General features: G+C 52.7%; 6 protein-coding genes, 1 long non-coding RNA gene and 1 other non-coding gene across 12 annotated transcripts in view; 5 read left to right on the forward strand and 3 right to left on the reverse strand.

The window, feature by feature from the left end:
- Window positions 1-14,035: 14,035 nt before the first annotated feature.
- Window positions 14,036-75,599, reverse strand: RPL3 (ribosomal protein L3). Of its 2 annotated transcripts, none has more exons than XM_063322465.1 (10): window positions 75,588-75,599; window positions 20,872-21,062; window positions 20,097-20,265; window positions 19,048-19,183; window positions 17,624-17,810; window positions 17,016-17,176; window positions 16,626-16,727; window positions 16,029-16,124; window positions 14,869-14,988; window positions 14,036-14,145 (listed from the first exon to the last, which is right to left on the reverse strand). In XM_063322465.1, the coding sequence occupies exons 1-10, from the start codon at window positions 75,590-75,592 to the stop codon at window positions 14,101-14,103; spliced, it is 1,212 nt and encodes a 403-aa protein (XP_063178535.1). In that variant the 5' UTR covers window positions 75,593-75,599; the 3' UTR covers window positions 14,036-14,100. The 2 variants fall into 2 exon arrangements, with proteins under 2 accessions (XP_063178535.1, XP_063178534.1); XM_063322464.1 differs by lacking the exon at window positions 75,588-75,599 and adding an exon at window positions 22,390-22,467 and having other exon boundaries at window positions 20,872-21,064.
- LOC134510506 (small nucleolar RNA U83B) lies at window positions 17,413-17,505 on the reverse strand. The gene has a single exon (XR_010069644.1). It is a non-coding gene; the product is annotated as a small nucleolar RNA U83B (small nucleolar RNA).
- SYNGR1 (synaptogyrin 1) lies at window positions 27,455-48,849 on the forward strand. Of its 2 annotated transcripts, none has more exons than XM_063322462.1 (4): window positions 27,455-27,658; window positions 39,752-39,989; window positions 41,474-41,619; window positions 44,054-48,849. In XM_063322462.1, the coding sequence occupies exons 1-4, from the start codon at window positions 27,560-27,562 to the stop codon at window positions 44,270-44,272; spliced, it is 702 nt and encodes a 233-aa protein (XP_063178532.1). In that variant the 5' UTR covers window positions 27,455-27,559; the 3' UTR covers window positions 44,273-48,849. The 2 variants fall into 2 exon arrangements, with proteins under 2 accessions (XP_063178532.1, XP_063178533.1); XM_063322463.1 differs by lacking the exon at window positions 44,054-48,849 and adding an exon at window positions 42,817-44,047.
- On the forward strand, window positions 54,067-63,066 carry TAB1 (TGF-beta activated kinase 1 (MAP3K7) binding protein 1). The gene is made up of 11 exons (XM_063322461.1): window positions 54,067-54,196; window positions 55,035-55,171; window positions 55,364-55,517; window positions 56,149-56,235; window positions 56,791-56,929; window positions 57,401-57,514; window positions 59,883-59,994; window positions 60,102-60,246; window positions 60,642-60,864; window positions 61,172-61,328; window positions 62,368-63,066. Exons 1-11 carry the CDS (start codon window positions 54,164-54,166, stop codon window positions 62,573-62,575), a joined length of 1,509 nt encoding a protein of 502 aa, XP_063178531.1. The 5' UTR covers window positions 54,067-54,163; the 3' UTR covers window positions 62,576-63,066.
- An 11,424-nt stretch (window positions 75,600-87,023) lies between the features above and the next one.
- On the forward strand, window positions 87,024-107,458 carry MGAT3 (beta-1,4-mannosyl-glycoprotein 4-beta-N-acetylglucosaminyltransferase). Of its 3 annotated transcripts, XM_063322466.1 has the most exons (3): window positions 87,024-87,343; window positions 101,557-101,953; window positions 104,356-107,458. In XM_063322466.1, exons 2-3 carry the CDS (start codon window positions 101,886-101,888, stop codon window positions 105,863-105,865), a joined length of 1,578 nt encoding a protein of 525 aa, XP_063178536.1. In that variant the 5' UTR covers window positions 87,024-87,343; window positions 101,557-101,885; the 3' UTR covers window positions 105,866-107,458. The 3 variants fall into 3 exon arrangements, with proteins under 3 accessions (XP_063178536.1, XP_063178537.1, XP_063178539.1); XM_063322467.1 differs by lacking the exon at window positions 101,557-101,953; XM_063322469.1 differs by lacking the exons at window positions 87,024-87,343; window positions 101,557-101,953 and adding an exon at window positions 103,033-103,307.
- An 11,815-nt stretch (window positions 107,459-119,273) lies between these two features.
- Window positions 119,274-119,998, forward strand: LOC134509857 (mitochondrial ribosome and complex I assembly factor AltMIEF1). The gene is made up of 2 exons (XM_063322472.1): window positions 119,274-119,417; window positions 119,760-119,998. The coding sequence occupies exon 2, from the start codon at window positions 119,786-119,788 to the stop codon at window positions 119,996-119,998; it is 213 nt and encodes a 70-aa protein (XP_063178542.1). The 5' UTR covers window positions 119,274-119,417; window positions 119,760-119,785.
- A 41-nt stretch (window positions 119,999-120,039) lies between these two features.
- On the forward strand, window positions 120,040-129,630 carry MIEF1 (mitochondrial elongation factor 1). The gene is made up of 5 exons (XM_063322470.1): window positions 120,040-120,177; window positions 121,365-121,513; window positions 121,673-121,853; window positions 123,833-124,095; window positions 125,240-129,630. Exons 2-5 carry the CDS (start codon window positions 121,370-121,372, stop codon window positions 126,044-126,046), a joined length of 1,395 nt encoding a protein of 464 aa, XP_063178540.1. The 5' UTR covers window positions 120,040-120,177; window positions 121,365-121,369; the 3' UTR covers window positions 126,047-129,630.
- Window positions 129,631-133,024: 3,394 nt separating this feature from the next.
- Window positions 133,025-137,527, reverse strand: part of LOC134509858 (uncharacterized) — a 7,622-nt gene continuing 3,119 nt past the window's right edge. The window contains exon 3 of the long non-coding RNA XR_010069437.1: window positions 133,025-136,449. This is a non-coding gene — a long non-coding RNA (uncharacterized LOC134509858). The remainder of the gene's footprint in view (window positions 136,450-137,527) is intronic.

The following is a 137,527-nucleotide window of genomic DNA, read 5'->3' on the forward strand; positions in this document are numbered from 1 at the left end:
AGATGGTGGCTTCCTTTCCCGGGAACCAGGAAAGCTGTGCATCTCTCCTCGTGTTCTGCCACATCCCCACTCATGACCACGTCCCCCCCTCTTTGGATAAGCACCGGCAGTTCACGAGCCTCTGCTGAGGATTTTAAAGTTCAGACAGGCACATTTGTCTGACAGATGAGTGGAGGGACCCTGAGGGACCGTACCACCTTCCCTGCATGAGGTGACCTGAGTCCTGCAGCAGTGACATGTCTACACGACAGAGGCAGGCCACGGAGCGTGGGCACGGCCCCTCAGGGCTTCTGATCCCCGTGCTGGCAGGGCTTCCTCGCACCTCCCTGGGAAAACACCGCCAGGGTTCACAGCTGACTTAAGCAAGGGCAAACTCCCACTCAGATCAGCAGTGGGATTGGACAGGATAAAGTGTTTGTAAAGTCCCTCAAAGAGGAGAAAAGCCTGGTGTGATGTTCGGGCTGGCCTCTTGCTTCTCCTGCCACCAGCAACACCAGACTGTTTGCTCTTCCAGACTTCCCAAAGCCCATCGCATCGTCCCCATGGCCTCTCCTGGGTCAGTAATCTCACCCCCCTGCCACTACACCACTCCCTGCTTGGTCCTGACCCACGTGTATCCTGTTTGCGTGGGCTTGGAAGGTTTCAATCACCGGTTCTCGTTTCAAAATGGAAAACGGGGGCGGGGGGGAACAAACGCTACTAGCGGAGGAAGGCTAGGAGAAGCAGAGGAGGTGGGAAGAGATGTGGGGCAACCCCTCCTGGGAACACCTGCTGCAAGCGACCCCCTCACCACCGTTCTCCATGAAGCCCCGGGGAGGTACCGTCACCTCTTGGCTCTGGAGGAGAGGGGATATCCTTAACATCACTTCTTAAGGTATTTTGGCTCAGCATCCGGTCCCCTCTTCCTCTCCCTGAGTTCCTGTCCCCTGCAATGAGCGGTGACCTCAGCTTGTTCAATGGCTTGTTGAATTCAGATATATGAGACCTCCCCATGGTCCCTTCTAGGCCAGTGGACTACTTGGTTCATTTCCTAAGTCTAGAAATAACCTGTTACTTCAGAAGATCCTTCCCAATCTTGAAATGAGAATCTCTCACTCCTTGAGAGTGCTGTGTTTACTGCTTTGACTTATTTTATATACCCCCTTCCTCCTCCTGCCCCAGCCTGGAAGGGTCTCAGCCCCTAATTTAACCACGGGTTGATGGGGTGCTGTGAGGTTGCAGAGAACCGGAGAGTCTCCAGTTGGACAGGTCCTCCCTGGAGGAAAACAAAGCTTTACACAAGGTGGAAAGGGTTTGCCACTCCCTACCTTCTCACCTCTCCCTGGTGTACCTCAGCAATCTATTTCCATTGCCCTCTATCCCTCAAGCTTTCTTTTGGGGCCACCTCTGGCCCTGGAGGTACTCTGAGCATCTGTTCCCTTGACAGCACAGTGCCTGAAAGAGAAGCCTTCCTTGATCCTGAAAAGGATGCTCCATTCAGCACACGTCATTGCCAATCTCCCCTTCCTCTGCGTGCCCTTCCACATTTCCCTTCCCAGCCCTGCTCCTGGACACCGGTGACAGCCCCCAGGTCTGTCCTGCAGCAGAATGTGGCTCCATCCCTGTCTCCAAGACACATCAGCCCCTGGCTGTATCCTAGTCCCTGGGAGCATCTTAGCTTCATGATTCCCAGCCCTCCTGTCCTTGGCAGCCTTATCCCCTCCACCACCTGCCCCAGGAAATGCTGTTCAATACGAAGAGCAGCAGTGCTGGATCCTGCTTCCAGCTCAGCATTTATCTCATGCCGGGCTCCATCCCTCAGTATCCAACACACATCCTTAAGCCTTTTGTATTCTGCATAAACATCTTTGCCCAGATCTTCTAAAGGGCCGGGCAAGAGAGGAAGCAATAGTCTACAAAGAGCATGAAACCTTTGCGTCACGGTCTTACCCACTCATCCTTCATGGATGCCGACAAGGCCGGCTGTGCGACACTGCATGAGGCAGGGGCTGAACAGGGAGCAAATTGACATCTGTAGGGTCTGGATGTGCTGCGAAAGGCCAACATGCGTTGGTGATAGATGCAGAGCCCTGATTTCCTTCTTCCTGAGCCTCCAATTTCCAAGCAGGGTCCCACAGAGCATCCCACAAGCCACCCCATGACTGCAGCATCCTCCCCGTAATTGGAAGCCCACGAACCACCCCATGCACCGTGGCTTTCCCTGCCCGGCACAGCCGGGCTCCTGAATCCACACATGGGGAGTGAACGTGGTCCATCCAGGAGGAAAAGCAGGTGCAGATAAATTTGGAGCATAAGAAGGTGGAAGAGGACTCACAGCCTGGCGGAAACCAGCTGCTGGTGCCAGGGTAGCTCAGAGGAGAGGCTGCAGCACGGCAAAGAGCAGGGTCGCAGGAGTTGGGGGGAAGCTTGAACAGGGGAAGGGGGGGTGAAGCCGGTGAAGAGCATCCGGAGATGTAAGTGAGGTCAGGTAATTCCTCATATAGCAGTTCCTGCGCCGCTCTGGGAACAGACAAACAAGGCCTTCCTTCCTCCTGGCTTCCTCCTCCTCGGCAGCTCTCCTTTTCAGGAGAGGCAGCCGGCTGGACTGCTCCTCCCGCATCGCTGGCTGCATCCCTCGGGGTGACTCACCTGGCCCCCGCTCTGCTCTGTGGCTTCACACCTCCCTGCCCTGCCGTGGGCAGGTTGGGCAGAGGAGTCCTGCCTGCGACCCACAGAGGACAACCACCCACCGGTGGTGGTCCAGGGTGGCCCGGAGCAGCCAGGCGGCAGCCGGCACTGCTTTGGGCAGAGGTTGCAAAGCACCTGCCTTCCTCCCAGTGCGGGGAGGTCGCGGCTGCTATTCTGGGCTGGGAAAGCACAGGAGAATAGACCCAAAATCTCCCTGCAAAGCCGCGATGGGCACTTGACCAGGTGTCTGCTCCAGCGCTGGCGAGCCCGAGTGGCGGTGCTATTTTAAGGATGTATTCTTTCCCTCTGCTGGGGCTATTTTTGGAGGCTGAGTGGGTACCAAAAGGACCCGGATATGTTGCAGATAAGGGGCCGATGACATTTTGGCGCTTGTGTTCCAGCCACAAACACTGCTCGCGAAGGGAGACCCTGGGAATCGCAGCACTCCTGCCAGCAGCAACATCCTGGCCACTCTGTCTTTGCTGCAGGCATCAGGGTAGGGGTGCTGTGAGCTTCCCGCCAGCAGTGCCACCCAGCACGGCTCCACAGTCCCCGGTGCTCTCCCAGGCGTGAGTGGTGCCCCACAGCAGCAGCGCTGAGCATCACGGCATCACTGATGGGAGATCCTCCCGGCTGGCTCTGGAGCAGGCAGTACACGTGCCGTGGGGATGAGGTTATGGTCCAAGGGGATCTACATCTGGTGGGGCTGGGATGGGCTCTTGCTCCTCAGGCACAGGCTCTCAGGGTCCGAGATGTGAGTGCTGCCCCTGTAACACAGAAAAGGAGGGTCTTCATTGCAGGCAGCTGTGGTACGTGGCCTTTTCTTGGAATTAGGGATACAGGGATGGGATGGGGGGAATTTCCTTGACACAAGTGTGTCAAGGAGAAGGCTGTGACCACTGTCATTGCTCTCTACTGCTACACAAGGCCAGGGCTTAGCAAGCTCCCCAAGCCCAGCCTGGCTGGGACACCTGCGTCCTAGAGGGCCATGGGCTGGGATGCCTGGGGCTTTGTCCCACATCAGGAGAGCAGGTTTCCTGCCCCAGACCTGTGCAGGCAGATGTCCCATTGAGGCTGGTCTTTTCCGAGGATGAGGGGTTGGGGCCAAGGAAGAGCCCTTGGGAGTGCTGACCCACACCTTCAGGAGAGGAAGCACACAGGAGCTTCCTCGGGACCTGAAAGGTGCCATGGATGGGGACATGGACAGTGGCAGGTCATGACTCTTGCAAGGCAGAGACTTGCATCCTCCTCCCGGCCCTGGGTGAGACCGGCGGCCAGGCCCCCTGGCCTTTTTACTCAAAGTTTCCATTTGTGCCTGTGGGACAGAGGGTCTGTTGTGAGCGCGGGGCATGGGGACAGCCCCCCCCCCCCCCGACATTTCAGGGTGGTGGGGGGAGAGCTTTGAGACAGCGGCAAGGCTGGCGCCCACGCCACCACTGCACGCTGCTCTATTCCCACGGCCGCCCTCGCTCCGCCACGCCAGCTGAAGCTCCAGCAGCCAGGGCCGGGATAGAGGACGTCTCCCTGGGTTGCTCTCCCCAGGGCTCCTCCATGCCAAAAACATCAGTGCTGGCTTGCGGCTGCCTCCTCTCCCCACCTTGGGCTCCCCCAGCACTCCTTGCACCTCAGAGCTCAGCGCGGGGGGCTCGGGCTGGGGGAGACGGAGGCACAACGTGCCGGAGGGGCAGGAGCTGTGCCGTAAGCTGGGACTGAGACAACTTGTCCGGGCTGTCTCCAGTGCAAGCCCGTGCATAAGCCCTTCTGAATCTCCGTCTTTGTTCCCCTCGGTGGCGTCAGCGGCTCTTCGCTCCCTCCAGGAGATGATTCTGCTTCCGTCGCTGCTGTTTCCTGTGTTTCTCTCTCCCCCCTCACTCCCGTAGAGCCAGGCAACACCGGCACAAAAACAGGATTCTAGCTGCTGGAGAATTACTCTGATAACAATGACCAAGGAGACAGTCCGCTGGACGGGACCCTCCCAGGAGCCAGACCGAGCAGGGCCCCCGGCCGGCTCATGCCAACCTTTGGCACCCCCTCTGCCCTGTCCCCTGGGGCCACTGGTGCGGGGCGGGGGGGATTTCAGGCAGGGGAATGAGCAGCCAGAAAGGGGAAATCCTGGGTGACCCGCTGTCCACCGGCAGGTCTGTCCATCCCCACACCTTGGCCATGGTGGCCAGGCACAGCAGCTCTGACCGTCCCCACCACAGCTCCTGTCCCCACTGGTGGTGAGCAGAGCAGCAGGGACCACGCCATGCTCTCCCTTGCCAACCCAGCTCCATCTCCCAGGGGACAGAGTGTTTTCAGGGAGCAGCCAAGGGCAATTGCAATCTGGCTTCATCCATGAGCAGAGGTGAAGGCAGCTGTGGCTTGCAGGCAGGACCGAGGGATATAATGCCTGCAGACATGCTCCTGTGCAGCAGTGGCCCGGGCCCTGAGTGTCCGTCCATCCACCCTGGGCATGCCCGAGGGAGACCTGGGATTGCCTAGGATCCCAGAGGGAGATCTGAAATTCAGGGAACCCTCGCCCGTGGCCCGAAATCCTCTCTTGGATCTAGCTGTGCTTCTGGAGGAGGTCCCATCCCTGGCTGCTCGCCACCGCTCCCTGCCAAGGAGCTGCCACCCTCCCAGCACGCCGGTGGAGCCATGGGGGGAAGCATTGTCCGCTTCGCTTCGTGCAAAGCCGGCCGGTGCCGCTGAGGCAGGGGCAGAAGGGGCCTGAGCGAGCCCAGCTGACGTTGCCTGAAGCGAGGTAGGAAGCGCATGCACGGACCAATCCACTGGCAGGTCTGGAGGCAGCAACAAACGCCGGGAAGGAGCTGCAGAGCAGAAACACAGCTGGAGCCTGAAGAAGACATGTCTGCAGCCTCGCACCGGCTTGTTGAACAAGCCGGGTCCATGCAGGCGAGGGAGTCTCTGCCGCCCTCCCCCTCGCAGGTGCTCGCTCAGCCCTAACCAAGGGCTGCCTTCGCCTCGCACAGCAGCGACCTGCAGCTTGGGGGGGTGGAGGGGGGCAGAAAAAGCTGTCTTTAGGCAGCAAAAGCCACCCGAGTGACATCCCCCCCTGGAAACAACACTGCCAGGCCCCACTTTAACAGGGCATCTGCTTCCCACTGGGGCTGCGGGTGTCTTGGAGGTGGTGCAGTGCAAGAGGTGTCCTGGGGATGGAGGAGCTCATAGAAGCCCTGCCAGCTGCAGCGCTCAGCAAATGCCAGCCTGGCAGAGCAAAGCCAGAGCAGGACGGTGTCTCCAGCCTTACTGACCCCTCCAGCCTTATCCCTGACCTTGCTGCTCCAAGGGGAGATGACCACTGTCCTACCCTGTAGATGCCCACAAGATGCACAGAACCTTGGAGCAACTGGTGGGACCAAGGCCAACCGTAGGCATGAGTCTGTCCTGCCAGGGCCAGGGTGTTGTGATCCACCGGTTACCAGCAGGGCTGCTGATCCGTAAATTCCCGACGAGGGAGGAAAAGCTGACTTTTGGCCAACACAGGAGGTCTCTGACCAACAGAGGCAGGAAATAGCTACGGTGAGCGAATAAATAAATGGTGCAACTGCAGCTCTGCCTTACATGGGCTTCATGGGGAGTTTTCCTTTGTTTTTCACGTTGGCTATTTATACCATGGAGTGTGAAAATGATGTCAGCGAAACCTCTGCTCTTTGCCGTGAAGAAAACCAGCCCCAAGAATTTCTAAAGGGCTGAGAGACCTCCTTGACCAGCAGACTCAGAGGCTTTTCACAGGGCTGGCAGAGACGGCAGGAAACCCCAGCTGCTGTACAATTCCCAAGGAGTCCCCTCCGCTTCCACATACCCGGCTTGGGGCGGGGGGTAGTTGTTCCAAGTCCATCTAGGATATGGCTCTGCCCCTGTAAATGTCCATCTTGTCTCCCATAAACCCCTCACAGAACATCTCCAGTTCCCTCCCAGCCTTCCTTTTCTTGCTGTTTTTTTTTTTATTTTATAATAAAGATATATATATATCTTTATAAATGTCGTTCCCATTCTGCATCACAGCCCTTAAGGGTTTCAGCTCCAGCCTGCTGAGCCCAGTGGTGTTGCCCCAGGTTTGCCTTGGGGGACAGGGGAAGAGGGGACAGGGTGTCCCTCTCCTTGCAGGGCTTGGCTTCTCCCCTGGGAAAGTCCAGGAGATATTTTGGAGAGCTGAGCTCCCAGCCAGGGCATCCCCATTCGCATGGGATGGGAAAACACAGGTTCAGCCCAGAATAGGAAGGTCCACCAAGTTCAAGCTGAGCCTGCTTGGCAGTGGATGGTGGGCAGCAATAGACACGTTTTGGGAAAGGAGAGGAGGAACAGACCCTTACTTCCCACCGCGGTTGTCCTCTGCAATTAGGAGCGGCGGTGACGAGCCCACATGAGATGCTCGACAGTCAACGAAGCCTCAACTGTCGGCCCCAGTGCCCGCGGGGTGGGAAGGGAAAAGCCAACGCAAGTTCAAGGGTTGCCGGTGTACTTGAGACAAGAAAAACTCCTGCTGGTGACACATGCATCAGGTGTTTCCAGACGATAACAAAACCCGCCTGAGGTCATCGATATTTAATTAGCAATGGGCTTGGTTAACCATTATCCCGGGGGCAGGAGGGAGGGGAAAAGTGCTGAATTGAAGAAAGAGATTTAACTCTTTGCAGAGAAAGGAGAGGAAGAGGGAAGGTTGCCTACAAGGAGAAGGGGGTCTCTCCTCTCCATGGTTGGACCCTGTTGGACTCTGACATTAGGCTGGCTGGAGGGGAGGAGAAGCTTTGGGGTACACACCTCTCTCGGGGGATCCTCTGAGAGAAAGAGGATCTTTGCCCCGTGGAATCAAAATGGGCTAAAATTGGAAGCTCAGTGCTCCTGCAACCCAACGGCCCCAGGGCGGCCGAGCACGGCCGCTGGAGCAAAACGCTGGTGAGTGGCGAGGCCGGTGGCTTGTCTGGTTTCCCTGCCGGAGCCCTCCCAGCTGAGGCCGTGCCGGCGGCTGGGGCACCGCCGTGCTTTCTCTCGGACGGCTGAGTCACGGCCCTGCTACCTGCGCGGGTTCGCACCTGGGTGCCAGCCCGGCCGCCGTCTCCCCCATTTCCTCCAGCAGCTGAGGCCCTGGCACCCATCCCATGCCCCCACCCCGGGGAGACCCAGCGCAGAGCCCTGGGGCGAGGAGGAGGAGGAGGAGGAGGAGGAGGGAGGCATGGCGGGGGGTGGGCTTACCTAGGTTTTCCCCTTGGGAGTAAGGCTTAGGTTGAAGAAGGGATGCTGAAGGCTCGGAATGGGGGGGATGTGTGCATTTTGATCCTCCATGCACAGCCTGCCACCTTGGTGTGCTCCAGAAGGCGATGCCGTGAGGGTCCGGCTCGCTCTGGGGCGCAAGACGCAAAGCAGCATGCGATGGAGGAGGAAAGACGCCATGTCGCCAAGGGAAGGGAACCACCTTGGGGCTGCAGCTTTCGTATCCTCACACTCCTTCCCCAGCCCTGGCCGGTGCCGGGTGGGACCTGCCCGTGCACAGCAAAGGAGGGGGCCAGGCTGTGCACAAGGAGCTGGATGCATCCTGGTCTCCACAGGCGCTGCGTATGGTTGCGAGGGGGAAACTATGGACCCTGAGACAGGGAGACGGCACCCGACTGCGTGGGGCGAAGGGCTGCCGCGGCACCTGGACACGGAGCAGGGCAGGACCCAGGGGAAATGGTACCGAAATCCCGCTAGCACTCACCCCGCTCCATCCTTTCCCGGCCCCTTGCCGTCCCCCCGCTGCTCCCTGCCACCTCCCCCCGCTCCAAAATCCCCTCTTGGCTGCCCCGAACCTGACACCCGTAATTACCCCCGAGATCACAGGGACCTGCTGAAAGAGCGAGCGTGATCCAGGCCGGCGGGAACGACATGAAAAGCAGCCGCAGCCCCTGCCCGCAGCCGGGCCCTCCTCTGCGCCAGCAGCCCCCCGGCACCGGGGACACCTGGGGAAGGCGCTTGCTGGGACAGGGGAATGGGAACCTGCCGGGAGATGGAGAGGACAGCACAGCCCGGCTTGGGATGTGGCCAGCCACAGCTCCCACTAACACACCGGCATCCCCAGGGTCTGCTCCTGCCCCAGAGGGAAGCTCCTCTCCGCGGGGAGGAGGGTGAAGCTTGGCTGGCATTTGCCCACTGCCCCCTTTGCTTGCCATGGCCGGGTGCCAGGGGGATGCTCCCGCTCTGCCCCAAGCAGAGACTGGGAGACAGTCGGCCTTTGCTGGTGCTCAGTGTCACCTCTGCAGGGCTGCTGCACGCTGTCCCTCCTGCATCCCCAGCAGCGGTGGGGGTGGTCTCCCAGTGGCGAGCCCCCAGGAGGGATCCCCGGGGGCAAAATGGCCTTTGGGGAAAGGGTCTGCACAGACACCCATCACAGCAGCACGGCAAGGGGGCCTGTGGCTGGGATGGGGTCAGCAGCAGCAGGTGCCTACAGCGAGGATGTCACCCCCCTCCTCTGCATCACCACAACCCACCCAGCACAGCCATGCCGTGCTCCTGGGACCTCACCCTCCCCTTATCCCTGCTTGTCACCCGGGCCGGGCACCAAGGAAGAGGAAGGAGGTGTGGGACAGAGAAATAAACTCCTGCTGGGCATCATCCACTGGGCAGGAGTAAGCGTACTCCTGCTTTCTGGTCCCCATCCACAGTGACATCCATGGGCACAGCCTGCACTCCCTGCACCGGGGCTATCAGACCCCACACAGGTCCTCACTGAAGGTCCCTCAGAAGTGGGACAGGGAATGAAGCCAAGGTGGAAAAGGTGCTGCGGTCCCGGTCCCCCTGCACCCCTCACCCACAAGCTCTGAAAATGGAGGAGAGCGGGAAAAATGAGCAAATCCCTCATTTTGAGGTAGAAGAAACAGCAGCAGCGACCCCCTCAAGTCTTCGAGTGAAGGAAGAAGCTGCAGCCCGGGGCAGGGCGGAGCGGGGCGGCAGATGCGGGGATTTCATCTGCGAGGAGCGAGGAAATGTCCCGGAGCTGTTTGATCTTATTGTATGGAGGGAAGCGGGAGTGGACATCCAGCCTTGCTGGAACCAAACAAAGATTATAAATACCTCCCGCCATCAACAGCTCCTCGCCGACCCGGCCCACCGGGGCCCCGGTTGCTGGCTGATTCCCAAGGGGAAAAATGAGCTTTGGTTTCCATCCAGCCCTCGGACACGGTGGGAGATAGGAGCAGAGCGCACGGCAGACGGCTCTGGCCACAAAGCTGGGGGGAGGATTTGTCTGCGCGGGAGGATGCGCGCGGGGGGAGCCCGTGCCACCGGCCATGCACGCAGCCGTGCACAGCGGGAACAGCCCTTCTTGGCTTAATTCAGTCTCTACCGCCGCTGGTGGCAACGAAGAAGTTAAAAAAATATATCTTTAAAAAGCCCTGTGATGTGGTGGGTGGGCGTGAAATGATGCCTAAGCCTAGTGATGGCCTCTGAGAGGTGTCCCCATGTCCCTTAGGGCACCGGGCTGGATCCGCTTCAATCCTTGAGTTTGAATTTGGTGCCACACGTGCTACCAAAACTGCTGCCCGCCTCCGGGATGCTTTGGGAATGAGGGGGTGTGGGGGGGCACTCTGGCGCTGCCTCTCGAGTGGCACCTGGGAGTCCCGGGGATGCCGGCACAGCAGCTGTCCCCTCCAGGAAAGGACAGCCCCGCACCACATTTTGTGGAAGTTGGGAGGAGATAAATTTAGTCTTTTCCCACTGTGCCCAGCGGCCGCCGCAAAACCACGTGATTCCCCAGCGCCGCGGGGGAAGTCTTCTCACTCCCCCCCCCAAGGATGAGAAGACTTCCCAAAACTCACGTGGGCTCCTGTAAGCCCCGTGCCTGGCCGGGGACCAGCGCTGCACTGGGACCACTGGCACCCAACTGACACCATGGTGGCCACGGGGATGGGACAGCTTCGGCTTTTGGCTGGGCACGGGGAGCTCGGGACGCCCACGGGGCTGCTGTCCCAGAGCAGGGCTGCCCGCCACCCCCTCGCCCCGCGCAGGGAGGTCCTGACCTCCACGGGGACCCACCTCCCCCCGACATCCATCCCCCCCCCCGGGTCCCACAGACACTTCTAAGGGTTGGTGAGAAGCCAGAGAGTTGTCAGGTACAACAGCAGTCCTCGGGCCAGGGGCAGGGGGGGATGCTGCAAATCAAACACACGCCGGGCTCGGAAAAAAGCCCAACGGAGCTGCTCCGGCAGAAAAGCCGCCATTCAGCGTGTGAACCCGGCTGCGGCTCCCCCCGGGGCTCCTTCGGCAGCCCCTCTCCCCCATCCAGCATACTTGAAGCTCCCCGCCTGTCACTGGGATCAAAGGCGGGGGCTGGGGGGCAGGGAGGCAGGGGTGTCAGCTGGGCCACTTGTGAAGCCGATTGCAGGAGCCAAGACCTCCGACTTGAACCCGCTTTTTTTTTTTTTTTTTAAATTTATTTTTTTATTTTTCCCCCCGCGGGTGTCCTCATATGCTTCTAATGTCTCCGCTCCAGCGTCGCAGCTGCATCTCGTTTCATCTCCAGCAAGGGGAAAAAGGCTGCACCAGAGCCAGATGTGCCCCGGGAAGGCTGAAAAAGCAGCCCCCCCACCCCCTCTTTCCCCTGGGAATGCCAGGTCCCAGCCCCGGCACCGCTGGCAGCTGGGGAGCACCGGGTGCCTGGGGTGAAACCTGGCCCCGCTTCCCAGCCGGGGCTCTCCCAGCACCAGCTGGGACGGGGCAGGTTCCCACGGTGCTCGGTGCTATTTCAGCAGGGTCAGGGCTGCGCCTGTCCGCCCTGCGGCTCACGGGCTGGTCCCAGCACCGCCGGGGCACGGGATCTTTTCTGATGGGGAGATCGTTGGCCATTTTGGCGCAGGGAAGCTGCGGGGAGACGACTCTGCTGTACAGAAAAAGCTCTATGTTAAGAGAAGGTGGATTAAAAAAAAAAAAAATCATAACCCTCACTAAAACCAGTTTCTGGTGTCTTGGGAGCTTCTAGACCGATGTGTGACCTGCACTGATTGCTGCCTGTTGCTCTGGGGACTGTCCCCAAAGCAGAGGGCTGCAGGATCAGGAAGGCTGGGGAGGGACAAGGGCTGCCCAGCAGACCCAGGCGTTGGCAGTGGGAAGCTTTGCCAAAGCCAGGCCCGTGTCCCCTTGGCTTTGCTGCCCACCGGCACGGCTTTGCAGGGACCTCCCAAAGTGCCCGGGCGGCATCAAGGGCTTCAGATAGCCCTTGGAGGGGCCAAAAGGGACCACGTAGGCCCAGGTGACCTGACCTTGGCTACAAGGGTTTTTCTCCAGGCCAGCCCCACCAGCCAAGCCCTTGGGGACAAGTGTCCTGCACACCATCTACAGAGGGAGGAGCGCCATCTCCTGACACCAGGCACCCTCTTGTCCCCAGGATGGATAAAGGATTAAAAAAGGCTTTTGCGGGTTTTTTTTTTTTTCCCCCCACCATCCAGTGCTTTGTCAGCAATCATCACTTCAAGAAGAAATAAACCCAAGTCTGGCTCTGGGTCTCAAGCCAAAGCAGCTCCTCCTGTTAGACATGTGGCGAGCATCTTCAACAATGACAGCATTTCTTCAGGACTGCTTCCTTCTAATTAGGTGCTAATTTGACTAAAAGCTCCCTCAGCTGCCATTGCCATTTCCAAATACCTTCACCAGCTCCCCAGCCTCCACCAGAGCTCCTACCACAAGGTGTGATTTGGTAAAATGAGGTGTTTTTACAGATTTTTCATCAAGGCCTTGCATAGCTTGCCACGGACGGTCATCCCCAACACATCCCAGTTTATCCTGATAATCCCAATTCCCTTGGATGCACCTGACTGGTTTGATCAAAGCTGCAGTAGCAGACAGGGCTGGCCGAGAGCCATGCGCTTGCTAGCCCAGCCAGCACCTCCATGCTTTAAAACAGCCACCTCACCGCCAAGTGAAAAGACCACCTAAGGGTTTCTAACAGGCAGGAAAACCTCGTTCTTCAGAGCTGCTCGCAAAACCGCAGCCGCAAGATGGACAGAGGTTGGAAATTCCACTTTCCTGTATCAGAGGAAGACTAATTTAAGGCTCTTCTCTACCTGCCTGCTGATTTGAGACTTGGCGGGGGGGGGTGTAAAGAAAACAAAATTAGTGGGTGAGACCTCTCTTGTTACACTTGGCTGGAATCAGCCAGCAGGTTCATGTGTTAAATGAGGCTGACAGGGAGCCAGCCAGCTTGTGCAGTCATCGAGTCTGGTTTCTAGGGAAACAAGGTAAATGTTTTTTCCTCCTCCTTGCCACCTTTTAACTCTTCGAAGGATCTTACGCATCACCACAGGCAATATTCTCCACATCCACCTTTCTCTGTTTCAGTTAAGAGCAAATAGCATCAAACTGGGTCCGTCTCAGAGCAGCGCGTCACGTCGGTGCGTAGATCTGGAGGGTTATTGCCTCCATCGCCACCGTGTCTCCAATTATGGTCAGTGAAGGCTACGCCAGCGCAATTATCTAAATTTACACGAGCCTTCAGCCAGGCTACGGCCCCAGGCGCGAGTGATCTCACTATTGCAGCTGGAGGCAGACAAGCGCCCAGGGCCGCTGCTGCCTTTCTTGGTATAAGGCCTCAGCTCCCCAAAGTGCAAGGCTTCCATCGGGACCAGTGCTGTGCACGGAGCCGGTCCCACACGCAGGCGCTCCGTCTCCTCTGCCCTTCACCAGGAGACCGACCGGGCTGGCAACGCCGGCCAAGCCGTCTCGCCAGGAGCAGAGGGAGTATTTTGAGCCATGCAGTAACCCAACACCAGCGGCACTCATGGATCTCCCTCCTCCCTTGGGAGGGTGGGATGCAGGAGTCACCCTCCTTCCCTCCCAGGGGGAGCAGTCTCCTGTCACCAGGCAGAGCCTTTGGATTCAGGAATACCCAGCTGCTGTGAGGTAGGAACCTGTCACCTTACCTGCTGCCTCCTGCTGCTCTCGAGAACAGCAACAAGCTGCATTTGCCAACAGTGTGCAGGTCACATCCCCTCCGTCATAGGGAAACTGCAGGGTTTCCACGGCAACAGCCACCTACATAAAATTTAGTAATGTTTCAACAATCTGAAGCAGTTTCATTTATTTCAAAACCAGTTCGATTCAAAGGAGCTCTCTAGCCACCCAGCAGAGCATTAACACGTGGAATAATACCTCAGTAACAGCAAAGACGTTTAGGGCTCCTGCTGCTTTACTGTTTCCCACAACCCGACAGGAGCCTTGCTCTGCCCCAAAATCTTTGCACTCCAAAACCAGCAATGGCAGCTTCTGGAGCCCTGCTGAGTTGGATGCTCGTGAATTTGAGCATTACTTGCTTTTTTTTGTTTGGTTGATCCTACACACAGGGCCTGCAGTGAGAGTACTGGACTTGACACAGCTACGTATAAACCAAGAGGCAAAGTTAATTTCTTTAAAATATTTATTTTTTGGTCTGAGAGCACGCAGGGCACAAGACCGTTCCACACATTAAGCTGTCTCCTCTTTTGCAATACGATCTTTCTTGAGTGGTCCCTGAAAAAAAAAAAAAGACATGAAAAGAAACTATGTAAACAGCAGTCTGCACCACATCACATCCCAATTACAATGCTGTAATTGCTGCAAAGAAATTAAGGAACAACAACAACAACAAAAAAAAAGCCCTCAATGTTGCAGGCCATTGGAAATCCCAAGCCCCGTCCCCACAGCTACAGTTTTCAGGGAAAGCTGAACGCGGTGCAGCCATGCTGCACCCCACCAATGGCTTCAGCAGGAACAAAGAAGCACTGGTGCCACCTCGTGGGGAAGCTCCTGTGCCGCCCCCGAGCAGCCAAACCGCTCCCCGACTGGGCAAGGACCTCACACCCAGGACTCCCCGACCTGCTTTCTCCAGCAAGTGACAAATTAAGAATGCCACCCACAGCCCGCTGAGAGTGCCATTGTCCAGAGCTGCTCGGAGAAGTGAGTACAGAACCACTCCCCATGGATGCCAGGTCCTGATCAGCGCTTGTTCCGTCACCAAAGGGCTTGTGCCCAAAGATGGCAACACCCCTCAGGCACCAAGCGCTGTCACAGGGGAAGCGAGACCCCAGTCCCTCCTGTGGTGATGATGAGGTTGGCAGGACAAACCCTCTCGACTTGTTTCATGGAAATTTTGGCTCTGTGGCAGCCCAAAGGTCAAGCTGCCAACTGCCATTAGCTGAAAGACAATACAGAGGTATGCAACACAAAGCTGCCAGCTTTAGTAAGTGTCCTTACCATGAAAGCCTTCTTCTCTTCAGCTGTCTGGAAGCGGCCATGACCAAATTTGGAGGTTGTGTCAATGAACTTCAAGTCAATCTTCTCCAGGGCCCGGCGCTTGGTCTGTACAAGCAGGGACTACAGGACAGAGAGCAGGTTAGTATGCAGCAGCACCCTTTCAGCCTGCCAGTAGGCTGGCTACTTCTTATCACCCCCATGGCTAACACCTAAGTCACTCTGACCTCACACTTCAGCTGCCACTATGTGCACAGGGAGCACTTGCCAACAAGCCAGGCTGCACCTTTGGCCTTCAAGGCTGAAGAACTGGTCAAGTCACACCAGCAGGCAAGCCCAAGTCCGCCCGGCAGTGTCCTTCAGATCCATGAGAACTCTCAACCTTAAAGCACACTCAACAGCCCTGCACTGAATTAAATGGGGAAAGGACCTCATGCTAGGGAAGGGATCATCCCCCTGTACTCAGCACCGGTGAGGCCGCACCTTGAATACTGTGTTCAGTTTTGGGCCCCTCCCTACAAGAAAGACATTGAGGTGCTGGAGCATGTCCAGAGAGGGGCAAGGAAGCTGGTGAGGGGTCTACAGTACAAATCTTACAAGGAGCAGCTGAAGGAACTGGGGTTGTTTAGTCTGAAGGAGGCTGAGGGGAGACCTTATCGCTCTCTACAACTACCTGAAAGGAGGTTGTGGTGAGGTGGGGGTCAGTCTCTTCTCCCAAGTAACAGGTGACAGGACAAGAGGAAACGGCCTCAAGTTACACCAGGGGACGTTTAGGATGGGTATGAGGAAAAATTTCTTCACCAAAAGAATTATTAAGCATTGGAAGAGGCTGCCCAGGGAAGTGGTTGAATCACCATCCCTGGAGGTATTTAAAAAGACGGGAAGATGTAGTGCTGAGGGACATGGTTTAGTGGTGGTTCTGGCAGTGTTAGGTTGAGGGCTGGACTCAACAATCTTAAAGGTCCCTTACAACCTAGACGATTCTGTAATTCCACTCCCAAGGTCATTAACAGAAGGTGGGTTTGCGTCCATGTGTCCAAGAACAGTCTTCTAGGCTTTTCTTTCTAGCTGGCTACAGGAATCCCCAGACACCACCTGTACTAGAGGCGGTGCAGCTAAATTAAGCTGTTCCAGCCCATTTGACAGCAGGCTGTACTACTCACCTTGCGCAGGGTTAGGACCCTCTTCTTGGTCCCAACAACACAGCCTTTCAGCATGATGAAGTCATTGGTCACCTCACCATAGTGGACAAAGCCTCCCTGAGCAAGGAGAGAACAGTTAGTGCTCTGTATAAAGCAGGACCATCAATCACACCTGCCTACAGCTTGGTGTTCTCGCAGCACTTCTGGGTCTCCACCACTCCCACATTCATCAAGATCTCATTTCCAGTATTACCTTTTGCTGATCAAGTTTCTCAACACAGCGATTTACTTGCTGCTGAAAGACTTTTGCTAAGAACAGCAGCAACAAGAAGAGGCTGACAAATAGGCAAAGCTGCTCTCCCTGATAAGTTATTCCTTATTTACAACTATCATTTCTAGGTTTGTAACATCTCTCTATACTATTGCCACATATCAAATGCAATTAGCAAGCTGCACAAGTCAATACTGAGAATGACTAAGCAACACCACCTCCCACAGCAGCCGGGTTTTATCTCGAGAGCTCTTCATTCAGTAATTTTGCAACTCGTACAAAGCGCATTTGCCTCTTAAGATTGCAGCTCACAAGCAGATTCTCTCCACAGAGCTGCAACAACTCACCAGAGGGTTAATGCTCTTGTCAGACAAGTCGTAGTCAGTTGAGGCATTGTTTTTGATCAGCTTTCCATCCTTGATTTGGTAACCCTGGCCGATCTTGTAGATCTAAAAACGTCAAGAATTTCTACTTAGGGAAAGGCAGGAGAAAGGGCCCGTCATCAGCCAAAACACAAACAATTCAACATAAGGTCGGAGAAAAGTGTCTGATGCACTCTGAAAACATGTGACCATACAAAAATTTTACAGTTATCCAACATAATGGGCTATGGTTACCACCCCCAAGATAACATTCAAACAGAGCAAAACATCCAAAGCAAAACTCTCCACTCTATTCACTGTCACACAGCGAGTGACCGTGGCCAGCTCCCATTTCCTCCCACCAGAGACACAAACCTTCTTATTGATCTCAGTCCGATGGTGATACCCCTTCTGACCAGCCCGGGCCACAGAGAAAGCCACACGAGCAGGATGCCATGCACCAATACAGGCCACTTTGCGCAGACCCCTGTGAGTCTTGCGGGGCAGCTTTTTGGTGTGCCAGCGGCTGGTAACACCTGAAACAAGAAACAAACAGTGTTGCTAACTACTGTCAAGCTGAGGTGTCACCAAACTGTTCAACTAGAGTTTAAGCCACCTTACAAGCTGCTGTCCCCATGCAACCAAAGGGAAGCCCAGGCCCAGCATCCCAAGAATTAACCACATTCCCAGGTGTAAATCCAAGAAACGATGTGGAAAACCACATCACCATGCTACCCAACCACCCACACTCCCTTCCCAGGTGTCCCCGGGTTGTGTTCTCAGAAGGAAGGCAGCATGGAATGACTCCTCATGGATGTCAGGCGCTGTGCCCAGCGCTTATTCCATGGTCTCATCATTGAACAGTGACAGCAGTATGGATCTACCTCCTCAACTCTTACCCCGCACACTTGTGAAAGCTCAAGGCTAGGATTTTATTAAAATCTGTATCCTAATCACAAAAAGGAGAACTTCCATGCATTTACCTTTATATCCCTTGCCCTTGGTGACTCCAATGACATCTATCATCTCATCCTGGCCAAAGACAGTTGACACAGGCACCTGCTGTTCCAGCTTCTCCCGGGCCCAATCCACTTTCTCAGCAACAGTGCCACCATTCACCTGGATCTCCATCAGGTGAGACTTCTTCTGTCTCAGGGGAAGCAAACGCATCTAGGAAACAAAGGATGAAATTTAGCTCCTGCTCTTCCAAGATGGACATTATTAGCTAGCCCAATATTGTTCCAGTCCTGGCCTAATCTGTTTTTCTAACTAACCGTATCCTTTTCCAAGAGATACAACATCAACATACTGAAGTAAAAGGCCCTACAATAAGGGGAAAGGCTGTTTTGTGGTTTAAGTGACAAGTCACAATATCTGGAAGTTATATGCCACCCACAGGAACACAGAATTAACAAGTGTTTCTAACCCCAAAGCCTCTAGCCAAACTCCATCCAAGAAGGACAGGAAGTAACAAGGGGCAACAGTTTTAAACTGAAAGAGGGTAGATGCAGATTAGACATAAGAATTTCTTCTCTGATGAAGGTGGTGAGATGCTGGCACAGATTGCCCAGAGAAGCTGTGGATCCCCATCCCTGGAAGTGTTTAAGGCCAGGCTGGAAGGGCCTTTGAGCAACATGGTCTAGTGGGAGATGTTCCTGCTCATGGCAGTGGGGTGGACTAGATGATTCTTTAAAGGTCACTTCCAACCCAAACCATTCTATGACAAAGCCTGCCACACTGAAGGACACTTTGGGTAAGGCCACATTTACAGTTACTTCTACCGCATCTAGCTCAGAGGGGCTGATAGAAGTATGAACCCCTACTGCAGCACTACCTTTGCTGTCTAGTATGGGAAATTAATTCTAGTAAAGTAAGTAATGTCATAACTAGACACCTTATTGCACTTACAAAGATTTAACTGCATCTCCCAAAAGAGTCTAGCAGGGCATTGATGGTTAAGGGAGACACCACTGCACCACTCAGCGGTACACCTCCTCCAGCTGAGCCACAGAAGCCACCAAAGGCCTCTGAGTGTTTGCGTCCCTATAGAACACAGCCTGAAATGACGCTGAACACATAAACCCCAGAGTTAGATGTTCGGCCTGCTAATTAAGAGAGCCCAGGTCTACATGGTGCTCAGTCTACAGGACTGAGTCCAAGAAGTTCCCGTTATGGTGCAGTCTTTTGAACACTGCTTCAGAAGATGGCCAGCGGTTGCCACCTTGGCTCCTGAAGCATCTTGTGAGCACAGGTTTTGTACAGAATGAAAAGTACTAGTATTTGCATCATGCTTAACTGATAGCATGAGGGCGCAGGGGAGGGCAGAAATCTCCCTGAAGAGATGGATCAAGCTTTGTTTGCTCTTTTAGTTGTTTCTACTGCACACCTCAGTCCTGCAGACACTTACCTGAGTGTGAGCCATGACTCTAATAACCTGGCAGTATTTCTTCATGCTATTGAAATCTTTCTCCAACTGCTTTTTGCCTTCCTCGTCTTGCCATTTCTTGCAATATTTGGTGAAGGCCTTCTTCTTGGACTTGTGCCTTCAGGAGCAGAGCAGAGACAAGGTTTGGCTAAGCCCTTCATCAATCCCCTGCGAAGTGGGGATGAGCGGAAGGAGCTGCCACCTCAGCTGGTTTCGGCTCATTGCCAGCTTCTAAGGACTCTTTTCCACTGGCAAGCGGAGCCTGGAGCTCATCAGACAAAGGCAAAGTTGCCAGAGCTGAGCGGAGCTGCCATGAATTCCAAAGCACATTAATATTCATGTTACAGAAGACAAAAGACTGTAGAGAGATGTCGAACAATAACAGAAAAAAACAGATCTTTAAAGCAATTGTCAACTGCTATCTGCTTCAGAATACCGTAATTTCCCCCCTTGCAAGCCCAAGCTATGCCCAACAGTAAGGTCGTTACTGTAACACCCTTGAGATCGTTATTGCTCTACTCTGACGTCTTCTCAGCCTGCAAAGTTCATAAACAGGCTGTAAGCTCTAGACACGCTGGAGCCACACTTGGGCAAATGCACATACTCTGAATCACAACAACAGTGCCTGGAACAGTAATCAGAAGGAACACTTGTCTTCCCCTTTCCTGAGAAAACTGGGCTACAGTCAGGACTCGACACTCAACAACAAGCGCCAGAGGCGATTTCCTTATGTCCGCCCGTCGAAGTATCATCACATGTAGCCCGTTAAGGAGATCCCAGGCAAAGCCTAACAGTGCCTCCCCTGTGCCAAGAAGTGTGCCAAGTAACATTATGCTGTCACCCTCCCAGAGCCATCCCTACAGCCTATCCCATTATTAGGCTGGTTCATCAAGGCTAAACACTGCTGAAAAAGCAGTGAAATTGATGAAAAGCCTCTTCAGAAAGTTGTACCAGCATAATCTGCAACCCAGCAGGAAAAAATTATCCATGGCACGAGATTAAGGCAACAAGCAAAAGCCCTCCTGTCTTACCAGTTCTTGTAGAAGCGACGCTTACACTCATCGCTGATGTGCTCAGCAAAGATGGTCTTGAAGCTGCGGAGACCGCGAGGAGTCTGCACGTACCCCACGATGCCCACAATGACCATGGGAGGAGTCTCCACTATAGTGACCGCCTCGACCACCTCCTTCTTGTTCACCTCTGGATGAAGACAGAAATACAGCATAACAATTAGCACCAGCATGAGCTATTAAATATTGTCTGTTCTTTCTCACTCACAAATCCTTCACGTGAAAGGTTACGTAACTCAAGTTCTTTTCACAAAGGCAAAGATGATGCATGGTGAAGTAACCAACTCTTATAAATTAATGCCTTGAAAGATTTGAGGCTGGCTCAGTAGGAAGCACAGACAAAGGCCGATAGGCACAATGGATGGTAGCGAATAACAGAACCACATTCAGGACTTAACAATCAAGAAAAAAACACCAAAGGCAATTTACTTATGTCCACCTATCGAGAAGAAGTTATCCTAAGTAACCTACTACAGTACAGCTGAAGCAAACCATCAGGTCACTGCACATCTCAGAAACAGGACCATTAGCAAGACAGACACCACTAGATGTGCAGTCTTGATGCTGGAACATGCGGAAGGGTTTGGGTGCTTTATACCCCATCCACTCCATGACTTTGGAAGTGGTGAAGTCAAGCTAGGACTAAAATCCAGAGCTAGTAACAAACAGGTCATCTTTTGCCATTCATAAGGAAAAGAGAACTACCTCCTCTATTCAGAGGAAAGTTAATACATACTGGATCCAGGCCTGTCGACTTCACGGACAATGTGGGTCATGCCAGCTTTGTACCCCAAGAAGGCAGTGAGATGGACAGGCTTGCTGGGGTCATCTTTGGGAAAGCTCTTCACCTTGCCCCTGTGCCTGCTACTGCGTTTGCGGGGCAGGAAGCCCAGAGACCCGTGCCTCGGAGCTGAGAACTTGCGGTGAGACTAGAGAGAAAGAAAATAAAACACTTAGTGTTTGCTGTAGAGATCCATTTCTACCAACTCAAGGGCCAAGGCCAACTCTCTTCTTGCCTTGAAGCATGAATATTCTGTATGTACAGGCCATTTTGCATTCTAGAAATTCTTCTCAGTCTCAAGCCATTTGGCTTCTGAATTCCATTATAATGTTACAAGAAAGTAATCCTCATGCCCCAACCATGTCCTTCCTAGATTTCCTTGATGGCCTCTCCCTTTCAAGCTTATTTTAAGACATCACCAAATCTCACTCTAGTAAGGGAACCACATAAGCTGTAGTTTGGCCACAGCACGCCACCAGAATTTCAATGCACCCCAGAAGCCTAGAAAATAGGTGCAGATAACTTGGCAATGTTTGAACAAACCAGTAACACTAAAAATGTAAGTCTACAAGCAATTTCAGTTGGAAAAGCTGCAGTAAAACAGTATTTCAACATCCACCTTTGAGTCAGTCACTTTGGGTGGAAACGCGGGGTTTTTTTTTTACCTAAGCCGTTCTCTTTAACTACCAGCCCTGCAGCCTCCCTCCGCAACCCGAGAGCCACGTAAGGCTGGGTTCTATCCAAACCCTCAGCCCAAAGAATTACCCACCTAATCTCACCCTCAAATTTAAGAAAAATACTGTAAAGATAAACACGGAGCTAACAATCGATAGCTAAGAAACAGGTCTTACTTTAAAAAAAATTACTCGACACAAGCTGCCTATAGCAGACAAAGTTTACCAGGCCCCGAAATGACTTTTTGCAAAGATGGCAAACCTGTGGCAGGGCCCAGCAGAACTAAAATTTGACACCTCTGCCCGGCCTCGCGCACGCGTGACCTTATCAAAGACGACACGCGACCCTGCAGAGGGAAGGGGGCGAAGTGCGTCGTCAGACGGACTCCTCCGCCCGCTCGCACCCCCCGCCACGGCCCCACCGCGCTGGGGGAGCGCGGAGAGCCGCCAGGCCTCACCCCCACCGCGCTCCCGGCCCCCACACGCGCCCTGCCCCGGCTGCCTGGCCCAGCAGACGCTGCTGTAGCAAAGCCGCCTCTCCATCTAGACAAAAGCCACGGCAAACCCCGCCGCGGACAAAGCGCCCTCCGGGACGCCCAGACCCCGGCCACCCAGCAGGCCCGGCCGCCCTCCCCAAGGCAACGCCTCGCCCGAGCCCCGAAATAAGCCCCGCGTCGGACCCCCGCAAGGGCTGGGGGCGGCAGGAGAGGGGCCGGGCATCGGCCGGGGGTGGGATGGCGGCGATCCCCGGGGGATGGCGCGGCCAGGCCCGTGCGGCGGCACCGCCGGCAGCACCCACCATGTCGTCCCCACGCCGGGCCGGAAGGGCCGGAAACCGCCGCGCGGGCAGCTTTTATAGTCGCCCCGCCCCCGCCGCTGTGACGCGTTGCGTGTGTGCGTGCCGCGCGCCGGCGTCTCGCGAGAGGCCGGTGGCGCTACGGGTGGGGAGCGGGACCAGAAAGGTGTCGGGGCGGCGCGAACCCCCCCCCCCCCCCCCCCGCCCGCGACAGATCCCGTTGTGCAAAGCCGTGACGTCGCCGTGCCATTGCTCAGATGTGTGTGACGTCATATCATAAAGCGTGTGTCCCACCGCAGTCCTTCTCCGTGAACAGGCTTTTCCTTCCCTTTCCGCGGAAATAACGGGCTGGGGCCGGGCTGGGAGCGAGCACCGGCCTCGGCGGAGCATCCCCATGGAGGGGTTAGTGAGGGGTCTGGAGAACAAGTCCCGTGGGGAGCGGCCGCGGGAGCTGGGGTGGTTCAGCCTGGAGGAAAGGAGGCTGAGGGGAGACCTGATCGCTCTCTACAGCTCCCTGAAAGGAGGTTGTGGTGAGGTGGGGGTTGGAAGGGACCTCTGGAGATCATCTAGTCCAACCCCCCTGCCAGAGCAGGGGCACCTAGAGCAGCTTGCACAGGAACGCATCCAGGCGGGTTTTGAATGTCTCCAGAGACAGAGACTCCACACCCTCCCTGGGCAGCCTGTTCCAGTGCTCTCCCACCCTCAAAATAAAGTTTTTCCTCATGTTCAGATGGAATTTTCTGTGTTCCGGTTTGCGCCCGTTGCCCCTTCTCCTGTCCCTGGGCGCCACTGAAAAGGGTCTGTCCCCATCCTCTAGACACCCGCCCTTTAGATATTTGTAAGCACTGATGACATCCCCTCTCAGCCTTCTGTTCTCCAGGATAAACAGACGCAGGTCTCTCAGCCTTTCCTCTTGTTCTAGTCCCCTGATGATCTTCATAGCCCTCCGCTGGACTCTCTCCAGTAGTTCCTTGTCTTTCTTGGAGTGGGGAGCCCAGAACTGGACACAGTACTCCAGGTGTGGCCGCACCAAAAATGCAATAACAAGAAAAACCAAAAAAAATTCATAAGATAAAGTAGGTTTCACTGCCAACAGCGGCGCCCATTACTTTTGCATATATCTCAAAATAGAAAAAGACATCAAGTAACGTCTCGCTTTTCGTGCAGGGACACGTTCTTGAGCCAACTGTGTCTTCTTCGGGGGCTGCGTCCTGCTGCGTATTCCCACAGCGCTTGGTACAGCGCAGCCCCAAACTCAATCAGGGCCTCTGTCTGCTGCTGTTGAATTCATAATAAACAATAAAACCCAATGTAGATGCTAGAGTTACGCCGTGAGAGAGGAACTGAAAATAAGGCTTGCTGTGGAACCCGTCTGGAGCTGCTGTTGTTCACGCCGTTATTTCTCTTGCTCCATTCCGGCACATGGATAAGCACCGCCAGGACCAGCCGGGTCTCTGGGAGGTGTTGGCCGTCTCAGCCCACGTCGGAAACTCGCACACACGGGAGCGGGCACTGGAGCATCTCTTCAGGGTAGGGGCGAAGCAGAGCTGAGGTGAAACCTGAACGGGGAGGGAGCTGGAGGACAGGAGATAAATTATTCACTCTCCCTCCATCCACGCCGGGAAATCAGATAGGACCCAGCTGAAGAATGTCCCTCGGACTTCCCTGGATTGGGAACTGCATGAGCTCGTTTGCGGGATAACCTATGTGACGCACGGCTCTGGCTGAAACATCCCCTGACGCAGCTCTGGTGCTCAGCCACCTCCCACACCTCCTGGCCAAGGAGAGGGAAGGAGGACCACCCCCAATGATCTGGAGTGGACCCATGTCCACCCAGTGGCTGGGAGAGCCGAGGGCTTCATCCAGCCCACCCTCCAGCAGCCAAGGACTGGTCCCTTTGGAGGAGGGAACAACTCCTGGCCACTCGCTCAAAATGTCAGGGTGTCACATTGCTGCTGGGTCAGCCTGAGAGCCTCAGCTGAGGTAACATGGGATGAACCCCATCTTCAGATAACTGGCATGGCATCCGGCATCCGGGTGGCTGTTAAAGCTAAGAGCCTGGCCAGCTCTGCTGATGGCCACGTGCTGCTACCTACAGCCCCTCTCTGGGGCGAGAAGGCAGGACACGAGAAAAGTGAGGAAACCGAGGAAGCCGCTGTGTGGTTGAGATGGTGTTAGATACATCCCCGAGGTTATCTGTGGAAAATAACCAAACTGCTGGATAATAAGATCCACCCCCACCACATCCAGAGGCTGAATGTACTTGGAATAAGTAGATAATTTTGCGTTATTATAAGGAACATGGGCCCTAATCCACCACTGCCTGTGGTACAAAAGTGGAATGCAAACCCAAGACCATGAAGATGATGGTACCCAGAGATGGGTGGGCTGGAGATTCCCACACACAGGGCACCTGGAGTTTGCCCTCAGGGTCTCCTGGGGCTTACAGAGAAGGATGTGTGTGACAAACAGAGCACCATGGGGAGACCGGTGCCCCCAGGGATGGCTCCTTCCCTGAAGGGGACCCCAACACCACGTGGAAGCCGTCCAAATTTCCACCGTGGGGATGCTGACCTGAACATGCCATGTATGTGCTGCACATTACGGTTCTATCAAGGTACTGCAAACGTTAATTAAACAGTTCAAGCAAACACCTACCTACAGAGCCAAATCACGCCGCCAGCTGCGCAGGTATAACACGGCCAAGCCATTCAGCGTGGGGAGGCTGGTTACTCAGCTGCCATGAAATAATTAAGGAGGGCATATCCAAGGGTTAAACATGTTTAATCAACTCCCAGAGACCTTCCACCGCCCCTCCCCAACTCCGGTCCCTGCAGGTTAAGTAGAACCCAAGGCTGGAGGCTTTGCTGGAGGGGTTCTGTGGGCAAATCTGTGTGAAAAAGCCTGTGGAGACCAAGAGGTGCTTTGGAGGACATTTTGTTGCCTGCCCTAACCTGGCAGATGGTGGGAAGGGACCAAGAACAAACTGGAGGGCTGAGGGTCCAGCCATGCTGGCACTGCAGCTCATCTTCCCACAACAGAGCTGCCCCCATCCCTGGAAACTGTCAAGGTCAGGCTGGGGCTCTGAGCAACCTGATCTAGTTGAGGATGTTCCTGCTTATTGCAATGGTGGTTGGGCTAGACGACCTTTAACTTCCAACCCAAACTATTCTGTGATGCTACGGCTGGATGCGATGGGGGAGTGCCCATCCCCTACCTCCAGCCTGCCCCTTGGAAGGTGTCCCACTAAGGATGAGGGACGGCTACTCACTTTTTAGGTTGCTACTCCTAAGGGGCGACCAAAGGTGGGCTTTAAATGGTTTCTTTTTATCTATCTCCCCCAAATATTTCCCTCTTGCTCCTGCACTGAGCTCTTGAGCTGCGGAGCTGATTTGTAGATTGTGCCAAGAAAATGGATTTGGATTCGGGCAGAATGAAATGGTGCTAGTGGAGGGGTCAAGCACGTTCCCCGTCCCACTGCTCTGCCCTTTGCCCCCTTGCTGCTAACCTGGCTCTCTGCATAGGTGTGACCTGGAGGCGAGTGGGACATAAGCCATCCAGCCGGTCATTCTGCTTTGTCAGCCTCCGTGCGGATGGTTGGGTGCAGCACCATTGCTCCGCCCGGGTCTGGAGCAGAAGCAGCTGGTTTTGCTGCGTACCTGGCTTGTTTGGCCAGGTCCAAACCCCGTTCATCCAGAACATTGGAGCATTTTGGGCACCTGTTTAGCAATACCAAACCTCTCCCCTCTTCATTTATCTCCCCTCTTTCATCCAACTCCCACAATTCATGGGGATGTAGCTTTCAACACGGGGACTTTTGTATTTCTGGGCCCTTTGAAGATGTCCTGGAGCTGTAAGACCTCACAGAGTGCTCACAGCGTTCCCACCTCACCCTTTGGCCAGCTGCTTCCAGCTTGCTTCCAACCTGGTTTCAGTTGAGGATCTCCGTAATGAAGAGCTAGAGATGTCCCGTGGTGTGCCTGGTGGAAACATGGTGCAGAGCATCTCTGCTCGGCTGAAGCAGTTGGGCCTCTGCTGTGTTCAGGCTCAAGTGGACAGGCGGGCTCAAAACAGTTTTGGCTTCTGCTGCCGAGCTTAGGGAACCACGATACAACCCAAGGGCTTGCTTTTAATTTCAATGCTATTCATGTAGATGATCGAGGACTCCGCAGAAGCCAGCGGACCTCTGGTACGCAGCTACTCTGTGCAAAAGGCACAGGCCAAGGAGCTTGAGCTGCTCCTAAGGTTGGATGACTCCTCCCCAGGCATCCCTTCCGGGCTGTGCTGGTGGCCATGGTGGACAGCAGGGAAGCTCAGGTGACCCTCAAGGCTGCAGCCTCGGGCATACGAGGTGCGTATCTTGCAGCCTCTGCCACCCGGAGTCAGGGGATCTCCCCAAAATCTGGGCTCCCCGTGTTTGCAAAGGGCCTTCTTCCTGATGCCCCTTCCCAGGGATGTGGTGTCCGTGGGGTGAGGGACGTTGGCAGTGTCCACAGGGTGAGAGATGTTGGCAACGAGAGCGCGAGGCTCTGCTGCGGAGCGATTTTGAGGCTCACCGGGCACCTCTGCTCCCCTCGGACACCTGGGTCTCGCCCATGGGTGTCCGTCCTGACCCCTCCGTGGGGTGCTGGGCTGTGTGGGCAAGGGGTGCCGGGGGTCGAGGGTCTGAGGAAGGGGGGGGGGGGGGGGCTGGCCCCACACTTCTGCCAGGTTTCAACAAAGCAGGGCAGCCCTCCCTCCTCCCGCCCCCTGGAGCGGGGTGCTTCGTGCCGAGGAAGTGCTCCCCCACCCCACGCCCCCCTCCCCCCCAGCGCCCCCCCCATGCTGCACTCGCCGTGCCCTCCACCTCCCCCCCCCCACCAAAGCACCCCACACTCCTGCCCCACGGACACCCCACACCTCCCCCCCGAGACATGCCCGCTCCTCCCCGCCGCGATGTGGCGGTGGCGGACGGAGTCGGGGGTGGGGGGGGGAGGTGGGGGGTGCGCGCTCCCGCCGCGGCGCGTCCCCGTGGGCGGAAGCGCGCGGCTCGTCGCCGCCGCCGGGCTGCCAGGCAGGGCTCGGCTCGGCTCGGCTCGGCTCGGCTCGGCTCGGCGCAGCCCGGCACGGCTCGGCGCAGCCCGGCACCGCCCGCCGAGCCCCCCGCCCGCCTCCCGCCCACCCCCGCGCCGCCATGGACGGGGGCGCCTTCGGAGCGGGCAAAGCCGGCGGCGCCTTCGACCCGCACGCCTTCATCCGGCAGCCGCACACCCTCCTGCGGCTCGTCTCATGGGTAAGGACCCGCCGGCACCGGGGGCTGCCACCGGCACCGCCAGCGGCACCGCCAGCGGGGCGCGGGGGCGTCCCGCCGGGCTGCGGGGGGAGCGGGGCTCCCTGCGGGGCGGGCGGCCGCCAGCGGCCCCGACCTCTCTACGTACCTGCCTACATATATATATATATTTAAATATATATAAAATCATTACGTTATGTGTTATACACCACTGCATCCTATTATATTTCATATATGATGTGTTATTATGTATTATATCTTCATTACTATATATTTTATATATGCTTGTGCGTGCATATGTGTCCGCACATATAGATATGCATATACGTCCGTTGGTACATCTCCACACCTCTAGATCTGCGCGCGCACAGATAGATATATATATATATGTATACGCCTCCATGAGCATTTATGGCTGGATCTCTGTAAATGTATGCATGTATGGTCAGATATACGGACCTCTCTCTGGGTTTATGTATCTCCTTATGTATATATTTCCATGTATATCCACATACATGTGTGCACACACAGATGCACAGCCATATGTACGTTATTATCTGTGTGTATGGACGTAGGGCCATATAGATATAGAGCCATATGGGGTGAGAGCACTCTGGTTTGGGGTTTCTTCCCTGGGGAGGCACGGGGTGAGCCAGGTTGGGCCCTGACCCCGTCTCCATATCTGCTGTTTGGGGGGTGGTGGTGGGTCTTTCCCCACCCTCCCGTGCCGGTGGGTTTATGGTGGGTGCAGGGAGGCAGCGGGATGGGGGGGACAGGGAGGGGAGCTGGGGCAATGCTGCAGTCCTGGCGTGGCTCCCCAGCGGGTCCGGGTTTGGGGGTGCTGGGCTCTGTCCGTGCCGGAGCGAGTTGTGAGGGCTCTGGACGTCACTCTGCATTTTATCCTCATCCTCTCCCCCCAACAACCTCCTTTCCCTGTAATGCTTTCCCCTCCATAATTTGTGAGGGGAAAAGGGGGGGGTCTCAGGAGGGCGGTGGGGAAGGCGCGGGGTGCCGGGGGGAAGGTCTCTCCCTCTTCCCGTGACGCCGATCCCATGGCTGCCCCTGCAAGAAGGTCATTGGGATTAAGGGAGCGAGAGCTGCAGCACCAAGCCGGCGGGGAAGAGATTGAGGTCTCGTCTGGGAGCGGGGAAGGGAGGGCAGGGAGAGGGAGCAGAGGAGACACATGCGCACCGGAGCAAGGAGGAGAGGCGTCAGGCTGGCTTTGGGAAAATAAAATAAAAGCAGTGCCAGGCGGGGGAAATGAGGAGGGAAAGGGAAGGTGGCCTGCTGCTGTTGGCAGTGGGGAGGCAGCGGGGAGGCAGCCCTTGTGCTCCTGGCCGGGCGGGTGGATGATGTCCTCTCTGGGTGACGTGACTCGGAGGGCGGCTGGAGAGCCCCGAGACAGCTGAGGAGGTGATTAATGCAGGAGGTCTGTCCGTCCATCCGTCCATCTGCCCGGGTTTGTTTACAGTACGGCACATCACTCCGGGAGCGGGCTTGGCCGTGCCGGGGCTGCCGCTGGCCACCGAGCGAGGGGGTACGGGTGCCCCCTGCGCCTGGCCGGCTGGAGCTGAGCCAGCCTGCGTGCCTGGGAATGATGGACGTGATGTGACCTACAAAGGCTCTCCCGCTGCTAATCTCTGTGGCAGAATTTCCTCTTTCTCCCTCTCGGTCTGGTGATTTTTTTTCCCTTCCCCCCCCCTCATCCAAGCACTGCAGGATTTTGGCTTCCCAAAGGCACCAGGTGAGGGAGAGAGGACAGGAAATATGTTTATTTTTTAATTAGGCACCTACTCTGCTTCAGAGTATCTCAGACGCTGTTGGCTCGCTCTCCGAGCTCAGCTCTGCGCCCTGCAAGGTCTCCCCAGGCAAGGACCGCTTCCCGGGGACCGGCATCTCCTTGGGACCCCGCTCTGTTTCCCTGCTGCCGGTCTGACCTTGACAGAGGACAGGACGGGATTTACCCCAGGCACTTCGCTTGGCCGTGGAAATTAAAGTCCTTTTGCAGGAGCTGGAGGTGCTCCAGGTCAGTGTCCAGCAAGGGAGGCTGGCCTGGCCATCACAAGGCTACGCGTGCACCTCTTCTCTCCCGAAATATGAGTTCCTTCTGCTTTTACACCGGCTTAGTCATGTCTCTCTTCCGGGGCTTTTCTCCCTGTGCAAAGCCAGGGAGCCACAAGCTCACTCCAGATATTTAGTTGTGGTTTTGTTTGTTTTTTTTTTTCCTAAACTTGAGACCAAGAGGGGTCCTCATGGGCACTGAAGTCCTATCTCAGGCTATCACAAGCATGAAACCCTTTATGGACCCTTCCATAAATTTGTTGAACGTTGCTGGAAAAAGACTAATTCATGGTTTTTTTGCCCTTCTCACTCCCTCTGGGAGAGGGTTCAGCAACTCTGATGGTCGAGGCCTTCCACTGTAAATCTATTTGTGGCTGGGTTTTTATCCTTTTGCTCTTGTGCCCTTCAGTTTAAATGGCGCTTTCCCCTCCCTGGTGTTTTCCCCTGGGTGTATTTATAGACTGCGATCGCATCCACACTTAGCTTTTCTATGGCCAGGCTCTAAACTCTTCTGGTGGCGAAGGGCTCTCCCTCCCCATGGTCTCTGAGAGAGTCCTTCCGTTCACCCCCTCTGGCATGCACTGGAAGCACCTTGCCTGCCATCTCCTGAGATCTCATTTGCCTTTATCCTGCTCGTGGGCGTGGGTGGTCCATCGTCTCCCCATGGCGAGCTGGAGACTCCTTTCAGACCATTTCACGTGATGAGCTTTCACTGAGAGCAGAAATTCTCGTGATCGCTTCCCCAGGCGGTGACCTTGTACTCAGGTCATGATGCCTTTTAGCAGACTTTATGATGGCACGGAGGTGCGTATGGCTTTCTACCAACAGGCAGCAAAACTGGCTCCTGCCCATGGAGTTTGCAACCCAGCTGAGATGGCAGCAAATCTCCAGGGAGAGCTGCAGGATCAGGAGCAGACAGGGTGACTGAAGGTTATTTATGTTGCTCCTTGCTGAGGAGGAGGTGGGATGGGTTTGACAAGGAGGATGCTAAGCTATGGAAAGAGGTTAGCAATTCTGGAGCGTCTGTCTACCGTGACAGTGTTGTGAGGCAGCTCAGGTTTCTTGGGTGCTTTGGAGGTCAGGCGCAGCAGAATAAGTATGCTTCTCCCTACAGAAAGGTTGGCTGGCATGGGTGCTGGCAAGTGGTGGTGGTCCTGTGGAGCGCCCATGTCAGCTTTGGATGTTGAGCCTCAGCGTGAGCCATTTCTCTGCTGCCTGCCTGCCCCAGATACACTTGCCTGGAGGAAACAGCACCTTGTAGTGCAGGGAGGCAGCCCTACGGAGCAGTCCCTCCTCAGCATCTCTGCTGAGGGTGCCTCCAAGGGCATCTAGATCTTGCAATGAAGGGACTTGTCCAGCCTGGCTGGACTGAGGCATGCACAACGAAAGCAACGCACTGCTGGAAGATCCCGGAGGCTTCCCCACCTCTCTGTGGGGAAGGGCAGAACAACTCCCTCCCTATTCCTAGTGGCGGTCAAGGGAAGACAAGCATCTGGCCCTGTTTATGACGGGTGGCTGGCATTTACTCTGACTCCTGGTCTTTCACGGCATTGCTCCATGCCATGCCCCTTCACTTGCCACCGTCTGCAACACAGAGATGTGCTCTGAGCTGAGCTGCATCGCACAGCTGGTGCCCTACAGTAGATGGGACATGGGTGTACAGGTGGGTTTTTTGCCATGGTTTAACCCCAGCCAGCAGCTTAGAACCATGCAGCTGCTCACTCACTCCCCCCTGTTTGGATGGGGGAGAGAATCGGAAGAGTAAAAGTGAGGAAAAACCCCGCGTGGGCTGAGATAAAGGCAGTTTAATAGGTAGACCAAAAGCCGCGTGCACAAACAAAGCAAGACAAGGAATTCATTGACCACTTCCCATTGGCAGTTCAGCCATCTCCAGGAAAGCAGGGAGGACTCCATCACGTGGAATGGGTTACTTGGGAAGACAAACACCATCACTCTGAACATCCCCCCCCTTCCTCCTTCTTCCGCCAGCTTTATATACTGAGCATGTCGTCACATGGTATGGAATATCCCTTTGGTCTGTTGGGGTCAGCTGTCCCAGCTGTGTCCCCTCCCAACTTCTTGTGCCCCCCCCAGCTTGCTTGCTGGTGGGGTGGTGTGAGGAGCAGAAAAGGCCTTGAGAGCTCAGCAACAACTAACACCACCAGTGCGCTATCAAAAGTATTTCCCACCCCAAATCCCAAACATAGCGCTACACCAGCTGCTAATACAAAAGTTAGCTCCATCCCAACTGAAGCCATGACACCACCCTGCCATATAAACCTGCTTTCACCCCGCTTAGGTGACCCCACAGCTGGAGATAGTGGAGCTACAGCTGGAGATGGTGGAGCTGGGTGACCCACACCGAGCTGGAGCTGCACGGCTCCGGGATCCTTCTTGCCATAAAGCAGGCGAGCGTGGGCACATCCCTGTGTAATCCCATCGCACCCTGACCCACGGTGCTTTCCGCAGCCGGCGCGGGGGAGCTGGGAGGCTCCTTTTGCGACCCGTGGGCGTTGGATGTAGCGCACTGGCTCCATAAATAAGTAAAATGCTAATTGAAACAGGTTGTTCTAGGTGCTCACGACTGCTTGGAAACCTGCTCGCTGGAGAAAGCGAAGCGCTGCTCGATGTAAAGGCCTAACAAGGCAAAAGGAACTCACTTTTTGGAAGCAGGCCCAGCTAGGTGGCTCGGGTGAGAGCATTTCCAACCGCAGCTGCGCAGGCAAAGCTGCTCATTAAAACTTGCCACACAGATTGAGACACCAAATCTCTCTCTCACGCCAAGGGCATTGCCCCTCCGGAGGGAGGCCCAGTGAGGAGAGGCGCTGCCTGCCCTCCATCTGCTCCTCCATCACCGGCTGCCCTTGCCACCACGTCCCCTGGCTGGTGGGAGCACGCAGACGATTCCACCTGGGATGGGAAGTGCTGTCCTCTGTCTCTGCAGGCATGTCCCATCCCAGGCAGCTCCAGCTGAGCAGGCAAGGCAGGTGAAGGACAGGAACCATGTCCCTGGCCTCGCCACGATGGGCTGGTGCCTGCAAGCTGGAGGATGGAGACAAGCCCCAGCGCGGCAGGGAGCCCCGTCTCCTGCCTTGCCAGTGGGTCACCACGCTGATGTCTGACTTAGGATACCCCTTGCCTCTTCCCCCCACACCACCCTTCGCTGTACAGAAGGGGCACCCATTGTGGGCTTGTGGTGGCAATTAAACTGAGCCTTAGAGCCAGTGGCCATGTTAGTTTGAAACCAGCTGCAGCCTCCGCCTTCTTTCTGTCCCAGCTAAATTTAGCCGAGATGTTCCCTGTATTCGTGGACGATAGCTTGTGCCCTCTGCCTCTGCTCCCCTGCGTGATCTTTGCCCCAGCCACCATGCTCGCTGGCTGCGTGCTTGCGAGATGCTTTGGTACACGATGAAAGAAACACGGCGGTTGAAAGCATGTGCTTTGAGTCAAGGCCTAGGTATGGTTCTTCGTGGGATCCCCTTCCTTGGGTTAGCTTCAAAGCGTTTTTTTGGGAATCGCTGTCACTGGGATTGGGTGAGAGGCCATGTCGGAAAACAAGCAATAGATGTGCGGAGACATGGGGTGATTCGGGTTTGGATACAGTAGGTCGTGTTGTTTCCAGCATAACATTTCCAGGAAAGATCTTGGAGCAGGAACAAATCTCTCATTAATGGCATTTGCAGATAAAAATCTGAGAAATAGCCCATAGGGACTAAAGGCAGTCAGAAATATGAGCAAACAAATAAGATAATCATATGTAATCTGATATTTCAAATCGGGAGAGGCACACAGGTGAGGAACGGAGAAACTGCATGGTGATGAGACATGGCTAAGGCAAACATTTGTGGCAAGACAAGGCAGCAGAGAGGACTAGTGTGACTTCCTCGTGGAAAAAGATGCGACTTTTGGGTGGTCACTTCGCTAAGCACCGACCTAGTGATGTAGGGACCATCTGGAAAGCACAGAAGGACCTGGATAGCACCATGGTGGTGTGGCCGTGGGGAGTTGTCACTAGTAGCGGTGGGACAGCAGATGCTGTTTGACCACGGGAAAACTGTGAGACCTGCAGGACTGGATGGAGCTTGCTGAAGTCACTCTCTAGGACACAGCCACCTCTTTCACCAGTGGGCCCTTTCCCACAGGAAAGCTCTTCTTCCCTCTCTGGGGAGGCACGCATGGCTGCTCAGCCAGAGCCTGGCTGCCATCGGAGGCTTCCCGGCCGCTGGCTTCCGGGGTGCTCCAGCATCACCCAGGGCTTGGTCTGTTGCATGGGGAAGATCAACCCAGGCTCCCAAGCACGGGTCTGGTGGAAGGCGGAAGGGTTAATGGTCGGCCTGCCGGCTGCCAAGCCATGTGTGAAAAAACAAGCTGACTGGCCAGGAAGGCCTGTCCCAGATCCCGTGGCAGGAATTAGGGATGCGGAGCCTTTCTCCCCTCCATCACCTGCTCCGGCTCAGCCCTGGCTGGGGAGCTGGTGCCATGTGGCTACTGGCCAGTGGGGTGAGCTGGGAGGGAGGTGCTGGCATACCTGGGCTCTTCCCCAGTCCAAAGCTCAGGGGAATCGGGTACAAATGGGTACGGGGAGGCTGGGCCCCTCCTGCCCCCGCACAGGGCTCAGACACGCCGTCGAGACCGTGGGCAGGAGTCGTTCGCTGCCTGCGTGGTGCCGGCTGGAGGGAATAAATAGAGACTGCCTGTTTCCAAGCTGCCAGTCCCATGCATATCAAAAGCTGCATATGTTTCCTTCAAAATGAACTAAATACAAGTAGATCTAATGATGATAATAATAATAATAATGTGCAGGGCTCTCCAAAGCTTTCCAGAGACTCCATTTGCGAGTGGCTGAATGAAAATGAAAGCCAGATCATCTCTGCCAGTTTATCGTTTGCACTCTCCCTCGCTCTTGCTTTCTTTTTAAACAGATTTATTCCTGGTCATTACCAGATCAGACACAGAAAGAGGTTATTGCTTCGTTCTGCCCGAGGTGGATTTGATTTGAAGTCCCGCGAGGAATATTATGTGACCAAACTATTTCTTCTCTCTAATAGAATAAAAAGGGGGTTTGTGAGAGGGAGAGGGAACATGCAGTGCGACAGAGCCTGTGACCGGAGGGCACCGCAGTGAGCCCAAGCAGGCGGCTCGACAGAAACCCTCCTCAGCCTCATCGCTGCGATGACCATCCTGGGGATCTCGGGGATGAAGTCAGGAGGCAGCGTGACAGACTCCTGGGATGAGGTGCAGGAAAATCCTGGTGTACCACCGGAGGCTGGCCGTGCTGCGGCTCCATCACATGATGCTCAGGAGCGTCTGATGCAGGGCTGGGGATGGGCAGCGTGGTGGAAAGCCTCACATGATGCTCAGGAGGTTTCGCCTTGGCTTTCTGCGGGGCTGAGCCTGCAGCGGGGAGGTGGGGAGGGACCGGAGGGTTCATCTCTCGCCTTTGCCTCTGGCAAAATCCAATCACCCAGTTCAGTGAGAAAAAAAACCCAAAAGGTCTTTTATAGTGGGATGCAGCCTTTTACCTGTTTTTCACTTTTCTTGCTGTACTGAGCCCTGGCATGCCCGTAATGGCCAGCAGGAGCCCCTTGAGAAACTCGGACAGGGAAACTCTCAGGCTCTCCCCGTCTCCTCCCCGCGGTGCATAGCATTACGTTGCATTTTGCTCGTCTTTCGGCAGCTTGCTCTGTCTCTCTCAGCTTTGCAAAGTGCCTGGCGCTGGTCTTTGCTTGGTGTCTTGGAGCTTTTTGGTGAAAACAAAGTCTCGGAAAATCATTGCAAGAACCTGTGTGGGTGCGATGTTTAAGGAGCGGTGAAGTTGAGAAAAGCCGGGTCCCAGCGGCAACGCTAGGTTGGTCAGATCTTCTCCACCTGCTGTTTTCTGTCCCTTTTTTTGAGCATAGCCGAATATATTACTGCTTATTAAATGCGTGCCTCCAGACGGGCCACACACCTGCCCAATTAATGTTGCTGTTGGAGGCTTAAGGAAACCCTCTCAACCTAAAAATCTAGTTACTTCAAGACCTGTGAACTGACTTAAACAGCCTTGCTGAAGAAATGAGGCCACTGAGCCGCACAAAGCTGGGGATGGATGGATGGTTTTCATCGCCAAGCGTAGGAGAGCGGCTAATGATCTCCCTCCGCAGAGCAGAAGGATGGGCTGTGTTTGGGAGCATCGGGATGCAGCGCTTTGCGCCCACCTCCTGTCTGCCTTCTGACAGGTCACCTCCCTGCATCTTGGTGCTCAGTCAGGAGAAGTCTCTGGCCATCTTCTCCTCGCCTCCTCTTCGCAGCTGGGTGTGTATGTTGGACCATTTTATCAGTGGCTGTAGGCAAGACTTTGTTCATCGAGGATTCACCATGCCAAACGGGCAGAAGAGATTCACCATGCCAAAGCAGCAGTAATGCAGAGGGGCAGGAGGCTTGTGCCAGGGCTGCTGGTAGCTGGCATTTCTTCAGAAGTGCTGCAGATGTGATGGGAACGTAAATGCTTCATCCTTGCAAACTTGGTGCTTTGCTTATAATCCAGGCAGCATTCATACTGCACCTGCTGCCTGGATCATCTCTGCCCGGGCATGGATTGTGAAATCAAGGAAATACAAAATACTTGCTCTTTCTAAGATGATTTGCTACGTCAGTGAGCTTCCACCCACCCGCCCCCTTCCCCACAAGAAATAGCTGCCGTGGATTAAGTGTGCAACAGTTTCTCTTGAGGGCTGCAAGATCTGGGCTCTCATAATTGTTATTTTTATTTTTTTTTTTCTAGAAAATTGTCTGTGCACCTGTTGCAACAGTTTCTGGGTTCAGACATCATGGCGATAAAATGGGTGATGCTGGCTGTTGGCGGCAGCGGTGATTGCCTCTTCTCCTGCCGTCCAGCCCTGCCTGTCAGTCTGAAACCTCTGGTTGGAGCCTGCCCGTTCTTGCCCGGTCGGTGTTACCCAGTCCAGCTCAAGGCCTCTGTGCACGGCAAATCCTCACGGCGTTTTGCTGTGCCGTGAGGGCGGTGGTAGGCTGGCAAAGGGAGCAAGCCCTCTCCACTGCCACTGACTTTGCCCTCTCCGCAGCGCCGGGGAGCGGAGCATGGGCCAGAGGTGATGCCAGTGGTGAGGAAAACACGGAGAAAAGGTGACATCCCTTAAGCTACTGTGCTTTGGTCCGTAGAAAGCTTTCCTAAGGACAGAGAGTACTTTGGGGTGGCTGTTTTAGCACACAGAAGATAAGCATCTGCAGTGACTTGTTCATCTCATGAGTGAGAGTACCCGTAGTGGAATCTTCCCAAAAAAACTCCTAAGATACCTTAAATCAGATGCTTGCCAGTAAATCATACCTTGGGCACCTCCAAGCTGCCAAACAGGTTTCTCGTCATAGGAGAGGAGTTGTGGCATCTTGGCTGACTGAAGATGGAGAAAGGAAGTTAGGAATGCCACCTCTGCTTGAAAACTGGGGAGAGGGAGATGTCCCTCTGGTTTCATGACTCTGAGCTGTGTCTTTACGGTGTGCCAGCATAAAAAGGTATGAAAGAACAAATGCAAAAAGGAATTTTTCTGCTTCTTTCGCTCACAGATGAGAGCTCTTCCAGGCCAGCAGCAAACCCAAAGATAAGAGCAGAGGGAAGATGCGTATCAGGATATGAGCAGAGTAAACAGAGGTGTCTCTGGGGAGGGGCCATTACAGAAGTTCATTCATCCCAAATGAGTAAGCGGAGACTCGCAATACAGCGCGTTGAAAGGCTTGACCTGACTCAGGGAATTGACATTTTGCCAGTTTTGAGCCCTAAACCAAAACTGAACACCAGACTACGCCACTCTTGAGGCTGTTTCTCATTTTCCAAAGAGGAGACAGGATACGCTTTCTATCTGATGGAAAACGGGGCACCCGCTTTGTAATCCCAATACATGGAGGTTGGTACCTCAGGTGGCAGCGTCGGCGCTGGTCACAGCCTCGCATTGGGATGTCACTTCAGGAGTCTGTCAGCTCCCCCTCAGGTTAGAGGAACACGGTGTTACTGCCAATGGTCCTAGGCAGACCTGGCGGCCCAGCCTGTTGTGAAGGTGTGCGAGGCTTCACGCTGAAAAAGCCTGGCTGTAATTGTGTGCAATTTTGCTGCTTTCCAAACCACTCAGGATGAAATTTTGAAGACCAGACCTTTGCTTTAGGCAGAAGAGATTTTTGTTTAATGTTCACGGGCAATTTCTGTGAAGTATGATCAATCTCCATTTTCAAGAAGAAGAAGGAGGAGGACAACTGAGTTGTTTTACTTCCAAGCTTAAAAAGCTCTTGTGAACTTGCAGAGAACCCATACAGTTCCCACACTTAGGAGCACCTAAGCTTTTTTAGTTTCCTCTAGTGTGTCAAAAATATGCCAAATCTCAGCAACCCTAGTGTGACCCAATTATGAGCCTTGGGGTGAAAAAATAATATCGGTGTCAGTGGATACTTGTTAGAGTTTGGCAGCTGCAACGGAGGAGGTCAGCGTTGAATATCTACCCAAGGGCTATTGGGGACTGTGAATAAGGTTCTTGCTCTGGTTCTTGATGCTACAGGTCAAATAGGAGAGGTCTGTGCTTTGGGTCTCAGACATCCAACCCCACTGATGACAGATGGTGTACTGGGTTGGCATTAATAAACAGTTAACTTTCCTGCACTCACAAAGCTGTTTCTCCACTTTCTAGGTTGCCTGCCGTGTCCTCTTCTGTTGCTCGGTTGGGTTAAGTGGTACTGGGGTCCTTCTGATCCACCTAGCAAACCCTCGACCTACCTCCACTTCCCACAGGAGACTTGGCCACCTCATCTTCTTGTGTGCTGCTTCTCCTCGGGGACTGGGTGGTGGTTCCAAGGGTGCCAGGCTCCTGTTGCACAGACAACTCCCAGGCTAGCAGAGTGTCCCCGTGACGTCCTAGTGCGCGTCATATGTATATTCACCCCATGCTTGAGGTCCCATTTCCCGTCTGCCTGGGGCCCTCGCAGGCAGCCTGTAGATGGGCTGCTCCCACTGAGGGTCTGAAAATGCCCTGCAAATTAAAATCTGTACGTGCTGCCTCAGTCTTCTCTTTCTCCTGGGGCTGCGAGGGGAAGCTCTTTATGTGAGATGCAGGACTGGGGTTGCTGTAACTAGTTCTCTGCTGTGGTGAACCTGCTGTGTCAAAGAGGGACAGCCTTGTGGCAGGTGATGAAGGCTAAGCCCGTGAGCGAAGATTAGACCAGCAACTGCGGATTATGGCATTTCTACCTGGACTCACCCTTAATTCTACCTGATTTAAAGTAACATGCAGCGGCAGTGGCGGTGACAAGTAGGGAGGACTCATGGTGGCCCTGCCAGGTGGACCTGAAGAGGGGATATTTTGCCTGTGAAATCCGTGGGGAAGGTTGGAGGGTGTCAGCGTATGGGTGAGTGGGCAGAAGGATAAGTGGTGTCATGGGCTGGGCTGATGGAAAACTGGTGGAAAGAGGTGTGTGACGTGCGGGGAGGTGGGGAGAGTGGGAGCCCGGCAGAATGGAGCTGCAGAGCAAGCAGGACTGTGGATTGTGGGAGGGTAGATGGGGAAAAGAGCGTAGTAGCTGGATAGATAAAATTAGTGAACAAATGCGTGGCAGAGACAATGAATTCCTAGAAGGGAAAGGAGTGGGTGGGAGAATAAGTGCAGACTAAGAGGATTTCCACTACTTGGAGCCCTTGTACGCAGGCACCCACACCAAAACCATATTGCAGTTTACCGTCCATGTCGCCTCCCTGTGTGCCTGTGGGAACCCACCCTTACTCCAGATTGCAACTGCTTTACATTCCTTTAGATCAGATGGATAAAAAGGCTCAATCTAAAAGTGTCCTATTTTAAGTTAATCCTCAGAAATAAAATGAGACCATCTCCCCAGTAAATTCCCTGTGGCTTCAGCCCAGGCAAGGCAGCGGGACAGGAGCTCAGCTGAGCAGAGAGGTGCCTCTGAAGGGTGTCTGACCCCTGCAAAGCTCTGCTCCTTCACGCTGGTCCAGAGAGATGGGGCTTGCCCTGATGTGTCTTCTGCCTCCCTCCCCGCCAGGTGTTCTCCATCGTGGTGTTCGGCTCCATTGTCAATGAAGGATACGTGAACCGCCTGGACGAGACACAAGAGCACTGCATTTTCAACCGCAATCGCAATGCCTGCAACTATGGCATTACCGTGGGTGTCCTCGCCTTCCTCAGCTGCCTTCTTTACCTGGCCCTGGATGCCTACTTCCCGCAGATCAGCAGCGTCAAGGACCGCAAGAAGGCAGTGCTCTCGGACATCGGAGTCTCGGGTAAGCTTCCTGGACAGTTGGGTGCAGTGCCCCTCTCCTCTGCTGGAAAGGGAGAGGGAGGGAGCTTCTGTCACCTTGCAGGCCAGGTCCCTGCTAGCAGGGAGGTCTTTGGGTTCCTTACTCTCTCAGGCTTTCTCTCTCTCTCTCCTTTTCTGTCCCTTTCTCTTCTTCTCAGCCAATCTGGCTGATGCCTCTCAGCTGTTCGCCATAGGTGTAGCTCAGGGAGCCCTTGAGGACCAGCAGGTTTTGCCTCCCTGCATGCTTGTGCTTGCTAAGGCCAAGTGTTGATGCCTCTGGAGATAGTACTTCCTTCTTTTCCAGCTCCAGGTCATTGAACCCTATATATTTTAATATAGAAAAAACCAAACGTTGAGGGTTTCATGCAGGCTGACTAAACCAGTCCTCCTAGGTTACCTGGCACTCCCCATGAGAATAGCTGTGCAGGACTCCATCCAGCCCCAAGGCTTATTCTAACTTATAGTCACATCTCTCCACCCCCAGTAGTGTGCAGAAGTGACAGACAGAGTGACGGTGCATGTGTACGTGCATGTATAACACCAGTCAGCAGCGTCATGAGGAGGCGCTTTGCTCTCGTGCTGTGACCCCGAGTCCCTCTCCTGGCTTACTCTGGCCATACAGGCAAACTTCTCCACATCAGGGTCCCCCCACAGTTTGTCAAAGAGGCCACGAATGGAGCGAGGGCAGAATCAGGTGCAGCATCTGAACTTGTTTAGGACTTTTGGCATGCAAGTTTGTTCACGGTTAGCCCCTTGGCTAGCAGTCCTGTGTACAGCTAACGAGAAGGGGAAGGGCTGAGCCCTGTTTCGCTGCCACGTAGGAATGCCCATTTCCCTCGCTGCCGGGTATCTGGCTGCACCTGGCAGAGAGGGCGAATCCCACTCCTCCCCACCAGCTGCCAGTCTGGACTCGGGGCTCCCCCCTACCTTCACCCCTTTCCCGGGGGTGCAGCGTGTTAACGATCCTTCAGCACCTTTCCTCGGTCTGAGTCCCTTTAGCCCGTGCTGTCCTGAGCAAAACCCGGTCTCTGTGCAACTGCAGGCCGGCTGCTTCCCACTCTTCTGCAGCTCCCTTGGAAGGAATTGCTCTTCGCTTGTCCTTGCAGGACAGGGCTGCGAAGCAGTGGCTGTTTCAGAGAGCCCAGGTGATCGCTCCTGCACTGGAAGCCCTTCAGGCTCCCTCCCAAGGCCAAATGCAAGTCGTGTGATCAATCCAAACACAAGCAAATGAACTCTCCTGAGATACTGTCTGCAGACACCTATCGTCACCTTGACAATTTAGCTGTCAGCGAGCCTGCCAGCTCGCTTTGGCTTAGACAGGCTGCACAGTCAGAGTTGGCCCAGTCTGCAACACGCTGGTAGGGTTGAAGTTTCCAGAGAAACGTGATGTTTTTATGTTTTGTTCACACATACCTTCTTGATGTCTCTCCCCTCCTCCTTTGGCATGCTGGTGGTGGTCCATCCCAGCCTTTTGGGCATTCCTCTGGTTCGTTGGCTTCTGCTTTCTGACCAACCAGTGGCAAGCTTCAAAAGAAGAGGACAACCCAATGAATGAGGGAGGGGATGCAGCCCGAGCAGCCATCACGTTCTCGTTCTTCTCCATCTTCACCTGGGTGAGTATACAGCAGCCATGATGTTGGATCAAGTGTCCTCTGCACTGTATTAGCACGTGGGAAATGGCATGTGACTGGCTAAGAGTGATTCCCACTGAGATCTCAGTTGACGTGGCTTCTGAGAAGGAAAAGCAGGAGGGGACGTGGCTGGGACGTAAACTTGGGAAACAAGGACTCAAAAACTTACATGGAAGAGGGTGCTAGAGCATTAGTAAGCACAATGGGAAAGACGGTCCCATATCCCAGTAAGGATTGTCCTTGACAAACCTCTAATATGACCTTGGACAAGCCAGCTCCTCAAGCATCATTTTCCCTGTCTGTCAGAGGACTTTAACAGCATTTTCTGCTCACAGACACTAAGTGGAGAAGGGAGCTCCAGGCAGGGGGTTGCACCCATCTCCCTCCCTGCTTTGCCGCTTTGCTCCCATCACGTGAAATGTCATCAGTGGCCACGAGAGGCGGCGATCGATCGTTGTCCCTCTGGGCTCTCCCTCTGCACCCATGACTGCAGCACTGCCTCACTGCATCTTGCCTCTTAGGAAGGTGATGGTGCCATCTCCTAAGACTGCCCTTTCCCCAGCAGTTCTTTATCACTAGTTTCCTGGAAAAACTGTGGTGTGCAATATAAATATCCCCCACGATTTCCTCTCATCTCTGAAAGCACCAAGCCAGAGTGATTTTTATCTGAAGTGACAGGATAATGCCAGACAGCAAAGCATTTTAGGCCAGTCTCCATGCATAAGTCCTTGTGGCTTTGTCTTGTCCTCTCCCTATAGACCTTAACGCTGGGCGGAGGATGGATAGGAAGGGTCCTGTAAGACCACAAAGCTGTCAGAGAGGAAGGGGGGCTGCAAAGAGTTGTGGAGCCAGCACCCTCGCCAAGGTGACACCAAGCGGGGGCAAGGGACAGCAGCGTGTGTGTGTCCCCCACTAGCTGTGTCCTGCACTCGAGTGCTGCCAAAACCCCCTTGCAGGCTCCAGCAGAAAGTGTGACAAGGAGCAAGGCTTTTGCAAGAGGTCCCTCGGGACCCTTTCTGAGGTGCCACCACCTGCAGTGGTCCTCCCCGATGCGCAGGCTTGCGAGTGGCTAAATAGGATGCTCCTCCCCAGCTTCCTTGGGGTTTTTATTTCAATCAAACGCTCGGGTTTGCTCTTCCTTACTGATTCTCCTCCCCACACCCCTCTCTCTCCTCACAGGGCTCCCTCACCTTTCTGGCTTTCCGGAGACTCAGAGACATTACTTTTCAGGAAGAGTACAACACCCTGTTCCCCAGCTCCCCGTCCTTGCTGCCTTAGTGCCCCTTGCTGATGGGGGAATTTGGGGGAAGGAGCGGAGGGAGGCAGCTGGAGGAGGTTACCGAGCAGAGACCGTTCCAACGCACCGACCATGGGTGTGTGGTCACTGCAGGGCACGGGGTGGGAAGACATGGGCCATTGAACTGGAGTGAGGTTGTCCACTGAACGGGGGATCTCCCTGTGGGGAGTTGGAACTGGCAATTTCTTCTCCTCCTCCTCTGCTCCCTTCTCTCCCTCACCCGCACCCTAACTAATGCTGCGTAACACCGCTGTGCCTTTCTTTTGATGACTGCTCAGACCTAATACTTCAGCCAGGAGATGCCCTCTGCCCCCACCACTTTATCTCCTCCGTTTCCTCCCAGCCCTCATTCCCCAAAACCCTCTCCTCCCGTCACCTGCTAGACTGCTCACCTCTATCAGGGATGCTCTGGGACAACGAGCCATGCCTGCTGGAGTTCTGTGATTCTGAACCCTGTGCCCAGCCTCCCGCAGTCCACCGAAGGGTGTCCTGTCTGCAGGGCCTGGGGCAGGAGGCAGCAGTACGCTTGCTAACCGACCCCTGGTCTGGGAAGCAGCTGCCTTGCCTCCTGCTGCTTCTTCCCAAGGTCTGTGCTGCACCATGCGGATGTTGGTCGGTGAAGGGGTTATGGGGGGTTACCGCTACCTCGCTACGCTGGGTCAAATCCTGCTCTCCAGCCTGGCAGATGAACCTTCTGCGGTGATGCTGAGGCAGAGTGCCTTCCCAGGATCCGGAGGGGCTGAATGGGATAACCACATGCCAGCTGAGCCTTTGCGACCTGTGCCACGTCGCTGAAACCCCACCGCCGGGCAGGAGGTGCCCAGCAGACCCCAGAGACAGCAGGGAGGCCCGGTGGGCTGCACGCGGCCACCTGGGCTTCCAGCCATCCCTGCCCAGCCCTCTTCTCTGCCGGCGGGATCATGCCTTCTGTGGGGCAGCCTGAATCTCCATGCTCTCGGGGGCGTTTCACCGGCAGTCTGCCAGGCGGGCCTCGCACACTAATCCGTAACCACTACTAACCCCACTTTTGTTTGTTTCTCTTTCTCGGTACGTTCCCCCCCCCCATCTCTTTCTCCTCTCCCCTCTTTGCTTCCCTTCCCTCCACCTCCTCCCTTAAAGGTGGGCCAGGCATTCCTGGCGTATCAGCGTTTCCGGCTGGGTGCCGACTCGGCCCTCTTCTCCCAGGACTACATGGACCCAAGCCAGGACTCCGGCATGCCTTATGCTCCCTACACGAACGAGGAGGATGCTACAGATGCGGTGGGGACCTACCAGCAGCCCCCTCCGGCAGATGCTTTCGACACCGAGACACAGGGGTACCAAACGCAGAACTACTGAGCCACCGATGCCCCTTTTCCTTTCCCCTTTCCCTTCTGCCCCCTTTCCCACTGCCGGCAGAAAGCCGAGGCACAAACCAGACACGTGCGTAGTGGCACAAGAGGTGGCTCTCAGCTATGCTCCAGCCTTCTGGGTCATCTGTTTTTATTTATCGTTTTTAAAAAAGGAAAAAAAAAGAGAAAAAAGGTTTCCCCATCACCTCTTCCTTCTTCTCCCTCCCAAAACTACCTGCCAGAACCAAATTCTTCCAAAATCTGTCACCGCATTGTGACAGGAAGGTCCCTCCTTCCCTCTTCTCCCTCCTGCTTTGCTGCGGAGGGCCGGTGGGTCTGGCCAGTGGGCAGGAGAGGGACGATGGCACCAGCAGGGCAGGGGAGAGGGTGTTGCAGGTAGAAAGGAAGGAGTGAGAGGGACCAGGGACCTTCCTAGGAGAGACGGTGTCGCTAAAGGCTGGAGTAGGTGTGTCAGCATCCGAATTGGGCTGGAGGGCCTGGTGGCTCAGGGAGGGGGACGGTGTTGGAGCCAGCATGCAGGCGTGCGAGGGTGGAGGGGGGGCTTGATGGGAACGGGAATGGTGTTCCCCATCCAAAGACAAGGAGGCTTTTCTCTGCCATGCACTAGTGAGAGAGGGGTGCTTTATTTTTAGAGGGTTTGGGAAGAAGTTGTATTGGGGAGGGGGAGCACAAAGAGGTAAAATGGGAAGGGAGGGAGGAATATTTGCAGGTACAATCAAAAAACCACAGGCAGGTCTGTAGGTTGCAGCAAGAGACTCGGCAGAGCAGAGGGGCAGTGCCATGAGAGTCATTCCTTCCCCAGCCTCCTTGGACTGTGGCGGAGGTGGTTCCCCTCACCTGTACGTCCTTTGTTCTGAGAAGTCAGTCTTCTCAGACCAGTGTTTGGTGATGCAGGAGGATGCCACGCTCAGTCCCTGGCCTCTAGGCGCAGTCCCTGCGAGAGGAAGGATGGAGGAGGTGGGCTTCTAGGGGGCCTTGAGAGCCCTCATCCCCAGCTGGGCTGGTTCAAGGGGGGAGAGGAAAACTTTGCCATTTCACCCTGGGGAGGAGGAAGAGAAGAAAACGTTTCGCTCCTCAGGTCCTGCTGAACCCTCCTCTGTTCCTCTGCTACCACACTGCAAAGCGTCTTGCTGATACCATCTTTGTGGCACACAGGAATGGAGCAGGACTCCCCCTGGAAAGAAATACCGCTGCTGGGACAGCCGGTGTGCATCTGACTCCTGCACAGGGGTGCAACCAAGCAGGGAAGGGTCCTGCCCCCCGCGGCTGTGTTTTACTTCCTACTCAGATGGGGAGGAGGTCTTGATGTGCAGAGAACTGGTTGGGGCCAGAGAGCTCTCTGGAAACTGGTCTTACTGTACTTTGCGTAGACTATACCTTAGTGCATCTTCTGCAGCACCTCAGATCCTGGCTGTCTTTAAAGCCTCACCTAGGTGGCAGTAGTGACTCTCAGATAGAGCTCGTATGGACATCATTCCACACTCCTCATGATTTTGCTTCAAGTAAAGACATAGCTGTGGAAGCACACTCTTTATTCCAGGACAGAAGTAAGGTCTATGTGTGAAGATGGTCCCTAAAGGGAAATAAGGAAATAATTCAGCAATAGCCACCTAGACAATTCTCCCCAGCACAGACATCTCTCAGAGCACAAGCAGCAGGGTATGCCTTGCAGCAGCGAGAAGCTCCATCCCCCAGGCAGCCACCCTGCTCCATGCAACACTGGCCCCAGCAGCAGAGATCAGGAGCAGATCCAAAGTCCATAGGTGCTCCCCCTGAGAGTCCAGCCTATTCCCAGTAGCACCCTTAGGAGTCAGGAGGATGGGACATGGATCTGGCCTGTGGCTGTGGGAACATCCCATCTGGAGGACACAGAGGTTACCAGTCCTTCCTCTCCTCCCAGCGTGACTCCTCTCCAGCTGCCCCACAGCGATAGGGAAGGGGTGGAAGCCCTAGAGCTGCAGGCCCCAAGAGGGAAGGGGGGCAGTTGTTCTCCGCTGTATATAGGCATTGTTTCTACCTGCTCCTACCAGCAGACTTGTGCTGCCGGTGGCTGTCCCCGTGGCTTGTCCTCCCTGTGGTTTGCCCTGCATTGCTGGTGGTTAACCACGGGGGAGGACGGGAGAGGGGGACCAGCTATCCCCGTGGGCGCATCAGGAGGGACTGGGCACACATCTCTTGCTCTGTGGCTGTGAGCGAAAGCAATACTGTAAATAGGAGGGGTATTTTTTGGAGGGAAGCCCCTCGGGCTTCTTCTTCTGTGGGCTTAGCCTAATATTTAGGCTTGGGAGGGGGTTACTTTATTGAGAGGGGTTCGTTATGTCTGTGGCTGTGGGGGGAGCTCCCTCCAGTCCGTCTCTGCCACCAGGGGAGAGGAAAGAACGAATGACGAGGTGGAGGAGAAAAACGAGTTGTACTCACCCAGACTCATCTGTGTCATCCTTCGTGCTTTTGTTGTGGGTGGGTGGGGGAAACTAAGGCAAGGAGGCGGCTATAAATAACCAGCCCTCAGCACAAAAATGTGTTGTACTTTTTGCCATCACCTGTCCCCACTCCTCAGTGAGGGGGTGAGGGACCAGGCGCATGAGGAGAGGTACGGACCATACTTGGGGGGTCTGCCCGGGGCTCTGTTTTGGGGTGTAGCACAGGAGCATCTTACATGCCGCTTCTCCCATCAGAGTTACGTAGACGGCTAAACACCATTTGGGGCTGGCTAATGAGCAAGCTTTTCTTTATCCTCTTTGGCTTGCTTCCCTCGTGTAACCAGCTGATGGGCTCCGGTGCGCTTGAGGTGGGAATGAGCCTCCCCGTCAGCACTTCAGAGAGACATGAGCCAGGTGGCTTCATCCTGAGTTACTGCCCATCTCTGTCCCTTTCCTCCTTGCTTTGTGTCATAGGAAAGGCATTAGCGTGGCAGGGGACTCTACAACAGGAGATATTTGGGAGACTTCTTGCTTTTGCTCCTGGGAGAAGACATGCTCTCCCTGGGTTGATGTGCTTTCAGCCTTTGCAGTGGAGGGTTGGTGGTGACAGACCTGGGGGTGGGACTCTCCTTGTTTGCACGTAGCTCTTTCAAATGCAATTTCCAGTGGCATTTGGCTGGTTCTGCAGCTGATGAGAGATAGGGACCTACCCAAAGGGTTGATTATCTTATCTTAGGCGCTTCTGATAAGGTGCTGCCTATTTCTGGTGATCATCAGGCAAGACCCGAGCAGCTGGCTGGAACATGTCCCTTTTAGATCCCAAACGTGGGTGAGATCAGCCCCACTCCAGGGATTAGGAGATCAGAGGGAAGGCTGTATAAGCAAAACGATAAGGCGGCTTTCTTCCCCCTCTGCCATTTGTCCGGATTACAGAGGATTACGCATCCCCTGTTGGGAGCAGTAGCCCCTTGATGTCTTCTTATCTCATGAAGCCCCCAAGTAAGGGACTGTTTTGTGCAAGCAGGGGCTGTGAAGGGCAAAGGGATGATGGAACTTTGCCCCAATTCCATCTGTGGCTTCAGCCTCCTGACGTGTCTCCATCCCCGACTCACCCACGTCCCCCACCACGCTGTTCATCACCTCATCACACACCCTTCCCCTCCGCGTTATTCCTGGCAGTTCCCTCAGGGGAGGAGGCGTCTTTGTCCCTGCACCCTGGTGAGGAGCACTTGGGAGGACCCGGGAAGGCAGCATGGCGGGGTGGTTCCCACAGGAGGAGTCTCCGCTCCGGTCCCCAGAGCAGGTACAAGGCAAGGAGCCCAGCGAGGCCACCTCATGCAGCAAGTCCAAACCATCCATCCATCCAGACAACTGCTTGCGTGGCATCCGTAACACCACCTGGGCTGCCCTGCCCCTTCCCCTGCCGCATTACTGCCTGTGTATAGTATATATATTATATATATATATTTAAAAAGATGTATAATATAAAGCTATACATATATACGTATATACGATGACTCACGGATGGCCTGCCGCATACAGGATCCCCTGAGTGGTCTTGTCTAAGCCCGAGTGTCCCTTCACCCCTCCGCCCCTCGCCCCTCTCTGTTCCAAAATCCGACTACAGTGAACCCCGCCACCTCGGCACCTGTGTTTACAATGTCCTATATATTTGTGGTTAACAAAGTGAAGGTGGTAACTACTGGTGTCTCAATAAAGTTATGACGTTCAAAATAACCAAACTATATGGAAAAAAAAAAGGTAAAAATATGGTCTGGATTTTCTTCTTTGGGGAGGGATGGCTTTTTTTTAAGATGGGTTTGCTACAAGAGCACAGCTCCTGTGTTCCTGCACAGCCGTCCGGCAAGTTTGGTGGCAATCGGGGGCTTGAAGAGAGGAGAGAGACCTAAAGAAGTTATTGAGATAGGTATTTCAGGGGGAGATAATGGTTGCTTGTTTCGCTTGGCCTAAGTTTCGGATCACACACACCATCAAGTGTCTCTTACCTAATCAGTAGGAAAATGAGAAGGAGCTGGACATGCCATATTGGAAGAGGACTCTCATTGTGAACGGCATCTGGCTGCAGGAGGTGTGGAGGTGGGGGGACATAGAGAAACGTAGGATACAAACCTATATGAAAATAAACATCAGTATTTCCATGCCCAGGGAAGCAGATCTGTTCATTACTTTGAAGTGTCTGTACCTCTGTTCATCTATGTGTGACCATCGCTCGGCTGTCTGGCATGGTACGCATTTTCAAAACATAAATACCGGGAAACAATAGCTGTGAGGGCACTGAGCGGGTGTCAGTAATTAGTAGCCCACCATTAAAAAAGATCTCATCTCAATGGGCTCTGCAATAAAAATAAAATTCAGAATCCCCTCCCGTGATGATGCTTAGGTAAAGCTTCCTTCTCATCCCCTTTTAATGAGCCTGTCACCTGAGTACCCAAGTATCACATTTCCCAACCCCTGTGCAGCTTGAGGACAGTGAGCAGAGGCACATGATGGCGAGTGGGCTCTGTCCCGTCCTCCAGACTGTCACCCCTCTTTGGGACACAACTGAGCACACACGCACTGTACCTTCACCTCAAATTGTATGCAAAGTGTTGACAGACCCATCCGTTTCTTGATTAGTCTTTGTTAGGACAAAGACCCTTCCTACAGTGCCAGCTTTGGGGGTGGAAGTGGTGTGGAGGTATCACGCCCACAGAAAAGCAAATGTCTGCGTTGGTGACAGGTGGAGTTGGTGACTGGTGAGACAAAACGTTGCCAAAAGCAAGCCTTTAAGATGAATAAGACTCCAACATAACCAGTTTGTTTGTTTCTTCTAATCATTTCAAATCGCGTTTGATTTTGCTTTCTGGTATTTTAAGCTCTTATGAGTCATGTTTTGAAGCTTCTCCCTGCAGCCATGACATCTAGAAACATAATTCTATTATCAAGTTGTTTTTGTAAAAAAAGTTCACATAATCCCGGGACTCCAGGAGATGAGACTTTTTTTAGCATATCCCGAAATTCGACAAAATCAGATGCTTTGGCACAACTGAAACAACACAATTTCCCTCCCTCAAAAGCCCAACTGGCCTAAAGCTCTGTACAAACTCTCTTTTGCGTGGGATTTGGCTCTCTCCCAGGGGGATCGGCACTCCCTCACCATTCCATCCTCCCCTGGCTGTAGCTCTCCACGTTGGCTCTCCAACTCTCCAGAGGGTCCTGGGGGAAAGAAGGTGCTATTTCCAGCTCTCTTTCCTTAATGCTTGTTCTCTCTACTGCTCTATCTCTAGTTCTTTGCCACTCCAGCCTACCTGGAAATAGTGGCCTGCAGGGGAGCAAGAAGCATCAGGGCATTTGCGCCTGTGGGAAGCATCAGGCTGAAGTTGGTAGAGGCAGCTGTGGAGAGCTTGGGGTGGAGCTGCGTGAGGACTTGCAACGCCACCCCCCTCCACCACCCCTTTCTGTAATGGCCTGTGGTAGGAGCAGAGCGAGTGCGGCAAAGCTGTCTCTGTCAGAGACCCTTTCCCCCTCACCCCCATCACCTCCTGCAAGCCTTGCCAAAAATACTTTCTTTTCTGGGCCCAGCCTTCACCACCAGCAAAACAAGGCAGAAAGAAATACATCTCCCTAAGCATATCTCACACGTGTTCAGTAAAGAGAAACGAAATGATGTGATGGCTTCTGCCAGCGATCCCGTAATTGCTTCCCATTGTGTATGGTTTCCAAGCGCCTACAAAGCCCTGTGCTCTCTGCTCCCTGCTCCCCACAGCACCTTGTTCAATCACGCTGTTCGTCTTTTATGCAGCAGCCCAGCAGAGTCACCATGCCGATTCTTTTTCTACAGAAAAAAAACACTAGTAAAAACAAGAAGGCAGCAGTACAGATGGGCACCAGAAATTCCGTGCGTATAACCCCTAGCACTGGGGACAGAGAAGCAATAAGAAACAATAAATATACAAAGAGAGAGGGGGAGGGAGAGAGGGAGAAATGAGGAAAATGGGAGTTAAACATGAGAGAGGGAGCAGTAGATCTGGTAGTCACTGAATCATATAATTCATTTATGGGTTCACGGATGATGAGGTTCAGAGACCGATATCCTGCATTCTCAGGGAGATTTTGGCTGCATGAGAACACAGCGGGGTCATTTCTGAGAGGATTTGCTAAAGGCAAGAAGCATAAATAAAACAAAGAAGAAAACAAGCTTGATCAATACAGCCAACAAAACCTCTGTTGGTGCAGTATTTCATCTTGCGAGTGCTGCATAAAGATATTGGTCTCTGTGAGCAGATATTCATGAAGCAGCACACAAGCTTCAGTAGCAACTTTCCTTCGGAGGGCTGCAAAATGCTGGATAAATATTCATTTAGCAGTGCAAGCAGCCTCGTTTGGTAAATCTTGCTATTCACTTTTTGCCGACCAAGTAGTTAATTGCCTTGCTCAAGGTTAGGGCAGACGCTCGGTGACAGAACCATAGGAATATCCAGACAGAATCCGGCACAAGTATTTTCACCAAGAAAAAAATCTTTTGCACCAGGTCTGTGTTCCAGCCCAAACAGGCAGGAAAAAAATAAACCAGAATGACAATGATAAGTGACTATGAGTGCTGAAGCCAGACATTTAAATTAGGAGCAGGGCACATTATTAACCGCAAGAGGTGACTAGTCATTGTACAAACAAGGAAAGTGGCAGCTTTGCTACCTCGTATCTTTAGGAAAGTTGTTTTGCTCTCTCACTGAGATCCCATTCTGCCCTATCGCACCCACGCACAGACTCCGCTCTTGTTAGTCTCAAAAGGACTCACTTAGGGATAAAGAAGGCAGAAATGACTCCTAAATTCCCAGTCCTGCAATGCGATATACGCTGGCAGTCTCTGAGCACACCCGAAGCCTTGCTGATTTCGGTGGCGCTCTGAGCAAGGACAGGGTCTGCCTGTGCTCATCAAGGTGCATGACTGCAACCTTGAATGTCATTAAATAAGCATAAGCTTCTGCTGCAATGCTGAAAAAATGACATCGTGTTTTTAAGCAGAGAAACTTGCCTGTTGCTTTTTGATGACACGGACAATGCTTTTCTACACTGATTTCTGCAGCACCAGAAGTTCCTCTTGATAACTGGGAAGAAAACAAATCTTTATCAGCACTAAATCTGTCCATCCTACTTTTAATTTTAACGCAGACTGAAGCCCCATTCCTGTAATTATTTGTACCCACTCACAGCTTTATTCACAGGAATACTCCAAATGACATCGGTGAGACCAAGCTTATACATAAAGCTAAACGTGTGGAAACTTGTTTGTAGACTGAGATTCTAAATTTAGCATTTTCTTCTATCTTTGGCCAATATAACCTTTAGAAAAGTAGTTCTACCTGCGTGCCTAAGTCTGCTTGAGTGGTTGAATATTTGTGAGCCTTGCATGAAGGGGAAGGATCTGTAATCTTTGTATACTTGTAAGAAAGAGATGTAACAAAACAATAGACAAAGGATTTACAGGAAAGGGAGCTGGAATCCTCTGGCATTCCCTGTAGCAAAAAACATCACTCCATAGAATGACGTTAATTAACTAGCAATTATTTCTGAAGTGCATCTGAATCTAATATATTTGCCACAAAGATGTCATTAAAAGAGTATCAAGCCACTGCTGGAAGTCAAGACTATTTAACACTCCCACCCTCACCACAGTCACACTGCTACACATGACTGAAACTGCACGTCTCTCATGTTGGAGCCCCTTCAGCCTCAATTCACACAGAGAAACGTGCTCTTCCCCAAGCCCCCTGCTGCTGCGTCCTGTCTGCCAGCCATCACTCACTTCACATCACATCACTCACACACCTGGAGGGCTCTTCTGCTGATTTATAATGTTAAGAGTGGGAATGATTCTTGTGTCTTCCCTCCTGCTCCAGCTGAGTTCGTTCAATGGAAACTGTCCCTGCTGAAACAGCCTACCTCAGCCTAGAAAGGTTCTTGAGGAGCAAAATCAGTGATCTCTGGTTTTGTCTGTATCGTTCTGGCAGGCACACAAGCAATTTTACTGTTGTACTTGACTCAAGACTACCAAGGATTGCTCCAAACTGCAGTGGGTATTGAGAACAACTCGTCAGCTGTTCTAGAGACCTTCTCATTGCTGGCCTAAGGGCATGGTCCCACTACATCCTTGTTATGGCCTGCAAAAGAGGGCAGGAAAGGGCTGTGGATCGCCTCTGCAGGAGATGGAGCCCCAAACTGAGACAAATGGATGCCTCCTGTGGTTTCTATGGAGCAGCAGCGCAGCTGTGAGCTGGTACCTTGGGCTTTCCCGGGTTTAGCCTTCCTTACAGGCTGCAGAGAACGTAACATGGTGCTAAAAAATAAACGTTTCAACACCTGACTCCCTCAGGGCTCTTTGGCGTCCAAAGTGACCCCATTTCACAGGACCCTTATGACCTGAATGAGGCCTGTAAGAAAGCTGGGGAGGGGCGGTTTGCAAGGGTATGTAGCAATAGGACAAAGGGCAATGGTTTTAAACTACAGCAGGGTAGGTTTAGATTAGACATTAGGAAGAAGTTCTTTGCTATGAGGGTGGTGAGACACTGGAACAATTTGCCCGGAGAGGTGGTGGAGGCCCCATCCCTGGAGACATTCAAGGCCAGGCCTGATGAGGCTCCGAGCAATCTGATCTAGTTAAAGATGTCCCTGCTTACTGCGGGGGGGGGGGGGTTGGACTAGATGACCTTTACAGGTCCCCTCCAACCCAACACATCCTATGATTCTATGACCCTGCCCCTTTTCCCTCCCCCTCCACACACACTTGCAGAGGTGGCTAAAAGGTGCTGTTTTCTCTCACCACCGAAGGCCTCAAAGTAAGAAACGGAGAGCTCTCCATTCCCCCTAGACAAGAGGAAGGGGTAACGACAGGGAAATTTTAAAATATATTTCACTTCCGTGGGCTCTCTCTCCTCGGGGAGGTGAGCTGACCACGCTCTCTCCTCCAACCACAAGCCGGCATCACCCTGGGGAACAACCGCAGGCTCTCCTACACCACAGGGCCCGCCGGGGGAGGCCGGTACACGCTCCTCCGAGTTATGATCTCGGAAGCCCCAGAGGACTCCGCGGGATCGCTCAGGCCGCTTCTTCAGGTGCCCTCAAAGCTCAGACGCCATCGGCGACCTCGGGCTTCCACAGACCCGGCTGCCGCGGCCCGAGCCCGCCTCACTCGGCCCCGCCCCGCGCGACACCGCCTCAGCGCGGGGGGGCGGGATGCATGCGCGCGCCTGCGCTCGAGCGCCCCCCGCCGCTCTCGCCCATTGGGCAGGAGGGGCGTGGCCATCCCCGTGCAGGTGGGCGGAGCCACCGCGAGCCGAGGGCGGGGCGGGGAGGGGGGGAGAAGGAGGGTTTCTGCGAAGCGGGCGCTCTGTCCAGCGGACTCGACTGCTCTGGCGGAATAGGGCGGGTGAGGGGGAGGAGGTCGCTCCTGCTCGAAGATGGCGGCGCAGAGGAGGAGTCTGCTGCAGAGTGTGAGTGGCACCTTCCCCCCCTCCGCGTACACGCACCCCCCCCCAGGTGGGTGCGAGGGGGAAACCTGAGCTGCCTTCTCTCCTCGGCTGCCCCCCCCGCAGTGCCGTGTGGGAAGGGGGAGGCCCGGCCAGGGCGGGGAGCGTTCCCCCTCAGTGGGGAGCTGGGTCGCTGCCCCCCGCCCCTTGTGCTGCCTGAGGGTAGGGGGTCTGAGCTTGGGTGGGGCAGTGTCCTGCGTGGTCGTTGGTCCCCACCCTGGGCTGGGCTGTCGCTCTGCAGCGCTGTGGGACTGGGGGGGGCGGCAGGTGGCTGTGGGGGCCGTGCCTGTGCTGTGTGAGGGGGCAGCGGGGGCTTGCAGGCCGTGTGTGTGTGCAGGGAGCACTTGCCAGGGAGGTGGTGGACCCAGGGCCCCCTCTCTCATTGCTGGCAGCGACAGGGCCCCGGTCTCTTTGTCCTGGGTGAATGTGCTCCCAACAGGGACCCAGAGCCTGCCCTGTGCTCCCGTGCCAGGGGTGCAAGAGGGTCTGATTCACTGAATTCACAGCTAGCGCTGCGCTGCATCGAGTGTAAAACTTGGGTTCAAATTTCACTTCTGGTCTCTAGCTAGCAAAAGCCAGAGATGCAGCCAGAGCTCAGGTTCAGAGGGAAAGGAAGTGGTGAGTGATCCAGTTGTGCAGTAGGGAATGTGAAGTTACTTGCTGGGGTGGTGTGCTACCCTGTTAGCAAAGGGAGAAGGCTTGAGAAGAGGGTGAAGATGGACTTCTAACCTGCACTGGACAAGGATCCTCGCTTCAGGCTGCTTGGGGTTTACACGATCTCTTTCCTCTTTCTGTCTCCCAGGAACAGCAGCCCAGTTGGACAGACGACTTACCATCCTGCCATCTCTCTGGGGTGGGCTCAGCTCCAAACCGTTCCTACAGTGCAGATGGCAAGGGGACAGAGGGTCATCCCTTGGAAGATAACTGGTTAAAATTCAGGTAAGTGGGTTGCGCCTGGGACACAGGCTCCTGCAGACACAAGGGCAGATAAAATTGGTATTTAGTTTGTCACACAGGACTCGGAAGAAGAGGGTGGGGTGTGGGCATGCAGGAGGTGTCTGGAGGAACTTGTTACGTATGTCTGTGCCTCAAATACATCTGTAACCTCTTTGCTTCTGCCCTCTTTGACAGGAGTGAGAACAACTGCTACCTCTATGGTGTCTTCAACGGCTATGATGGCAACCGAGTCACCAACTTCGTGGGTCAGAGACTTTCTGCAGAATTGCTGCTGGGCCAGCTACACGCAGATCACAGTGATGCTGATGTGCGTCGAGTACTGCTGCAGGTAAAGAAGCTTTGGCTGGGAATGGCTCCTGCTTCTCACAGTACCCACCTCCTCTCTTTGCCACCAGAGGAGCAGCATCTGGTTTCTGTGGGGCTTGGAAACATCTGCCAGTGGTTGCAATCACACTCATCCTGAGCAGCTGTAGTGCTTTGTTTCACTCCCACCTCATACCCATCTGTCGCTCTGGCTCTGTCAGCACAGTGCTGAGAGCTCTCCAGGAAGCTGCAGCTGGTCTTCACTGGACATGTAGGAACAAGTCAGCTTGTGAAGGAGATCACAATGAGTGAATGGAGGAAGTTAATTTGTGGGGAGATGGATTTGTGAGTGCGCTTTCTTGAGTGATAGACAAGTTCTTACAATCAACACACAAAATCAGATAGGTCTCTGACATTGCTTTGATTGTAATTTTTATGGTTTTGTCTCCTGTTTTGAGTAGTTGCAGATGGCTTTTACAAGCTGTTAACTAGTTGTGCTAAAATAATTGTGTTTCAGTGTGCTGCAGAGATCCTTGAATGTCTGTATGTACAGTGATCAACCACTATGAGACAGTTTTAGGGAGGTGCGGATGGGTAGCCTCAAAGGTGTGTAGGTATTGGATAAGAACTTAATTTCTCTTTATGGCCTTTTTTAGGCTTTTGATGTGGTAGAAAGAAGTTTCCTGGAGTCCATTGATGATGCCTTGGCAGAGAAGGCCAGCCTGCAGTCCCAGCTGCCAGAGGTAACATGGCCTTAAGAACAGAGATTGCTGGAGGTCCCACCTTCTAGATTGTTGGATGAGGTTTGGGCGTATTAGTCTGGTACAAGGGAGGCTGTAATTGAAACTCTTTTTCTGTGGTTCTCTTCGGGGAGCTTGTGTGAAGTAAGCGTCTTGGTCCGTTTCCCAGAGTTCACAGTGTTCATACTGGTACTACTTAGACTCATCATTGGTTATGTCGGTAAGGACTGAACACATCATGGAGAGGAGTTCAGCCTGTACCTGTGGCTCTTCCAGGACAAAGCCATATGATGCAGGTGAGAGGCCAGGCCTCAAATTTGCATGCCATCTGGGCAGATGTGGATTCTGTTCTTCATGTGAACTGGGCTGTCATCTCCAGAACTTTATTAGAGCCATGTCAATTGTTAGATTGAACAAATAATTGTACATCTTGCACAGTCTTGGCATGAGGCTAAGTTATACCAAGATGAGTCCGCTTCCTACAGAATTTTGATTGTGGCTGTGGTTTCTCTGTTGTGTTACTGTGTGTTTAAGCTTTCCTCTCATTTTGGGTTCCAGGGTGTCCCTCACCACCAACTGCCGCCTCAGTACCAGAAGATTGTGGAGAGATTGAAGGCTGTAGAGCAGGAGATCTCTGGAGGAGCCATGGCTATTGTGGCTGTTGTTCTCAACAACAAGCTCTATATCGCCAATGTGGGTGAGTTGTTTTTCGTCAGCAGCTCAGTCTAGGCATTTAAGGATGGCTACGTTCTAGAAAGTGAAAGAAATTTGAATGTGGGGGACAGTTTTGGTCTGTAGTCAAGGAGCGATATGCCTGTTAGTTACAGGAGCACTTGAAATCAGCCTGGCTCTTTATCTCTGCAGATGTTGGCTGATGCAGTGTGTATGACCAAAGAAAAGAGGGAAAATGGGTTGAGAGGCAGTAGTGCAAGTTCACTGAGAAATGGAGAGCTTTCTTGTGAGGTGCTGGCTCAGGCCTGGATGAAGAGCTGCCTAGCAGGCCTGCTGTGCTGCTAGCAAGGCTACTTTTTGGAGATTGTGATGAGACAGTACACGAGCCTTTCTCTTCTGTCTTTATTCCCTGCTCCTGTTCCTTTTTCCGTTTGAATATGTTCTCCCTCTTAATGGCAGAGCTATCTGGTGCATCATCTCACTGCTCCCACTGCAGGTACCAATCGGGCACTGTTATGCAAGTCCACAGTGGATGGGCTGCAGGTGACTCAGCTCAATGTGGACCATACGACAGAAAATGAAGATGAACTTTTTCGCTTCTCCCAGCTGGGTGAGTGTTGAGTTTCATGTTCTTATCTGAGAACACCGTATTGCTCTGTTTGTCTGGGGCAGCAGGAATGACTTGAGCCACTGGAAACAATAAATGACCACAAAAAGAAGCTTACTGTGGTTTCAGATGGCAAGTTCAGTGCCTTCTTTCTAGCCATCGTGGGGCTACAGAGTGAGTAAATTAAGTTCAGCTCACTGAACCAGCAAAAAACTATCCTTTTCTTTTTTTTTCTTTTCTCTTTCCCCCCCCCCCCCCACCAAGGTTTGAGAGTTAGTTCTGTGTCCGACTGCCAAACTGACATTGATTTGCCCTCCAGCTGTGTGATTGCTGGAGTCAATAGGCAGGCAGGAGTGGAAGCACTCAGCCAGAGGGTAGAAGTGGAATGGACGGTATATGACTGCTCCTTTAGAGGCAAACCACAGTTATGCTGGGTTAAGTTTTGTGTGATGCCGCACCCTTGGGATGGTGTGTTTCAATATGCCTTTGTACAAGCTGCTGCAAAAAAAACCAAAAAACCAGCTACGCTTCAGACAGAGCCAGGCCAAGCACTGGCGTTTACTGCTCTCACATCAGTAACCCTTAATGCTGACATTTTGCTTTAGGCAATTTCCCTTTTCCTTCGCAGTGTTTGACATGTTTTCTTTCTTTGTCTAGAACTAGCCCAGACTACTTGTGTGATTGCTAGTACCGAATTCTTCTTATTGAGATACTTATATTCTATACCTTTGTTTAGGTAGATCTAACTTGTCATTCTTCATTAGGTTCACCTGGTACGTATATTCTTATCTGTTGAGGCTGTTGATGTGGTAATTTTTTGCTGCCGGGCCTTGTTTTGTTCCATTTCTCTTCCATTTCCTCTTTTACCCATATTCCTGCAGTAGTGGTATGTAGTGTGAAACAGAAGACTGAATACAAGAATCCAGGGAAAGAGACCCTTTGACTGCCTTTCTACTGCCAAAAATGCAGAATTTAGCTATGGACCATAGCGGAACAGGGATGTGCTGGATACGCTGGCACAGCAGTGGCTCTCCTGCTGGCAGTCCCAGCAGAAGAGAGAGCCTGTGAACAGCGTACACAGGCTGTTTTGGGGGCCCAAAGGAGGTTGTGGTAGGGCTAGGTTGAAGCACAGTGATAAGAGGTAGTGGGGATAGTGTTTGCTGTGATGGTGCCTGTGTCACACCTCTTTGGGGGAGGAGAGGGAGAGGTCTTATGCCTTTGTTGCACTTCACCCAGAACATTGCCGCTTTTTCAGTGGTCCAGGAGAGTCGCTGTGATTTAGACACAACCTCTCTGGTGTGCTGCGAGCCTCCCTGTGTTTGTGTCTGTCGATAGCATGTATCCCCCTGCCAGGAGCTGGCAGATGAGCCGGGCCATGTTGATGAGTCAGCTTTGGTCTGCAGCAGATGGTAGAGTTGTGTCTTACTGCTGGGGTAGGTGTGGAGCCATCTGTGCAGTGAGGCTTGGTTTGACTCAGAGGGAGAGTTTCATTTGGACCCCTGCCTTCACCTTGTACTGAGGACAGTCATCCCTAGATAAAATCTCAAAATAACATTTTCTGCCTGTTAGCTCTAGGTATAACCAGGAAGGGTGAACTGCCAGAACAGACCAGGTAAGCAGCTCATCTGCTCTCAGTCCTGCCTCAAATAGTAGCCACACGCAGATAGTCCCTGTTAGGACTTCTTCAAGATGGGATTCCTTCCTAGCCCCTTCCAGATTTGAGTTGTACACTGAAGCAGAGGTGTATCACCTTAAATTTATTTAAGTACTTGTTTGATCATTGTCCTTCTTTTAGGAGTAGCCAACACCGATTTGAGCACTTGAGCAAATTCCACGCCTCTTGTAGATAGTTCTCCTTTTCTCCCTCTGCAAACAAGCATATTAGTGAAATCATCACGTGGAGTTCAGGAGCAGGGATCAATAATAGGTGGAAGAAAAAGCAGAATCCTTCACATATGTTTTTCCCCTTCCTGCCTTCCTCCTCCCATCGTGCAGTCCAGAGCTGACAGGCGCAGATGTTCCCCTGTCTTTTCAGCGAATGCCTGTGCATTCAGGCCAGCTGCTGCTGGTGGCTTTGGACCAGGACGTGGGCTTTGTCTTAGGGCCAACCGTTGCAGAGTGTGAATATCGGGCTATGTGCATCTCTCTCCTCCTCTCTCCTTTTTGGATTACAATTAATGGGAAGGTGTCCCTTGGAGCAGAGCAAATTGCTCTTCCGTTCCTTCTTGTTGTGCTCCCGATGATTCTTTGGCATCTTGTTTTGTCTTATAATTCTCTTTAGATGTGGTTATTTCTTTTCTCATTCTCCTCCTGACAGAGGAAGTCCTGCAAATTTCCCACAGTCAGTTAAACTTCTTTTTCAATCTGGCAGGTTTGGATGCAGGGAAAATAAAGCAAGTGGGAACTATTCGTGGCCAGGAAAGCACTCGGCGCATTGGAGATTACAAAGTCAAATACGGCTATACTGATATTGAACTGCTCAGGTCAGAAAGACTTAACTTTGTGGTTTCAAGCCCTCCTTTTCTTCATGATCCTTCATTCTCACCTACTGTGTCACCGTTTAATACTAAGTAACACCATCTCTTTCCAGTGCTGCTAAATCTAAGCCCATCATAGCAGAACCTGAGATCCATGGAGGGCACTCGCTGGATGGGGTGACTGGCTTCTTGGTACTCATGTCTGAAGGGCTCTACAAAGCACTGGAGGCAGCTCATGGGCCTGGGCAGGCCAACCAGGTGAGCCTGCTCACAGGGGAAATGTTCCCTTGGCTGTTGACCCGTTCCAGCGGTGTCACCTGCTCTCGTACAGATTTTCCTCCTCATTTGCCCTGTGAGTGCTGGCCAGGTTGAATGCCTGTGCCACCTCATTCCAGTCCCTAATAATATGGGACCTGCTTTGCCAAGCCAGTTTTTCTAGGCAATTGCCCGTCCCTTAGGAGTAGCCCATTAAAGGGAACGGGATGATTCAAGGCACAAGGGCACATATCAACACCTGAGACTGGCAAGCAATGCAGTCACATGAGTTGCTGTAAAAACCCTGAGGTCAGTGGCTGGCAAAAGTTTCCTACAAAATCTCCTAAACATCCTCTCCCCCTTCCCCCCCTTTTTCTTCTTTTTCCTTCTCGGCTTAGGAAATTGCGGCCATGATAGCCACAGAGTTTGCCAAGCAAACATCGCTGGATGCTGTGGCACAAGCAGTAGTGGATCGGGTTAAGCGGATCCACTGCGACACTTTCGCCAGTGGTGGGGAACGGTCCAAGTTCTGTCCCCGGCATGAAGACATGACGCTGCTTGTGAGGAATTTTGGGTACCCCCTGGGTGAGATGAGCCAGCCCACGCTGACACCAACGCAAGGTGTGTTGGGGAGAGAGTGAAACAAAATGCAGAGTGAAAGATAAGATCTCTTGTTTGATCCAGCACTGACCTAACATTGGGAGAGGAGATAGTCGGTGTAGAAGGAATTTTCTTATTAAAGGGATTATTGGCTTCTGAGCCCTGGAGTCTGGTAATTTGACAGAGTACAGCGCAACATCTAAAAAAAGCAGTTTAATATAAATTCTTGGGGTTTTTTGGCCCTTCCTTTGACTTTCTTTGCTGCTGTATAGTCCCAGTCACTCATGTCTCAACTGCAGTTTCTAACTCTTGCTTTCTCCCTTCTCAGGAGGCCGTGTCTACCCAGTCTCGGTGCCATATTCCAGCTCCCAAAGCACAAGCAAGACGAGTGTTACGCTGTCTCTTGTCATGCCTTCCCAAGGCCAGATGGTCAATGGTGCCCACAGCAGCTCAACTCTGGATGAAGCCACCCCCACCCTCACTAAGTAAGTGTCCTCCTCTCTTGCTACCCACAGTCTTCCCCAGCACCTCACGCTGTGTAAAGTGGTTGAAAAGCAGAGAGACGCTTGTCGGTTACCTGTCAGTCATTCCCTTATCTGGAGCGTTGCCCTCCTTACTGCAGTATTGACAGCCAGCATAACGTGTTAGCTGGAAAGCAGTTCTGTGAGGAGTGGGAATGAGTAAAGTGAGCAGCTCTGAAGCCAGCTCTGGGAACATGCCTTCGGGAGCAGCATCTGCTGCTGTTTGCAGAGGGCACTCTGGCAGCCAGCAGCCCTTCTCTTTGGCTTTTGTGTGCCGAGTGTTTTGGGTGCTGTGTGTGGAGGGAGTGTGGGTGCCTTTCATTTTAATGAAGGTCTATGCACGTCACCTGTAAGGCTGCTGGAGAGGCTGCGCTGCACAAGTTGGCTTGCTCAGAGGCCAGGATAGGAAAAAGTATGACGGTTAGAACGGGATCCTATTTGGACCCGCTTTACAGGATCGCACTAGTTAGTGGCTCTGGTTTAGGGTCAGCCTTCAGCGTGGTGTGGCGTGTGTACACACTGCAAAGTGAAGAAGCTCTTTAGTTATTGTGTTCTGGTAGCTCCAGAAAACAATGAGGCTGACGCACTAGAGCTGCTTTGGCTGCAACGCAGGTCACGCAAGAATAGCTTTCCTTGCTGCCAGACTCTTCCCGTAAAGCTCATACTGCATGGGTATGAGGAGGCCTGCAGAGTGCATGCCTCCCTTTTTTTTTTTTTTTCCTGTTTCCTCTCCTCTGTTCCTCAGATGCCTGGTTGTACTTAAGGCCTTCCAGTTAAATGTGCATCAGATATGTTTGGCATTCAGTTCCAAGCAGTTCTCGACACTTCTAGTGCTCTGAAAGAGCAAGAGACTGCAACTTCTTTTACCTGTTCGCTAAGGATAGCTTAATCTGTGAAGAAGCTGGCACTTGTTCTGGTACTTTTCTTGTACAGAACATCAGATGGGGGAAAAATAAAGATGTTTGTGCTCTCTCTCTCTCTCTCTCTCTTTTTCTCTCCATAGCCAAAGCCCAACTGTGACGCTCCAGTCCACTAATACTCACACACAGAGCAGCAGCTCAAGTTCAGACGGGGGTCTCTTCCGCTCCCGACCCACCCACTCGCTCCAGCCAGATGAAGATGGGCGTGTGGAGCCCTACGTGGATTTTGCAGAGTTTTACCGTCTTTGGAACATGGACCATGGTGAGCAGGGCGCACTGACCGTGTCCTAACGTGGAAACGTGCCTCCTCCAGACACCTTGCGCTCGGCTGCATAAGCAAAGACTGAGGCAAGACTGAGAGCGCTCCACCGAGGGCTGTGTTCTGCCGAGAGTTAACTCCTATCCAGGATGTGCTGAACACTGGGCTGGGGAGCGTGAGCAGCACTCCCTGCACACGTGTTGCCGGTGCCATGCACCCGATCCTGACCGACCTCGTTCCCTTGGAAGCCCTGTGAATAGAGGAAGGGGTCTTGAATGCAACCCTCGCTGCAGGTTTTTGCAAATAAAAGTTGCAGAGAGGGGTCCCTCCGGATGATGCAAGAGTGGGGGCCTGTACAAAGGCTTGTGTGTGTGCGCGCGTGTGTAGGTGTACGCGTGTGTGCCTGCGTGTGTGTGTGCTGTCATAATGTTTCCACAACTCGATTCATAATGCTGTGATTCCAGTGTTCAACTCCATAGAAGATACCTCTATTTTGCAGAATAAATAACTTATAGCTACACTCATTGGCACCTATGTGGCTTGCTCTCTTCCTTACAATGTCGCGTGTGTGTGTGACAGCTCTTCCTGGTGCCTCGGTTCCTCCAGAATAGGGGGTTGCACCTTGCAGCAGGCAAGCTTCTGTTGCAAAAGTGGCCTGAGCCCTTGCAGGTCACTTAAAAGCCTTTGTCCCCTGCTTACTTATTTGCTGAGCTTTGGCACTGGATTATGGCTTGGAGTTAAACTGTAACCCTGAGGAGACCTTATAGTGGCCTTCCACTGTCTGAAGGGCGCCTACAGGAAAGCTGGAGAGGGACTTTTTCCAAGGACATGTAGTGATAGGACGAGGGGTAATGGCTTCAATCTGGAAGAGGGGAGATTTAGATTAGGTATCAGAAAGAAATTTGTCACTCTGAGGGTGGTGAGGCACTGGAACAGGTTGCCCCTGTTGTGGGATGCCCTATCCCTGGAAGTGTTCAAGGCCAGGCTGGATGGGGCTTTGAGCAGCCTGGTCCAGTGGGAGGTGTCCCTGCCCACGGCAGGGGGGTTGGAACTAGATGATCTTTAAGGTCCCTTCCAACCCAAACTGTTCTACGATTCTATGAAGTTCAGATTATTGTTTTTTGTAGGCAAAATGCACGTCATTTACCTTAATGTAGGCCATCTGTGGAGTCGTAGAGGGCAGGTGGGGTTTGTAGCGCAGTTTTTCTGTAAGGCCTACTGCTAGCGCACAGCAGGAAGTCACACGTGGATTGAACCGAAACTACAGGGCGATGTGGGCTGCCTTGAAGAGGCAGATGTGGACCCTCGTGTCAGAGCAGAGAGGTGGGCAGCGGGGCGGGGAGGGCTGCTCTTGCTCTGCTGGCTGCGCAGCGGGTCAGCCCAAGCCTGGGCTGGCTGGTGGAGGCGTCGGGATTGCAGCCATTCGCCTCTTCAGTGCAGCCTTCTGACGGCAGGTGGCAAGCGAGCCTCTTCCCTCCCTGCTCCAGCCTTCCTCTTCAGCCTGCCTCGCTGGCTCCCCAGGGAAGGAGCCTTTCCCTGACAAACATGGGGAGGGCTCAGGGGTGACCGCTGTGCCCGGTGCCCCCGTGGGGACATGCGATAAGGCATCACGTAAAGCCAAGAGCGAGCTAGAGATTACAGGAGAAAGGGCAAGTGAGGGAATCGGTCTGGGTTCCATCCCGGATTTATTTTTGCTTCCAGGCTGGTCACCTTAGGAAGGAGAAGGAGAATGGGAAGGGATCAGGCTGAAGCAGCAGAGGATGCTGTGGTCAAGATCAGTGTGTAGCCAAGCCCTGGTGTGTGCAGGTTCAAGGCACTTGTGGCATGCCAGCTTAGAAAGGAGCGGGGGGGATTTATCCCTTTGGATAAATGAAGTAGCACTGAGTGCCCTGAGGAAAAATCTGAGTGCACTGAGAAATACGTGGGCAGGACCAGAGCGGTGAGAAACACGCTTTTCCATGGAAGGCACAACAGGGGGCCCATGGAAGGCACAACAGGGGGCCCTTGCGTGTAGGTGGGTCACTCTTGGCCACTGCCCTCTCCCGGTCCTGCTGGCACGGCTTTGCCCTGCGGGGTTTTCTGTGAATTGTGCGGGGCTCTTGGCTGCTGGGCTGCCTGCAGAAGCTCGCGTTTCCCTGCCCTCCTGTAGTTCCCAGGAAGGCTGGGTGTGCTGAACGTGCCGGCACAGGCACCTACGGTCCAGACCCTTCCAGCCCTGCCAGGGAAGTGGCGTGGAGGGAAAGGCAGCAGAGTTGTGTGAGGTTTGTTGCCTCGTCCCCGCGGCTGGCCAAGGCAGGGGCTGGCAGTCCCTCACCCGTGTCCTCTGCCCTGCAAGGAGTGGGGAGTTCAGGTATTTGAGCCCAGCCTGGCCTTGTTATCCAGGACCGCTCTGAAAGGTCATTTGAGCTGGGGATCATAGCCCTTTCCTCCAGGTTGTTGCGTGGCTGGTTAATAGGATGGTGTGATCCTGGTACGGACTAAAATGGAGCTGAAGAGGTTTTATCCTATTCTGCGTTCCCTAACCTGGCACGGATTTCGATAGCTGTATAAACAAGTCTTTCTTGCTTATTCCCCCATCCCATTTATCTATGGTATTTGTTAACTTATACCGAGAACAGTTCCAATGGGAAATATTCCAGCATGTGGATGCTCCAGATACAAGTTTAAGAATTGCCAAACGCGCTTATATAAAGCAGATCACGTAAAACAAACTTGTCCTTTGGCATAATTACCAGTTTGTGAAGTACGAAAAAACAAAGTGGGTAGGAGCGGGTGGATCACGCTAAGCTGTGCCTGTACAGCCACTGGAAAAAAAAGAAGAGGAAAACAGGTTTTCTGTACATGGTATGTAAGCCATGGCTTTGGAGTCCGGGTCAAAGAAACAGACTGAACGTTGTGTACGGGGGAAAGAGGCTCACAGGCAAATGTCGGTATTTAATAGTGTCCTTAGGGAGCGATGGGAAGATGCAGGCTGTAACAACAGTGGAAAAACCTCCTCTCTCCTGCCCCTTTAAAATGAAGGAGTGGATGGAAGAGGACAGAACCCAAGAAACAAGAGCAGGGCCCTTTTTGCAGTGTAGTGAAATTCAAAACCACCAGAAACGTAGAGTCCTAGGCAGAAAGAGAGAAAAACAGCGCAGCTATGCACCACAAGACTGCTGGAGCGGAGCTGGCAAATTAAGATCTGGATATGGCTAACGGGTCTGCTGCGAAGGCAGCTAATCTTACCTTTCAAGAGCTCTCCCCCTGCGAGGCGAGGGTAGAAATGAGAAGCCCTGCGCCTGGAACGGGAGCAGCGGGGATGCTCCGCACGTTCCCGTGCGTGGGCGCTGGCTGAGGGTCATTCAAGTCGCTCAGACTGTGGCTGGTGAGACAGGCTGGGAGAAGGTCCCGGTCCCAACGTTCACGGGCAGGCGGCGAGGTGACCGGATGGCCGAGCTGAAGCGGCGTGCTGAGGATGCGGCAGGGCTGAAGACAATGCAAAGACTTTAGGTGCTCTTGGGGAGGACCGAAGCCGTATGCACCTCGCTGTACGCTGGGGGCATGGAGAAAACCCAGCAAAGGCTGGAAAGGGCTTTGCAGACTCCCTGCTGCCTTAGAGGACCTCCAGAAAGAGCTGACTGAAAGAGGAGACTGTGTCAGGGCTGGTTTCAGTACGGAGCTGGGGTTTGCCTTGTTCTGGAATCAAAGTGGTTCCCCTGTCCTGAGCCATCCCCAAAAGCCTTCTCTTGGCTTACACGCTTGTTCCTCCCCAAACCGCTGTTATCATCTCACCAGGTGAAGGTGCCTGGGTGGGAGACAGGAGATGCCCCACCATCCCTCCCATCCTTAATTTTCTGTCCCTTCTTGCTTCTCCTCCCCTGAGAAACCTTTCCAGCAGCCTGGTGGGGAGCACCCAGTGCCGCTGGAGGGGGCTCACCGGCTGTTGGTGAGACACCCTTGCTGGCAGCTGGCTGTACCTTTTGCCCACTTTGTAGTCCCAGGACAACCAGAGGGGCTTTTGCAGCACTGGGCAAGGGGGGTTTCCAAAAAAAAAAAAAAATGCTTGGCAGGGTCACATCCACCCCAACCTGGGGTGGAAATAAACCATCAGAGGGAAACCTGGAAACTCCAGGGCTGCCTTGGGATATGGGGGCCTGCAGCCACGAGGGGCCCTTCGATGCCGCCTAAAACTGAGGTCCTCACCATCTCTGCCACTGAAGGATCACCGGGAACTTTTTTATTTTAAGCTCTCCATTAGCTGAGCAGCACACCCATTTATAACAAAATCTTTAAATAGCGGAAGGATGGCCTGGCAGGGTCACGGACAGCAGTTAGTGCTCAGCTCCGGCACACGGTCTGGGGACAAGTCGTCCAGAACTCGGGTTTTCTTCAGCAGCCGAGGCATCCGCTGAAGCTAAGGTGGGCTGGGGCTTGGTCCCATTCACCTCTTAACTTTGCACTCGGCGGCTCTTGGCACACCTGGGCTTTCCAATAGGGAACAGGCAAGTGGTGAGCGAGTGCTACTCGGTGCCACCAACACTCCCTGGACCATGCAAGGGAACTGCAGCATCCTCCACCAGAGTCTCTGCTCCCCCAGCTGTCATGCTCTGAAGAGGAAGCAGCGTGTTCCTCTCCCCTTTTTTTTTTTCCACCACATGAAGGTTTGGAGAGTGTTAGGAGGTAGAAGAAGGGTTTGTGGCTCTGCTGAAAAAAAATGCCACGATTGGCCTCCTGTCATCGAGGGGCAGAGATAGCTATAGCTGAAGGGTGAAGCTGCCCAAAATATAAAAATATTTTTTAATTTGGTAGCTAATAGATAGTTGTTTATATATAATAGTCTGATTTTTCCTTCCCTAAAAATTGTGAGGAAGTGTTTTAGAGCAATCCTGTATAGTTCATTGCTCAAGTGCCTCGCCTTTCTCTGGTTAAGAGCATCGCTGGCATCCTAAAATGTCAGTGCCGTTAACGTGAGTTGTAAATAAACCACCAGGGATGGCTTAGGTATTTTAAATCCTATAGCTCTTTCTGTAAGCATAGGAATGCTTTTTGGAGTATTCTGGCGAAAATTCAGCCCAAGTGCTTCTATTCTGCCAACTCCAATCCCCTCCTGGAGTTTCAAATGGATGCGATATTTATCTTCACTTCCCGTCTTAACTATTGTGTGTTGTCGCTGTAGGTTGCTAAACAACTGCTGTCTCATCGGTGGCTGTATTTTGCTGGCGAATAAAGCGAGCCCCATGTGCATATGAACCATAAAGCTATTTGGAGTCCTTGCATAAGAACCCCCAGATACGTGTAAGCTGTTAATATTTATTATGTGGAGCTGAGAACATCACTGAAGATGGAGGGATTAGAGTAACTGAGTTCAGGCTGTTGAACAGCCAGACAGAATGGAAGAGAAAGCAGATGCCCCGGAGGAATAAGAGCAAAAAAAGCATGAGGAATTTTCTGCATGCAGGATTAGACTCCAGTGGAGCATGGAAAGAAAAAGCTTGGGAATGCTCTGCAGAGCCAGGGTGGATAGGATGGATGCAGCGTTACGGCTTCTTGCTCGGAGGTGAATCTTACTCTTTCTCCGCTTCAGTGAAACAAGCAGCGGCTGAACCACGGGCTCGCTGGGCTGCCAACAGCAGGAGCCCCGCGAGGAGGGACCTGGCCACGGCGGGCGGCTGGTCGGACAAGGTGTTTCCAAGGCGCCTGAGAGAGGACTTTGACTTCTGGGCTGTGCAATGCTTGGGCCTGGCCCTCTCTGTGAGGTGTTTCGAGAGTTTCCTAACCTGTTTTCTCTTTTTTCCTCATCTCTCAAGAACAGCGTGACCTAGAAACTCTGCATTTCTTCTGCAGTTTTTGCCTGAGCCGGGCAAAGAGCTTTTTCTCTGCCTTACAAAAACCGAGCGACGGTGGGGAGTGACAGCAGCCCCTTTCTGCAGAGCAAGGTCCTCAAACCAGCTGCTTTGATATCCAAAGGACTGGTAGCAAGGAAAGGCAAAGCTTGGAGAGCCAGAGGCTCTAGAAGGGCGGCCAACCCTACACCTCTCCATTTGGGAGCTACGGAAACACTTCTGCATGAAGCCCTTCTGGTTACTGTGGCACCAAGGCAGCCAACAGCCAGCAAAATACCTCAGAAAGCGGCTGTGGTTTGTTTCCAAAAGCATCCCCAAGCCCCACTCATCCAAAACTGAGGTTCCTTCGAGGTAGTTGGGCATTTCCGAACACGCAGCGCGGAGCTCCCAACCGAAGCGAACTTGGGCAAACGCGGCCGCCTCCGACCTCTGATGAGAGCCGGTTGCTTTGGAAAATTCAGGACCGGTTTCAAAGTGCAGGGATCAAAGCCGAGCAGTTAGTGGTTTCCTGCATCAGCGATTCGGAAAGTCCCTTGCTCCAGCCAAGGGCAACTGGCAGCCAAAGCAAAGCAGGTAGCCGCTCTCATTTGCCTGTGCCCTGTGGGCTCCTCATGCCCTCGTCGGTGCCCGAGCTGCTCAACCCCTGTCCTGGCTGCAGACCTGCTCAGCAAAACGGCCAAAAAGCTGGTGTATCCACCACCTCTGAGGCAGCTGGGAAGGGTCCCTCTCCCATGGCCAGGGAGAGGGTGATTTCACATCGCCATCATGCAGACAGGGACCATACGAGGGAGGGGGAGAGCCCCGGTGCCTTGTCCCCACTGAATCATAGAATCGTCTAGGTTGGAAGGGACCTTTAAGATCATCGAGTCCAACCATTGACATAGCACTGCCAAAACCACCACTAAACCATGTCCCTCAGTACTACATCTGCACATCTTTTAAGTACTTCCAGGGATGGTGATGCCACCCCGACCCGCTGTGCGGTCCTCGTGCAAGGGCCACCAGCTGTTAGGAAAGGGCCACCTCTGCCCCTAGTTTGAGGCAAAGTGGAGCAACCCAGCTCGTCACCCTGTTTAGCCTCGGTTAGAGGTTTGCTGTGGGTGCCCGCTGCGGTGTGGATGCGAAATGAAAGCCAATCTCGCCACTCGCTGCTCGTCAGTTCGGCGTGGAGACTGGCCCCAGGCGGCCCTCCCACGACCCACAGCGTCTTTGACCTGCAGCCATGGGCTGTATGAAAAGGGAAGAGTCCCTTCCCTCTGCTTGAAGCGAGAAATAAGCAGAGAAGCAGCCTCAGAGCTCATCCCTAGAACACTTACAGCTCTTAAATGTAAATGAGACTCAGGGATCAAGGCGAAATAGCTTTCGGATATGAATTCTTCATCCAGGTAGTTCAATAATTTACTGAACTCCCCCCCCCCACTCCCAGCATATTCTGCTTTTCCTTATTGCTCCTGTCGTTAGCTCTTCCATCGGCTGCTGTGATGAGAAATATCCAAAACAGCTCCACAAGGGACTTCTCAGAGCCTTGAAACAACAACAGGAAAAAAAAAAAGAAAAAAAAAGGCTAGATGGGAAATGGAAAAGGTGAGGAGACAAAACCAACATGCAGTCAATAAAAGCTTTCAGAGAAGAGATAAGAGCAACAAAACACAGAATGGCTTACTCCTCGCTAAAGGTGTGATGGGAATGAAAAGAGCTTTTGCAAATGTCTGGAGGGGGAAAGAAATTAGAGGAGAAGTGTATCCATTAGTAAATGAGCGTGTGAGAGTATTATTCACGGCTGCAAATATCTGAGCCGCAAAAGTGCGACATTTTTATTTCTATCTGCCTTTAGTGGCAAATTTAAGAATTTTGGATAGCAAGGAAGTAATTAAGACCTAATAAAGCAGCTTGTGCCTGCCGCTGCAAGCGAGGAACATGGCAGCATCCCTCCCAAACTCTGCGGGGCTGCACACCCGGATAAGGTTACTCCCTGTTTGCAGAACTGCAGCTTGAGTCAGCGTGAAAAAGCTCAGGCAGACACAGCACCTTGACAGAAATAAGGTACAATATTCAGTGATTTAGCTGAGATCGGCATATCAGCGGGTGCCCTTCACCATGGGACTTCATTTTCGGTAAGTCACTGAGGTCCTACAGCCGCTGGGCACCAAGGGACCCTCGCTGTCATCTCCTTGACCCCCAGCATTGCCCCTTGGGGGGGGTTCAAGAGGCCTATGCTGCACCTGGAAGCAAGGTGGGCGGCCGCAACGTGCCTGTGATTTGCAGCTGCCATTGCCAATCCCACCACAAAGCGGCTGTTAATTGTTATGCTTGGCACCTCCAGACAGCCTGGCTACATCTGGTCGGCCGCCTGCCAAGCGTGTGAGCAAACGCGTAGTTCTGGGGAGACACGTTGTCGCGCTAATGGCCTTAACGCGGAGCTTTAAGTAGGCTGGGGACCTGCGGCTCTCCGAGCAGGAGAAGCCTTTCGCTCTCCTCTAATTAGACCAATTTCTCGAACTGGGGCGTTGGAGGTGGGGCTGCGATTCCTGGAGAAAGGGACGGCTCCGCAGGCCCTTTGCCAAACCCGCGGCGGGTGAGGGACGGATGTGACTTAGCAGGACCCCCCATGGCAGGGAGATGGGAGGCACGCTGCCGCGCCGAGCCCTGCGCTCCAGCCTCTCCCACGCCCCATGGACGGACACGTGCCGGTTTTGTCCTTCTCAGGACAGCCAATACTCTGTGACACAAACCAAGACATGGGGCGAGGGAAGGTGTGAGGTCCAAGTGTGTTGGACCTTTTTCCAAGGGAAAGCCAACTGTGTGGCCCAGGCGTTTCGTGGCCGTAGCAGAGAAATGAGAGTGTTTCCAGAAGAAGAGCAGCCACAGCTAGCGGAGATCAAGGGATGAGAGAAAGATATGTTGTGACAAACTTCGTTTGAGAGGTGGCTGATGTTTATTGAACTACAGGAGCGTGGCAGCTTCCATGATAGGAAATTTCAGTGGAGAACATAAGTATTTGTGTATTTCTGAAAAACAAAGAAAATTGGCATGGCTGTAAATGCAGCCGCGAGAAAGCACACTGCCTGGAGGACCCAGACTGCAATGATAAATGACTGCTGAGTGCTATTTAGGGCACGGAGGCCTAAAGAAGTGCCAGCGAACTAAATATCTAGTCAAGTCTTGGCATCTTCGTTAATGAGTTCAAAGGAGGATGGCAAAGGGAGCTGCTCCAGGCTCCCTACTTATCCGGGGCTGGTGAAGTCCCCCATGCTGGAAAATGGCTCCGAGAGGCACGAGCTGCAGCAGCGTCGCTGCAGAAACTCCCCCAGGCAGCAACGCCGGGGTCGTGACGGCCTCATTAGAAGGCACGTTCACTGAACAGCATTAAGAAGATGATCTGGAGAAGGGACGTGGCCAGGAGGTAGCAGAGAAGCGAGCTGTGCCACGTGGATTTGCTGGGGAGAACCTGCTGAAATGTTAGGAAAAATATAACGGGCATCAAAACAAAAAGGGTTTGGTGGGACACAGCGCGTTGGTGGGAAAGCCCTACAGAGTTGGGGTGTCCAAGCAGCCTGGTCCACCACTCGCTGCATGCCTGTTTCAGTCCCTCCATTTATTTCTTCTAGCATGACTGGAAAACCAAATCACGGAAGTGTTTTGAAATCAGAATGATTCCCTGGACAAACACCAACAAAATTTTGACTTTTTATCCCTGCCTGGTATGTAAACACATTTCTAAGGGTCACAGCGGTAGTGGGGAAGGAATGTCTGCTCCAAGCCAGCTCCCGCTAGCCAGGAGCGGTGGCCGCGCTCCCTGGGCACTGGCCCTTCTGCGGGAAGGTGCTGCTTCTGGTCTGTGGGGAAGAGGGGAAGGAAATGGCTCCGGAGTTTGGTTTATGAACTGGCCTCGGACTGCTGGCGTTGCAGCTTTACCGCCGGTGGGCTGAACTCTGCAGCGTCCCCGTCCTCCCGCCTGCTCCCAGGCTGCCCTTCGGCTCTTTTAGAGGAACCAGAGGAAACCAGGCCAAGGAGCTGAGCTGGATTAAAAAATAACCCAGGGAAAAAAAAAGAAAATAAAAAAAAACAACAAAAAAAAAACCAGGGATTTTTTTCAACAAGATCAGTTCCCCAGCTGGGTTCAGCGAATGCACTCAGGTGCAGCCGAGCTGCTCATGGTTTTGGAGCCGTTCCCACCATGGGGTTGTACTGAGGACGGAAGGCTGGAGGGGTGCAAGGGGGGAACCTGGGAAACATGAGCAAGGCGCAGCAAGCTCTGCTCGACCTTGCTGAGCTGGGACCTTGCAGGGACCACCAGCAGGAGGAGAGAGAGTAAGATACACATCTGAAGGAGATAGGGACTGGGGAAACTGGAGAGGAGCCAGCACGTGTAATGGCAGGGTGGTGATGTGGCCAAAACTGGATTTTGCTACCCTGAGGGTAGGAAAGTGCTGAAGAGGGAAGGGTAGAGAGGGATAGCGTGGGCAGAGACAGCAGAGGAGGGCCTGAGTGACTGCCTGTGCTGCTTGCCCTGGCCCTGGCCACTCGTGGTGGTGGCCAAGGTGCCCAGAGCTTCCTGCCATCAAACGGCTCTGAGAGCCAGCTCTTGCCCGGCAGCTACGGAGGGCTGTGGTGTGCTGGCATGGGCTTGGGAGGTCGAGGACTGTAACATGGATTTAGACCCCTTCTAACAGCTGAGACCCGAGGAAAGACGTGCAGACCAAGCCATCAGCAGCTTCCCTGTTTCTGCAGAGCCAAGGACAGGGCTCCCCGGTCTCCTGAACTTCTCAGCTCCCGTGCACTGGGCTGTGTCTGTTTGCAGAGACGTACAGCAACATCTCGCTCATCCCCAGCTCCCTAGCTGTCCTCTCGAATCCCCAAATGCCTCTAGCTGATCACTCCAGCAGCAGTGGGGTTCCCACAAGGAAGCCAGCGCCATCGTTCACTGACCGAGGCATGTCAGAGGGACGCCTTCGCTCCCCCCTTGCTCCAGCCACGCTGAGCCTGGGGGCTGGCTGGAAATGAGAGGGACCCGGGGAGATCGGTCCTGTGGGAAGTGTATCCTCCCCACGGCATTGACCCAGGGAGGATCGGCAACAGGGATAGAGGCAATTCTCCATTATTCGCAGCGCGGGGAAGGCAGATGGGGCTCGCAGGGAGCTGGCAGGAAGACGGAGGAGCTGAAAGGATGCAGCAGAGTTTGCACTACATTTACTGTTTAGTACATGTAGTCTAAAACATGAGGCCAAGCCATTTATGTACGGCCTGGCTCTCGTGCTAAATTTTGACCACGGTGACTGCTGCTAGAGGGAGAGCCCGTGGAAAGGCTGCCAGCCCAAACCCGCTGCTTGCCACACTCCTCCTACACCGGTGCAAAAGGCCACGACAGCCTTACAAGAGCAGCACGGCTGCACACAAAAGCCTGGTGGAAAAGCACAAGGATGCAAAGGGAAACCGCTCTCGGAGAATGCCTGCGTGCGTGTCCTGCCCCGAAACATCACGGCTTATTCCCAAATACCTGCAAAACACCATACCCGGCCACTGCGTTAAGCAGATACCTGAAGGCAGGAGAGGATGGTCTGCGTAAGGGGGTATGTGGGTGGAACGAGGTAGCCATAAAACCACCACCATCACCACTACCACCATGGATCTTGCTAATTTAACTAAGCCCCTACATTTATTCACTGATCCATAAGGCCTTGATTAGAGGTTGGCTAGGAAGACATTTGTTTTAGATTGTATGCAGGGAAAATCTCGTGCCTGTGAGAAGGCTCTGCTGGGTATCACTCCCAGGTGTTCAAACACCATGTATCAGATCCCTTAATATTCTGGTATTTGGCTTAAAATAAAAAGAAAATAATACCAGCTCCTTTCCACTTGTGTCCTGCTCTTCCAGCCCCTGAGGTGCCTCAGGTACCTTCTCCAGGAGGTTCTTTGCAACCCCCATGGGCCAGAAGCTCCCAGGAAACCCAAAGGGGCAGAGCCGGGGGGGCGGTTGGAGCTGGGGGACATCTTCTCCTCGCTCTCCTCCCCAGCTCGGCGCTTTCCCCCATCCCACTGACGCTGAAGACAACTTCACCAGGCCTGAGCTTGTCCTGTCCTTAAGGCATCTGTGGTATTTTGGACACATGCATGTTCCTCCCACCCTCCAGTTCCCGGCATCCACCTAAGGGGGCTGTGGAGGGGGCTGCAGCCCCCGCTGGCAGCAGCTCCCACAGATGCTGCTTGGCCCCGGGTGGGCAAGCGCTTGCCCTCAGCACCGACACATCTGCTCAGCCTTGGCTGCGAGCAACGGGCTTCACAGGAGCCATTCATCAGCCCGGGGGGGACCCAAACTAAAAATGAACCACAGGAACGTCCCTCTGCATCCCCATCAGCCACAATCGGGGAAGCAGGAGCTGGGGAAGACCTTTTTTAAATAGAGTTGGCTGATCCCTCTTAAATCTGGAGGAAAGCTCCGTCAACATCTAAAACCTGTCTCCTTTCACCTGCAAGGATTATTCACTACAGGAAAAACAGGTTTAAATAAGCAAAAAGAAAAATAAAAGAGCACTCGAAAGGGAAATAGTTCTGCAAATTGAGACCCAAAGAATCCCGGAGGTATTTGATGCTTGAACGGCTGAATGAGATGCCATTCTGCAAAGCGAAGCATTCGGACTCATTTATTTATTTAATTTGGCATCGAGACGCTGCTGAAATTTGCTGCCTGCAGCTATCCATCAGCCGGGATCCAGCGAGCTGACAAGGGTTCTGGGGGCACGGGGGATGCCGAGCTCTCCTCGCTCAGCACTGTCCTCGGGGGAGTTTTCTTCCATGTGGTGGGCACAGCATTGAGGGTAGGCAAAGCAGGGGACCACATACCCCCCAGCACCCCAGAAATGCATCGCCCTCTACTCCAGCCGTGATTTCCCAAGCTGGACGCCATCGCATGGGTGGCTCTGGGTTGACCCGTGGGGATGGGACCATCCTTCACTCCCCCGGATGGTGACATTACTGATGCCACGTCGGATGGCGTTAAAACAGCCCAGCAGCAAGGAGAGCAGTAATTCACTGAGCGGTTTGGCCCTCGGCCGACGGCGCGTACGCACACCAGGGGAACCCAGCTCTAGGGCACCCGCGAGATGGGGCGGCCCGTGGCAGGTTGCCCCAAATGAGTTTGGGAGGGGGAGTTAGCAAAAGGCAGGAGTGGCCTGTCAAACCAGTCCCTCCTAAAGGTGCCGGTAACACCCCTACGTGCCAGGACATGTCGTCGGCAGGCTCCGGGATGGGATATAGACCCCATGCAGCGATGCGGAGCTGGGGCTGGCAGCCCAAACGCGCTGCTGTCTCCCTACAGGAACTGCACACAACTTGGATAACCGCTTTTTCCACCCTGTGGCAAGCAGGGACAGAGCAGTTTTGGCCCTGGCACAGAACAGCAGCCAAGGGAAGGAGTCAATAACTCTCCTGAGCATCCTCATCTCCCAGGTGGAAGAACCTTCACCAGGCAGGAGGACTCCCAACACGAACATGCGGGTGGAAAAGGTATTGGTTTGGAGGGGGGTGTCCTCCAGACACAGGGACCCCCTTGGAGGTACCCGCCAGCCCCTCTCCTGCTCCGTGACCCAAACACAACTGCTGTAGCCGGTGGGGACAAACGGCTGTCGGGGCAGGAGGCAACAGGAAATGGGAATTAATTGCATGAGGTTTGACAGGTCCACATAGGACCAGACCACCTCGGCTTTGGCCGCCAGCCTCTTCCTGGCCTCTCGCGGCTCAGGATGTATAAAACAGCCTGTGGGTTGCTGCAGCCTGTCAGGACTGACCCGCAAAAAGTCGGGCAGCTAGGAAAGCAAGGAGAATTTTGTTTCCCGTCCCCAGCAGGCCCTGAGCTCGGCTGCATTCAGAGGAGAGGTTTGTTGGTTCAAGGTGGAAATAAAGGTGAGCTAAACCCAATCCAGGCTTTGTTTAACCATGTTATGCTCCTCTCTCTAGGGCTCTGCTGACATTGTACGTTGTTTTCCGGACTAGTGCCAGACATTTTCTGTGGACACATTCCCAATGGCTTTCCAGATGGAGAGCTGTGATAAAAACCTAACCTGTTATGTTGTAGGGCACTTCCTCTTCACCCTCGCATAATCCAGGAATGGGATTTATTTGGGATATTTACAGGGTCAAAGGAGCGGCACCCGTGTAGAACATCTCACCAAACAAAAAGGAAAACCCCACAATTAAAATGCAGCTAAAGAAAACATGTGAAACCCGAGATATGGAACAAATCCCAGCTTGAATCATCTGGTTCCAAGACCTGCGTGGAGCCCATTGAGCTTGAGCTAATATCTATTCACAACATGCAAGAAGCAAAGACAAATAGGAATGGCCCAGAGCTAAAGTTACAGGGCGCTGCATCCGGAGAGGATACCAACCCCCTCTTCTGCTCCGACACCCGCTCAGAGCACCGGCCCCGCTCCCCACCAACGTGCCTCTGTGGTGCTGTCACCGCGCTCCCCTCGGAACCTCAAAGCCCTTCTCCAGGCAGGGCAGGAACACCACCAAGGGGAGCAGGCAGCCCTCTGCAAACTCGGGAGATTTTTGGCAACTAGACCTGGGGCTTGGAAAGCGCCTCGGTGTAACTTCTGGCCCTGCGGGAGCCCAGCGATGACGGTGCATGGTGGCTGCATGGAGAAATTTCTGCTGTCCTGACCCACAGGTCATCCCCACCAGGGAGCCAGCTGGGGATCCGGCAGCTCCCATCCAGGCATCCCTCCCACAGGAAGAAGCCAGAGGGGTAACATGTAGCTGTAGCTCCCACGGAGCTGCACCCAAGCATGCCATTTAATTCTGGCGCCGCACCCAGGGGGGCGAGAAGGGGTGAGCCCTGTGTAGCGCTTTGGAGCACCTACCGAAGCCTCCTTTGCAACCCCAACTGACCCATAGGACTTGATCTGTTGGCAGCTGCGCCCCAACAAAAAGCCACCACATCCCTCCCTGTCCCCTGGCCGGGACGGTGATGCTCCTGGCTGCCCACCCCATGCGAAGCCCTGCCTGCACCGGCACTGGCACAGCGAGCTGGGCGAGCGAAGGGCGGCTGATGGAACTGTTACACTTAACCTGAGTCACTTGAGCAAAACGGGTTATGGAGAGGCTGAGCCAGTAATTTTGGAAGTGCCCGGGAGGAGGCTGAGCCTGCTGGCGGGAAGGCTGGTGGTGACAGCTAGTCGGGCTCCGTTACCTTTTAACCCCACTCGGCTGCCGGCAGCTCAGATGCAATCAGACCTTTAGGTGTCATTTCCTTTCCAGGTCTCGTTTTGCTTTCAGGGTATTATCCTAATTTTGCATTTCTGGGCCATCAGGAGCCTGTCCTGGCTTGGAAGATGAGTAAATCTCCACCGAGGACTCCGTGCCCTCTCGCAGCTCCCCAGTGAGCTGGAGAGGGGAGCACAGAGCCCCCACGCAGGGACGGGCCCCGGGTCTCCACAAAAGCACGCCGGGCTGGGCAGACCGCTCAGCTCGCTGCAGCGTAACCACATTAGCCCTGCGATAAGCTGTCACCCCGAGCAGGGTTTAATAGTCTAGTTTAGATTAATGAGCCTGGGAGAGGCAGTCCAGTTCACAGCCCAGCCGCCTGGTGCAGCCCCTGCAGCCAGTCACCCAGGTTGGGTGTACAATACAACCTGAGCATCACGGGGGCCTGGTTTGAGCCTGGTTATGGCAATGCAGCCAAATTTTGCCAAATAGGAGGCTGTAGGGTCAGGGCAGTCCTGCCGATGGTGATCCCACCTGTGCCCGTCACCCCTCTGGAGACGGTCTGAGTGGTTCTCTCTGGGATGCTCTGATAAGCCTCTGTATCTCAAGGGTGCCTCAGAAAAGAGCAATCAAATAAGATGAAGGGCTGACAGGATAGGCACATGAGGGGAGAGCAAATGGCACACGTTGTAGTTGCCAGTTGCCACACATAGACAACAGCCCCCTCCTCAGGGTCCCCTTTAAAGGGACGGGCAGCTGTTGTCATAGAATCATAGAATCACAGAATGGTTTGGGTTGGAGGGGACCTTAAAGATCATCTAGTTCCAACCCCCCTGCCATGGGCAGGGACATCTCCCAAGAGACCAGGCTGCTCAAAGCCCCATCCAGCCTGGCCTTGAACACTTCCAGGGATGGGGCATCCACAACCTCCCAGGCAACCTGTTCCAGTGCCTCACCACCCTCACAGTGAAGAATTTCTTCCTAATATCTAATCTAAATCTACCCTCCCTCAGTTTGAAACCCTTGTCCTATCATTCCACGCCCTGATGGGTCCCTCCCCATCTTTCCTGTAGGCCCCCTTCAGGTACTAAAAAGCCGCTATAAGGTCTGCCCGGAGCCTGCTCTTCTCCAGGCTGAACAACTCCAACTCTCTCAGCCTGTCCTCATAGGAGAGGGGCTCCAGCCCTCTGATCATCTTCATGGCCCTCCTCTGGAGCTGCTCCAACAGGTCCATGTCCTTCTTGTGCTGAGGACTCCAGAGCTGGACACAGTACTCCAGGTGGGTCTCACCAGAGCAGAGTAGAGGGGCAGAATCACCTCCCTCGATCTGCTGGCTGCGCTTCTTTTGATGCAGCCCAGGATGCGGTTGGCTTTCTGGGCTGCAAGCGCGCGTTGCCGGCTCATGTTGAGCTTCTCGTCCACCAGCACCCCCAAGTCCTTCTCCTCAGGGCTGCTCTCAAGCCATTCTCCGCCCAACCTGTATTTGTCCTTCTGGGATGTCCCTCTGCTCCATGTCTCCATCTTCTCCCACAGTGGAAGAGCCAGGAGTGAGTCAATATAACCCAGGTGCAAGCAGGGATCAGGCAAGCAGCTCACCAGCACGGTGTGGGACAGGCTGAGGTCTCCCCCCTTGTCCCGACTGCTGCCCCAGCCCAGCCATGGGGCACAGGGCTGCCCTGGCTGCTCGCTACTCACAAGGGATGTTTTTTGGGTGCTGTAAGCACTTGCTGGTACCTGCCTCCATCTCCCCTCTGCCAGCAGTGAGGGACCCGTACCTTCAAGACAGCCCTATCTAACATCGATAACTCCTCTCCGCAATGTTATCAAAGGCCTTATCAATGCATGCAGCAGGCGCTGGTTGCAATGAAATCGGTTTCAAGCCTGTTTTCTTTACAGCACCCTGGCTGGACATGCTTGTTTCAGTCACAGGGGCCGGGGAAATCGATCCAGCCCCAGTCAAAGTGCATTCACCCAGCAGCGTTTTGACTCGTTCAGCTGCAAATCCCACCGTGCCTTTGCCTGTGTTGGAGGTTGGATGAGGGAAGGCAGGGGCGGCAGCACTCGCTGTGCCCTCAGGAGAGGTCGGCCACAATGCGAACCATGCATTGGGCTGTGCTCACGGAGGGCTACAGAGCTCCTGGCCGTACTTTCATCCTCTCCCCAAATCCACTCACCATGTCTCTGCATGGCTGGGTGGGTTAAAGACCAGCCTGGGGCTTTCCGATAGATGTAATCCTGGTGAGACAAGAAAAGACGCTGAAAAAGATGGCAAATCAGGGGAGCCTCAGATCAGCATCAAGGGCTAAGAGGGGAGGGCAAGGGAAAGCAGAAGGGGTAGCCGGACTGGTACCTCACCTGAGAGCGCCGGGGCAAGGATGTGGTTTCAGGGAGGCTGTGGTGGGAACCACGCCATGGGGAATATGTCAAAGCAAAGTCCGGAAAACAGCGTCCCAGGAGCAGTTCTGCAGGTGGATGGGGACGGCTGTGGTTTAACGTGACTCCCCCACCTCTGACTTGTGGGAGGAAAAGTTACAATTCAGAGGCGTCGTGGCCATCCCCACACAACAGGCAGCCAGAGAAAATCCACCGGCTGAGGTGAGCCCACCTGGTCCTTGGCCAACAGCCCCAACTCCTGCAGAAAACACCCAGGATCCTTTCCCGGGTGCCCCAAGGCAACTCCCTCCCACTGTCTCTGCCGCTGGCGAGCACTTTATTTTCCTACAGCATGCACCAGAGTTAAGTGTCGCTTCGCTGTAGCCACAGCGAGCTTCCTGTGGCTGCTCACACTGCGTGCCATCCACCGCTTTACCGCTTTCTCACCCGCTCGCTGCCCCGGTGGCTCCCCGCACCCCTCTGACTGCAGGCGGAGAGCACGCCGCTTCCCGAGTGGCTTTGCGGCTCAACGGCAGAGCTGCAGGTACGCGCAAGGGTTTCGCTACGATTTGGGCTTCACGTAACAGGGAGGAAGTGGGCTCCGGGATTTGGCTACGTCCAGTCTGACGGCACCTTCCGGCATTTTCCCAGGTTTCTTCCTTCAGCCCCAGCAGCTGCTGACTGCGTTAAACACCAGGATCAATCCCCGGGCGCAGGTCAGAGCCCCGGGGCTTTTCGTCCTCTGTGGGTGCTGGATGTGACAAGCATCAGCAGCACGGGGGGTCACCCCAGGAGTTGATGGAGGCGAAGATTCCTCCAGAGTGAATGGAAACAATAAAATAAAACCCCTCCAGACTGCGGCCACCAGGTAAAACACACCAGTGTGCCATTTTCCTTCCCTGCCATGCTGGTAAAGTGACTCTAAGCCACATCTCGGTACATGGCTGCTGCTGTGCTGGATGGGCCTTTGAAAAAAGAAGGTGTTTGTCAACATATCCTTGTTTTGGCTGTGGTTATTGCCTGGGACACTGCTGGGAGGGAATGATGTGCCTGGAGACACCGTGACCGGTGAGTTATGTGACATGGAGATGCTGAAACTCAGGCCTGGCAGATGCCCTGGGGTGAGGATTGAGGCTGGCAAGGCTGACGAGAGCACGTGCTGGTCTTGTCTTCCCCCTCAGCATCCCCGGGACCAGGGCTTCCTTCTCTGATGTGTTGGCACAGCTCCATTTTAGGGCATTTGGAAACCATACTCAAGTGCAAACGATAAAACCCCCTTTGCTGCATGGTGCTGCCCCTGCCTTCCCCACGGTACTTCCCAGCCCTCCCGCGGGAGCTCCCAGCGGGCCAGGACCGCAGGAAGGCGGATGTGAGGGGCACGGGAGATGGGGAGGCAGCAGGCTCAGAGAAGCGGGGAGGTGAGTCGGTTTGACCCGGGCCTGATGAAACGGGGAGAAATACAGTGTAGGTGTCCGCAGCACCGCGAATTGGGGTCCGGGGAGGGGTGACAGGTGACAGCTGAGGGATACGGTGTGTGAGGGGGAGAGGGAAGCACGGTTCACTTTTCTCCAGGTTTTCTTTCCCCTCACGTTGTGGTAATTGTGTTTGCAAGACCAAATTAACACTCTTAAGTGTGAAGAGCACAACTCAGCCCTGGGAAGGAAGGCGCAAACAGCCTCCCCCCAGGGGGACACCTGCTTCTCCTTGACCGCAGCAACAGCTCCGTGTATCCCCAAAGAAGGGCTGCTGCGCCCAAATCCATGCACCCAGCATCTGCCCAGAGCCCTTCCACCCCCTGCCGTCACATCACTCGTTAGGGATGCGTTCCTTTTGACTTCTCCTTTATCTTTGTTTTGGCCAATTATTCATACTGAAAAAAAAAAAATCCTCCTTTTTGGGGGGTTTCCAAGCCTGAACGGTGATGACTTGTTGACTCGTGCATCCACCACTGGGGAGAGCTGGCAGGTACTGACCCCGCTGTGGTCTGGAGGGTGCAGGCTGACCTGAGCTCGAGCGCTGACAAGAGCTAGAGAAACGAAGGCAGGCGACATTCTCCTTTTCTGTTCGCCGTTGCTCCTGAGGGAAAAACACCAGAAAGCTCCCAGCCAGGCAGCGTTTCTTCCGCAAGAAGGGGTTTGCTGTCATGCTCAGAACAGGTAACTCAGAAGAAGAGCACCCAGTGACTCCCAGTGCCCTCCACTGCTTATGTGTGATTGCTGGTAGAGACCTCCCCAGCCTTGCTGCAGAAATGCCTCTGAAGCCACTTCTGCACGTGCTTTTTCTTCACTGCGCGGTGGGATTTTTTTATCAAATCTATGTAGAAAGATACTCTATTGGTGCCAGGCCAAATTTTTGCTCAGCTTTTCCTTCACCCTTCTTCCGACAAGCCACCACTGACTTGCTATTATTTATATTCCGGTCATTCTTAGAGGAAGTGATGGAAGCTCCAGTACAGCAAGTGGTCTAAAACCATACAGCAAAATACAGCCCCACGCTGAAGAGTTTGCAGGCTTGGAGAGGCAGGGCCTTAGCAGGAACGAGTGGCATGACCTGGGTGGAAAGATCGGATTTTCCACGCTGCCCAGAATCGCTCTGTAGTAGGAGATGAGGATGAAACTCGATCGCTTTGCCTTTAAAATCGCAAGCTGAAAAAAAGCCAAATGCATTTCAGCAAATAATCCAAGGAGCAGGGCTGCCAGAAACCCCTAAGTGAGAGCAAACAATCCTTGTCTGGCAAAGTTCTACGTTACTTAACACCAGTGGAAGTTTAAAGGCATTTGTTTGTTACTGTTACACACAAGGCATCTTTTCTGGGCCGATCCTGTTATTAGGGTTAGTCCCTGAGTATTTGTACCAGCACTTGTTCGTCTTCCCACTTGCTCCACTGCAGTCTGATTGCTGGAAATGGTGATTGCCAGGGACTGTAAAATTTTTTTCCAGATCTGAGGCCTCAGAGCGCTTGAGGAGGAGATAAATATCGTTGTCTTACGCCGTTTGCCTTGTGACCAAGGATAGAAATGTCACTTTGTTGTTTTCCTCCCCGCCACCAGCAGTGCAAAATGAACAAGGGCGTCGGATTTCAAGACTGGTTGGCTCAAAGGAGGACTTTGTTTGCGGAGTCCGGCTCGAAAGGGCGTTAAAAGGACTGTAGTCCCAAAGAGAGGGAAAAGGGGTGACCTTTTGGTGATCTTCTGGGGAAAGGGCGACAGGGAAAGTTCGTCTCCGCGACCATTAACTCAGCTCTGTAAATCAGTGTGAAGGAGTTAACCAAATGTCAAATGACTGGGACACAGGGAGCCCGAGAGTCGCTTATCAGCAATAGCTACATGGTGAAAAAAAAGAAAAGATCGCACGATAGCGACCCAGTGGGAAGTGGTTATAATTCCTCTTAGGAAAGGGACTGGCAGGGTGATCACCTCTTCCTGCAACAGCAAACCCTCAGACCCAGCCCCTCGGATGGATGTGAGCCAGGATCACCCAGGAGTGATGGAGAAGTACTTTTCCACCCCCTGCCTTTGGCTGGCGGGTCAGAGCTACCCGGCTCCGCTGGAGTTGGTAAAGCCCAGCACATGCCTGACACCCTGCCCGGAGGCTCCTGCCCACACCACCCACCTCTGGCGCTGCCCAAGAGGAAGAAGATAAGGCCAAGTCACAGATCCTGGCCACCAAAATGTAAAAAACCCAAAAAAACCAAAAAGAACTAAAAAAACCCACACAGCAGTTTTACTTCAAAGCCTTGTACCTGGCAAGGCAGCAGCACGGGGTTGGGGAGGTGCGAATCGTCACGGGGCTGAGGGCATCACCGAGGAGTCCACCTTGGCTTCCTGCAGAAGCGTCTCGGTTGGCAAACAGGCTGAGCCGAGGGCTCGGCGGTGGCTGGGCGGTGTTTTATCTCGCTTCTTCCATCAGAACTCATTTGCATGCAGAGGTTTGGATTTTGAGACCATTTAAGGTTAACTCATTGCAATATGTTAATGGCCTGCTTTCCCAGAGGAGCAGCCGGTGGGGCGTTTGGGAGCCGGGAGAGCAGAAGTCACGCTCCGGTGGCGGGATGGATGGTCTCTGATACATTCATGCCTGGGGTTGCTGCACGCCCAGGACATCCGTGCAGTGTCCTCAGCTCCTTCCCAGCCTCGCCAGCCCCACACCGTCGTGCCCTGAGCTCAATCCCTCTCTCTCTCGCCCCAGAGAGGGGCTGGAAGCACCACATGCCATGCCAGGAGTGGTGTCCGGCCACCCCACGGCACACAGGGGTGCTCTCTGCTTTCTCCCTCTCTTCTCTCTCCCTCTTTCTGCTCATCACGGAGCTCATCTCAATTGCTTTGCTGTAAGAGCCCTTCCTTGCTGCTGGCTTCAGTTGAAATTGGCCAGTGGATTCAAACCGTATCGTGGGCGGCTGATAGACAGGCAGACAGACAACGTGATTGCGAGAGCTTCATTTCTGTAAGAAATTGGGCTAAAAATGACTCCTTATCCCAAGGGAGCTCGTCCAGCTTGCCTCCGACTGAAGTATGCAAAGCAGAGAGAAAACACTACACAGACAGCAATGGTCAGGGTGCTAATTTGAAATCCACAGTCCAAATTTCTCCCCTGCCACAGGGTCTCTATTTGGTCTCCAGCAAATCACATAATTTTTCTAATCCTCTATTCCTTTTACGTAAGACAGAGACAAAGGTTGGGGTTTTTTACCTTTTGGAGAGGGTATGATGGCTAAGTAAATTAGAAATCATGAGGTGCTTCGATACTTCATCTAAACCTGTTGCCTCAACCTGGTGCCATCAAAGCACATAATACCATTAAAAAAAATTAAAAAATAATAACAAAAATAGACTTCCGTTGTCTGGGCCCACAAAACCGAGAACCACACGGGTTTGGAAACAAGGTCCTACTCAGGAGGAGGTACAGATGCGGCTGCGCTGGGGTAAAGGAGGTACCAGCATGCTATCGCATCTGGAAACGTACTAGCACACGCCGAAATCACAGCCTTCTGCATCACTCGGCAGCGGGGTTAGCCTGAGGAAGAAGAGCTAAATCTTGTCTTTCCTCACACAATGATTGAAAGGCGAAGCTAAAATGCTCCCTCCAATCTTTCCAGGTTATAATAGAGGGGCAAACCCCGCCAGGGAGGCTGCGGGAGCCTGTGTCTCTAGTTAGGAGTACTCGGCGTGGCAAACCCTGTTTGTCACAGGACAGGGGAGCTGTGGTATTGCAGCTGCCGCTCCCTGCGCAGGGATGTTATTCTGCCTCTAGATTTGTGGTCTGATGTTCCTGAACATTTGCAGTCTCTGGGTGAGCCCGTAAGCCTTCAGTTTTATCACATTAACATGGAAAAGTGTTGGCTGCCTTCAAACCGCTCTGGGGATAATATTTGAAGCAAAGGGATAATGTTTTGCGAGCAAAGGAGGTCCGAAATAGTGATGTTTTCTTCCCATTAGTGCCAACCAGCCCTTCTGTGATGGGTGTTCGCTGGCTGGGGGAAATGAATCGGTGACTGCTGCCCATCCCTAATAGGATTTATACTCCCAGAACTGAAATGACCCACACAAGCAAGGCTAATGCCGTCACTTGCCAGCCCTCTCAAAAAAAAAAAAAAAGCAGTCATGGACTCCATGCAAATTGAATCATGGCTGCCAAATTCCCCCTGGGGATGCAGGAGCTGAGAGCTCCCTTCAAGCCTAGTTTTCTGCTAGGGACCCACGGCTTCCTGGGAGAGCATCATCCCATGAGTGAGTGACTTCATCCCGGCCCCACAGAGATGAGGATGTTGCTGTCTTGTCAGCGTGCTCCCACCGATACGCTATTGCTGTCATCAAGATGGAGCCCTTTCAGTGTCCTCAAGGACCTGTGCTGGTGCGGTATTGTGTTCTGCCACAAAATGACCTCCCTCATATGGTGTGAACTTCACTTGCTCTATCGTTGCCTTCCTCCTCCGTCCTCATTCCTTTCCCTCAGTACTTCTGCAATACTCCCGAGGCACTTCTGAATCCATCTGACCTCTGGCTGTCTTTAGTCATCCTTCTAGCCGAGTTTGCAGTGGGAAAAATTCCCCTTCACTTGTGCTGTCTTGTTGCTTGAGCTGTGACACGGGCTCAATCTTGGCCTTAAAACTCAAAATCAGAATGGCCCTTTCCCAAGGAAGACCTCTCTGGTGCCGGCCGGGGAAGACAAGGAGAACAGGCCGAAGAACAGTCCGTGGGGCAGACTCTTGTGCATCCCCATTGGAGGAGAACAGGCAGTTTGACCGAGCCGCTTCTCCCCTTCACCCCAGCTCGCCGCCCAGCTCGTCCATCTGATAAATGGCAGGTTGGAAGGGCGTTGGCATCGATGCTTTGTTTCCAATGGACTGTTTTTCTAAGTTCACATCAAATCACGAGGAAGGGTGTACTCTGGTTCTGCTTCCTTTTGACCTCTCGTTAGCTCTTGGCCGCAAGAGCTGAGGTCCCACGCTTGCGTTTCAGCCTGTTTGTAGCGGTGCCTTTCAGCCGGGGGTGTGCGTGTGTGTGTGTTTTGGTTTGGCTTGGCTTTGTTCGCCTTTCCAAAGATGGGGCTGGTGAGGAAGACGGCAGGGAAAAGTTGGATGAAGAAGAAGAGGCAGCTTTTGCGGTTGGGGCGCGAGTCAGCAGGCGCAGGTTCTATTTCTGGCACCGCAGCAAAACTTCCTGGATGCTGCTGGGGCGAGGGCAGCTCCCACCATCCCCAACCTCGCCTCGCCTCCCTCCCGCCAAACCCACGAATGCTCCGGGACGCGGGGAGGGATGCTCCCGGGATGAGGGGGGACGGGGCACCGGCTCTGCCGTAGGGCTGCGAGACGGCACCGCGGCTCTGCCTCGACCCCGCAGCATCCTTTGGGGGGGGGGGGGGGGGGGGATGGGGAGGGAGGGACGGCACTCGCTACCGCAGCCCGCTCAATAAAGCCCCCCCTCGGCTTTGCCACGGACCGCCGGGCCCCCCCGACAAGGCGCTCCTTTGTGGCGGGGAGGCGGGGGGCGGCCGTGCCGTGCCCCGGGGGGGGGGCGGGCGGCGGCGGCGGCCCGGGAGGGCGGTCGGTCGGGTGCGCCGGGGGAGGAGACAGGCGGAGGGCGGCACAAAAGGGGCTGCTGCAGCCCTGCCCGCTGCCGCTGCCGGCGGGGGCTCGCCTCGCCTGGGCTCCGCATCGCGTTGCATCGCATCCTTTTCCCGCGGCCGGGAGGAGGTGCCGGGCCGCTCCGCTCCGCGGCGGAGGAGGAGGAAGAAGAAGAGGAAGAGGAAGGCGGAGGGGGGCTGCGGGCTCGCCTCGCCTCGCCTCGCCTCGCCGCGGCCGGCGCCGAGCCATGCCGGGGGGCAGCGGGCGGGCCGGGGGCGAGCGGCAGCCTCGCCCCGCCGGGGGCCCGGCGGGCACCGACGCTGCGCCGGCCGGGGGTGAGTGATCGGGCGGGCGGGGGGGCGGTGGCAGCGGCGGCAGCGGGACACCACCACCACCACCCCCCCCCCCGCGGTCCGGTTCCCCCCCACCATCCCCACCCCCGCTGCCGCCACCTGCAAGTTGTGCCCCGGCCCCCGGGGGTGCGGCGTCATCCCCTGCGGGCACTGCCGGAGAGGCTTCCCCCGCCTTCCCGCTCCTTATTTATTTATATTAGTGTTATTTTTTTATTATACTCTTCCCCCCCCCCCACCCCCTTCCACGCCCCCCCATAATCCCGGCATCCCCTGCTAGGGAGCATCGGCGATGGGGAGGAGGGAGGCGATGCTGCCGGCCCCCTGCCCGCAGATGCGGGGCTGGCCGGGGATGGAGAGGCAGCCTCCGGCCGGGGCACTGCAGCGAAGGCCCATCTGCTGCCCGTCGCTGGGCTTGCGAGGAGGGCACGGGCTGGGGATGCGTGCCAAGCCTGCAGCAAGCGAGAAAGGAGTAACAGGAGTGTGCGCGTGGGAGAGAAAAAAACATACATACAAATATATGTGTATGATCATCATCAGACATCCCCTCTGCATGTCAGATAGGGGCTGGCCGCAAAGGGACGCGGGTACCCAAGTTGTCCCCGCTTGTGCAGGGCTGTCGGGTTGTTTGTGGGCTGGAAATAGCTGTACGTCCTGCTGGAGAGGCACAGGCTGGCGTTGCTCTGTCCTTGCGAGAGTTTTGCTCCCTGGGTGAGCGTGACAAGGGTGATGGGGGAACACGGCATCTGCTGCAGCTCTAGACTTGCTCAGACAGCTCGGCAAGGGAGGGAGTGCGGAGCGGGATGGAGAGAGGCTCCTCTCGGTGCCTCAGCCTGTGGTTTTCCTCCGGGGATTTCCGCAGGCTGCGTTTCTGTGAGCTGCGCCTGGGTTGTTCGAGAGCCCTGCCTGTTTTCCCAGAGCCGAAGCTGGGGTCTCACTTCTCTCCCACCCCAGGGCAGAGCTCTGGTCAGGAGACAGCCAGCCCCTGTCTCCATCACACGGTGGGGGTGCCCTCCCTCCCAGAGAACGGCTTTCCAGTAAACTCCAAATCCCTCCCCTTGAGTGGGAAGTTCAAGCCCGTGAAAACACTCAGTGGCACCACTGCTAACAAGTATGCCTTGAGTCACCAGGAACCTCCAGCCTTATGCAAAATGAATTTCAAATTCCCGCCTACTCCTGTACCTGTCTCCCCCAACCCCAGCAGGGAGTGAGTCAGCAGGGACTTTTCAGGCCCCAGCCCCAAAGGGTGGCTCTCGTGCTCTGTAGATCCCACCTGCAGAAGCAGTCTTCAAGTCCAGCTGGAGTCTGTGGTTTAGGAAGCACTTGGAAGTCCCTGTTGCTGAAGTCTGGTTGCTGCCAGCTCCTCTGAGAAGAGCTGAAATCAAGCAGGACCTGCCATTGCTTGACCCTCAGACAGCGCAGAGCCATCTCACAGGGGAGGGAAAAGCAGCGAGTTCACCACCCTCCAGTTCATAAAGCCCCCCTAAACACAGCTGTAGCACCTCTGCTGTTTGTTCAGGCTCGGTAGTAGTGCTGGGAACACGTCCTGCACACTGGGGTGGGAGAAGAGCGGTCCTTTGAGCTATTCCTGGGGAGCCTCCAGCCTCCCTGTAGCATTATAAAGCAGGCTTTGAATGAAAGCCATTGCGAACCGCAGAAGAGGAGCGAAGCTGCGACTCTGCCACTGCATGTCATAAAAGTCCCTCAAAGATTTATAGCTCCTCTACACCCTCAGGTGGTTTTGCAGTAGTGGTAAGAAATCCACTGCAAGGTACAACATTCCCTCCCTGCGAGGACTCTGTTCTGCCTGCATAGCTTGTTTATTAATGCCCTGGATATGGCAATTACATCCTTAGGAGAGGGGAGAGATTCTGGCTAGCTGCAGGTGAGTTTTCTTGCCCTGTTCCTAATGCGGTGGCCCAGCTGCTGCCTCTTGTGCTGGCACACTTCTGGTCCTAGGTGCTGCTGAGTCTCATCTTCATCAGAGGTGCCCAGAAGGTGAGGGACCACTTCTGAACTGGGCTGAGCTGCTGCCTGCCTCCCTCCCCACAAATGCGGGTAAGGTTGGAAAAAGGAACTTGCCTGCCCGGCACGCAGGAGGTCAAGAAGAGGAGGTGGAACTTAGTGCGTGTGTTTGCACGGATGTGAGCTTCAGGGGATGCTCGCAACTGTAAACATTTATCTAGAGGACTTGTGCCCGACAGGGACAGCTGGTCTGGAGGGTCGCTGTGGTCACAGAACCTGCTTAACCTTGGCCAGGCGCACAGCAGCGAGTGCGGATACACTCGGTGTGTTTGCCCGGGGACCGTACCCATGAAGTTTGCGTGCTCGGGCGTTTCCCATACGCCTTGTGTTTACTTTTCTCCTTCTTCTCCCACGTGCAGCCGGTTAAGTGCGGTGTGACTTTGTGGCCCGCCAGATTGGCGTAACATGTTTATTGCGTGTCTTGCAGGGATGCTTGTGTGACCGCCGTGGGCGGGTGTTTGCTGGGTGCGTGTAGCAATGCACAGGTGTCCTGCCGGGCACACTTGCCATGCGACGCATGCACTCTTGTAGCGTTTATGCCCGCAATGAATGTGGGGTGTATAAGCAGCCATGGGTACAGCGGTTGTTCAGGACAGTGCGCGTAGACGTTATTGTGCACGTGCGGTGCGTGAGGGACACCTTAGGACAGACTGATTTCTCTCTCTGTCCCTCCCTTGCTTTGACCTGTCAGCAAACAGAGATAAACTCTGTCTCATGGCAGGGTTTGTAGCTGGGTTTTCAGCTTACTGTGTCTGAGCTTCCTCCTGCCTTGAGAATTAGCATTTTTAAGGTGGACCTGCTATCACGAATTGACATCTTCCCCCCCAGCCCCGCCACTGGATCACAAAGGCGGAGGGAGGAAGTGGGGGAATTTGGTGATGGATGGATGTGGCAAGCTTGGCCAGCATTCATTCCCAAAGGCTGATTAGGTTTTAGGTGGGGTTAGTTGCTCTGAAATGAGCCCTTTGTACATTGTTGGAATCTGTGACCCAATCAGTGGGATGTAGCTGGAGGAGGTGGTGCTAACGAAGGCTGGTACAGCTGACAATAACTCTGGCAGAGAGGGAGGCGGAGGGGGTACTGACTGGCACAAGAGGCGTCTTCACATCTTTAGGTCAGTGTAAAGGTGCCTCAGAGGGCTGGTTCATGTTATCAGCCCTGACTGTAGAAGAGCGTGGCTGCTGGTTGTCCCCACCTGCTTTTTCCCTGCCGTCACTGTCACCCATCAGTTCTGCAACAAGAGGTCAGGTTGCATCGCGTCTGTCCTGACGACAGGATGGCATCTTGTAGTACCACAACAAAGTGTTACAGTGGGATCTGAAATCTGGGGAAGGTAGGCACATGGGGCAGTGCAATGCAAGGAGACGTGGGGCTACGTCTGAGGGATGCCCGCTGGTCCCCACCCTGGATGCTCTTGGAAAGGTGGTGACGTATCTGCAGTGCACACGTGGACGGTGCCATCAGGCTGGTGCCGCAGGCTGGTCTTGAGGAGCCTCGGCAGAGCTGTGTGGAGGGGGCAAGCCTGAGATTGTGGGCAGCTCCAGGTCAGGTTTGGGGTGCTTTGATGGAGTTAGGTGAGTGTGCCGCTAGGACGGGGCTGTGCCGCAGTAGCAGCGCTGTGCGGGATGCCAGCACCAGGTGCTTGTCCTAGGGGCCAGGGCAGAGTTGCAATTGCAGAGCTGCCGAGTTCCCCCTTCTCCTGGAGGAGGTGGGGAGAGATGTCACGTCCTGGAGCTGTGGTGTAGGGTGCACAAGAGCACTCCGTGCTAGCATCCCTGTGAAATGGCCTCTGGCTGCAGCTCTGGGGAAGGCAGAAACATGATTTCTTTACCTTCTTTTTCTGACTTCTTTGCGCTCCCTGCAGTGCAAACCCTTTGCTTCCCTCAAGCTCCTCCTGAAGCACAACAGGTACCTCCTGCTCCTGAAACCTCTGAATGCCTGGGACAGGGCGGGTGTATTTTTGTGCTCGGAAACTCGCCTGGTGGAGCAGACGGGCGAAAGAGTGCAGCGCTGCACGCCCAGCGTTCATCGGGCAGGCTGTGGGAAGAAGCACGAAGGGGACTGGCTGCCTTACAAAAAGCGAGGGCTTGTTCTTGAGCCACCATTTAGGAAGTGATTATTCCCAGCTTTAGGATAGCAAAAGTTACCTGAGCTGCTTGCTGTGGGGGCCTTGGCCTTTCATACCGAGATAACCCCCCTGCCCAGTTGCATGTGCGGCTTGATGAGCTCAGTTAGGGTTCCCTGTTTCCCCAGCTAGGGGAGTGCCCAGGCCTGTGTCTAAATAAGCTGTGGGTTTGGGTTTGTTTGGTTTTTGGGTTTGTTTTTTTTTTTTTTTTTTTTTTGCAAAAAATCAGCCTTGGCTGTGGGGTATGACCAAACTGAGCTCTGCCAGCGGACTTTTTCAGCCCGTAAACACACAAGCTGCAGGCAGCAGGAGAGTTGGCTGTGGCTGTCCAGAGGGAGAGAGGCAGTGGGGGCAAATCCTCTTTCTGAGGATCATCTGCTTTGCATTTTATGGCAAAGTTTCTCTCCAAGGGCCTTGAAGCAGCCCACTAGCCTGCTTTTAATTAGACAAGCCCCTTACCTGGAGTAGAAAGGTGTCTCTCCTGTGTCCCACCCAGGGAAACTGAGGCACGGAGCAAGGTTGGGATGTGCTCCGGGGCTCAGCAGGAGAGCAGCAACTTGAGCACGACACTTCCCATACTGACTTCGCTGCCGTCCGTCTCGGAAATCCCAGAGAATGGCCGGGTGCGGGTGCCGAGCCAGGGGTTATCGATAACTTTCTAGTCACTGCTTGGATCCTGCAGCCCTTCTCACCGCAGATATCGCCTCTTTCTTGATCTGCTGCCTAATCTATAATCCCAGCTCCCTGCTGCCTTTCCCTTGGAGTACTGTTTTCCCCTCACTGTGCAAATCCTCACCGGTTGGGCCAGGGTTAGTGAGCAGAATCAGGCTCTTGTCATCTCTTCTTAAGGCTTAGGGGGTAATTTTTATTTTGGGATGCCGCTGCAGGTGTCTCGCATGATACCAAAGCTGCAGCAAGCAGATTTGAAGCGTACCGAAAGCCTAATGCAAATTAGACCTGCTGCACAACGGCTTCGGCAGCTGTGAAACCTGTGATCTAAACGCAGGTATCTGCCACGCTGACTTTATCTGCGTTCGGATCCCCCGTTTCGGCATGCAGGCACTGGAACAGAAAGCAAAAGAGGCAGCATGGCAAAGAGACGTGAAAGGGAGTCTCTCTCCTGGATGCTGAGCCCTTTAAGAAAGAAGGGGAAGGTAAGCTAGAGCCCTGAGATTTTAAGCAGGTTGCGCCGAGGCCGAAGAGAGGGCTATGGCAGTGCTTTCAATTCCTCCTTCCGTTGGCACAAATGCTTCTAGCCGGGCAGCGGGGAAAAGGAGGAGGACGGAGGCCTGCGCAGGCTGAGCGTGTTGGGCAGGGAGAGGTCTCGGAGCCCGCGGGAGCCAGGTAGAGGCAGTGCTTTGGGGAGGAGGGTTTGCCTGCGCAGGGGCTGAGAGCGGATGGCGCTCGCTGCGTGCGAGGAAGTCCTGTTTTCCTGGAGCTCATAGCACGAGGGCCGGCCCTGAGGCAGAGCAAAGGGCAGGGTAAATCAGGAGAAGAGGGCCCTGGAGTTGTTTAATGACCCCATTGCTGAGGGAGAGCCCGGCAGCCCTGGTGTTCAGGGAGGCGATAGCTCCCGAAGGCAAAGGAGTGGGGCAGAAAAGCTGTCTGTGATTCTCCCCCAGCGTTATTTGTGCTAGCAAAACTGCCTCCAGAGTGTGGTTTTTTTTGTTTTGTGTGTTGTGGTTTTTTTTTTTTTTTTCCGTTCCCTTTTCTCCTCACCTGCCCCTGCAAGTCCTCTCCTCCTGGCTGTCTCAGTACTGCCCAGCTGCAGCTCTCGCCAGCTTACCATGAGCCATGGAGGCAAGATGCACCAAGCAGCCTCGCTGGAGGGGGACAGGATTCGCTGCTTTTTTTCTCCTGGGGGCCATATGAGGCCTCTGGAGAAGAGGTGGGTTAAAGAAATCGCCGTTTCCCCCATCAGCCCCGTGTCCCCAAATACCTCCCGTCATGCTGTTGTTTGGTGCGGGCCTGACTGTTAGCAAGTGGCCATTGTGCTCTCAGATATGTGCTGTTGGCACGGAGCCCCTGTAGCCTCAAAATCCCTATCTAGCAGCAACTTTTGGAGCCAGGGTGGTTGACCACACCTGCATTCAGCTTGGCCAGGGGGACGACGGGATTGCTTTTGCATAATTTAGCGATCTCTTGAATTATTTATAGTGCAGTTGTGCTCTGGAACAGAGTCTTCTCACTTCCCATGAGTGCTGGCGGGGGGGGGGAAGGGAAGGGGAGTTTGTCAGGCATCCAGAGTCCATCACTTGACGCTGAGGAAGTGCTGTGGGTTTCCTTTCTGCCCATGTTTGTTCGCACGTGCCCCTGAAATCCAGTTCTGGTTTGTGCATCACGCAGGTGCTGTGGAGCGTCTCGGTGGCTTGGGACTGTGCGAGAGGTTCCTGAGTTCAGAGCCTTGTCTTTGCAGTAAAGAGACGGTGTCAAGCTGGAGACAGTGAATCTGGTGCTTGGATTTGGTCCCTGACTCAATTACAGTGCTGTGGATCTGGGGCAGGGATCATCCGCGCTGCTCTCTTAAAATATTCAGATGCTTGAGAGTATTTTCTTTTTATCTTTTGAAGGCCCATCTTGTCCTGCCGAAATGTTTTTTTAGCTTTGGCATGACACAGTCCATTGGACTTTACAAGAGATCATCAGGACCTGAAGACTTGAAAGATCAGGTGGTTGAGCAGCAAACTGTGCAGCTGAAATTCCCATTATTTTTCAGTGATTAAACCCTGCAGAGCAACCAGTTGAGGGCAGAGGGAGACTGGGGCAGTTTCTTTACCGGCTCTTGCAGCAGAGGAGCATCGTGAAGATGAGCTGAGCACCCACCCCAGCTATGTATGAGCTTAATGCCCTTTGGCCCTCTGCCTTGCTGTGGCAGGTTGCTGTTCCGTGCACATGGGCTGTCCTGCTCCTGCCTCGCGTGTCCTGGTGACTTCAACATGAACGTGGTTCCCCACCCGGCGTTGCACATCCTTCTCGTGCACTACCAATTTTCATGGTGTGCTTATACATTAGTTTTGTCTTCCTCTTCTCCTTCCTTTCTGACCTGGCTGTGGCAGCTGACTTCTCAGAAACAGTTAGAGTTCAATATAAATGTGTTACTGAAGACCTCAAAGGGGAGGGAAAGGAACTTGGCCGGTAATCAAGTGATTGTGGCAGTAAACGACTCTGTCTTACTGTACTTTTGAGCAGAAATGCTCAACTTCCCTGGTTTTATGTGCACCGTGTCAGTTTGTGGCTTTTGCATTTGTGGAAGAGTTGGCCAGACAATCACCCGATGTCCCTTGGACAAGCTGTGCTGTCCCACCTGACCCTGGTCTGGTTCTTGGGTTCTTCAACCTGAAACAAAACCCATTCTTTCATCGAATGGTTTTACATCTTGTGAGGGACATCCCCAGCTGGCTAAATGCAAGATTCCTCCTCATCCCTCTCAAGAAATAAGGCAATCTAAGGGAAGAATGTGAAGACAAATGGTCCCAAAACCTGTCTGATGTCCAGGATGGCATTTGATTTCCCTGGTGAAGACCAGCTCTCTGCCTCTTTCCCTATAGACCTGCTCTCAGTCCTTTCCGCTTGGTTTAATCTGGAGATCAGGGTACTGCTTTGCTTAGTGAAAGGGAGTGTTTGTACAGAAGAAGTAAACATATTGTGGAGACCCAGGCCTGCTGCAATGCCTGTAAACAAGATCCAGCCGTCTGTGGGAGGCAGAAGAGAGATTTATGTGACCCTGAGTTAAGTGCATTAGGAGGCTTTTGATTTCATTCTGGGAAACTGCCCCTTTTCGTGGTACCATATGCCTGTTACCGACATAGAGCCGTGACCGAAGATTTGATTCGTGTGGATTTAATCCAAGGGGCTGTGATGCTGCAGTCAGGAGGATTACATAAACAGGGGGTTGACTCTGCTAGCCAGAGCCCGAGGTGCTCTGCAGAGCCCCCGAGCCTGTGCCCTTTGTCCGCCCCAGAGGTGGGAGTCCAGGCTGATTCACTTCTGCCTTGGGGCAAGGCACTGGAGAGCGCGCTCTGCCTATCAGCGCTTTCTTTCCGAAAATAATAACAAAGTGAAGTGGCAGCGGGGGATCCAGGCGGCACTGTGTCGAGGTCTTGCCTAAGTCTTGAAAGAGGAAATGAAGAACAAAGGCAGAAGAGACAAATAAATAAGGGTCTGTTCTTGATCCAAGAAAAATTCCCATGGGTTCGTGTAACATTTCTCGGGAAGATGCGACACTCCCAGGGCTGGAGTTAGTTTTTGAGAAATAAAAGGGGAAAGAGGCAAGAGAATGAGGAGGAGGTTGTGTCGGGGATGGGGAGGAGAGAAGGAGTGAGAGACACCCTAGAGAAACCTCTCAGCATGGAGTCAGGTTTCTCTGGCTGCTCCCGGTGAAGAGGGGTTAATGCTCTTTGCATGGGATTGGCTGGTCACCAGGCATTCGGAGAAGAGGGGGATCTGGGGGCTGCCAAATGGGACCCCTGTGGCCTGAAAGGAGGGGAGGAGGGGAAGGAAGAGGCTGGGAAGGCTCTTCCAAACAGTAATAGATCGGCTACTGTGGGAAAGTGAGTGCACTGCCAAACCCCAAGTGGTTGGTGATGGATGGGGGAGGAAAGAGGGCGGGGATGGAGGGCCAGCTCTTCCCCGTGGCCGCTAGGATCTTACTGCCATTCCGTGGCCTCTCTTTATTTATTGTCTTCCTGGGGTTTAATTACTCCCCTCCTCGATCCGTCTTGGAGAGCTTTTATCCCGGGGATGCACAAACAACTGCCACCCGCTTCAAAAATAGCTGGAGGCAACGTGGTGCCTGCCTGCGTGGGTCTGTGCACTCTGCCCATCACCATGGCATCAAGCACTTCTTGCCTCCCTCTAACTGCCTCACGCCGGGCCCACAGGGCACCCACTTCACCTTTGTCTGGGCTGTTCAACCTGCATCTCCCTGTTGCTTGGGCTGTCACCTGGTCCCCAGAATCATAGAATGGTTTGGGTTGGAGGGGACCTTAAAGATCATCTAGTTCCAACCCCCCTGCCATGGGCAGGGACACCTCCCACTGGACCAGGCTGCTGAAAGCCCCATCCAGCCTGGCCTTGAACACCTCCAGGGATGGGGCATCCACAACCTCCCAGGCAACCTGTTCCAGTGCCTCACCACCTTCACGGTGAAGAATTTCTTCCTAATATCTAATCTAAATCTACCCTCCTTCAGTTTGAAACCCTTGTCCTATCATTACACTCCCTGATGGGTCCCTCCCCATCTTTCCTGTAGGCCCCCTTCAGGTACTAAAAAGCCGCTATAAGGTCTGCCCGGAGCCTGCTCTTCTCCAGGCTGAACAATTCCAGCTCTCTCAGCCTGTCCTCATAGGAGAGGTGCTCCAGCCCTCTGATCATCTTCATGGCCCTCCTCTGGAGCCGTTCCAGCAGACACCCTCCTGCTTTGCACAGGGTTTATGTGCATGGTCTGGCACATGTCTGCCATGTGCTCTTCACCATGGGCCCTGAGCTCCGAGGGTAATCTTGGTGGCCCATTTTGGTGCTCTTCTCAGGATTTGTGACTCCTATTCCCCTTGCTTGGCATATGGTCTGCCAGGTTCTGCTTTGAAAGCAGTTACCTTCTGCTGCTTCTTCCAGATCCCTCCTTGTGATGTGCTCCTTCCCTGATGCTGCTGAGAGGATTTCGCAAGCTCATGGTAGTTGAACAGTGCTTAAAGTTCTGTGATTGTGAGTCTCTGAGGATGTATCTACATGATCCACAGTTTTGGTGAGAAGTGAACTGGTGAAATGATTTTGAAAGCTTCTGCTGGTCAGCTGCTTGTTCCCATGCCTAGGCACTTTTCTTGAAGCTTATTTTTAACCCAGTTAGATCTGCTGCTGCTTTGGCTTTACAAAGCAGACTTTCATACGATTGACAACTTGAATTTGTACAACTGAGGGGTGGTGAGCTGTGAAGGTGGTGAGTGAGGGGAGAGAACCTAGGAAACAACAGCCTGTGTTACCACACGCCTCACTTGAGGTCTCTGAAAGCATCCTTTTCTTTTATCCTCAAACAAAATGGTTTTGTCCCGTCCCTCTCTGCAAGACACCGAGACTAGCTGGGAGTTCTCGCATACCTCTCTGATTACCCCATGGCCCGTCTGAGGACATAAGTTGCTTTTTTGTGCAGTTTTGTCCCTTTTTCATTTCCTAGGCCTTGTCTCATGATGGAGCATTCCTTCCCTGTAAGACGCCAAAGTCAAGAAGCGGAAGAACCAGCCAGCTCCCCTTTGCAGTGCTGTATTTAGCTGGGAGAAGGGTCTTGCATCCTTGGGGGGTTTGTGTGTGTGTGTGTGTGTGTGTGTACTGTGGAGTGCAGTGAGCAGTGCCTCAGCTCACCCTCTGATGTCTTGAGAGACCCGATCTTGGAGCCAAGTGGTGATGCAATCGCCAGGGCCATCACAGCAGTTTTCGTGGAAACAGATGTTTTGAGGAGGCAGTAAGCAGGGTTGAGGAACAGTCCTTCCAGGATATCAGGCATAAGGAGAGAAGAGGATAGGAGAAGTGCTGTCTCTCCTTTAGCAGAAAGAGCGCTTAGACTAGTGTTGCTGAGAAACTAAAACCGTGGCTTCTGAGAGCATCTGAAGAATCAGAGTGTGCTGAGGCATCTCTGGAACCATGGGAATTCCTATGGTGAGACTGGCTTTATCTGGAGAGAGGAGATTAGTTACAAGGGAGCCCAGTACAGCTTAAGGATGCTGAGAAGAATATTTGGTAGATTCCAGTGGAGTTGGAAAATCTAGCTTGAAGTTTTCTTTAGCGTGCAGTACTGTGCTCTTGTGATGTCCAAGTGTTTCCTGGATAAAATTATATTGGTGTCTCATAGGCCATTACTGGATTTCGGTAGACTTTTCTAGTCTTCTCTGAGCAGATCTTCTTTTAAACCGGGGGCTGGAGAATTATATAATTATGCTGCTATTAGTATTATGGTAGTTACAGTAAGAACAGCCTGTTCGAGTGGAGGGTTTTATAATGGACTCTGAAGGTGTGCAGATGCTGGTCTGTTCTGCTGACTTCTGGAAGATCAGTCTTGAGCCAAAATCCTGTCTAGAAAGACCACTTTATCTCCCATGTGCTCTGTAGGGAGGGTTAAGAGCTGCTTTGTGTGAGAGTGTACAGCTACCTCGCTGTGGCTGGAGTTGTGGCATCTAAAATAACCATGGCCTAGTCCACCAAAAGATCAGGACAAGACACTTGAAAAAGCAGTGGAGGCAGTGAAAGCCCATGTGTGTGGAGAAAAGTGTGGAGTCCAAAAGTAATGTGCTTCCAGGTGTTGAGAGGTGAGCAGCCATGGTACTTAAAAAGCTGGAGGCTTTGTATTATGTCCAGCTTGGTTTCTGTACGCGGCAGATTGTAGCTACTGGCATGGAGCACTTTGGTTTCCTACACGAGCACGTAGGAGAAGACATCTGTTTTCTTTTTGACCGCAGGTGTGTCTGGTCAGTTGAGGCCTAGCAAGGCCTTACACGCAGCCCTGAGGTTTGTGGTTGATATGATGCACATCATGCGTCTGCCTTCAGTGGGAAGGGGAAAGCAATGCCTTGGTTTCTCAGCTGATGCTCTAACCCTTCCCTGGTCAACCTCACCATAGCCTCGTGTAGATTCACCCTTTAGCTGTCTTGTATTTTTTTTTTCCTCCATCCAGTTTTCTTCCTGGCTTGATGACACCCATTAATGGTGTGTGGATGGCAGCTCTGGAAGTCAAATGGATGCTATGGTGGCACCCTGTTGAGAGTGGTCACCTTCTATCTCAGCTCACCTCCCTGTTGAAAGGGAGGGAAGAGGCTCAGGAGAAAGCCTGTGTCACCCTTTGCCTCACCTTACTTGGAGAGTGGATGGCTTGCTCCAGCTGGTTGTGTTGGCAGCAGTCAGTGGTACCTTGTGGTCAGTTGCCTCAAAGTGGCAAAGGAAACGTGTAGCATGAGGTATTGCTGTTTTGCATTAGCGCTGTGGGCAGCAGCTCTTGATGAAGGTCATGGAAGAATGTTGTCTTCTGTCCTTGAAACTTGCACGGAAGCTGATATGGACCTGCTTGTGTTCAAACCACCTTGTACTGTGAGTCCGCCAGAACTTCCTGCTGACATCCTCCGAGCTTGCAGTCCCTGAGAACACCACAGCATCCTTCACGTGAGAGAAGTGCTGAGCCCTAGCTACCTTCTGGTAGATCCCGCTTCTCTCCACTTTCCCTGCTCTCCAGCTTTGTAGGATAATCTTCTCTTCCTATCCTTAAGCACAGTCCTGCTGTCCCTGAGCTAGTCACACTTCAGTTGTAGACAAGCAGCAGGTTTTATGGTTTCTCCTTACTTTCATGGATGTTTGTAGGGCAAAAGTAAGTTGAGAATTTGGTGTGTTTTGAGGTACTGGGACCCTGACTTGTGTTGTGATGCCTGTGCCCTGTGGATGGCAGGTAGACTCGTACTTTCAGAAGTGTGGAGCCTGTTCATCTGTCTCTAGCTGGAGCAGAGAGAGAGAGTTTGGCCCTCGGTGTGGAGTGGGGGATGGAAGTCCTGCTGGATTTTAGTCTGCTGTGTGAAAGCGATTCTAATTTGAATTGTTGCCTTGTGGTGAAGTCTCTGAGTGATGGGCAAATATGTTACTGCATGGGTGTTATGGGATAACTTTAGGCAGAGGAGATGAGCATCTCTGTATCAGGGGAAAAACAGAAGCTTCTGACTTGTCCTCCACAGCAGCTTTTCTCCTGTAACCATGGGAGAGGTCTACAGAGTCTTGAGTCCCATGCCCTAACAGGACGGAGTGTGGGATATCATGCATCCAGCAGCCTGTTGCATGGCCTCTTGCCAGTGTCCTCCAGAAGAGAACATTAAGACTGGTGAATTGCCAGCTCTTAGCGGTGCATATCTTTCTTTCTGGCTCCTTGAAAACCAGGATATGATTTCAGGATGGTATAAATCAACTGGTCACTTGATATAATGGCAAAGTAAAACGGTAACAGGTGCCTGGGGATAACTCAAATGCATACCACTTCTAGCGTTCCTCCTCTGAAAGCCCTTCCCCTGCATGGCAGAGACGTAAGTTCTTCAAGCAAGGAAGTATCAAAGGGATTCCTTACAAAAAGAAGCTTTCAGCTTCTCTTGCTGAGTCTGAATGTCGCAGAAGTGGTTTATAACTGCATGTTCCCTAAAGAGCTTTGTCTTAATGGAGCTGACTGTCCATTCTCCTTCTGGCTTTTTCTTCTACTTGAACATTAAAGCTTTTCTTGCTGTTGTTTTTAACCTGACAGCAACTTGATCACTCTCCCTGAGATCAAGTTGACTTCCTCCCCCCCACCCCAACTCAAAATTGTCAAAAGGGAAATATCTCTTCTTGCTGTTTTCTGTGTTCCTGGTAACTGATGGCTGCTTTGTGACAGAGCAGCTGCGCTCTTTTATGACAAGCTGAGATGTGTCCCTGACTGGTACCTCCTTTCTCATTTCCACCATGCGTAAACGTTCTGGATGGGGAAGGTGGGTAATAACACCTCCCTCCCCTGCTGGCCTTTGTCTCCAATTAGCTGCCACTCGAAAGACATATCTTTCGCTACAGCACTGATCAGAGAATATGGGAAGGGATATATGATGGTTTTTAGCATCTCAGCCCACCCAAGGGTGTGTGAGCGCTCTCCACTCCCCGGCAGAGGAATCCCTGGCATGTGAGAATGGAGGTGGTTCCCAGGGAAGAGGTTTTTGAAGAGGACACGGCTTGCTGCTTTGCTTTCCTCCTTTTAGGAGGGGATAGGAAGTGGGTTCACGTTCCCACTCCCTAACAAAGACAACGGAGCGGTGAAACTTGCCTCCCGGGACATGTCGGCAGCAAATCAGCAGAGGGTACTGCAGGGCCAGCTTGCATTGGCAGAGCCGCAGGGAGGGATGCGTGCACCAGCCCGGCTCTCCCAGGCGCAGCCTGCAATAACAGGGGGGACACGCAGCCGCCCAGGGGCCGGGTTCTGCCAGCGGGTGAAGAGCTGCGGGGCCGTCTGCCCAACCTGACGCATACATGCAAATGTCAGGCGAGGAAAATATGCTTTACTCCTTAGAACCGCGTGTCCCGCTCTGTTGACACGGCGTCCCAGAAAGTGAAGCAGTTTGTTGAATGTCAAGAGTTGCGACCTTTTGTCTGGGAATCTACCATGGCACGCGGAGCATGGCAGCCATCTGGGAAGAAGATGGAGATGTGCCTTGTGTGACTCCTCCAGCACTTATCCTTTGTCCTGGGCTGGCCCAGAGGAAGCTGGCTGCCCTGCATTTGTGTGTCCTGCAGGAACTGGAGTGAAACCAACATTACCTGGCAGCCATTGGGATTGCCTTATTGGAGCAGGTCAGCCGTTCATCTCGCCTGGGGTTCAGCATCTGAAAGAGCAACCTGATGTCTGGAGGTAACGCCTTGGAGAAGGCACAGGACACCCGACTGGAGGAAGCTGTACTAATTTACCGGTAAGGGACACTTTATTCTGACAGACAGTTGTTGCTAATTTAGTGTTTTCAGCTTCCTTGTGCCTTCTTTTACCCATGCTTCAAGACGGAGTGAAAACTGATGACATGTAAGGAAAAGGCACTGGATACTCCTCTACCTTGCAAGTGATCTCACTGCTGCAGCAAGATATTAACGAAGCCTTAAATGAACAAAAATAAACCAAACCTGGACAGGATGAAATGCTTCTCAGGGGCCTCTTGTTTTGCCCCTATAAAGAAAGCTTGACAGCGAGCCCCAGGATGGTCCTCTATGGCTTTGAACAGGAGAGCATCCAGCCCCTTCATGGCTGGGCAACCACCAGCCAGGCCATGACCAGCCACGTGAGACCAGGCTGTGAGGGAGGCCAGGCTGTGAGGCTGTGGCAAGTGGGTGCAGGAGACAAGGGACAGCCCCAGTGTGGTCTCATGAGGAGAGCTGCCATTTCTTTCTTTATTTTTTTCTCCCTTTCATGGCAATGCTGTAAGTTTTCCACCAGCTTCATGCTTGCAGTGCCCCTCTTCAGAGCTTGGGGCGGGACTCTTCACCCTGCCACACGAGCGTGAGGGATGGTGTTGGTGGTTCTCACTGAAAAGGTGACCGCTAAGTGTCCAGAAACGCTTGTTGCTGAGCTATAAGGCGTAATCACAAACAACCACCCGCTCTACCAAAGTCCATATCGGAGCCATCTGTAGAGTGCCAGATATGTTTTCCTTTGGGCAGTTGCCATCTGTCTAAATGCTTTATGGCTTTTCACTTTAGTATTAAATTCTCTCCAGGTTAATCAGTAGATGCGCTTTGCTGTATTTTACTTAATACCCTCTGAAGCGGTGGGGACCAGCTGGGTGCTTCTTCCCCTTGCTCCCACATGGGGACGCGTGTTGGCAGTGAGGAGCCGTGGGACAGCCCTGTGCAGGGGCTGGTGGCATGGGGTGGCTCCCTTGTGCTCCCTGCCAAGGATAGGGGACTGCCTCCTGCGGAGGCGTCTCCAGCACCATTGCGCGCTGGGTGGAGGGTTTATATGTGACGGCATGGGGTGTGCGGTGCCTCTCGGAAACTTTGGCCCTGGGAGGAGTAAGGTGCCGGGGTGGAGATCTGCCATGTGGGAGCACGTTGTGGAGGAGGCACAGCGGTGCATGTGTGGGGACTGGGGGGGGGGTCTCTACCTCTTCGCTTGCCGCTGCATGGAAGGTTTCATGCTCCAGGGAGGAGAGGACAGCTAGCGTTGCAAAGGGCTTTTGGGTGACCTTGTTGTCCCGCCCACCTTCGCCCCAACGTTCCCTTCCCTGAACAGCAGAATTTGAGCACCTCTTCTCCTTTTCCTTGGCAAAGCATTGGGTGAGCTTGTTTTTTTTTCTTTCTCTACCTTTTTTTTTTTTTTTTGGGTCCTTTTTCTGGGTTGTAGTCTTCAATCACTTCTCTGCCTGACAGCAGCTCTGCGCTCCCTGCCTGGGCTGGAGGAGGGGAGATGGCGTAGGGAGAGGATGAAGGCAATATTTCGTGTTGTTTGGAGGGAAGGGCTCTGCACCGCTGACTTCTTGCTGGCCTGACACAGATCCGTCATGATGGCACAGTATTACCACTGGAGACAGCTAGACATTTATTTTAGCCACCTTGATTCGGGTGCAAAAAAACCTTCAGCATCTGATCCACAGAAAACGAAAAGCAAAGGGCAATATTTGGAGGCATAGTGGACTTGAAAAGCACGGGAGAAGAGTAAAAGTGACAGCGTCTTAATTGTTTTATTTTTTCCTTTCCCCCATGTGAACTTGAGTAGCATTTCCTGGGATTGAGGGTGGTTTTTAGGGCGTGTGTTGAGCAAATACTGAAAAAATCTGGGGAGTGTAGGTGTTTTCCTGGTTCTGGCAGCCTGGCTAATGATCTCCGTCCTTTAAAACCACCTCATACACCGGTCACGTTTCAGCCACGTACCCCCTACTCTGTCTCGTTCCTCCTGCTCTCTGCACTCTCTTCATCTTCTCCTAATCCTCTGGTGATGCAGGACCCGAGGAGGCCTGTGTTCATTTTGTTTCCATCAATGAATAGGGACGAATGTGCCAAGTGCGGTGAGTTCACTAGATCATGAATTCCTGTTATTCTGGATTTTCCGTCTTTTTGCCCTGTCACCAGTGCCTTTCTTATCTTTGAGTTTATAAGACTGTGACTGATCTAGAAGAGGTTCAGCTTGGTGTAACCCAGCTGAGGCAAAAAGCCCCTGAAGACGGCAGAGGGTGGAGGGAGTAGTTCCTGGATTCAAGTCTCAAAAGATGCATGCTGAATTTGGACCAGCTTTCTGCCATTCCCAACCTGTCTTTCTACCAGTGGTAAACTTTTTGCACCTCAGTAACTATTGAATGTGACTTTCCTTTTCATGGCTTTTCCACAGGATGAAGATGAGACGCCATAAGCTCTTTCTGACTCTCTGCATGGCTGGTCTCTGCCTCATCTCCTTCTTGCACTTCCTCAAGGCCCTTTCCTATGTCACCTTCCCCCGGGAGCTGGCTTCGCTTAGTCCCAACCTCGTCTCCAGCTTCTTCTGGAACAATGCCCCCGTCACACCTCAGGTCAGCCCTGAGCCAGGGGGTGCAGAGTTCCTCCGCACACCCCTGTACTCCCACTCCCCCTTGCTCCAGCCCCTGCCTCCCAGCAGAGCCAGCGAAGAGCTGCACAAAGTTGAGTTTGTGCTGCCGGAAGACACAACAGAATATTTTGTCCGTACCAAAGCCGGTGGCGTTTGCTTTAAGCCAGGCACCAAGGTGTTGGAGAAGCCACCCGTGGGAGGGCGGCCGGAGGAGCGAGCGGATGGCGCAGCATCGGGACGGCCGGCTCGCAAGCCGCTGAGCGCCAGCGGGACCAAACGGCGCAAGTGGGTGGAGTGTGTGTGCTTGCCGGGCTGGCATGGTCCCAGCTGTGGGGTCCCCACCGTGGTCCAGTATTCCAATCTGCCCACCAAGGACCGCCTCGTGCCGCGGGAGATCCCCCGGCGGGTCATCAATGCTATCAACGTCAACCATGAGTTTGACCTGCTGGATGTCCGCTTCCATGAGCTGGGAGATGTGGTGGACGCCTTCGTGGTGTGCGAGTCGAACTTCACGGCCTATGGAGAGCCGCGGCCCCTCAAGTTCCGCGAGATGCTCCTCAATGGCTCCTTTGACTACATCCGCCACAAGTTACTCTATGTCTTCCTGGACCACTTCCCCCCTGGCGGCCGCCAGGACGGCTGGATCGCTGACGACTACCTGCGCACCTTTCTCACCCGGGATGGCATCTCTCGCCTCCGCAACCTGCGGCCAGATGACGTCTTCATCATCGATGATGCTGATGAGATTCCAGCCCGCGACGGTGTGCTCTTCCTCAAGCTCTACGACGGCTGGACGGAGCCCTTCGCCTTTCACATGCGCAAGTCACTCTACGGCTTCTTCTGGAAGCAACCAGGCACCTTGGAGGTGGTCTCGGGCTGCACCATGGGGATGCTCCAGGCTGTCTATGCTACCGACGGGATCCGTCTGCGGCGCCGTGAGTACTACACCATGCCTGGCTTTCGGCAGTATGAGAACAGCACAGGACACATCCTGGTGCAGTGGTCGCTGGGCAGCCCCCTCCACTTCGCTGGCTGGCACTGCTCCTGGTGTTTCACCCCGGAGGGGATCTACTTCAAACTGGTGTCAGCCCAGAATGGGGACTTCCCCCGCTGGGGTGACTACGAGGATAAACGAGACCTCAATTATATCCGGGAGCTGATCCGGACTGGTGGCTGGTTTGATGGTACAACGCAGGAGTATCCCCCCGCCGACCCCAAGGAGCAGATGTACGCTCCCAAGTACCTGCTGAAGAACTACCAGCGGTTCCGCTACTTGTTGGAGAACCCCTACCGAAAAGCAGAGGGCACTGGGTGAGGCTACCGGGGCTCATGTGGAAAATCAGGACTTCACAACAAAGGGAAAGAGTCGGATGTTTTCATCTGTTCCTTTCTTTGTTTGTTTTGTTTGGTTCTGGGTGGGGTGTGCCATTTCTCTGGGGTCTCTGCCCTCCCTCCCTTCCTTCTCTTCTTCCCTTCATCCCAGGGTGACCCTGGGGATACGAATTCCTCAGTGGTGTGAAGGGCAGGAGGAGGAGAGATGTTGGGGACCTACTCTGGCAGTAGCATAAAGACTTTGCTGCATCTCCCGGACCTCTCCTGCTGGCTGGAGAGGATCTCTGCGGCCAGCTGGCAGATTTTCCTCTGGGGGAGGTTGGGAGGGTCCCATGGGGAGAGAGGGCAGCTGTTCCCATCCACCCTTGTCCTTTGTGGATCGGAGCAAGCACAGATGCGAGCCTGGGCTATTCAGTGAGCGTGTGAGTCAGCAGGCACAAACCGATGCGAGTGGTCACGTGTGCAGATGTGTGTCACAGGCATTTTTTGGATGAGTGAATGTGCAAAAGCATCTCAGTGTGCATTTATTTTTTTGTATACCTCTATATTCAAAGAATATTTTGGGGAGGGGAAATCCTTTGCTTCCAAGGTTTTCTCCCCAAGATGCATCCTCCTCCCGCAGGCTTAATGCATCTGTCCTGGGCTGTGTCTTGGCCTGATGCTCTACCAGTCCTGGAGCAGGCAGATGGGAAGCGGAGGAGAAAGCTGATATTTTTTTTTTAATTTTTTTTTTTTTAACTCCTTTGTTACCCCTGCCCCCACAACACTGCACTGGCTTGGCCCACAGAAGCTGAAGCATCTTCCCTGCAGTACGTGCTTCTGTTGGGGCTGGGATAAGCTGCAGGGGACTTAATCAGATGATGGGAGTGTATGTTTACAAGTGCATGGTTTCCTATGTGCATGAGTGCTAACATGCATGGTTTTGGTATGCACGTGGGCATTCGTAAGCAGTATTGGGGGGGAAGGGGACACAGGTGGGTTTGGGTGTGTGTGGAAATGCTGGGATCTGGAAGCTGCGATCTTTGTCTTTGGCACAGATGACTTTTTGGGGAATTCAGAGGGCCGTGGAGAGCATTGGCTCTGCATAGCAGTGCTACACGTGTGGGACTGTTGTGTGCCTCCCTGGCTGCCTCTGCAACGCTGCAGGCCGTGCCTGTTGCAGGGCTGCTGCTTACACATGTTGGCTATTCTTTCTTACTGTAGGGTAAAAGGGAGAGGAGAAGGGCAGAGCTCTGCGTCAGCAGTGGGTGTTGTGGAGAAACACAAAGCCTGTGAAGGCACAGGATCCATCTGTCTGCTCTTAGGGTGTGAGGGAGCTCATGGAGAAATGGGCCATGGGCAGAGTCCCCCTGGGGCCAAGAGACTGCTTTGGGACCATCATGCAATCCAGAGAGCATGTGCAGCCTAGGCCATGAAGGCAAGACAGTGCAGAGGAGAGGGGATCTAGGAGGACACTAGTTGCAGCTGGTTGAGCCGGTGTCTGCTCAGAGTTTGCCAGTGATGGGTAGTCAGGATCTGGCCTGTCACTGTGTTGGATTGATTCAGCTCCTTGAGGAAGCAGATCCACGTCCCACCCTTACCCACCCTTCCTTGGCAGATGGCTTGATGGGGTGCCCAGAGCCTGGGCTGTAGCGGGCAGAGGGTGAAAAACATGATGAATGTAGTCTATTGGCCTTGCAGTGGAAAGACTGGCTCATGTTCTAAGCAGAGAAGTGAGGATCATATGGAGGAGGAGGAGGAGGAAAATGTTGGCATAAGGAAGAGTGACCCTGACATTAGGCCAGCTGTGCTGAAGCTGGGGGGTTTCCATTGCTGTTAATTCACTCCATCAGGGCTCCATATTCCTGTATTGTCCAGCCCATCCTTGTGCCTCATTCCTATCTCTGTCTCTTTCGCTTTTTCTTTCCTATTCCCCTCTCTAGAGAAGTGAAAAACATCAACAAAAATAACTTGATTGCCTAATAAGACTGAGACTGGAACAGAATGAAGATGAGCACCTTTTTCTCATCAAACTGAGATGAAGTTCATCTTAGCTCCTTCCACATCTCATGTGCCATAATGCCTGCTTAGAAGAATTGAAGGACCCTCTTTTTTGTTGTTTGTGTTTGTTTTTAAATCATTGTTCTCACTTCTGCTGTGTCTTCCCCACAGGTAGAAAAGCCCCTTTGAGAACTGAGTGGAGGGAGAAGCTTTGGTAGGCAAAATGTTCTTCCCCCTGAAGGGAAGCTGTGGCTTTTCTAAGTCCAGACTTGTTGATGCAGTAGGAGGGGATCTTCTCACAGTCATGGCATCCTCGTGCCAAGCGGCTACATGAAGGTCTTGGGCATAGAGAGATTATAGAGAGATGGGGACCCAGCTGAGAGGGAGGAGCTTGCATTGAGCAAGATGAGAGCAGTAGCACTGGGGCTGCAGCACAAGGGGACATGATTTCCCCAGGGGCAGCTGGAGGAGAGCAGGTGTGTTAGCCTGTGGGATTCAGCAGCAGCAAAGTATGGAAGGAAGAAGCTATTTCTCATTTTTACCTTTGGAAGGGAACCCGAGATCTGATCTACTCGCAGACCTTTGGTTTTGCCTTATCTCAGTGGCAACACCACAAGGCCAGTGCCAGGCCGTGCTGAAGATAGGAGAGAAAGAGAAGTCAGTCTTTGCGTGGGTGCTTTGGTAACACCAGAGCCCCGTGAAGCAGGGGCTAAAGTGCATGCTGGGGCTGCACCTTGTTTATGCTCTACAGTGGGAGCAGCCTCTCCTCTCATACCAGCCCTTCCAGTGCATGGGCGTCCTTGGGGATTTTTAGTGCACTGCAAGTCATGTTTTCATCACTGAGGTGTGGCCCTTGTCTCTTGGGAGTTTCAGATAAGCCCACAGCTGCAATATCTGGATCTCCTGTTCCTGAAGTATAGCCTGTTGCCTTCTCTCCCCTCTCCTCCGTTATTTACTCCATCCTTTTCCACCTCTCCCTCTCAATTGCCTCTCACTTCTGCTCCCTTGGGCAGGAGGAGAAGGTCCTGCTGTAATAGTGGTGCTGGGGCTCTTCTGCAGGACTCTGGCCCTGTCCTCCTCCTGGACTTAATCACTTCCGTATTCTTAGGAAATTAAATTTAAAACAGACTTCTGTTGTGGTGGGAGGAAGGGGCTTTACAGATAAAATGCATTCTTTTTCGTTTCTCAAGAATCACTTGAACGTTTTTTTGATTTAAGGCCAAACCAGTCAATGTTTCTGTCTAATTTGTCTGGCTAACCCTGTGTTTGTTATCCTTAGGGAGCTAGAGTGCTTGTCATTAAAAATCTCCCTTCTCCCTGGCGGGGGTGGGGACTAGCAAGACGATTTTTACACCATCATTTCCCAAGGTGGTGGCTTGCCCTCGGCCTAGCCTTGCCTGTACAGCTGGGCTGGGACCTCTGCGGCCAGTGCGCAGAGGGGACAGCCACCATCCCAGACAACCCCCACAAGAGGAAACCCAAAAGCATGTGGGGGTGTAAGGTGGTGAGAGAGGCAAAGGAGGAGGCAGGTTTGTGTCAGATCCTCATTTCCCAGTGCTGAACTCTTTGAGGTGAGCATCGAGGCTCCTTGATCTTGGCAGAACCAGGTCCTGAGGTCTGAGAAGGGAAGGACTGAAAAAAATCCCGTCCTGCCCTGGGGCTGGAACTGGGATCAGGCCACCAGAGCCCCACGTCTGTTGATTGTTGCAGCCATGAGCAGCGAAGCCACATGCCCAATGCCTCTCCGGGAGCAAAGCTTGTCTGGTGGAGGGAGGGGAAAGCATTGACAGCCTTTCCCTGCAGTCATCTTCAGCTCTGTGCTTTTTCTTGCCCAAAACTTTTCCACCTTCAAATTAAGTGGTGCAAAGGAGGGCCAGGCAGTAGGTGAAGTGGTGTGTGGCATCCCCAAGCTCTGCACTTCTTTCTCTTTGCCCATCTCTGTTCTTGTCGTTCTCTGTGCTTTCCACATGAAAAAGGGATTGTGTGCCCATGCATGGCTTTGGAGTGGGGAACTCGTCTTCGTACTTTGCCCCAGGTGAAGGGAAGGATGTGGGCTTTGGTGGACCTGCAGCAGGAGAGCTTGCTAAAGCAGAGGGAAGAGGGCAGGTCGGATGTCTTTGCCCCTTTGGAGGACTGGGGGTAATGCTGTACCCAAGTGATGGACAGAAAAGGTGGGGTGGTTTTGTGCCTGTGTGGTTGGTATGAAGGATGACATGCTCAAGTCCACTCTCGCTGTTGCCTTCTCTGATCCTTGTGTCCTGCTGAGGTGTCTGCTCTCGTGCAGCTCAGGCCAACCTGCTCCTCATGTCTCTGTGGCAGGTAAACGAGGGGACCTTTTGGTCTCCAGGTAATGTATACGAGTCGGGATGGAGGGAGAGTGGCAGAGCAGAATGGCCATTTGTTCCCCTCTGCCCTCCTTGGTGTATCCTTGTGGGACCGTAGTGTCTTTTCCCTTCCCAAACATCCCCTGGGCTCTGTCTCTGTCTCCCAGCTCCTGCCAGCGATCTCTGTGGCTGCTATGCCTCTGCACTGTGAAGACACGTGTCCGGGGTCAGTCCTGGTCTGACTAGCAAACACTGGTGGTGAAGAGGGAAGGGATGGCTTGTCCTGGCTTCACTGACCACAAACCTTGGTGAGAAGGGAGGGAATTGAGTGGGAGAATAGATCCTGAATCCTTCCATCATTGTATTCTCCCCATCCCCCAAAAAATCCCTTCCTCCTGATTTCTGAGACATTGGACAAACTCACTTATTCTGGAAAGAGATGGGGGGGAGCTGGAGGTAAGGGTGGGGCAGGGGGTGCTTGGATCCAGCACTAAGAAAGAAGAGCCGTTTCTAACGTGATACACTGACATTTAAAGCTTTGGGGACTACAGATATTGGATTAAGAAGGGATCTGAAATACTCTGAGACTAAGAATTCAAACCACTGGTTTTTTCCTTCCTGTGCGGATGATGATGCAGTGTCATCCTGGAGGTGGTCCAGCAGCACTTCTGAGCCTGGGGTCCACCTGGGACCTAGTGGTGGTGTTGCCTCTGGGGTGGCCCTTGAAGGGCCCTTGAAATGGCCCTCTGCTTTGGCAAAAGAATGCGTGGACTTGCCAAAAAATAAAATAAAAGAAGGAAAAAAAAAAAAAAAAGGAAAAAAAAAAAGAAAAATAAGAGCATCTGCAAAGCTCCTTTCCACTCTGTAATTTATAAACAGCAAGTAATAATGAACTTTTTGTAAGGATAAATCAAATGTACATTCTGAAATCATTTTCTCTGTAAATGGTTGGATTTCATTTCACCCTTAAAGGGATGCTTAAAAGGAGGAGATAATAAAAATAAAAAACTTTACAAAGTATGAAAGGAAACCAATGTGTGTGTGTCTGGCAGCTTTTCTTTCTGATCGTCTGGCAGAGAGGCCACTGGAAAATAGACTGAGGGAAGTTGCTTCCCACCTTCGCAGGACCCTGGTCCCGAGAAGGGAGTTTTGGCGAGTGATTCCTGATTTTGTGGGCCTGGGTCAGACCTAATCTTCTGCATGTTAGGTGAGTATGAGCACCTACAGGCACACGGGCAGGTGACAATGGTTGCCAAGCAGTCCTCAGAAGAGGTGGTGGATGTGGGAACCATCACCACTGCTCATTAAATGGTTCCTTGTCATCATCTCCCCTTCCTTAAACGCATCTGTTTTTTCAAGCAAAGCTCTGGAAGCCTTGGAGCCCCAAATGAAACCTTCCCCACTGCAGAAATGTCTCTCTGTCGCTTTCGGCCTGCTGCGTGAGAGAACGTGACCTCCTTGTTTTAGCTTATTTTTAAACCTGTCTCACGTAATTTTGGCTGTTCCCATTACTCGGTATCAAAGCCCGGTCCAGCTCTGAATCCTCCTAAGCATCTGGCCTCAGCAGTGCCTTTGGCAAGCTCATGTGCCATCTTACAGCTATATCCCTTTCTACCTTTTAAAGTGTCTTGCACTTCAGGTTCATTCCTGTTCCCATGTAGAGATAGTGACTGGAAACATCACAGCTTAGTTTTCTTATAATCGTTAGATCCGGCATATTCTCTCTTCTATCTCTCTTACACATCAGTCTGATGTTTTCATTTCTGCCCTTGTGGAAGGGTCTCCATCAGACTAGAGACTGGGGTTGTGCATTGCTTAATGCCTTTCTGCTGCTTCTGTCTCGGGAACAAAAGGGCCTGGAAAAAACATGCCACTCAAAATTAACTATTACAATTTTCTGTTAAGAATTTCTAGCGTTCTTGGTGATCGACATTTTTTTTTTTGCCCGAATAGGGGATAATCTAAAAATAGGTGATCGCTACAATGCCTGAACTTTCAATTTTTCAAGAGGGGAAGTATATAAGCTTAGGCCAATGGCAATTCAGCGAGACAGTTTAAGAAATGAGAGTTGACTAGGTCAAAGGTTCTCCCATGTTATTTTTCTTGCCTCCAACACGAAATCTTTCACTGACATTTATATTATTTTAAGAAGTGATGTAAATGGCATTTCTTCCGTTTCTTATGAGTTTTTAAAAGAAGGCATTGACAGAACCCAGGACCTTTTTCCCCGGAAAACACAAGCTTCTGCTGCTGGAGCTCGAAACGCCTCCATGAGTGAGGGGTTAACTCTTCTGCAAACTAGTCCATGGTGGAGACCCTCGTTTGCAGGAGCAGCACTGACCGTCAGCCGAGTGTGAGGGGCACACAGCTCCACCACAAGCCTTCTACACCCTCTTTGAGTCAACCCCCTGCATCCCTCCAGAAATATGGGAAGGGAATCTTGGTACGTGCAGCGTGCCTCCTGGATACGGAGCCCGAAGCACTGTATTGAACCGGGAGCCTGCAAACCATCCATTGTTGAGTAAATCCCATGTGTTTTTGCAGACTTTCAGTACCCCAAGAGGTGTTACATGGAGAGATGCACCATGGAGGGGCTCTGGTAAGACCTACCTGGAAATAGGCTGTTTCCCCAAGCTCTCGCTGTGTGTCAGGGATGCCCAGTGCTCATCTTGGGTGCTGCTTGGTGCAACCCCGCTCGGTGGGGACCGAGGCTGCGGCAGACCCTCCATCTCTGGCTCGTGGTGGGGCTGGCTCCAGATGGTTCCTGACCGATGCCTGCAGCACGTTTGCTGATCGGGGGATGGACATGCTGTTTCCAAACACTGGGGTGCTTGGAAACCCAGTGGCTTTGATATGAACTTACCAGCGCATTCAGAAAGCTGGAAGGCGGGTACCAAGAGCCTGGCTTGCTGGCTGTTTGTTTTTGTTGCTCGGATACGTTTGTTCCCTGTGTAAGGGCACAGCTTAATATGCTGTTTAGCTGGGACGCTTAATTTTTAATTACGACTCCAATTTTATGTTATGGTTTTTTTGTTTGGTTTTCTTTTTTAAATCTCACTGCTTTAGCGGCCCAGCTGCGGAAGCAGCGAGGTCCCAGCTGGCCGGCAGGCAGCCCGTGGAGCAGCCAGGGAGACGGTCACCCCCGGCCCTGGAGAGCATCACCAGCAAATGGCTTCATGCTCACGTGCCCCCAGCTGCAGGCGCTGCCTGCCCTGCTTTCCAGAGCACTGCGGCGGAGAGGATCTGGCCGCAGCCGTGGCAGAAGGGAGGCATATTCTTGCTCCTGGCAGCGGCACGTGTTTCTGTGGCTCACAGGCAACGCTCGTACCCCAGCCGTGTCAAACCTTCACCGGGGCTTTGCTCTGTCGCTGCAAAACGGCCTCAGGAGAGCCGCGCGAAGCTGTCCCACCCGGAGAAAGAGCTCCGGGTCACTGAAGTGAGGGGCTGACATAAGGGGGTATAACCCATGGATGCTCGGGAGAGGAGCCTGGCTCGGGGCCAGGATGCCGCAAGCTTTGCCTTCGTAGCTGCGGCGGGGACCGGCAGGTCAGCGAAAGGGTAAAGGATAAGCCCACTTCAGCTGAGGTTTGGGACGTTACTGTAAACATCTCCGAGAATCCCAAACACAAACCATTACTTGGAACGAAGGAAAATTTGGCAATCCCGACATTTCCAGCATCTCTGGGTGTGCCTTTTTTTTTAAGTAAAGTGAGAAGATAAAATAGTCCTTACTGTCTTTTGAAATACATTATAGCTATGTAAGAACACAAATCTTTCAAGGCTATATCTCTCCTCACCCTGCCAAATGAAATACAAAATAAAACTCCATTGTTTTACTCTTATATTTCCTGTGCCTTACAGCTTGAACCGTGGATCCTCTTGGCTGAAGTCCATCCCAGTAACGATTTAATTTGGGAGCCACACTTCACCTTTCTAAAAATAAGGAAAACTGAGAAGAAGAGCGCCTAAGCTGTGCTGAATAAAGATCTAAAATGACTTCTCCAGGATCTCAAATTAAAGAAAAAATGTTACCCAGAGAACACATAAAATCAAATATTATAAGCCTGCCTCTATGCAGCAAACTCCTTCCTGGCATTTTAGCCCTGTTCTACAGTCTGGACCTTTTCCAAAGAGAGAGCAACAAATCATCAGTCATATCTTTTTTTTTTTTTTTCTTTCCCCTCAGACACTTACTAAGAACCAGGCACACATGCAAAAATAAAAGAATGTAGAAAACATCTACCCACTTCAGTTTGGTTCCCAGTGTTTTTAAAGCATTTGACTCAAACTGTTACCCAGAAGTGAACGTCAAACTACTGCAAAACCAAAAGCAGACAGATTTCCCCGAACCGGACATAAATAAATCTAAGGACCCATGACTTAATGGGACAAGATGTACAATGGGTGCCTTCACCGAGAAAAAAAAAAAAAAAAAGAGAAGCAGCAGGATATAGCAGCTCTGTCCTCCCCAGGTTGTATATATGTACATGAGACCAAACCCCAAGCAATGCTGGGAGCCCAGGCGCCCCTTACACAACCCAAAATCCCCTGTTCGTGCTGGGAGGACCTCACCGCAACATGCAGCAGGCAGAGAGGTACAAAAAGCCTGGGGTCAGCGTGCACAGCCCTGCCCCGGGGGCCCGGTGCCACCAGCTGCAAGCTCTCAGCTCTCCGCCGGCAGCTCCACCGCAGGAAGCCCAGGAGGCTGTCAGAGCGATGCAAAATTGCAAGGATAACAGCGCTCACCAAAGCAGGGTCTCTGAATGGCTCTGGAAACCTTCTGCAGCACGCAGCTGGGGCAAAGTGAAAAATATGTGTGTGTGTTTATTCTTAATAGCCAGGGAATAAAAAAAATCCCCAACCAACCCAGCCACAGGGAAATTTGATTGAAGAAACGTGAGTCGTGCTGAGAATGAAGGTGCGCACGTACCAATTGCAAAAATACTAGGGCAGCATTTTCGGTTTGTTAGGTGGTAAAAATGAGCTTCCTCAGTGACCGTCGGTGCAGACCCGCGCGGAGGCGGCAGCTCTGCGTCGCGCAGGAGGCCGCTCGCCACTGCCAGTGCTTGCAGCCCCCTGGGCTGCAGGGCTGGAGGTTGGGGAGCTGAAAAGCCCCACTTCAACAGCAGCTGGGCTGGGAACTTTTTACCCCCCTGGCAAAAACATACCCTGAGCGTGGCTCCCCGGAGTGGCTAGTTACTCTCTGTTACTAAAATCTCAGTCTCGGATGTAAATTGGGAATGCCCTGCCAAAGGCGGCTGCGTACCAGCGGTCTCTCCTCCCTCAGCACCCATTTGCCTTCCCACATGGGCTCAACATCAAAGCTGCTGAGGGTCCGGGGAAAGAAGCCACCCTTGGCCCTCTGCCCCACCTGGTTCATTGCACCCAGAAAGCAGGAGCCCAGATGCCATGATTCCTTGCGGTTGCTCAAGAAAAGTAAAGAAATAGGGCTGCAATGAAAGAAAGAGCTGTTGCGTGGAGTTAGACTGCCAACAGACCTCTTGCAAGGTCCATTTTACTAGAAGACATTAAGGATGTTAAGCCCAAGCTCAGATGGCATTGATGGGTCACTACCCATCTTCCCTCCCACGTTTTGGGATTGTTTTCTGGCTCCTGTAAGAGCTCAGCCTTCTGTTTCCAAGCGCAGTTTTTCCTCCTGACCTTGCAGAGCCCCTCCAAGCTGCCATTTGCAGCTCTGTGGGTCACGTTCACCTCCCTGCTGCCCAAGGAGGGTTTGGCAAGTGGTGGCAGGCAGCACTGGGATGTGTCCCTGTCTGGGAATGGTCCTGCCCTTGCAAAACGGGTGATGGGAAGCCCTTGACTCCCAGGAGCAGAGGCTGCAAGCCAGGCTCAGAGGCAGCAGTTCACTGCTTTTGGTGGCCATCAGAGCCTGTGGCACTGGCCACTTCAGTGGGAGGACTGGCTGCAAGCATGAGAAGATCAGCAAAGGAGTGGCGGCTCTGGAGACTCCCAGGGAGGCGGGGGACGTGGGGGACGTCTGTGCCTTATCCCGGGTAACAGCATGGGTTATTGTGCCCCAACGCCCATCCTGCCTTTGATATTTCACAAGCTCACTTAGTCATTTGGGGAAACAAAGGTCGTTATTGTTCTCCAAGCCCACAGCTGAGGTGTGCTCCCTCCTCTCCACCTGTACTTCGCCCCATTGCAGCAAGTAAATTCCCTTTCTTGCAGGGACGCAAGGCTGGAGGCATGGAGAAGCATCCCATTCCCAGCAGGTCCACGGGGAAAGAAGACACGAGGCAACAGGGCTTTGCAGGCAACAGGGTGCCGGGGCAGCATCCCCTCAGGGCAGCACAAGCCTTTGGGCGGCTCCTGCCGGGGTAGCTGCATGTGGCAGGTCAGCAGAGTATCAGACGGGTTGGGAAACACTGGGAAGGAGGCGGGGGGATGTTGCTTCACTGTCTCAAGGCAGAGTTCGAGTTTACAACCCCCGGGGCGTAACCAGAGGTCTGTCCCTCGCAGGGCAGCTGGGATAGCGACAGGTCATGAGTCACTCTGCCGTTGCGCTCACCCTTCTCTTTGCAAGACAGAAAGGGACAGGTTGAACGCGTGTGGCTGTGTGGTGCGGGGAGCCCATGGCAAGCAGCGGCCACGGTGAGCCAGTAAGCGGCCTCCCCGGAGGGGCCGAGGCAGTTTGGAGGCACGCTGTGTGGCGTGGCCGGAGGAGTTCACAACACGCACATGCGGCTGCTGGCGAGGGGCCCGGGAGCTGGCGTCAAGCCTGGGGGGAAAAAAAAAAAAACAGAAAGAAACACTAAAACAGGCAAAATCCAAGGGGGCCAGGCTGGGGAGGGGGCCCTTATGGAAGCCTGCAAGTCCTTGTCTGCCACGGCAGGAGGGCACAAGGAAAGCGCACCGTTGTGTAGCCTGATCCGGCAGATGTTGTTTGAAGCGCATCACAGGTCTGCTGCATTCAGCTGTGCAAATTTCGATCCAGACTTGAGAGTTTCGGGGACCCAGGCTCATTAGCGCACCTGCCCAGAAGCGACAGAGCCCTTGTTGTGAGGAGCAAAGTATTTCTGTGGATCAGCAACCTGAGGAGCAGGCAGGAAGCTGGGAGGAAGGTTTAAAGATCAATTTTCATTCTGGCAGAAGGTTAAGGGTAGGAAATACGAATGCTGCCTCCCAGGTCCCGGATAGCTCAGTATATGAACTGATGATCTGGAAACAAAGATGAGCAATATACCAAGCATTTTTAAGAGATGACTCGAAGCTATTGGCTCTTGAGGAGATCAGAAAGGACCGTAAGTAAAATGCAAATGTGGCAAGTGGGCAACAAGACGCCTTTGCCAAGGCTTAACTGGGCACCTGCAAGGTCAGAAAAGAGAAAACAACTTGCACATAAGAATTACAAAGCTCCAGACAGTCTCTAGGAACTCAGGAAAGGATCTGGATGTCACACAAACCCTGGCTCTGTGAGTAGCTGCAGGTTAAAAAAACCCCACACACAAAATATTAGCATGCAGAAGGAAGACGGGGAGAATAATATGGAAAATATGATAATGCTATTATGTAAATCAGAAGCATGGCCTCTCTGGGAATACTGTCTGCAGTTCAAGTAAGCCTTTCTCAGAAAGGGCTGATTAAGGGCATGGCAAACTCGCTCACAAAGAGAGATCGAAACGATTGGGGTTGTTTATCTCAGAAAGGAAATGAACAAGAGGAGATTGGCATGGAGCAAGCCAGTCTGGAGCTTCTGGTTTTCTTCCTGCTCAATTCTATCGCTGTCATATCTGGTGTCGCTGAGAAGTGTGTGAAGTGATGTGGCTCTCCTCTGTCACACACAGTTTGCTCTTTCTCTCACCCTTTTCCCCGTGGGAGGCACGGCACACGTGGGTTATGTTTTACATTTTGTTAGGACCTGGGGAGGAGGAGATGGCTAAAGAGGAATCCACAGTAGGCATATAGCAAAGAAGACAAGAATGGAAAAGGGGAATTTGCACCCGGGCAGAGGGGTAGAAGGTCCTGGCTTTGGGAGGCTTCTTCCATCTCCTCAGGCAGAGCCCAGAGAGGCTGCCAGCTACTGTGCTTCTCCCAGAGCCCTTGAAACTTCCAGACTAGGCCCTGGAGTTCCTTGGAGATAAAGATCAGGAACCTGAACTTGACAAATTATTCTGTAAAAAGCATCAGGGTAGTCAGAGGTACCTTTGGACACAAAGCATTAACCCACCGCTCTCTGCCTACCCTGAAGCACCGGAGAAACCTCCATTTACCCCCGCGTTACCCTAGGCAGCCAGCAGGCACAGCCCCCGGTGACGGTGGCAGCCCGCGCCGTGGCTGCTGCCTTGCTGCAGCACGCTCAGCTCTCCCCGTTCTCACACGAAGCCGCCGTCCGATGGCATTTAGGCCCCTCAAAGCCAGAATGACAAAAGGAAATACCCATTAACGCTCCCGCTGCTCTAGGCTGTAGGCAGCACGTTTGCAGGCACATGGAGCTGCCGAGGCCAATGGCCCAGCCCGTTTTACCACATCAGATGAAGCCCAGGCTGCTAATGAGACCTTCCACGGTGGAACCAGCCCAGGGTGGGTTCAGCGCTGGGGCCCACCCCGGCCTCAAAGGCAGCTGCAGGCCTAAGGAGGAAGGGGAGACTCCTGTCTCCGCCACGGTGACGGCTCAGGCCGAGGTGGGAAGCATCTGCTCCACCCTGGGCCATCCAGGCACAGCCCGGGTCCCTCCAGGCCTCAGCGCGGGGGTCCCACTCACCCCCTGCTCCCCTCAGCCCTGCCCCGCAGCCCTCCACGGTGTCCCCGGCCCCCGCCCTGCCACAGCCTCTTCCCCGCAGCCCTCCCCGACGAGGAAGCCGCGGCCGTCACCCCTTGAGGGGCACGGCCGCCTCAGACCAGCCCTCCCCGTCCCAGCCCCAACTGGGAGCAACTGGGGGCGGCAGTTCTCCTCCCCGCCGGCAGGGGGCAGCCTCCCGGCGCGGAGCGGCGCGTCCCCCTCCCGCCCCGCCCCGCCGGCAGGGGGAGCCAGCGCTACGCCGCCGCCCTGCCCCGGCGCCGGCCGGAAGTCCTCCGCCGAAGGGACGGTTTGGCCCCGGCCGAGCCAGCTCTATGATTGGCGGGGGGCCGGGGTCACGACCCGGAAGCGGATCGGCCATGTTGCCGGGTGACCCCGGGAGCGGTGCCGGGAGGGAGGTGGCGGCGGGGTCCGCTGAAGGGAAGCGGTTGTCGTAAGGGAGCCGGACCGCCTCCCCTTCCGCCTCCACGGTGAGTGCGATGCCGTCGGTCCCCGCGGGGCCTCCGCGGGCTCGACTCCAGCCGGGACGCCGGGGGGGAGCGGGCGCTGCGAGCGACCCTGGGGCGGCCCCTCATGGGAGAGGCCAGGCCGCGGGGCCCGCTGGTTCCTCCGCAACAGGGCGTGCGGCCGTGCGCCCTTGGAGAGCCCGTTGTCCGCGGTGCACCGTTAGAGAGGCCGTCCCGTCCCCTCCCGGCCGTTTGTGGGGGCGGGCATGGAGGTGGGGGCAGGCATGGAGGTAGGGGCGGCGGCCGGTGCGTCCCACGGGGGAGGAAAAGCTGACTCGGGTCCCACGCTTTGTCACCTCTCTGTAGGTTGCCCATCCACGCACCTGTCCCCCATGGCAGCGTGGTCCCGGGAGGCTGTCCTGACCCTCTACCGGGCTCTGCTGCGCCAGGGCCGTGGGCTGCGCTACACTGACCAGGATTTCTACCTCGCTTTCATCCGCCGCGAGTTCCGCAAGAACCTGGGGTTGCAGCGGCTGGAGGACAAGGAAAGACAGTTGGAGAAGGGGCAAGCTTTCCTGCAGAACAAACTTGGGGGCTTAGTTTAGAGGTTCCCCTGTAGCTCCTTTTGGCCCCGCGTATTTCCCTCTTTCCAAAATCCACTTGCCAATTAAAAGAGATGATGAACACTCCCTGCCCACCACTGTCTTGAAGAAAGCCAGAAGGTGCTTCCACAGGCGCACCAGGAGGGCTCTCCTGTTCTCTTTACAAATGCATTAGGTCACAGGTACGTCATTTACAATGATTTAATCATGTTCTTCATGCTACTATTACAGTTAGCTTTGTGAAAATACATCTTTTTTTCCTGCCACGGGATGAAGAGTGACTGGATTCCCGGTTCATCAAGGTGGGAACATTCCTCCTGAGTTTGTAGCTTGGCTTTAAAAAAACCGAAGGGCAGTTTTAAACCACACAAGTCAGGCAGGCTCTGAACCGTTGAAAGTGACACAGAAAACAGATCTGAAGTCAGGTTGGAAGAGTTTCCTTTTGTTTTCAGGTAGGTTTGCTGGAGGTCCACCTAGAGGTACAGTGGTGGCAAAGTATGTTTTACACATGTAGTTGGCCAGGGAGACTCTTTAAATATTAAGATCAGGTTATATGGGAATTGGAGGAAACCAGAGTATATGTGTAAGAAAACACTAACGTTTATGTTATAGGTGACTTGTATGAGAGTCAGACCCACCAGCCTTGAGGGCAGGAGTAAATGCCTGGTGAAAGCAAGGGAGTTGTTTCCTTTGTGGTGCATTGTGGTCTCTGCTGTTGATTATTGTGCGTCTTTGAAGTATCTGAGACCAGCCATTGTCCAAAAATTAAGTCTGCAAGTGGATGCTCTGAGACTCCCTGTCAACTCTTGGGAAGATTCTGATTTGTTACAGACAAGCAGTTGACCATCCTTGCATCGCCTTGTCTGTGAGCAAAATTATACACATTAAATAGCCAATAAGAAAATAAATTGGTATAAAAAAGCCATGCTTTGGTTGAGAAGCACAAATTAAACAGAAGAGACCTGAATGGTCACAGAGTTTTACACAATATACAGGATTTTGTTGCAAAATATTGCTGACGTAAATCTTACCTTCTTTTTTAAAAAGCGTTAGGTGATCGCACAATTAAACCTGCTTCAACAATTAGAAGCCCCACATCAAATTTGGGCTGTTTTTCTTCAGGTCATAAACGCAGCTGGAAGCGTAGAAATGCTGTGATTGCAGAGCTTGGTCAGTGCTGTTCTGGCGTGTCTGGGAATAAGCAGCTCCTTGAGGGAAGATAATTAAAGAGGCTGCAGGGTTAGGTGGTCCCTTTCTATGGCTCCGTGCTAGACCCCAAGAGCCGTGAGTTGTGGGGTGGAGGAGAAGGGACAGAACTGTTACGGTTGCGTGTTTTGACCTGTTTGTTTAATGCTCCCGCTTCTTCCAGGTGAGATGGCAGCCGCTGGGCAGCGCAAAGGGAAAAAAGATGACAATGGCATCGGCACAGCCATTGACTTTGTGCTGTCCAACGCCCGGCTCGTGCTGGGCGTGGGTGGAGCCGCTATGCTGGGCATCGCCACGCTGGCCGTCAAACGGGTGAGTGAGCATGTGGGACAGCGGGGTGGGACCTGAGCACAGGGACACTGGAAAGGAAGAGTGGGAAACAAAAAGAAAGGGGATGCTGGCACTAGGCTGGGTAGAATGCAAATGTTGGGCCCTTAACAACTCAAACTGTGCCTGGTGATGTCGCTTTAGATGTACGACCGGGCCATAAGCGCTCCCAGCAGCCCCACTCGCTTGAGCCAGTCAGGAAAGAGAAGCTGGGAAGAGCCGAACTGGCTGGGCTCCTCCTCACGCTTATTGACCCAAGACATGAAGACTAGCCTCAGCCGTTCCCTGCAGACCCTTCCCACTGATCCTTCGGCCACAGAAACAGGTAAGGATCAGGGTGATACTCCTGTATTACAGAATCATCCAGGCCCATAAACCCTGTATTCATTTAAAGGAACGCAGAAAAAAAGAAAATAGTCTGTCTAGCCCAGGATTTTGATGTTTTTCTTTTAAGAAGGTCTATTGGTAACTTCAAGGATTAGAGGTCAGATTGGGAACTAGTGAATAATAGTAATCCGTTTGCGTTCTTCATTCCTCTCATGACTTCATGGTCTTAAGCTTTATTCTCCCTCAGTCTTTTCTCTTTCAAGCTGAATACTTACCTGTGCAGTCTTTCCCGATAACCATTCCATTCCTTTCAAGCTTTTTGTTGCCTTCGTTGGACCGTTCTAGTTTGTTTGTGCCTTTTTAAGAGGGTAATATTCAAATTGGGAATGTCCTAGCAATTTATAACAGTATTTCCTGTAGTAGTTCTGCCATTTTCCTAATAGTTTCTGTAATGCTGTTTGCCTGTTTAGCGCTGCTTATCACTGAGTTAGTCTTCATCAGACTATAAAAAGCGATGTGCAGTCGTCTTTCTGAGTGAGGTAATGAGTAATTTAGAGTCTGTCCGTGTTTTTTATGTGTGTTTGGTTGTTTTTTCTCACTGGTTTTACTTTCGGTCCCTGGTCACTTCAGGAGATTCACACTTGAAGATTTAAAATAAAAATCAGGATCAAGCTTTTAACTTGATTTCCAGATTCTCTGCAAAAATACTCAGCTTCAGGATGGCAATGGATTTTCTACTGAGGAAATGTTAAATAACTAGACAACTGTGTTAAATGGGGTCTAGATCATTTGATTGGAGTCCCCAAAGATGAGGCTTGAGGAATAAAACCATTGATGGTAGCATTTTGCATTCTTGACTTAAAATAAATTAAAACTTAAAATGGGAAAGTAAGTTTTTTCATGAATAGGCAATGAAGTCTAGTTCCCTATGGTTTTAAAGGCTATTTCCTTTTCACACAAAACCTCAAATCTGTCCAAAAGACCCCTGTGGGACAAGAGGCAGCAGCTGCTGAGGTTGGGCGAGATGCGTCTGTGTGCAGCTTGGTCAGCCGTTTTGCACATGCTTCATGTCCAAGTGCGTGTTGCCAAACAAATGTGCAACAGCTGATTGCCTTAAGTACCACAGGCCTTCCAAAGATCTCTGTAATTCTTCCTTAATTCTCATTGGTAACTCCTGAAACTCTTGGTGCCTGTTAAGAGAAGCCTGGAAGATAGATGGGAAGCAGTGACTTATTTCTTTAGGAAACCAGTTTGAAAGAACGGGGTTTAGAGAATCTGTGAAGGTTAGACATTGCTTAATAACACAGACAGCGTAAAGCGTTGTTTTGCTGTACTGTGCCTAAGGGTGTGCTCTCTGTTCTTTGATCGATGAAAGTCTGAGGGAGGTTTTCACTGGGGCTATGATTGCCTGAGTTCTGCTAGCCCCAAGATCCGTCAGCTCGCCATCCTGGTAAGTGTTGATCAGACTCCTAACAACTATTTCGTTTCCAGGTGGCATGATCTTCTCTGATCTCACACCCTAGTCAGGGCTGGGTTTTGCTGATAATTTGTAAAAATCCATCATAACGTTAAAAACTTAATGAGGTCATGATGGTTGTTCAAGAGCGTTTTATCTGCTGGTCTGGCATCATGTTGAAAGCTTCTGAACCGGTAACGGTGCTGAATTTTTGATGAAATTGAACTGAGGTACTGCCCACGTAACCATTAAAATTACTTCCTTGTACACGATGTTAGTCTTGTTCTGGCTAAATTCCAAATCTAGTAACTTGTTTTCATCCGTTTTGATTCTAGTAGTATTATCTTTTGAAGTTTCTCAGCACCTCCCTTTTGACTGGTACCTGTGTGAAGCGTGCAAAATGTCTGCTGAAAGCTTTTTGAGACCTAGGAGGCTGCACTTCAGCGATGCAGATTTTCTTCCGCCGATCAGTTCACAGTGAAACACTGCAGAAGATCAACAGTTTTCCTTCTGTCTTGCAGACTTTTTCCGACCCACAAAGCCCAAGCCATCTGCCAAGAGGAGTCAAGTGGAGCTGAAAAAATCCCGCCTTCGTCTGTCTCTGCAAGAAAAGCTCTTTGCTTATTATCGGAGGAAGGTAGCTATCCCAGCGGATGAGCAGGCCCGGGCCAAGCAAGCAGCTGTGGATATCTGTGCTGAGCTACGCAGCTTCCTACGTGCCAAGCTGCCGGACATGCCCCTGCGTGACATGTACCTCAGCGGCAGCCTGTATGATGATCTGCAGGTAATTCCTGGGGCCGCGTGATGGGTCATAATTCAGAAGGCTGACTAGGCAGGGGCATTTCAGGCTTCCCTGTTGGCAGTGCTGGCTCAGCACAGCATTCCTCTGTAATAAGGTTCCTGGTGTCGCCTTTCCCACTGTGAAGCCAGGCGTTGATTTCTGCAGTACTCTTTGAACAGGCATGACCAGGCTGCTCTGGCGTTGTCTGCAAAGCATTTCTTTTTGCCATTTTATTTCTCTGGATTATCTCAGCCCTTCTTTCCTTCCCCTCCGTCTCTCCCTGTAGCTGTGTTTTTCTTGCTGTTTCTCCAGTCGACCTGGGTTTTCTCTCTGTCCCTTCTGTCTCCTTCCAAACACATGATATTCCCTTAGAACTCCTATGTATTCATGTAGGTCTTCCCTGCTCTTTTTGTCTCTTTTTTTTTGTTTTTTTTTTGTTTGTTTTTTTAATGCATGACAGACCTGGATTGGACAGCAGTCCCTGCTGCATGTCTCCTTGATGGCAAGATGCCCATGGCTATAGTGAGTGATTCAGAGGCACGCTCTTTTTTTTTTTTTTTTTGAGTCAGAGCTCTGGAATGGAGTGTCGAGTTTCCAGTGAAACTTAGATCTGGGGTCTTTATCACATTGGTGAAAAGGGATCTTTAATGACCTTTTTCCAAACAATGTGGCAGACCAGGTGAGGGCAGTACCTAGTTGTAGCATGGGGTAATTAAACCGTGGCAGCTTAAGCTTGTCTAGAAACATAATACTCTGCCTCCTGTTTTAAATTACCATGTGGTGTTGCTGTACCCTGGGCCAGCTGCATCTCTTTTCCAAGGAGTGGACTTAGAGCAGTAGGAGGCAGAATGATTCATCTATGTGCAGTCCATGTCAGGTCCTGAAGTATTTAAAGATCTCTAAATAGTACATACCGTATAAGCACTAGCTTGGGTTATACCTTGGAGTTATCCCACTGACTATGGGAAATAGTCCTTCAGAATGCCTTTTGACAAAGGGAGCCTGTGAATCCCACGCAGAGAGGAGAGTGAGACAGCTGAATTCTTATTCCAGGTTCCTTTGAACAGAAGGCTGTCTAAAGGTGGTGAATAAAACTGAGAGCGGAGAGAGAAAGCTTGTTCTTACCGACTTTTCTCTCTTGTGAAAGGTAGTGACAGCTGACCACATCCAGCTCATTGTGCCTCTGATGCTGGAGCAGAACCTGTGGTCATGCATCCCTGGGGAGGACACTATCATGAACATTCCTGGCTTCTACTTGGTGCGTCGGGAAAACCCAGAGTACTTTCCCCGTGGGAGCAGCTACTGGGACCGCTGTGTGGTGGGAGGTTACCTTTCCCCCAAAGCTGTAGCAGACGCCTTTGAGAAAGTTGTAGCTGGCTCCATCAACTGGCCAGCAATTGGGTCTCTCTTGGATTATGTGATCCGTCCAGCAGCTCCCCCAGCAGATTTGACACTGGAAGTCCAGTATGATCCAGAACGGCGTCTTTTTATTGACTTCCTACCATCCCTGACACTGGGTGATATCATCCTTGTCGCCAAACCCCATCGATTGGCCCAGAATGACAATTTGTGGCGACTGAGCCTGCGGCCAGCAGAAACAGCTCGCCTCCGGGCCCTGGACCAGTGTGATTCCGGCTGCCGTTGCTTGTGCCTGAAGATCTTCAAAGCGGTATGCAAGTCAAACCCGGCCCTGGGTCACCTCACTGCCAGCCAGCTCACCAATGTCATCCTGCACCTAGCCCAAGAAGAGTCCGACTGGTCCCAGGACATGCTGGCTGATCGCTTCTTGCAGGCGCTGAAAGGGTTGATCCGCTACTTGGAGGCAGGTGTCCTCCCTAGTGCTCTGAACCCCAAGGTGAACTTGTTTTCAGAGCTCACCCCCGAAGAAGTGGATGAGTTGGGTTATACCCTCTACAGCTCTCTGTCAGAGCCAGAGGTCTTGCTGCAGACGTAATGGGGCCTTACCTAGGGAAGTGCTGACAGGGTTTAGCCAAGGTGGACTTTGATGACTGCGAAATGTGTCTCCTCCACTTCTCTCTCTCTCTCTGTCTCCTTTTGGTTCGTTATTATTTCCTGCTGTGGAGTTGGCGCTCCCACTGAATTTCTTGGTGCTACTGGTCCATTTCCACCATCTCTGCCCCAACAGGTACCTATTGGCGAGGGAAAAGAGGCTAAAACTGCAGCTCTAAGATCTGTGCATAAATTCTGCTGATGTTTAAGTGTCTACCAAAAAAAAATAATCAAACTATGCACTTCTTTCTCCCGTAGTACACTTACTGCAGCGAGTCCATTTTGGTCTGAAGAAGGTGGAACTGGGCTGGTAAATCCAGTGACAATTTTAGCAGACTTGCATTGAGGTCCTTTCCTTTCCTCCAGTCTGTCTTTGCCACATGTTTCTTTTCCTCTGCGGTACTACAGTCTCACTTTTTTTTTTTTTTGGTCCCTTTGACACAGTTGTGCAGGGCAGACTGAGCAAGATGTTTTGGATAGGGTTATTTTTTGTATTTCCAAGTAGATAATGATTACACTAGCACTATTTAGGGCTGTAGAGCTTGGAGAATGCCCATGGCTCCTGCTTCTACGGAGCCTTCTCATCCTTCGCAAGCTGGGTTCAGCAGTAAGGGCTGAGGCTTGTCCAGTCTACTGCAACACAGCCTCCAGTATGGGCAATTCTCACTGAAGCTGTCGTAGGGGAGGAAAAAACCTTTGTGATCTGTCTATGTGATGAGGCCAAAGGACCAGGGCTTGCCATTCCTGCCTAGCCAGATCTGCTGGGTGTTGCTGGTGGGAATGGCCCCGGGAATGGAGAGCAGGGCGTCTCCTTAGATGTCTCTGGCCTAGAGAAAGAGAGGCTGATTATGGGGGAAGGGTGGGAGACACACATGGGAACAGGGATTACTTTTTCTTTTTTTCATCTTTACCCCAAGAGCTTATGGCTGTTCTGGTTTATAGGAGGTGGAAGCAAGACTGCATGCCTCAAAGGTCTTTGTAATAAGCACACGTAAGCCAGATTCTCACCAGCTCTAACTCCGTGAAGGTGATAGAACTGAACTGGTGTCATCAGCAAAGTTCTGTCCCACACGCTGATATGAGGGTACATATGCAGAGTTGGCATTTAGAGATATGTTGGCTTTGCCATCTGCTCTCTGTGTGTGTTTTAGTCCCCTCCCCACCCACCTCAGAACTGAGGCTGTCCATGCCCTTCCTCATTCCCATGCGCTGACTTTCCAGTGCTCCCAGTTTACAATTACTCTCAGAAAGCTGGTGAGGGCACACCTTCCCATTCTGTCAGTTTGGACCTGTTGGTAATGCAGTTCTGCCCAGTCTTTTTCGCGACTGCTGTCAGACCGTTCTCCCTTGGCTGCCCTCCCATCTGCTGCTGGACTGCGGTATGGGTTTTGGGGGGCAGCTGTTGCACTGTGTGTATCTCCTAAACTAGCCACGTAGACTCTGTATACTCTGCATTAAGCCTTCTGGCCTCCTGTCTTCAAAAAGGGGACGGGAGGGTGGGTCTGGGGCTGTGTCTCTCAAAAGACCAGTGCAGCTATGGTTACAGAAACATACTTGCCTTTTCTTAGCTTTAGCACCTTTTCCCCACTTGCTGTCCGGCCTGTCTAGCCAATGGAGAGGCAGCAGCAGAGTTTGGAGGAAGCAGGAATCGTTTTCTCCTCCCTTCCTCTCAGGACTTCCCCCCCACCCCCCCCACAACCTTTGACAGAAGTTTCAAAGTGAGTTTCAGGAGTGGAACCACAGAGGGAAGTCTTCAGTCTTCTTTTTAGAGGCAAGTGCTGGTGAGATAAGGGAGGGAGCATCTTTCTCAGACAATCCGTCCATTTTAGCCAACATGTCAGATAGTATTCCGTATACAGTGATAACGCAACATTGCATTTTAAATTATTTAATCCTTAGGGTACTGGTATTTTCTAGACTGCCAGGTGCGTACATTGAAGTTTGTGTGTGTATATAAAGTCTGTAGTGTATAAAAAGTTAACAGAAATTCCGTTTGTATGATTTTGTGTTTTGTAAGTTTTGCAGCAGTCAGTGTTGGTCAGCTGTTGATTGCTCTTCACTCTGGTTTCCAGATTTTTTCCCCTCTTCCTTTCCCTGCCCTCCACTGCCTTTCTGATGTCAGCCTCCCTACCCTAAAAGCTGACAGGTGAGACTCGGAGCCTATAGGCCACTGGGGGAAATTCCCCTTTCTTTTAATTACTTGAAGGTCAACAAAAATATTAAAATATCTGGGTTGTCAGGAGTTCCCCGTAAGTTCATTTCTTCAGTGTAATCTCACCCCTCACTTGGTGCTGACTCCAGTACCATGGTCTTCACGCAGAATTGAGCAGCAATGTGGTTTGGAACGATCAAAACTATAGATATAAAAAAGGTGAGACGTAAACAGGAGGAAGCCACTGTCTGAGCTGGCTTGAGAACAGTTGCCACATACATATCTATGTAGAATTATTTACATGAATGTTTTTACTTCTTCCTGGCAACCTAATGAATTAATATTTTATGGCCATTTCTTGCTGCTATTGAGCTCAATTTGTGTATCAAATGGAAACTGAAGCTGCCTTTTTGCCTTTTCTGTAGACTTTGCTCCACTTCACTTGAATCACTTAATTATTTCTTCCCTTCAATTTCACCCTCCTCTGAGCTAGCCACAAGCCCGTTCTCGGGAGGCAAATGCTCACTTCCTACAGGCAGCCACCACAGCGGGTGATTGCCCTGGCAGTGGCAGTCTCGGCAAAGGCCAAAGATGTAATGGGTCACAGGGACACTGCAACTAGGCGTATTTCAAGAGCAGGGTCAGGCATAAGGGGCAACAGAGGCAGGGAAGAAGTAGGGTAAATATGCAGGAAGTTTACACTAATGCTGTACCCAGCCTGTGGGTCAAACAGACTGTTGCAGAGTCTTTCAAACTGGCACCTTTCAGTATTAAATGCAGTACATGTGCTGATGTACAGCCCGGAGGGCCGTCTTACCTGTAGGTAGGCTCCTTCCTAGTCAAAGCTGTAGCACAGAGCAGGAGGACCGAAAGCTGAATGTGAAAAGGGCAGCTCCCGGCCGCCTTCCTGGCAGAGCAGCTCAGAGACAAATTGATTGTAAGAGGCCCAGAATGTGTGTTTGGTTGGTTGCTGCCTGGGCTCCAGGAATGCCTCGGTGTGTTCTGCTATAGCTTAGCTCACCAGAGCTTCCCACGAGATTGTTGTCTTGTTCCCTGTAACCACGGGGCGAGGACCAACTTGCTCAGCGGTGGGGTTTCACCGCTGCTGAGCTCCATCGCTAATCCTTCCAAGCCAGATGGATTTCTTTTCTTGTTTTTAAAAGCAATTATGGAAACAAGAGGCTGCTTTCTGCCTCCTGGCGAGCTGCCGTCGGGGCATTCGCTCTTAGCATGTGGGTACTCGCAGGGAGAAGTGAAGAGATGATGCCCCATCTCTCCCAGGCCTGGAGGCTGTGGATTTGCAAAGGGGAAAGTCTAAGTGCATGGTCTGTGACAGAGTGCGTGAAATTCTGAAATAAAACGACTTTCCACAGTAACCTGGCTGTCTCTGGTGTGTTTATAAACAAAGGAGCATCTCTCTGCTTTTGTCACAGTGCATCAACCTTTATGCTGACATAATTCTGCACCGCACCAGTGCTTGGGGACTGACGCGACCCTTGCCAATTCACTCGTTTTCCCTTTGCTGCCCTGGGCGCTCTACAACTTGAGAGAGCAATCATCTCGGTGCTGCAGCATGCCAGCTCCTGGCAGCGTCCGCACTGGTCACAAGATGATGTGTAATTATGGCGCTGTGCCTCCCATCCTTTCTCCGATAGCCCGCATGCCCGGACAGGCACCTGCCTTTCATGTGGCTCCCCAGACTTCACAGGCTTCCGTGCCTCTTTTTAATATTAAAACTTTCTTGTTTGGACTCCCCCACCCTTGCTCAGTCACACCTTGGTTTCTTCATGCCAGTCATCTCCCCTGCCAAATGCACTCGGCTCTTATCCCATCATCAGCCCTGGGGCAGTGAGGAAGCTGCTGTGGCAGGGGCCTGTGTCTGCTCTATCAAAGCTCTTTGCAGTAGAGCCCCATGGAAAAGTAGAGCTCGCAATAAGTGTTTAATGTATGTGGTGGTTTGCACCTTCCCATAAAAGCTGCCCCAGCATGAATAGGGAGGAAAGATCAAAAGATACGGGTTGGGGAGTCATGATAATTATTTCAAGCATGGAAAAGGTTGCTACAAAGAAGAGGAGCGTAAATGGTTCTCCAGGCTGCAAAGACTCAGCATCTCTTTTGTTCTTAGCCTAAGGAGCAAACAGCTTAGGAGGAAGGTGGATTTTGGAAAAAGCAAAATATTTTGCCTGCTTTGTTATACAACCACAGTCCTGTTCTGGAAATGAATATAGCTGAGCTTACATTTTACTTAGTTATTTCTGCATCCCTTAATTTTTAAAATAAATAAATAAATAAATCCCAGCCTGACTATTCTGTAGCTACACTTAAGATGGGGAAAAGAGGATGACTACCCCAAATTTGAGATTATCATGCTGAAGTGTTGAACGGCATGATGAATGTTTCTTTTTTTTTTCCCAAATACTTAATCACCTCTGTATTTTTTTAAGGTTTATTTTTAATATTCTAAACTCCAGAAAAGCTGCAAACAGCTGCTGCTTTTTAAATTTAGTCTCAGGAACAAAAAGCGGAGCCTCTTCCAAAAGAGGTGTTTCTCTTCCAGATAAGATAAAATATGTTGGCCCACTACCCACACTAGGTATGATTCATGAATGGCTCCAGCATGGCTCACTGGATCTGGGACTGGATCTTGAAATGTTGGGCTTCACTCACAGATGCCAGAAATGGGAGATTTTCCCTTCTACCAGTGAAAATCACGATTGGCTTCCAGCCCTAGGAGGACTGCTGCAGTCTAGACACTTGGGGAACTGTTGGACGTGCCTGGATTTTACCTTCTTTATCCTTGTCAAGCTAAGTTATGATCTGAGTTTATGATCTAAGGGATTCAAGAAATATCCTCCCCCTCCCTTTTTTTGTTTTTTTTAAGACTCAACACCTTCTTAAAAATAGCTATCATGTAGTAAATGTGTCCCCTACACAATCAGGGATAGCACAGCATAAAAGTTTTACTAGCATACTCAGAGGAGGACAGCATTATTCACAAGTCACAGAGACAGAAATGTGGTGGTGAGCAGCCTAATAATATCTTTATAGTGTGTGATCCTGTGAAATTATCTTGCAAATGGTAAGGCAAGGTGGTCGGACCAACGGGTAAGACAGGGAAGAGCTGAACTCATTCAGTGCGGAGAAAGCGTTCTTGTCATTTTACGAAGAGCAGGAGAGTGGGAGACAGAGTTTGGCTCACAGAACTCAAAACTTTTCATGATCTTAAGCTTTCCTAAGTACTCACGCAGAAGTCAGTTCTGAACAAAATCACTTTAAACACACTAAATGTCAGATTGATTTTTATTTTGCTGCCCTGGTTCAATTTCCCTGGCTCCAGTGGTTAAGTAGTTCTTTGATCTGTCTATTAACACTCAGCGCTAAGCTTCTCGGGGGAAATATATATATATATATCAATTCTAACCACATTCTTCATGGAAAGCCTTCTCCATACAAATAATGGGCAAAAGTTGCTTGCTTGAGTTTTCGGGTTTGTTTTGGATTTTCCTTTTTTTAGGCAAGAGTTCCCTCGGTTGAGCGCAAGCCCACCCCATCCCCTGCCTGTCACTGTGGTGGAATCATCACTGTTCCACAGAAGCACGGGGGTGATACACTGTCCCAGCAGACATCCCGCTGGAATCATCCCAGTCATGTAAGAGTCTCTTGTCTCATTCTGCTCAGCATTGCAAAGGACAGAGCCCTAGCAGGCAACAGCCACAAGGGCACACATGGCAAATGATGGACTGCCTTGGCTTTTTACCTGTCCCACGACAGACATTACTTCAAAACTCGTAATGCCCTGGCAGGCTCCTTACCCCCTTTGAAAGGGGAGAAGCAATCATTCCTGGAAGCAGCATGGCAGAGAGACATTTTTGCCTTCAGATTCTTGAATTTATTTAGCACAGAGGATAGTTACGGCCTTGGACATAATAACTACCGCCACTTATAGAGATAATATAATCTGAATTATGTTCAGCTCCTGGTTGTTTATAGCGGTGGTGAAACGCTGTCAGAGGGCCTGAGATGTGCTGAAGCAAAGGTAGTACAAGACATAGTAATCCCACAGGCCACAGAGCCGCAGCTCCCACGTTGCTTGTTAGAGCACACGTTGGCAGGGGTCCCAGCTGCCTGGCATTCATGTGGAGGCTGGTTTTTGCTGAGGCAAGCGCGTGACCAAGGCACAAACCTTCTCTTTTCCAAATCACTGCCTGTGGCCATCAGAGAGACAGTAGAAAGCATCTAGTCCAGTGTCTTTTCTTGAACAATGAGCTAGTGATTTGGATTAGGAACCTTTCTCCTCTTTCTTTTTTAAAAATTTCTTTCATATGTAAGAAGAGAAAGTTAATAAAAAGAAGAGTGATCCATCTTCAGTGCATCGCTCTGCACTGCAAATGAAGATACTTGGTGTCACCCAGCAGACTGGACTCCCAAGCCTTGTGGCCTGGGACAGACTTCACCCTTTTGTAGTCAAAAAAGCCTCACCCTGCCTGGGGGAGACCTCTATTTCTGATAAGTGCTCAGCATGGTTGCACCCACTAAGGTGCATGGCTCAAATGGTACCTTCCTTAACAGTGCCTATGTTGCCTTCAGACCCAGAGGAGATGTCCACTGTCATTGCAATCCCAGGACAAGGCGTCAAAAAAGTCTCACCCTCTGAGGGATACCTCCCAGTACCTCTGTACTGGGAGTAGTACCTCCCCAGCTGAGGTGGGCTGCCGTGGCTGGTTCCTCAGACAGACCTGGCTTTAGTCTCAAACCAGCGCTCTCAGCAGTCAAGCACAGAAACCTCCTCCTGTTAAGAAAACTGCAAACCTCCCTCACCAAGCACCACAGTGAATCAGTAAGGAGCGCAGTGGATTGAGAAGCTACAGCACAATATGATACTTTGGCCACAAAGTCCTCTCTGGGGACTATTCTCCAGCTTGCCAATGGCCGGTACCCCTGTAACACATCTGAGGAAGCTCTGCTGGAGGCCACCCGCAAGCCCATGCGCAAGTGCAGGGAGCAGAGCAGTCTCAAAGCATCTTCTGAAAGCATCTTTTCTGAAAGCATCTGGCATCCTTTGCCAAATCTCCTAACAGAGACCTTAGGAGGGAAAATGACAGTCGTTCAGGAAAAAGCTATAAACTGAATGATATCACTACTGCGTCAACAACCGCCAGGAGTTTCTCCTCCTCTGTAAACAAGTATGTATTAAAACAGATCGAAGTCTACTGGTACATTTCATCCACCAAGCAGCTGCTGCCTACAAAGAGCTGAGAAATATTACTGAATAATGTCTGCAGTGTTCCTCCCCAGGGACCTGGGGAGCTATAGCCTCAAAGGTGATTTATCCCCAGATGAGTTTCAGAGCTTTGTCTGAACTACATGGTTTGTCAGTGTTCCTGCTGAAGTTGCCTGCCAGCATCAGAGACAAAGAGATCTCACACGCACACGAGATATCCCCAGGATCCTGTTTGATTTCATTAATAGGGTGTACCCATTCACAGTCTCTCTTCCTGGCCTTATCAAGACACTCTGAAGTTATGTGAAGTGAAAAACAAATCCCCAGATGGAGCACGCAGAGCATAGTCTGGTATTATGAGCCTTTCATCGTGCATCCCCCCTCACTGAACAGAGAGGCTGAAATAACTCAAGCTCAAGTAACTTTTCCACATGCCTCAGCCAAAGCTGCTAGTTTAGATGCCAGGTTCAGGAGAGCAGCGTAATTGCCGTTGGACTGATGCTGCAAGGTGTCCTTGTTCTGACAAGTCTAAGGGGCACCGAGACAGTGAAAGAGAAATCCACTGAAACGGCGATGGGCTGTTAACTCACCCACTGGTGTCTGTGGCTGCCTGAGATGCTGCAGTCTCTTAAGCCGTACCCGCTCTTCAGGCCTCGGTTCTTGCTAACTTTGCACTGCTAGAAAAAGAAGGAATGTGCGTTGCCACTCTCATCTTCATCCTTTCGCACAGGAAGGCACAAGGCACCTGGCACGTGTGACTCCAGCAAATGCTGGTGAGGTACAGATACCTACATTCTGATAGACACTGAACTCACAGCCTGCATCAGGGGCCACGTTAACTACAGCCCCGTGAGGAACAAGAGCTGCCATGAGACATGTTTCTGTTCTGTTATTGCTTGGACAACTGGAAGGCTTTTGTTTGTGGGCTAAACTGCTCCCACATGTGCTAATACACACGAGGGATAATTCTTGACCCCCAAGCACTTTCGTCATAACAAAACAAGGCTGGACAATGACAAAACCAAAAAAAAATCCCCCAATGGTCTGAACAAAAGTCAGCATCCCCTCCTACCCCCCTGCACACATATTTTTTGCTAAACATCATTTTCAACCAGTTGTAGCTTTGCTCAGGAAATTCACGCTTGGGCAAGTTACAAGTTAAAACTTACCTCCCTCTTACCAGATTTGCACAATGTTTTTACATGTGGCAGCTGGCTACAGCCTGGCTGATTCTGAGTAACTAAGCCTCTGGAGAGCCATATTTTGTGAGCTATCGGCATGTGCTTGGCATGCCCACGTTTGTTCAGTAAGAAAAATGTAGGTGGACAACCAGGATTGTTTCCATATCTGTCTAAAATAATTGAACTGTAAGTTGCAAATGTAAATTGCAGATTTTATCCTTTTTTTTATTAGTCTCATTTCAAATGTCAGTGATATTTACATAACAGCATGGAAACAGAAGACAGTGAGGGGGTGGGTAAGCAATGAAAGATTTATTAGAGATTCCATTTGGTGTGCTAGTGTCCAAAACAAATGAGGCAGAGCATATGGCTAACTTATTTTCTGTTTGTATGTAATAAAAGATGGATGCTAATACCTCCCAGCCTGGTCTTTATTCACATATATTTGCTTTTCAATCTAGCTTTAAAATGGAACATCTATAAGCAATTCCTAAAGAGCTTACGATGAGAATCTGGTAGAAAAGATCCTTCAGATATCAGTTTGTGCCGCATGAGGAGAGAAGCAGCCGAGCACTGCGAATTAGCCTGTGCCATAGAGGCTGTAGGTAATTCTCCCTCGAAATTGCTCAAAACGTATAGCTGCTTCGCCTCATTCCTCTGTTGTGTTTCCCTCGGCACTCTGTCTCCAGGAAAAATTCCTGCTGGTCTCTGGAAATGCTTTGCTGATTGAAGTGCCAGGGTAAGGCTTCCTGTCCCTTCTGATGGAAGGTTCAAAGGACAAGAAATTATCACAAGAATCCCCTTGGGGACTTGCCCTCACACTCATCCTTCTGCAAAGCCGGCAATGCCCCCTCCTCCCCAGCCACCCCAGTAGGGCCCAGGGCCAGCCAAAAGCCCATATGACCCTTCACCGGGCCACTGAGGCTCAGTGGGGGCCCAAAGCCACCTGCCCGGTGCCACCAAGGGGGTGGTGATGCAGCATCTGCCAGCCCTTCTCCCTGGCTGCAGCTCTCCCAGCACTCCAGGAAGGAGCAAACATCTCCATTACTGTTGTCGGTTACCCTCCTGGCCCCAGCACCACGTACTTGCCCCCCCGCCTCGCTCCCTTGCTGCAGGGGCCCACGAGTACTTCCCCCCCACCCCCCGAGTCCCTGAGAGCATCCTATAATGACGGTCTAGACTGTGCGAGGAGATGTCACCATGGAAACATTTACGTCCTCACTGTCTTTTGTGTACTTAATAACATAGCACGCTGCGTGTTTATCTCCTGTATACTCGCTGGTGGAAGAAGAAAACCTCTTTTCCTTTGCAACGTTAACTTAAAAAAATAATTAATAAAAAAAGCAAGCACGCACATATATTGACCTTCCATCTTAACGAAGGAGGAGGGTGAACGGAGGAGTATTAGTTTTCCACCTCCCGACGCTGCTCTTCGGCCGGAGGTGGCTTTCTGCAGTGCTGTATTTATCAGGGCAGCTCATCACTCCCCAGCAAGGTCACTGTGGCCTCCGTCCTGCAGCGAGCTCTGCACCAGCAGCTCCTTTCGCCGGCGGCTGGCCCCTCGCTTCTGGGTGGGGACGGATCTCACTTATCACAGGAGCTCTCTGTTGCCGAGGTGCTGGTACCCAGGGCAGGAAAATCACATCCACCATGCTAAAGCTGTTAACGCGTCAGCAGGAGTTCATTGACCATGCACACAAATTACTCTTCAGTCAGAAGCCACCTTTTTGCGCTGTAAATTCAATTTTCTTCAGGGCTGACAGACTTCTCAATCTCCGAGCCACAAATGTATTCTGTGATACAGGAAAGGAACGCTTTTTAGACACTTTTGAGCTAGGAGCAGGCACCTAGTAGTTCTCTGGTTGGGAAATAGTTGTCATTTCTTTTGTACAAAAATTCCTAAGGAACTGTTACTTGGGCTTAAAGAAGTGCCTTCTACCTCAGTCAAAAACCCTAGCCACAAAGGAGAAACCTCTGAAGTAACATGTGCAAATGTGGAGAGATGATTTATAAAGGAATTGGGGATGTAGCTCATGGAATTATGTAACGACAGTAATTCCGCAGTCCTTCAGGAAACAGGGAAAAATATGCTGGTCACTAAATGGCTGGCTTCTGGTTACTTGATTTCAATTTTTGGATTGGGGAGCGTTAAAAAATTTCTGTCTGGAGCTTGTAACGCAGACAAATTTCCACATAAATTTCCACACAAAATGGAAACCAGGCAGCTAGGAAACAGGCAGATCTAGGTTAAGTTCCTCATTGCATATTTCATTTTTGCTTGCGTGATTCTTGCTCACACATATCCAGAGTCCTTCCAGAGAAATCTATAATTATCTTTTCAAGATGAAGGATTGTGTGTGTATAGCATTTCTGTTTATTTAGCTACGATTACAGTTGTGCAATCATCCTTTTCACTTAAAGGAGGGGCAAGCAGGCACTGCAGAGGATGCGAGACCTCTCCTTTAGCCAGTAAGGACATGGAGATGCTGTCCACCCATCCGCCCAGCCAATCGCCCGCTTGGCTTCTTTAAAAGCTGTCGCATCTCCTAAATTTTGCTTTGAAGCAAGATCTGCCTGCTCCGTGGTGTGTTTATCAAAGCAGTAATCTTAGATCGCTCAACTGCTCCTGTGGTGTTTTCTGGCGTTGGAGGACGCTTTTCTCTGCCTCCTCCATTTTAGTGAGTCATTCCAAAATCTGTGCTCACTTCTAGAAAAAAAGCCAAAACAAAACAGAAAAACCCCAACAAACCAACATGGAGGGAAAACTGCCTTTTTCATTCAGCAGCTAATATTCAGTTTACAGATGTGGAGTGACATATATTCTGCTTTGTAGTGATGATGGTAACATCAGACTGCTAAAAGTAGACAGTG

Source organism: Chroicocephalus ridibundus, chromosome 1, assembly GCF_963924245.1.
Source record: "Chroicocephalus ridibundus chromosome 1, bChrRid1.1, whole genome shotgun sequence".
In the NCBI taxonomy this organism is placed as follows: Eukaryota; Metazoa; Chordata; class Aves; order Charadriiformes; family Laridae; genus Chroicocephalus; species Chroicocephalus ridibundus.

Bases quoted from the DNA above. Each gene is read 5' to 3' on its own strand.
- LOC134509857 (XM_063322472.1), top strand. From the start codon at position 119,786: ATGGCAGCGTGGTCCCGGGAGGCTGTCCTGACCCTCTACCGGGCTCTG.
- MIEF1 (XM_063322470.1), top strand. From the start codon at position 121,370: ATGGCAGCCGCTGGGCAGCGCAAAGGGAAAAAAGATGACAATGGCATC. The intron at 121,514-121,672 runs GTGAGTGAGCAT...ATGTCGCTTTAG, and splicing joins CCACGCTGGCCGTCAAACGG to ATGTACGACCGGGCCATAAG. The intron at 121,854-123,832 runs GTAAGGATCAGG...TCTGTCTTGCAG, and splicing joins TCCTTCGGCCACAGAAACAG to ACTTTTTCCGACCCACAAAG.
- MGAT3 (XM_063322466.1), top strand. From the start codon at position 101,886: ATGTCTGGAGGTAACGCCTTGGAGAAGGCACAGGACACCCGACTGGAG. The intron at 101,954-104,355 runs GTAAGGGACACT...GCTTTTCCACAG, and splicing joins GAAGCTGTACTAATTTACCG to GATGAAGATGAGACGCCATA.
- SYNGR1 (XM_063322462.1), top strand. From the start codon at position 27,560: ATGGACGGGGGCGCCTTCGGAGCGGGCAAAGCCGGCGGCGCCTTCGAC. The intron at 39,990-41,473 runs GTAAGCTTCCTG...GGTCCATCCCAG, and splicing joins CTCGGACATCGGAGTCTCGG to CCTTTTGGGCATTCCTCTGG. The intron at 41,620-44,053 runs GTGAGTATACAG...CCTCCCTTAAAG, and splicing joins TCTTCTCCATCTTCACCTGG to GTGGGCCAGGCATTCCTGGC.
- RPL3 (XM_063322465.1), bottom strand. The intron at 17,811-19,047 runs GTAAGTGTCTGC...TTTGTTTCCTAG, and splicing joins GAGTCATGGCTCACACTCAG to ATGCGTTTGCTTCCCCTGAG. The intron at 14,989-16,028 runs GTGAGTAGTACA...TCTGTCCTGTAG, and splicing joins GGGTCCTAACCCTGCGCAAG to TCCCTGCTTGTACAGACCAA.
- TAB1 (XM_063322461.1), top strand. From the start codon at position 54,164: ATGGCGGCGCAGAGGAGGAGTCTGCTGCAGAGT. The intron at 54,197-55,034 runs GTGAGTGGCACC...TCTGTCTCCCAG, and splicing joins GGAGGAGTCTGCTGCAGAGT to GAACAGCAGCCCAGTTGGAC. The intron at 55,172-55,363 runs GTAAGTGGGTTG...CCTCTTTGACAG, and splicing joins GATAACTGGTTAAAATTCAG to GAGTGAGAACAACTGCTACC.